The following is a 144,179-nucleotide window of genomic DNA, read 5'->3' on the forward strand; positions in this document are numbered from 1 at the left end:
TTTAAAAGAAGAGAGGCAGATATAGAGAGGAAATAAGGAGAGAGAACATAATGGATCTGAGATATGAAAGTCAGAACACATTTACTTTTACTTAAAAGGTATTAGGGGTTTATAGTTGGAAAGTTTCTATCTGAAGGAAGAGTTCCAAACCTACTGCGATGTTTGGTCAAGATTTTTCTAGCTCTATTTACTAAGCAGATAGTATTGTTAGCATGGAATGTTTGAATCATAAAATGTTAGAGATGGAAGGAATTTAGAGGTCCTATAGTTTGAATTCCTTGTTTTAGATATGAATAAACTGGACACCAGAAAGAGTAACTGGTTTGCCCCAAATCAGTCAGCTAGCAGTGTGGCACAGTAGGTGAAAGCCATGGCCAAGAGCCACACAGAACTGGAATTTAATCATGGCCCTGCAACTCAATACCTCTGAGACCTTGGGAAATTAACATTCTTTTTTGGAGTGCCAGAATTCTCATTTGTAAAATTGGAATAATAACGGTATGTAGGATAGCTATAAAATTTAAATGAGACAGTACGCTTTTAAATAGCTAAGGAATTATTTGACATATTGTAGTAACACCAATAAATATTAGTTATTATTGGTAATTACAGTTGGCCAGTGGCAGAACTGAGTCAAACTAAGATGACTTCTGACTCTTGATTCAAAAACTTTTCCAGGCTTCCCTGGTGGCGCAGTGGTTGAGAGTCTGCCTGCCAATGCAGGGGACATGGGTTTCAGCCCTGGTCCGGGAGGATCCCACATGCTGCGGAGCAACTGGGCCCGTGCGCCACAACTGCTGGGCCTGCACTCTAGAGCCTGCGAGCCACAACTACTGAGCCCGCGTGCCACAACTACTGAAGCCCGCACGCCTAGAGCCCGAGCTCTGCAACAGGAGAGGCCACTGCAGTGGGAAGCCTGCACACTACAATGAGGCGTGGCGCCCGCTCGCCGCAACTAGAGAGAGCCGCATGCAGTGGCAAAGACCCAATGCAGCCAAAAATAAATAATAAATAAATAAATAAACATATTTAAAAAAAAAAAACTTTTCCAGTACCATTATTATTTACCTCAGGCAGTATCCTGGGGTATATGCTCTGTGTAATCTGGGTCACTTCTGTTACTTTCTTGTTTCCTTACTCTTATTTAACTATGACATAATAATGGTGTCAATGGTACATAGGAGGTACATATTAGGTTTCCACTGAAATAAATTCTTTTGAGACTCAACTGACAGCATTTGTTGTATGTAGTAAACTCTTCTTGGTAGAACATGGCAATATTGTTATGAGGAAAGTAACTAAATGAATTCCACTTAAGAAACTAGGCTCTAAAATCTCATAAAATGAGCTTGGAAGTGTAAATTGATATGAGTTTTTGGAGGGCAATTTTGTAATAGACATTCAATGGTTTAAAAATGAGTATAAATCCATAAAACTCTAAGAAAATAATAAGAAAAAGGATCTTATATGAGATGTTTATTTTAATATTACTTATTGAAATATAATACTAAACATTTTTGAAAAATGTCTAACTAGGGGATTTATGAGATATATTATAGTACATTTATATTATGGACCATAACGTGTCATTTAAAAATCCTATTGTATGACAATATTTAATTGCATAGGAAAATATATTATTTAGTAAAAACAGTTGGTTATCAAAAAGTATTTACTATATGGTTCCAATTTATAGTACATAATCAACCTCTATCTCCCTCTCTCTGATCTGATCCATTTTATCACTGTGGTATTAATAAGGTAGCATTTCTTTTAATATTTAAATTATTTTCCAACACTAAATACTACCCAGTTCTCAGAAACTCTTTATCTCTCTTCAAAGCTGCACCTCACAAATAGCTATTGTCAGACATTATTGCCTTTGAAAACACATGGCCTGCATTATCTAACAAGTTTGTTTACTATCCCTCTCATCTATGTGTATGTTCTTTGAAGGCAGTTTTCTAGAAACTGTGTCCTTTCACTATTATATGCCCAGGACTTAGCACAAAAGGAAATAAAAAATGTTTTTTCAATTAATAAATTAACACATAAATGAGGGAATGGATCCTTGGCCACTGCAACAGTGGTTTCACTGCTGTTCTAGCAGTAGTTTCTAGGTATGGGAATGGCAACAGGAAAAGGAGGTTTATCATCCAGTGTTATAGTCAGTGATGGTTAACAAATGCCACCTAAATTAGCATAGGTTCCAGAGGCATTAAGTGTTCCTTCAGAATGAACCCTGCTACTCATTCAATGTTTTATTTAGCCTTGGGTATTCCTTGCCAAAATTCATTTGGTGTATTTAGCAGTTAGCTATTGCTGCTTAACAAACTACTTCAAAACTTAGTGGCTTAAAACAAACATCAACGATTTATCTCATGATAAGCCAAAGCAAGCCATACAGTGAAACCCAGAGGCAGTGTGAGGAGTTACCCAAGAGTTTTGATAGAGTCATAAACAAATTAGAGGTCAATACTTAATCATCAACCATAATCTTTTCTCTAGTCCTATTTTATGCCCCTTCCACATACAAATACATTCCCTCTCAAAACCCCCCAAAGTCCCATCTAATCATGGCATTAGGCTCCAGGTTGCTATAGCAGTTTTCTTGCCATTTTTTCCAACTTCTACCCACGGCTCAATCCCCAAACCAATGCCACCCATCTTGGTTTTTGTTATAGAAGGTCCTCACTCCTTAGTACAGTGTTAGTTTGTTTTTGCCATATCACAAACATCAAAAACTTAGTGATTAAAACATGTATTTAATTCATGATTCTCAGGGAGAGCCTTAATTATGGCCTGGGATGGCTGATCTCTGCTGGGATTTCTCAAGCATCTGCAATGGGTTTGCAGGGCAGCTGGAAGCTGGGTGATCTAGGAGGGCTTCACTTCTCACAGTTGGTAGCTGTGCCACTTACCCCTCACCAGCCAGCAGGCTAGCCCAGGATCTTGCCCATGGTGGCAGTGACCTAAGAACAAGAGGGGACAAACCCCATGTGCAAGCTGCTTTTAAGTCTCTGCTTACTTCATATTTGTTATTGCCCATTGGCCAAAGCAAGTCACAGTCACACGGCCAAGTTCAGAACCAGCATGAGAGGGGACAACCCCAGGGAACGGATACCAGAAAGCATGAACAAAGTGGGGGCCATCACTTAAACAAATTACTACACCTGGTCTCCTGTTGTTATGTATCATCATTGTACATTCACTGTTGAAGCACTGTTTCTAAAGAATGACCACCAGGCCAGGCAGGTGAGTCAAAGGTAGTATCTCATTTCAGTCATGCATTTTGTAGAAACCAGTTTTTCTCCTTCCTGCCCAGTCCCAGTCTAAAGGGCCTTGCTTTGAACAAAGTCATCAGTATAGACTACCTTATGGAGAGAATACTCTCCGGGGAGCTTGAGTATATTTTTCCAGCAGAAAGCTTTAGCCTGGATCATCTTAGTCTATGAGACTAGTTCTAATAACGCTAGATCTCAAAAAGCAAAAGGCCGAGATTTTAATTTCTTTCTTCCTAGGAGGAAGAAAATTTGACCCCTATGAAAATTTTCCCACCCATTGAACCTTCATTCTTAGTTACTCCTTCTTCTGCAAAAAGAATTTTAAGTTCTGAGAGGGCAGACAGCAGAAGCAAGAAGAACTACAATCCTGCAGCATGTAGAACAAAAACCACATTCACAGAAAGATAGACAAGTTGAAAAGGCAGAGGGCTATGTACCAGATGAATGAACAAGATAAACCCCCAGAAAAACAACTAAATGAAGTGAAGACAGGCAACCTTCTGGAAAAGAATTCAGAATATTGATAGTGAAGATGATCCAGGACCTCGGAAAAAGAATAGAGGCAAAGATCGAGAAGATGCAAGAAGTATTTAACAAAGGCCTAGAAGAATTAAAGAACAAAGAAACAGAGATGAACAATACAATAACTGAAATGAAAACTACACTAGAAGGAATCAATAGCAGAATAACTGAGGCAGAAGAATGGATAAGTGACCTGGAAGACAGAATGGTGCAATTCACTGCCGTGGAACAGAATAAAGAAAAAAGAATGAAACGAAATGAGGACAGCCTAAGAGACCTCTGGGACAATATTAAACACAACAACATTTGCATTATAGGGGTCTCAGAAGGAGAAGAGAGAGAGAAAGGACCAGAGAAAATATTTGAAGAGATTATGGTTGAAAACTTCCCTAACATGGGAAAGGAAATAGGCAGCCAAGTCCAGGAAGCGCATAGAGTCCCAAGCAGGATAAACCCAAGGAGAAACACGCCAAGACACACAGTAATCAAACGGGCAAAAATTAAAGACAAAGAAAAATAATTAAAAGCAACGAGGGAAAAACAACAAATAACATACAAGGGAACTCCCATAAGGTTAACAGCTGATTTCTCAGTAGAAACTCTACAAGCCAGAAGGGAGTGGCATGATATATTTAAAGTGATGAAAGGGAAGAACCTACAACCAAGATAACTCTACCCGGCAAGGATCTCATTCAGATTTGATGGAGAAATCAAAAGTTTTACAGACAAGCAAAAGCTAAGAGAATTCAGCACCACCAAACCAGCTCTACAACAAATGCTAAAGGAACTTCTCTAAGTGGGAAACACAAGAGAAGAAAAGGACCTACAAAAAAAAAAAAAAAAAAAAAAACACAAAACAATTAAGAAAATGGTAATAGGAACATACATATAAGAATTACCTTAAACGTGAATGGATTAAATGCTCCAACCAAAGACACAGGGTCACTGAATGGATACAAAAATAAGACCCATATATATGCTGTCTACAAGAGACCCACTTCAGACCTAGGGACACATACAGACTGAAAGTGAGGGAATGGAAAAAGGTATTCCATGCAAATGAAAATCAAAAGAAAGCTAGAGAAGCAATACTCATATCAGACAAAATAGATTTCAAAATAAAGAATGTTACAAGAGACAAGGAAGGACACTACATAGTGATCAGGGGATCAATCCAAGAAGAAGATATAACAATTATAAATATATATGCACCCAACATAGGAGCACCTCAATACATAAGGCAACTGCTAACAGCTATAAAAGAGGAAATCGACAGTAACACAATGATAGAGGGGCACTTTAGCACCTCACTTACACCAATGGAGAGATCATCCAAAATGAAAATAAATAAGGAAACAGAAGCATTACATGACACAATAGAGCAGATAGCTTTAATTGATATTTATAGGACATTCCATCCAAAAACAGCAGATTACACTTTCTTCTCAAGTGTGCATGGAACATTCTCCAGGATAGATCACATCTTGGGTCACAAATCAAGCCTCAGTAAATTTAAGAAAATTGAAATCATATCAAGCATCTTTTCTGACAACAACGCTTTGAGAATAGAAATCAATTACAGGGAAAAAAACGTAAAAAACACAAACACATGGAGGCTAACCAATACATTACTAAATAACCAAGAGATCACTGAAGAAATCAAAGAGGAAATCAAAAAATACCTAGAGACAAATGGCAATGAAAAAACGACGATCCAAAACCTATGGAATGCAGCAACAGCAGTTCTAAGAGGGAAGTTTATAGCTATACAAGCCTACCTCAAGAAACAAGAAAAATCTCAAATAAACAATTTAACTTTACACCTGAAGGAACTAGAGAAAGGAGAACAAACAAAACCCAAAGTTAGCAGAAGGAAAGAAATCATCAAGATCAGAGCAGAAATAAATGAAATAGAAACAAAAAAAAAACAATAGCAAAGATCAATAAAACTAAAAGCTGGTTCTTTGAGAAGATAAATAAAATTGATAAACCATTAGCCAGACTCATCAAGGAAAAGAGGGAGAGGACTCAAATCAATAAAATTAGAAATGAAGAAGGAGAAATTACAACAAACACTGCAGAAATACAAAGCATCCTAAGAGATTACTACAAGCAACTCTATGCCAATAAAATGGACAACCTGGAATAAATGCACAAATTCTTAGAAAGGTATACCTTCCAAGACTGAACCAGGAAGAAATAGAAAATATGAACAGACCAATCACAAGGAATGAAATTGAAACTGTGATTAAAAATCTTCCAACAACAACAACAACAACAAAAATCTTCCAACAAACAAAAGTCCAGGACCAGATGGCTTCACAGGTGAATTCTATCAAACACTTAGAGAAGAGCTAATACCCATCCTTCTCAAACTCTTTCAAAAAAATGTGGAGGAAGGAACACTCCCAAACTCATTCTATGAGGCCACCATCACCCTGATACCAAAACCAGACAAAGATACTACAAAAAAAGAAAATTACAGACCAATATCACTGATGAATATAGATGCAAAAATCCTCAACAAAATACTAGCAAACAGAATCCAACAACACATTGAAAGGATCATACACCATGATCAAGTGGGATTTATCCCAGGGATGCAAGGATTCTTCAACATATGCAAATCAATCAATGTGATACACCATATTAACAAATTGAAGAATAAAAACCATATGATCATCTCAATAGATGCAGAAGAAGCTTTTGACAAAATTCAACACCCATTTATGATAAAAACTTTCCAGAAAGTGGGCATAGAGGGATCCTACCTCAACGTAGTAAATGCCATATACAACAAACCCACAGCAAGCATCATTCTCAATGGTGCAAAACTGAAAGCATTTCCTCTGAGATCAGGAACAAGACAAGGATGTCCACTCTCACCACTATTATTCAACATAGTTTTGGAAGTCCTAGCCATGGCAATCAAAAAAAAAGAAATAAAAGGAATACAAATTGGAAAAGAAGAAGTAAAACTGTCACTGTTTGCAGATGGCATGATACTATACATGGAGAATCATAAAGATGCCACCAGAAAACTACTAGAGCTAATCAATGAATTTGGTAAAGTTGCAAGATACAAAATTAATGCACAGAAATCTCTTGCATTCCTATACACTAATGATGAAAAATCTGAAAGAGAAATTAAGGAAACACTCCCATTTACCATTGCAACAAAAAGAATAAAATACCTAGGAATAAACCTACCTAGGGAGACAAAACACCTGTATGCAGAAAACTATAAGACACTGATGAGAGAAATTAAAGATGATACCAACAGATGGAGAGATATACCATGTTCTTGGATTGGAAGAATCAACATTGTGAAAATGACTATACTACCCAAAGCAATCTACAGATTCAATGCAATCCCTATCAAAATACCAATGGCATTTTTTACATAACTAGAACAAAAAATCTTAAAATTTGTATGGAGACGCAAAAGACCCTGAATAGCAAAAGCAGTCTTGAGGGGAAAAAACGGAGCTGGAGGAATCAGACTCCCTGACTTCAGACTATACTATGAAGCTACAGTAATCAAGACAATATGGTACTGGCACAAAAAAAGAAACACGGATCAATGGAACAAGGTAGAAAGCCCAGAGATAAACCCACGCACCTATCGTCAACTAATCTATGACAAAGGAGGCAAGGATATACAATGGAGCAAAGACAGCCTCTTCAATAAGTAGTGCTGGGAAAACTGTACAGCTACATGTAAAAGAATGAAATTAGAATACTCCCTAACACCATACACAAAAATAAACTCAAAATGGGTTCGAGACCTAAATGTAAGACCGGATACTATAAAACTCTTAGAGGAAAACATAGGAAGAACTCTTTGACATAAATCACAGCAAGATTTTTTTTGATCAGCCTCCTAGAGTAATGGAAATAACAACAAAAATAAACAAATGGGACCTAATGAAACATAAAAGCTTTTGCACAGCAAAGGAAACCATAAACAAGATGAAAAGACAACCCTCAGAATGGGAGAAAATATTTGCAAATGAATCAACGGACGAAGGATTAATTTCCAAAATATAAAAACAGCTCATGCAGCTCAATATTAAAAAAACAAACAACCCAATCAAAAATGTGCAGAAGACTTAAGCAGACATTTCTCCAAAGAAGACATACAGATGGCCAAGAAGCACATGAAAAGCTGCTCAACATCACTAATCATTAGAGAAATGCAAATCAAAACTACAGTGAGCCATCACCTCACACCAGTTAGAATGGGCATCATCAGAAAATCTACAAACAACAAATGCTGGAGAGGGTGTGGAGAAAAGGGAACCCTCTTGCACTGTTGGTGGGAATGTAAATTGATACAGCCACTATGGAGAACAGTATGGAGGTCCCTTAAAAAACTAGAAATAGAATTACCATATGACCCAGCAATCCCACTACTGGGCATATACCCAGAGAAAGCCATAATTCAAAAAGACACATGCACCCCAATGTTCATTGCAGCACTATTTACAATAGCCAGGTCATGGAAGCAACCTAAATGCCCATCGACAGATGAATGGATAAAGAAGATGTGGTACATATATACAATGGAATATTACTCAGTCATGAAAAGGAAAGAAATTGGGTCATTTGTAGAGACGTGGATGGATCTAGAGACCGTCATACAGAGTGAAGTAAGTCAGAAAGAGAAAAACAAATATCGTATATTAATGCATATATGTGGAACCTAGAAAAATGGTACAGATGAACCGGTTTGCAGGGCAGAAATTGAGACACAGATGTAGAGAACAAATGTATGGACACCAAGGGGGGAAAGTGGGGGTGGGGATGGTGGTGTGCTGAATTGGGCGATTGGGATTGACATGTATACACTGATGTGTATAAAATTGGTGACTAGTAAGAACCTGCTGTATAAAAAAATAAATAAAATTTTAAAAAAAAGAATTTTAAGTTCTGCTTCATCAGACACCTTGAAGTAATTAGTTGCACACATATACCCCCCCGACACACGCCCCACATACTCTAATTAAATATACATGAATATAAGTAGTGGTTATCATCCTACCTCAACACCAGGATTCACTAGAACTCAGGTAAAATACAGCTTGAATTTTCTCAGCAATCGTACACATTAACCTACAAAAAGACAGCAGAGCTTAGTGGTTAGTAATATGGGCTCTAGAGTCACACTGCCTGGGTTGAGCCTTGGTTCCACCCTTTACTGGCTCTATGACCTTAGGCAAATTGAGCAACTGCTCTGTGCCTTAGTTTCCTCATTTGGAAAATGGTGATAATAGTAATGCCTTCCTCATGGAGCTGTTTTGAGGAACAACGAGGTGTTTGTAGAGCACTTGCAGCCAGTAGGTTCTCAATAACAAGAGCTACTATCATCAGTCATCTAACCAGGGACTAGGAAGGGTCCCAGGGTCTCAGCAGGGTAGGTGAGAGGAGACAGCAGATTTTCCTGCTGAGGTAAATAGCTGAGAAGCTCCTATTTTCCTCAACACTGAGAAAAGTTTCCCAGTAGCTGCATTATTTTTCAGGACTTTGGAAAACCCATCCTGGGGCCTGAGCCTGAGCCAGAAACTCAGCCCCTGCAGTTCTTTGCATTAGATCAAGGACACCTAGAGGCTGCAAAAGCAATGACAGAGGCTTCTCCTGGGTCCTTTCTGAAGTGCAGTTCATTTGCCTCACAGTGTTGCAAAGGCTTCAACATCTCCTTTCAGAAAATTCTCCTGTGGCAGGCAGAGAGTTAATGCCTGTTTATTTTATTTCACAAAACCTTATTCGCTTACCATGTGCCATGCCCAGTTCCAACCATTTTACCAATATTAACTCATTCAGTCTTCATAATAACACTACGGAGTAGGTTCAGTTGTTATCTCCATTTTATAGATAGAAAACAGGGGCACAGGCAGGTCAGATAACCTGCCCAAGGTCAGTGAGTAGAGAGGCAGAGCCAGGACTCAAACCCAGGTAGTCTGGGCCAGTGTGCTTCTCTGCTTTTAACTACTAACCTGTGCTGCCTTTCTCAGTGAAAGGCTTTTATTTATGAAGCAATTCCTATGTGTCTGCACCAGAGGGCTTGTGATCATTGTCTCATTTAATTCTTACAAAAAAGGATTATTATCCCCATTTTATAGACGTGGAAACTGAAGTTGATTACGATTCAGTGACTTGGCCAAGCTCCCAGAGGTGATTAGTAGCAGAGCAATGCTTACTCTTTTAAGGCCCATGGTATCTCACCTCCTAAGGAAGTATTTGATAATTTAAAAACCACTGTGATATATGCTCTTGCTTCAAGGGCAAAACATCACTATTCTCCCTACTTTTTCATGGATTTGATGAACTTAAGCTGAATTTAGTTTCCAGGAAATTTCATTTTATAAAAATATTAAGGTATTAGAATAGGAATATCATTCTACATTTATTATTCACTCATTCATTCATTCCACAAGTATTTGCTTAGTGCTTACTCTATGCCAGGCACCGCTTGTGTTTGATCAGATCAGTGTGCCAAAGACACAAAAATTGCAGAGCCCTTTTGTCTAATGCTGATTGTGAATGTGGCTCCTAAGACACATGCCTCTGGGTATCACAGCCCTAGTTAATTCTTTCCCGACACATCTGTTTGTTGCTGTGCACTTATCCAAGACAGTCACTGGCTTCAGGCTCCTAAAGGGCCCATGTCAGATGGGGTGAGTAAAGTTTTCACTGGATTTGAAAAAGCTTTGGTTGATACCTGCTAGGAAGGTTTACCTTGCCCACTCAGGCCACTATTCTGTATAAATCCCTATTCTGTAGCCAATTGCAAATTTCATAGGCATTTAAATTTGCTGTCCATTCCTGGAGAATAATTATAGCTATTTAATTGTATTCATAACTTAGCATACACCTGAAAAATATGCTGTGAAGTATCGGGGGGAACCTTTAATGTTGGTGTTCAATTTACAAACTGTCACATTTATAAAGCATCTTTAATCTTCTAGGGTCTGCTAGAATTTATTACAGCCTGCTTTGTGCTTTAAATATTAAAGATTCGGCAATACTTCAAAAGGTGATAATGCCTGATGCTCTGATGGCACTTAAACCTCACCAGCTAAATACATTGAGGAATGTTCAGTGGCCCTGGCTTAATTAAACATGCATGTGTATTTTCAAATGCAATCTTTTTCTGCTTGTTAGGTTTTTGACAAACCTCCAAACAGGTCCAGGTGGAACAAAAGCATGTAAACAGGCTTGTGAATGAAGCTTAAAGTACTCAAATTAGCACCTTCCTTCAATTAACATGCAAACCTTGGAATCTCTGCAATTGATAATGCCACTGAATACTATTTGCAGCTGAACAGTGTATCTTTGTCATTTTAGTTTTCTAAAATATGTCCAGTTTAATTATGTGAAAAGACATTGGTGACGGCTTTTTAGCCAATGAGATGGCATTTGTTCTCAGTAGCTTGCTCTTCTCTCTGGAACATGGCATACACCACAAGGCAGTGGCAGGCTCGAAATGTACCATTTGCTTTCATTATATAGCACTTAAAAGGTAGCCTTCTTCTAATTCAGTGTGCCATGTTAAAGCAACCAGAGTTCAATAAGCCCTGACACCAAATGACCTATGGCTGTGGATCCTTGAAAATTACTTAAGCAGCTTTCACAATTTAAAAAAAAAAAAAAAAAAAAAAAAAAACTGTATTAATGCAAAGTCATCTATATCATTTTTTTTAAAAAAAAATCTCTATTTGGCATTTGCCACATTTTGGATTTCTCTGAAAACCGTGTTTCAAAGAAATTGTGTTTTGTTTTTGAACATGTACATTTAAATGTTTGTCACAAGAAATGAAATACTAAGCTCAGATTTTCAACCTGAGACTTTCAGACATCTTTCATAGAGTCATATAATATTGCCTAATATTAAAATCCCCAAATAAATAACACTTTGAATAGCTGGTCATCTATTTGGAAATATTACTTACTATAGTGACCCAAATAGAGATTGGGAGTAGTTTGAAAAGGGAACAAGATGATTTTACAGATGAGGAAAAAAAGACTGGATTTGAACAATTCAATCTGCTGTAGAATCAACATGTAACAATTGCTGGACTAGAACAAGTGTGTAATAAAAATATATGTGGAGGCTTCCAATAAAAGTTCAATTATTGTGCTGTGATAGGTAAGCTTGTGCAAAAAAAATTTTAAATAAAAAAGGTCTGTGAAATCTGAGGCAGTATTAGAGCAATTTTCTAGGTGAGGAAGAGCTAGTGGGATATGACAGGTGAGGTATTGTTATTATAATACCTAAGGCAAAGCAGCAACCACACAAAATGATAGACAAATCTGAATTAATATGATATGATCGGCGAGGTGGCATTTGGATATAATCTTCCTGTATTGTGGAGAAGGCTGCATGCATATTATACAGCAAAGGAATTATATGGAAGGCTGTAGACAGAAGATTCAGTGTGAAGAAAGAAAATACGGGCAAGATTTCAGAAGCTATCTGGGCTTTGCTGGGTAAGGAGTACACTTGGAAATTGGATTTGTAAACAAATTAAAAGCTGAATTTTTTTCCTAAAGCAGCCTTCAATGGGTGTTGACAATAAACACTTAACCTTGGCAATTGGAAGCCTTTGAAATGAATAATTAGGGGGAAATGGGGGGGGGTGAAGGGGGGAGCATATTTTAATTTTGCTTCCTTTTTGATAATCCAGAGTTAGTGCTTCTATCCTGGATCTGTGAGCCAAGTAGCCATTTTAGATCCCCAGATGGGAAAATGTTGCCTTCCCTGAGAATTTCAGCCATGTTTTGCTTTCTTGATCTATGATCACCACCTCTAATTAAAAGTCTTAATAGCATCCAGACCCTAACAGCACGAAGGAGAACACAGCCTACTGAAAGGGTGCATTTTATTAAGCAACAGAAACTCTCAGAAATTTGAGCCTGTAGAAACTGCCTGTGTGATCTTTAATGGCTTTTTAAAGATGACAAGAAAGGAAATGGGAAAGTAAAGCAATGGAAGGCAGAAATTCCCTGAAGGAGCATTCTGAAGTAAATCAGTGCAACTGAAAAAGTGAACTCCTAGGGCCTGGGGATATCTCCCAGGTTTTTCAGCTGGACACTTATGGCCTGTTGGGTCCCTGAACACCTCTGCTCTGGGCAGACTTTGACAGAGCAAGTCACAGAAAGATGAACGACAGCACCTGAAGTGCTGTTTGCGGGGCAGAAAATTGCTCCCTTTGCACGCTGGGCTGCCTTTGCTCTCTGTCACATGACTTATTACAGCCTCCCCATATAACAGTGCCATTTATGTATGTTAACTTGGCAAGCAGTAATGGTAGTCTTTGCCTCCTTTTTCACTGCTGCTTGGACAATTAAAAACAAAGGAAGGAAATGAGGTCAGCACTCGTAAAATCTAAGTCTATAGGTGACAGACACCCTGAGACCAAATAGCCTCAGATGCTGCTACATTGGAAGGAATCCACGAGCAAGAAAACATCCCTGCTTCCCAGGGCTTTTACTTAGATATTTATTTTTTCAGGTGAGAAGCTGATTTCAGGTTTTTTAAAAAAATCAACTGAAATAAGGCATAGCTTTTAAGGAGTGCGGAAATGCTGCTAATACAATTATGTGCCCCATATGGAAAAGGGACATAAACAAGAGATTGTTCTCTTTAATCTTCTAGCACAAAGACCAACATTTAACCACACAGTAGAATTTTCTCTCTACCGGCTCTTGAAACAGCAGCTCTACTGATGTTGCACAATTACAATAAGTGTTTTGAAATGTTCCGAGCACAGGTATACAAGGATACCTCAACCTATTTTTCTGATTCCAGCCTTGTGATCACAGTGATTTTAAAAGCTAATTAGAAGAACCTTCTTGCTTCCCCAGGCATGATTTAAATAACGCACCTGTTCTTACTCTACATCCCTTGGCTTCTACGGTAAGTATCCTATACATCTTGGAATGTAAGACAACCCCTTAAGGAGAGAAACAGCTCTCAAAATCAGAGGTGACTTATACGATGCCCTGGCTTTACTGCTATAGCTTGGCTACTATCCCTGAAGCTGGCAATAGCCCCCAGCCATTCCCACAAAACTTGACTGCACAAATATCTCTTAAAAACCCCTGGAGTATATGATCATCAGGTCCCTTTTAAAGTAGAATCTCACACAGGACCACTACGGGGCTCCACAATGGCAGAGACAGAAGAAGGGACAGAATTTTCATATAGTATCTGAGTGTAGCTTTTGGCCTCGAGAATTAAATTGTGCTTGCCCTTTGACCACCCACACTCAATGAGAAGTATGAGAAATAGCTTGGCTTTTCATATATCAGGAGAGGGATATCCATCTTTATTATTAAATTTCTGGCTGTACCTCATGTAACATTTTTATTGACAGATTGCCTTCCGTCTCCCCACTATTTTATTCAAAAATGATTTAGTCTTCAACAAGATTATAAGATCTTTGAGAGGAGGACTGAATCTTACACTGATCTTGAATTCTTACTTTTAATGATACTTGGCATATCACTGGGCACACAGAATGCGCTTCATAATTGACTGATGGATCTGGGAGCTATGGAGGTGCCTTCACACATCATACTCACATAAATAAAAATATGTACCACCTCTGCCCTGCTCGTTGCAAGTAACAGAAGACTGGGAGAATGCTCATACTTTAAACAACAGATTCAGAATTCAAGAAATATCTCAGTCGACTGCAGTGCTGGACTGAGCTAGTGGTATAGCCAAAACTTCTGGGACAGCATTGCTCATGTATCTCAAAGGCATCTCAAATTCACATTCATTCTTATAGCAAACATTTACTGAGCACCTGCTCTATCCTGGGGACTGTTCTATTGGCTAGAGTTACAACATGGAACAAGACAGACAAGAGTCTTACTCTCACGGAGCTTACATTCTATGGTCCAAACATTTTTGCTCTATCCCCAGCCCATAGAACAGTCCCTAGAATATGGTTTGATGCTCAGTGAAGGTTTCCCCCAGTGCCTGTCTTCTGGGGAAACCTCTTGAGTTCTCCTTAACATCCTGACCACTCTGAAAACACCATTCTGAATAACAAATGTTTGCTTTCGTTCTAGGCTCAGATGAGGTGACTGGGATTTCAGGCCCTGGTAACAGGTTGAACAAAGGTACACAGGCAACAAAGTTCATGGGATTAAAAGAAGAGGAAGTGGCCCAATCCTCCTAGCACAGTGGCTCTAGGAGGAGTGGCTGTGCAGTAGACTCACCTGTCACAAAACATACTCATGTCTGTGTCCTGTGGCCCCAAATTCTCAGTTGACCTCAGGTTGGGCACAAGTTTGTTATTTGCTAAAAGCTCCACCTACAGGTGGGTCTCCTACTCTGGACTAGAGCATGACTGCATGGAGATGAGCCTGGAAAAGGTGTATCAGAGTCATATTGCGAGAGCCTTGAACAATACTAATGAGTTTGGAATTAATTCTGAAATAAATGAGGATCCTTAAAAGGCTTTTAAAAACACATGGGTGACAGAATCATCTCTGTCTTAAAAAGAAACTATGGTGGCAGGAGGTAAGGTAAATTGGAGGAAGAAGAGATAATAGGCAGGGAAACTTGGAATTTTAAACAGCACTAGTGAGAGATAATTAAGCCTGTGGCAACACAGCAGAGGGGCCAGAACTGTTCTGAGAAACACTGGTAGATAGAACTTGCAGCACACAGCGATCCTGAGTGCCCGGATTTGAGAGACAAGGAATCAGAACTGATTCTAGGTTTCTAACTGGAGTGATTGGCTAAGAGGAAGACACTGCTCATTGAGGGCAGTGGTTCTTAAGAAGCATGTACAATCCAGGCTGATTGACCACTCCATGGGGACGTTATAGAAAAGATTCAAGCTCTAAAGGGGAGAAGAACTGGATTCTTAAATAACCTTTAAGAATCCTTTAAAGTTTGAAATTCTATGGCTCTATTGCATAGGGTTATTAACTTGTTAAACTTGTGCTCTGTGTTTTCATCTTTATATTCTCCACAATGCTTAGCATTTTGTAGGGGCTCAAACCTGTCTCATGGATGAAGAAATATAACATTAAAAGGATACTTCTAACAGGCTTCTCAACATGCACGACTGTTTAAGTTTCCATCTTACTGTCTCAAACTTATTTCATACTAATCTGAACAACGTCTATAACGTCCATATAACACTATTGCTTTAGTGATCCACAAACCTGAGCTCCTTTTCTATGCCCATAAAATTGAGCTGCTCATAATAATCATTTTACAGGGTAATGTGAGTGCATTGTCACCACCCAAAGGGTATGAAGGTGAGGGGACACCTGAAAGCCACATTTTGCCCAAACTACTGTGGATAATGTGGGCATGGCCACACAGAGATTCCATTCAGTCCTGTGTAGTCAGATAAGCTCAGATGTTTGGTATTTGCTGCTCCGGATGTACTGTCAGTAACCTAGTGGGCCAAGTTAGTATTAGCTCGCACTGGGTATATGAGGGTATTTTGTAGATGTTTGGAGAAATGACCAGTTTACCTGGTTATATTGACAGCTCTACTGTAAAATTTGCTGGCATTAAAGGTCAAAAAGACCCAGTTCCCCTCTGGTTGCTTCTACCCAAAAGAGAATAAATCTGGGAGCTGAATCACTTCTCTGACAATAATTTATGAATCATGCATTGACTGTGTTTGAATTGAGAAAGGCTTTCATATCCTTTCCATTAGCTCAGATTAAGTTTTCATATAGATGCTGGGAAGCATGCTAGCAATATCCTTAGCTCATTTTTATGAAAATTTTATCAGTGCTTTTTTCTGTACTACAGTCCAATTGGGATGTCTCAGAATCTAAAGCTCAGCTTTGGACATGAACTTCTCTCAACCTGGCTGGCTGCTGCTCTAAAGGTTTCAATATTTTATGGGCTCTGGCTAACTCAGCCGTGAGATTCAAGCTGCAGAGATTTAACTCTAATGTAAAATCATGAACGGATGAAAACTGGGATGTCATAAGTAATACATCTACAAGAGCAGGATGCAGTTACCATTTTTAAAAGAGCTTTAAAAAGAAAACAACTTTCTCTGTTCTGTCTTTATGCCCCAAAATGAAAAGCCCCTGAGCTATTGTACTAACATAGGGCCATCTTTTCTTGCCTTGCTTTTCTTCGATTGCTGCTTAATTGTTGCGGTGGGCTGGGGTTTTTTCCCCCTTAAGGTCCTCCATCCACATGAAAGCCCCTAATGTCTGCATTCCAGAGAAATGGGCACCGCATGGTCGAATGTGTATAGGCCAAATCCATTTCTTAGCATCTTCCTTTTTTTGTCTCAAAACTGATTTAAAACATTTGGAAAATCTGTCTATTCAGCTGAAGTGTTCTAGTGCATTCTTTCCTGGAAACAGTGGGGTCACATGTGATCTGTCTGATGGACTTTTCTGCTGCAATCTATAGCCATTTCCCTCGAGCCCCGTAGAGCCTGGCAAAGCAGAGAAGGTCTGTAATGGCTCCAATAACAATGTGTTCTTTGTGTGAAAGAATCCAGGGGGAAGAGCTGGGGTAGACTGGTCAGTAACAAAAAACGCGAGCATTTTTGCACTCATTTATTTCTTCATTATGTACGTTGCCATTAAACAGATTTTTTAACAGTAAATACCCCTTTCCATAAAACACTGACCAAGCATGAAAAGAACACATGCAGAAAGTTTTATTTTTAGAAGACTGTGGTCATCATTGCTAGTTATTAACCTGCTTCAAATCAGACGGCTGATGGCAGGGCTGTACTGCATGTGTCTGAACTTGTAAAGGGAGAGATGATTCTAAATGGAGCTTAATTTGTCTGTTCAAAAATGTCACCTGACATATGCATTGGAATAAAACCATCTCTTTCTAGTTCCAAAAATATCACAAAATCAACATCCCACTAAAATAACTACAGAATCGCAGGTGGGAATAGACCACAGAGATCAGGTTGGGTGCCCCTTTCCTTCAGGGCTCTGGATCTTTAGCACCCAAGGAAAAAGGTGACTATGCTGGTCTTAAGAGCTTCCAGGACCCATCACCTCTCTCGGGAGCCTCCCCGGTAGCTCATCATTCTGAAAGTTGTTGTGCTTTCCTTGCATTCAAGAGCTGTCTCTTCCATTTTCAGTGAAGCCTAGGCTCTCTTGTTTAGTTAAACCACACACAGGATGGGAAACAGTTCTTTCACAGAGACCTCTAATATCATTGAAGACAGCAATGAAGTTTCCCCATTTGATCCTATCTCCTGCAGAGTAGTACCAGTTTCTTTAGCATACTATATAAGGGGCACTTCTCATCCATGTAATCACCAATCTTAATATTAAATGTCCCAGAGATATCTGACTTCAAATGATACTGTAATACTTAAATATTAAAATTTGGGGGGATGGCCTACTAAATTGGCAAGATTTCAATGTATATGTATATGTGTGTGTATATATATATATCTGTGAGGGTAAGAAATGAGACACCTCATACTAGGCCAGAGGGAGTATAAATTGGTTCAGCTTATCTGGGGGACAATTTGGCACTAGGTATCAAGAATCTCCAAATATTCATGCCCTTTGATCCAGTAATTCTACTTCCAGTAATTCACTCTGAGAAAATAATCATGATATGGTAGAGATTAAGCTAAAGAATGTTCATTGCAGTATTATTCATAACAGTTAAAAACTGAAAACAAACTAAATTTCTAGCCAGAGTGAGATGGTAAAATAGATTCCCATACAGTCAGATGATAGAATATTTTGAAAGAATTACAAAGTGTTAGAAAAAGCATGATACAAAAGTACACACATACACACAGTATAAAGTCTGTAAGATAGATTTTATACTATTTTGGTAAAGCAAGTAATGTCCATTTTGTTTGGGGAAAAAAATCACTATCCAATATTCATTGTGTATTTACTATGTGTGCTAGGCAACATACCAAGTTCTCCATGTATGCTATTTCACTTAATCTTCAAAACAAACCTATGGGTTACAATTATTACTCTTATCCTTGCTTTGTGGAAAAGAAAATTGAAGCTTAGACAGTTTAAATAACTTTCCAAGACCAAGAAGGTAGTAAGTGGCAGAACTGGGATTGAAACCACATCTATATGACGACAGAGATTGTGGTCTTTAACAGTATGTTATACTATTTACGTAAACATTCAAAAAACTGGAATTTAATAATCCAATATATTAACAGTTATTATATCTGATGTTGCAATTACCATTGCTTTTTTTCTTCTTTAAATTTATTTTCCAAGATATCTAAAATGAACACCTATCTCTTTTATAATTGGAGAAAAAAGATACTAAAATTTGGTACTTCTTTCACTGATCCTTTCTCCATTTACACAGGCGTGCACACACACACACACATACACACACACACAATATACACATATATAAAATCTGTCCTTCCTCCAGCACAAATTTTCTTCAACCTTCAAAATTCTGTCATTACCATTCTCTCTCTGTGTGTACTTCTTTAAAGAGGCTCTGAAGGATCCCACTAAATGTAGGAGAGTCCTAGTCCTTGCCTTTGAGGGACATATCAATCTTTCTTTTCTCGCCTAGTTGCCAATTAACAAAGCTCCATTAGAGACCATTACCGCCAAAGCAATGATATAGCCTTCAGTCTTTGCACACTAAAAACAAATCATTTTTATAAACCCATTCTTGTTTTCAAGCCTTATTTATAACTGCCCAGGATGTGAGTGCATTTTTTTTCCCTTCTATACATCATCCATCATCAGCAATAAGAGCTCAATGCCTGGACGTTTGCTACAATTCTAAGGATGATGATGAGGAGGAGGAGGAGGAGGAAGAGGAGGAAAAGGAGGAGGAGGAGGAAGATGGTACAGAAGGCCAGCAAAGCCATAGTTCATTCTGCCACAGTCATGTTGCCTACAGCAAGACGCAGCATGGATTATTTCAACTTGAAAGGAAGCAGATATATACGGTGGGTGGGAGGGTGTCATATTTACAGCCCTGATCTTTCAGCAAACATTTATTGAGCAAATACTATGTGTCATGTGCTACAGTAGACACTCAGTCTACAAAGATGAATAAGGCCTCGTTTTCTGCCCTGGTGGAGCTAATAATCTAGTTGGGAAGAAAGGCTAAAAATATAATTTGAGACCTGATCCAGAAGGACCTTGTTAAGGAGTTTTGATCTTATCCTTTGGGTATGGAGAGTCCTCAGAAGTTTTTAAATCGTGACATAATCTGACTTGCTTATAGAGGAAGTACTCTGGTGAGAATGTAAAAAATGGAGTGACATCCAAGAGACTATTATGAGACTGAGGATTAGTCAAGGAAGAAATTACGCCAGTCTGAACCAGGGCAATGGGGATACTGATACATTTTGGATATTGACTTGACAAGTCTTCCTAACCAGCTGGATTGGGAAGGGGCATGTGCAATGAGGGAGCAGGAAAAATCATAGTGACCTTTGAAGTTTTTGGCTTGAATGATTAGTGCTGGCGACACCATTCACGGAGATAGGGAACATAGAAGGAGGATTCTTAGGTTGTTTTTAGAAATGCTAAGTTTGATGTTTCTAAAGGACATTATGTTGAGGTTTTTAGAAAACGATTGGGAATGTGGGTATACAACTCTTGAGAGAGGTCAGCATGGTGTTTGCTGTGATTCTGTCATACGTAAATGGATTCCAGTGAACACCGAAAGGGTTGTTTTTCCCTTCTGAGTGAGAGAGGAAGCCAAAGTAGGTTTTTAAGCAGGCAAACCCTTTAAATTTTCCATACCCTTACCCTAACATGCTGATGTAACCTGGTATGGTTTTCTAATTGTTTATTTAATTGTCTGCAAGCCCCTCGAGGGCACAGATTATACATAATGAATTTGCTGAACGGATAAATGGCTGCCTGGAGTGAGGAAATGGGAAACATAAATAGATTATATGGTCTTGTTTTTCCAAGAGTTGTTAACTCTATAAACAGCAAACAAAGGAAGTGAGACCTGCAGGTCCCCTCTTGAACTCTCTTCAAGCCTCACTATATCACAGCTCCATTCTTGACCCCTGGTTTCACCCTCTTTCTAACTCCTCCCAAACCAGCCTATCGCCAAGCCATTGTATTCGTTCAGGCTAGCGTCTTCTCACATCTGTATTGCTACAGCAACATCCTGATGGTTCCTCTCCAATCCTGCATCCTCTAAGTCATTATCCACACTTCAGCCAGTACAGCATTTATACACTGTAAATCTGATCATGTCATTCTCTTGTTCAAAACATTTTAACGGCTCATATTATAATCACGGTAAGAGCCAAACTCCTTAGACTTATAACAGATCTTGCTGTCCAAAACCCTTCTGCTTACTTCTCTCCAGGCTTTCCTCTTTTACCAGCCTGCCTCTTTCTTCTTTCCCTCATACTCATGCTCTCTAGTCATGCTAGAGACTACACCTGTTCCCATGTGCCTTCTCTTTTCTGGCCTCAGGACTTTTGCACATGCTATTCACACAGCCTGGAGCCCTGCACCTTTCCTCTTGCCCTCTCAAATTGACTAACCCCTGTTTAGCCTTCCGGTCTGTGCTCAGTTATCACCCCTGCCCGCAGGAAGCTTGCTCTGACACCTGATACCAAGACTTGGTTTCATGCTCATTATATGTGTATCCATGGCATGCCTACATTTCTCTCCTAGCAATACTTACCACATGGCACTGCTTCAGCCTGTGGACCTTTCCTCATCAGTGGACCGTGAGCTCTTTTCTCTGTTGTTCCCATCATCTAATGCAGTGCCTGGCACATAATAAGCCTTTTGCAAATATGTGATGGATGAGCAAATGTCCTGCAGAGATGAAGAAAACATGAGCATGTCGCCTGGCAAAACAGGCTTCATGCTTTCTCTATATCCTGTCTGGGCTGAGCCAGCAAATGAGGTCAATGTTTAATCAACTGGTCCACTAAGTGCCATTAAACTATAGCTTCTCATGCAGTCAGAGATGAAAGAAAACTGAAGTTGAAATTTTCCTCAGAAAAAGAGCAAGCACTGATATTTCAAAGAGAAGATGCTCAGATGAAACATATCCATCTCCTGGTTGTACTGGCAGGCAGGATGTTATTAGCATCCCTGATAAGCAGTGAGATGGAGATGAAGCCCAAAGCACTTCCTCTTCTTCCTCCCTCTCTCTCTCTCTCTCTCCCCCCTTCTCTCTCTTCCTCTCTCTCTCTTTCTCTTTCTCCCCCCATCCCGCTCTCTTTTTCTCCCCTCCATCCCCACCTTGCTTCACAACAATCTTAAGACAAGGGAAGTGCAATTATGCAGTGCCTGTTTAAAATTTAAGAAGACAAAAATGATTTGAGGGTTTTTTTTCCTTTTTGCAGGAAACAAATTAGCCCACAGTAGACTTGTGCCTGCAAGCAGCCCATTTAATTTGGTTATTTCCTACGTCTTGAGGCTAGCTTTTTCCCACTAATTCAGTCAGCTTTTTTCCATATCAGGGCTTATCTCTTCACTGTACCCAGAATCATGTGACAAGTGAGAGTCCTGGCTGTATTTTGTCTGTTCAATCATCCCACCACCTTATTCCAGAAAGAATCTAAGGTGATGAGTCATTTTTATAAGCACAATCTCTCCCTTAAATTGATGCCCAGTGGTTTCTAGCAGTTTACTAAAGTTTCAAGCCCACATCATTAAGCATATAGTTAAAAATCCACTCACAAAGTTCATGTTTCCAATATATTTGGGATATCGAGTACATAAGCTCACAAAATGACCATACAGGGAGTTCCCGCGCCTGGCTGTCCAATCGCAGGAGATCCCTTTGCACTGTATCTATTTTGAGCTGGCAGAAGAATTTGGATCTTCACCTGAGCTCCAGGCCCATGTGCCCAACTTCCTGCTGGAAATTGTCACTTGATGGCTCTGCAGGCATCTCAAATTTGAGATGCCAAAAATTGAGCTCACTGCCTTACTTGGAGTGTAGTACAGTGGCCAACAGCATAGAATCTGCTGCCAGACTGCCTAAGTTCAAATCCTGACTCTACCTCTTAGCAGCTGCAAATGGACAAATTACTTAACCCCCTGGTGCCTCCTTCTCTTCATCTATGAAATGTGGAAAATACAGGGCCTCCACCACGGGACTGCTACTTGGGATAAATCAGTTAACACGCATCAAGTGCTTAAAATACTTAGAACAGCACGTTCAGCATCTCCTGGCTGGCGGTGTTGCTGTTGCAGTCAGTTCCCTCCGTGGTGAATGGCATCAGCATCCACCAATTTTCCAGAAAGTGAAAGTCAACCCCGGGCTCTTCCTAGTCCCTCACTTCACCTGTAATTGGTCTCCCAAGTCTTGCTAACTTTACATTCCCAAGACTCTCCCAAGCCCACCTCCTTCTCTCCACCCCCAGGGACATTGTTTCTGTTGAAGCTTTCTTCTTTTCTCACTTGGATGAACGTGGTTGACTTCTAAACCATCTCAGCACCTCCAGTGTTGCCCCCTCCACAAAACTCTCTACACAAATGCAGTCGTGTCACTTCCCTGCTTAACCCCTTGCAGTGCTTCTCTGTGGAGGGTCACCTTCCTCAATGTACTATTCCAGTGCCTTTGACATCAGCCTCCATCCTCCTAGTTTCCTTTCCTGCCCTCCCAAGAGCCACCCCCATCTCCAGCAACATGGAACTATTGGGAGATGCTGATACGCATTGTGCTCTCTTGCCTCTGTCCTTTGCACAAGCCACTCTCTCCTGTCTAATAATCTATTCTCTGCCTTCTTTGCTGGGCAAGTCATGGTGTTTTCTCCCTAGGTCCAGCTCTCCTCTAACCTATGCAGTGCCTTGTGTATGCCTCACCACACTACATTGCATTTATCTGTTTCCTTGGATATCTCTTCTACTCTGTTATTTCCTTGATGAAGTATGGACATGGTATTGGTTAAGAACTCTGAAGTCATTCTGCCAGGTTTGAATCCTGGCTCCTATCACTTCCTGGCCGTACAACTTTGGGCAAGTGACCTAGCCTCTCTACCTCCGTTTTCTTATCTAGCAGGGTAATGAAAAGACCTACCTCATAGAACCACTGTGAGAATTAAATGAATTACTTCATGTAAAGTGCTTGGAACCATTCCTGGTTCACGGTAAGATATAAATAAATGGAAGTTAATTACTATTACTATTATTAACCCTGTCCTATTATTAATTGGGACCTCAAACAACACACACCAAAAAGTTAGCAACTTAAATAGGTTTTAAGATAAAAAGACACAACGCCCTAACTTGACACTGTCTCCTCTGCTCATCACTGGGCAGCCGAGAACTGCAGAGAACGTAGACCTTCCTGCTCCCACGTCCCCACCAGTGTAGCCTCCTCAGGGAGGCCCTTCAGGGCTGGTTTCCAGGACCCTGGGTGGCTTGGTGCAGAAGTGTGCACCTTGGAGCCAAGGTCCTGAGTCTGCCACCATGAAACCTGTAATACTCCAACTTGCTTAATTTCTCTGTTTCCTCATCCATAAAATGGAAAAGCATACCTACTTCGCAATGCAGTGTGTAAAGCAAGTAGCCATATGCTGGCATGTAGTAAATAGCGACTATCAAAAGTTTTTTAAAAAAAGACCTTTCTCAGCATTACTGTAAAATCGTTCTAAATAGTCAAAACACATAAAACTCTTACAGAAGAAGGTATAGTTGAAAATGTTAATAGGCATAACGTTAATACGGAGGGAAACAGGGTCATTAAAGAGAGCTCCAGGTATGGAATGGAGATGAGAAATTTATGTGAAAAATAAGAATTTCAGAAGACAGGTGCCCCTCTATTCTGAGCGAGCCCTGCCCTCCTACATCTCCAGGGCAGATCTGCTGAGCCTCCATGTGGCCAAGAGACTGAGAACATAAAGTCATCCTTCCCTCCAAATGCATCACTCACAGAGCTAATCATGAGTTCTGGACACCATGGCTACATTTCTCCTGGGCTTCACTCTCATTTTGAAGTTATCCTGTTGAACACCCTTTTTTAAAAATGAAGTATAGTTGATTTACAATGTTGTGTTAGTTTCAGGTGTACAGCAAGGTGATTCATACCATATATATATGGTATGGCTATATATATATACTATATATTCTTTTTCAGATTCTTTTCCCTTATAGGTTATTATAAAATATTGAGTATAGTTCCCTGTACTATACAGTAGGATCTTGTTGTTTATTTTATATATAGTAGTGTGTATCTGTTAATCCCAAATTCCTAATTTATCCGTATTCTCCCCTTTCCCCTTTGGTAACCATAAATTTGTTTTCTATGTCTGTGGGTCTATTTCTGCTCTGTATATAAGTTCATTTGTATCTTTTTTTTTTAGATTCCACATATAAGTGATATCGTATGGTATTTGTCTTTCTCTGTCTGGCTTACCTCACTTAGTATGATAATCTCTAGGTCTATCCATGTTGCTGCAAATGGCATTATTTCATTCTTTTTTATGGCTGAGTAATATTCCATTGTGTATATGTACCACATCTTTATCCATTCATCTGTCTATGGACATTTAGGTTGCTTCCATGTCTTGGCTATTGTAAATAGTGCTGCAACTATCCTGTTGAACACCATTTTTTTTAAAAAAATAATTGTTTTGTTATGGCAGGTCAAACCTAGAATACAATCAAATGCTTTTAAAACATGGTTGTTTTGACTTCAGAGGCAGGCAGTCCAGCAGGGAACACAAAGCCTGCCCACGAAATAGGAGTCCTGGATTCTAGTCTAGCAACTGGCTGTGGGACTTTAGGTAGATCATTCTGCTCTCTGGACCTCAGTGCTTTCATCATAAAATGAGGTAAATTAGTCCAGAGGATCTCCAAGTCTCTTTCCAGGATGAAAATGTATTTAAAGCCAGGCATATTTAGTACATCAATTTCATCATATATTATTGCTTTTGAATCACTAACATAATGTATCCTAACAGTTCCATTGTGGAAACTAAATTAAAGGGCACTCCTTTAGCTTGAAAATCTTTTTCTAGAATACTTTTCCAAATTATTATAGAGGATAAACCAAAAGTCCCTGTTCATCTATACTTAAAATGACCACAAATTTGTGTATACCTTAACAAATAAGATAAGAACTGTAAATGACATCTACAAGACACTGGGGGATATTTTCAACATTTATTGGGACATAAAGAATAAGAACTGTGCTAATGTTTGTGTGTGGAGGTTCACTGGTAACTTATCCTCCATGAGAGATGCATAGCAATGCTGTGCAGATTCTGCACATAAAAGTAAAATGTTAGTCAATTAGAATTTCCCAGAAATTAATATAAGAAACCAGCCAATCGTGAAAGTAAAAGCACTTTTTCTTTGCAACTGTGATTTCAACTCAGAGTTGAAATGAGGTAAAATTAAAGATGTTATGAAACCAAGTCCCCTCTATTCCCTCTTGTCTCTACTGCCTTACAAACCTTTACTCATCCTCCCTTTCAATAGAGGTAGAGTTCTCCTCTCAAAAGCCTGTTTCTCTCCCCTGTGCTGTTTATTGCTTTGCTCTATTATGGATACATGCCTAATTCCAGAGTTGTCCCTGTGTCCTGTTCATATATTCTCAATCTCTCCCTTCCCCCTGGTTCCTCCTTCCTTTCTTCTAAACACACACAGTTATCCCGTAGAATAATTTATTCGGCCATAATGCAACTTCTGTTAAAAGTCCTTCTATTTAATACAGCCATCTTGAAATTGTATCTATATTTGTTATCTCCATTATCTCTCCACTGTTCAATTTCTTAACCTTCTAAGTCATTCCTTCCCAGGCAACTCTAGAGTGCCCTCAGAACCACATCCCTTTCCCTCCGTTACAGAACCTGCAAAATGGTACTAGCAAATGACTAGTTGAACGGGAGTGAAATCTTAGAGTCCTCTTAGGCCTCTCCTCTGAATTCTAGTCTCAAATATCTCAGTGTCTACTCAATATTGCCACTTGAATGTTATACCAGTCCCGACTCCTACAAGTACCGGCACACCGAAGAGATTCCTGAAGGGAATTTGATGAAGGGACTCTTTAAGAAGGAGTGGGAAGCATTTGGGGAACCAACAAGAAATGATGAAGCCCTCAAGGAACCAGCAAGGGCAAGGAGCCATTATCACATCTAGATTTAAAGTGTTACAAGCTGAACTGCATCCTCCCTCAAAAAATTCATGTTGAAGTTCCAACCCCCAGTAATTCAGAATGCGACCAAATTTGGAGATAGGATCTTTATGGAGGTGATTAAGTTAAAATGAGGTCATCAGGGTAAACCCTAACCCAATATGCCTAATGTCCTTATAAGAGGATGTCAGGCACATACAGAGGAAAGAGGATGTGAAGAAACAGGGAGAAAATGGCCATCACAAGCTGAGGTGAGGGGCCTGGAACAGATCCTTCCCTCATTTGCCATCAGAAGGAAGCAAGACTGCTGACGCTTTGATCTCGTACTTCTAGCCTCCAGAAGTATGAGAAAATACATTTCTGTTGTTTAAGTCACTCAGTGTGTCTCCAAAGCTGAGGGTCTCTCTCCTGGGATCTCCCAGGCAAATTCGCCTCCATGACACAAAGATACATACAAACACATGTATTGGCTTCCCTCCGAATTAAAATATAGCCTTATTGCTTTTTCTTGTATATATAAATAAGGCATTCCTATTGTTAGAAAGTCAAACAATTCAGAAAATGATAAGGAAGAGAGTAAAAAAATAAGATTACTTAAGTTCTACCACCCTGAGATATTCATTATTAACGTTTATGTGACTATGATTTCATACACGTTTTTAGGCACAGATGTATACTTATATATAAGATTTTATATAAATGGGTTCATATCATACATACCTTTTAAAAAAGGTCTAAATACCTTTCCCCTTATCTTCAATCTTTCTGTTTACTCACCTGTCCCTTCCCTTTCTCCTGACCCCTATACTTCACCTCACCCCTGACCCAGGAACCAATGTTAACATTTTGTCATATAGTCTTCCATACTTCTTTCCAGCCTCATAAGTCAAGTGTGAATATTTAAGTACATATATTGGGCTTTGGGGTAATTTACAGTAAAAATGAAGACTCGCTTCAAAAGATACTACTTACCCCTATCTTCTCTTAATTTTTCTTCTAAAAATTTTCTGCTTTTTATTTCATATTTAAATTTGTAATATCTTTGGGATTTATTTTTACATGTGATGAGAGATAAGAGCATAATTTTAGTTTTCTTCTAGATGGAAGGCAAGTTATGCCAACATTTTTATTAAATCAATTATTTTTTTCCCCTGAAATTGAAATGTCACCTTTGTCATATGTCAACTTCCCATAGTTACTGAGATCTATTTCTTGACTCTCCAGTCTATTCCATTGGTCTTTTATGTTAGTATCATATTGCTTTAATTGCAGTGTCTTTATAGTATGATTTAATCTCTAGTAAAACATCACTGCTTTTATTTTTAATAATTTTGTTGATTATTCTCAGACATTTAATCTTACATGTGTATTTTTTCTAAAATTACTCTATTTTGAGATATAGATTCGCATGCAGTTATAAGATATGATAGAGAAATCCCATGATTCCCCAAGTAGTAACATATTGAAAAACTATAGTACAGTATCACAATCAGGATATTGACAGTGACACAGTCAAAAAGTAGAACATTTCCATCACCACAAAGATCCTCTGTGTTTCCCTTTTATAGTCACACTCACTTCTCTCCTGCCCCTACCCATTCCTTAACATCTGGCCACCACTTATCTGTTCTCCATTTCTGTAATTTTATAATTTCAAGAATGTTATATAAATGGAATCATGCAGTATACAACATTTTGGGATTGACTTTTTCACTCAGCATAATTCCCTTGAGATTCATCCAAGTTGTTGCTGCATCGATGTTTCCTTTCTTTTTATTGCTGAGTAGTATTCTATGGTATCAATATATCACAATTTGTTTAACCATTCACTCATTGAAGAACATTTGGATCACTTCCAGTTTGGGGTTATTATGGATTAAGTTGATTTGGACATTCACATACAAGTTTCTGTATGAACATAAGTTTTCATTTTCTTGAAAAAATGACTAAGAGTATAATTGTTAAGTTGAAGTAATATGCTAGTTCCATGTTCAGCTTCATAATAAATGGCCAAACTCTTTTCCAGTGTGGATGTACCATTTTATGTGCTCATGAGCAATGTAGGAGTGATCCAGTTTCTCCCATTCTCAACAGCATTTGGTGTTGCCATTACTTGTTATTGTAACCATTTAGAGAGGTGTGTAGTGGTATCTCATTATGGTTTTAATTTGCATTTTCCAAATGGCTAATGATGTTTAACATCTTTTCATGTGCTTATTTGCCATCTGTATGTCTTCTTCAGTGAAATGTCTGTGCATGTCTTTTGCCCGTTTTCTAACTGGATTCTTATTTTTTTACTGTTAAGTTTTGAGAGGTCTTTATTTATTCAAGACACTGTTTCTTTGTCAGACAATGTGATTTACAAACATTTTACCCCAATGTGGAGCTTGTTTTCTCATCTTCTTTAAAGGGTTGTCCACAGACCAAAGTTTTTAATTTTGATGAAGTAAATAAAACTTATTGATTTTTCTTTTATGGACTGTGCTTTTGGTATCAAATATAAGAACTCTTTGCCTAGCCTTAGATCCTGAAGATTTTCTGATTTTTTCTTAAAAGTTTTATATTTTAGCATTTTACATTTAAGTCTGTGATCCATTTTGAGTTAATTTTTGTATAAAGTGTGAGACTGAGGTTGAGGTTCACTTATTTGCCTGTGGATATCCAACTGCTCCGGCACCATTGTTGAAAAAGCTATTTTCCTCCATCAAATTGCTTTTGCACTTCTGTGAAAAATCAGTTAGGCATAGTAGTGTGGAGATATTTCTGGTTTCTCTAGTCTATGCCCATTGATCTCTGTATCTAATCCCCTGCCAATACTATACAGTTTTGATTACTGTAGTTAGATAATATTCTTAAAATCATGGAAGCTGATTTCTTCCACTTTTCATTTTCAAAAATATTTTTACCTATTTTAATTTCTTTTCCTTTTCACATATATTTTAGAATAATATTTCTTATATCTAGGAAAAATATTGCATTAAATCTGTTTATTGATTTGGGGAGAACTGACATCTTTACAATGTTGGATTGTTCAATTCATGAAAATATGCCTCTTCATATACTACTTGGATCTTCTTTGCTGTCTTCCATCAATGTTTTATAGTTTTCATCACACAAGTTCTATACATTTTTGTTAGATTTATATCTAAGTATTTAATATTTTGAATGACTCTAAATATTATATTTTTAATTTCAGTGTCCACACATTCTTTGCTGGTATATTGAAATGCAGTTGACTTTTGCATGTTTATCTTGTATCTTATGACCTCGCTGAATTCACTTTCTGGTTCTATAGGTTTTTATGTATACTCCTTGTGATTTTCTATGAAAACAATGAGGTCAACTGAAACTAGGGACAGTTTTATTTCTTCCTTTCCGACATGCCTCTTTTATTTCCTTATCTTGCCTTACTGTCCTGGCCAGAACTTCCAGTCCTATGGGTGAGAGTGGTCATTCTCCCCTTGTTACCAATTTTAGAGGGAAAGCATTGAGTCTTTTACCATAAGTATAATGTTAGCTATAGGGTTTTTTGGTAGATGTTCTTGGTCAAGTTAAGAAAGTTTCCCTCTATTCCTACTTTTCTGAGAGGTTTTTTGTTTTGTTTGTTTTTTTTAATTTGTATTTTACATTGGAGTATAGTTGATTAACAATGTTGTGTTAGTTTCAGGTGTACAGCGAAGTGATTCAGTTATACATATACATGTATCTATTCTTTTTCAAATTATTTTCCCATTTAGGTTATTACAGAATATTAAGCAAAGTTCCCTGTGCTATACAGTAGGTCCTTGTTGGTTATCTGTTTTAAATATAGCAGTGTATATGTGTCAATCTCAAACTCCCAATCTACCCCTCTCCCCACCCTTTCCCCCTAGTAACCATAAATTTGTTCTCTAAGACTGTGAATCTGTTTCTGTTTTGTAAATAAGTTGATTTGTATCATATTTTTTAGATTCTGCATATAAGCAATGTCATATGATATTTGTCTTTCTCTATCTGACTTACCTCACTTAGTATGATATTCTCCAGGTCTATCCATGTTGCTGCAAATCGCATTATTTCATGATTTTTAATGGCTGAGTAATATTCCATTGTATATATGTACCACATCTTCTTTATCCATTCATCTGTCGATGGACATTTAGGTTGCTTCCATGTCTTGACTATTGTAAACAGTGCCGCAACGAACATCGGGGTACATGTATCCTTTCGAACCATGTTTTTCTCCAGATATATGCCCAGGCGTGGGATTGCTAGATCATATGGTAATTCTATTTTTAGTTTTCTGAGGAACCTCCATACTCTTTTCCACAGTAGCTGCACCAACTTACACTCCCACCAACAGAACATTCTTTAACAAAAATAAACTCAAAATGGATTAGACCTAAATGTAAGACCAGATACTATAAAACTCTTAGAGGAAAACATAGGAAGAATGCTCTTTGACTTAAATCACAGCAATATCTTTTTCCATCCGTCTTCTAGAGTAATGAAAATAGAACCAAAAATAAACAAGTGGGACCTAATTAAACTCAAAAACATTTTCACAGCAAAGGAAACCATAAACAAAATGAAAAGACAACCCACAGAATGGGAGGAAATATTTGCAAACAATGCAACTGATAAGGGATTAATCTCCAAAATTTACAAACAGCTCATGTGGCTCATATCAAAAAAACAAACAACCCAATCAAAAAATGGGCAAAAGACCTAAATAGACATTTCTCCAAAGAAGACATACAGATGGCCAAGGGGCACATGAAAGGGTGCTCAACATCACTAATTATTAGAGAAATGCAAATCAAAACTGCAATGAGATATCACCTCACACCAGTCAGAATGGTCATCATCAAAAAGTCTACAAACAATAAATGCTAGAGAGGGTGTTTGTTTGTTTCTAATGAATGGGTATTAGATTTGTCAAATTATTTTTGCATCAATTGATATGATCATGTAAGTTTTTTCTTTAGCCTGTTAATATGTGGATCACATTGGTTGATTCTCAAATAAGCCTTGTTTCTCTTGAATAAACTCCACTTGGTCTTGGTATATACTTCATTTTATGTGTTGCTGAACTCTGCTAATTTTTGTTCCAAGGTTTTTATGTCTATATTCATGAGAGATGTTGGTCTGTGGTTTTCCTTTTTTTGTACTGTCTCTGTCTGTTTTTGGTATCAAGGTAATACTAGCTGAATAAAATGAACTGGGAAGTGTTCCTTCCTCTTCTGTTTTTTGGAAGAGATTGTGGAGCATTGTGTAATTTCTTCTTTAAATATCTGGTAGAATTATCTGGTGAAACTACCTTAAGTTTCCTTTTTGGGTCGTTTTAAAATTGTGAATTCCATTTCTTTAATAGTTATAGTATCATTCAAATGATCTATTTCATATTGAGTGAATTATGGTAGTTTGTGTTTTTTCAAGATATTGGTCAATTTCATCCAGGTTGTTTGTATTCAGAATATTCCCAAGGATATTTTGATGTCCTCAGGGTTTATAACAGATGTCCTGTTTCATTCCTGATATTGGAAATTTGTATTGATATCTTTTCTCCCTTTTTCTTTGTCTTAGTCTTGCTAGTGGTTTTTAAATTTAATTCATTTTTTTCCAAAGAAACAATTTTTTGTTTCACTGTTTTTTTCCTATTCTTTTCCTGTTTTCAATGTCATTGATTTTTGCTCCTATCTTTATTATTTCCTTCTTTCTCCTCACTTTTCATTTATTTTACTCTTCAAGTTTCTTGAGGTGAAAGCTTATATTATTGAGACTTTCCTTCATTTCTAATATAAGCATTCAGTGCTATAAAGTTCCCTCTCAGCACTACTTTAGCTGTGTCCCACAAATTTTTATATGTTTATTTTCATTTGTTCAATGTTTCAGTTATTTCTTTTAGACTTCCTGTCGACCCATGGCTTATTTAGAAGTATGTTGTTTACTTTCTAAGAATTTGGAAATTTTCTTGCTATCACTCTATTATTGATTTCTAGTTTGATTCCACTGTGGTTAGAGAACACAGTCTGTATGGTTTCAATTCTTTTAAAATTGTTCAGGTTTGTTTTGTGGCCTAATATATGGTCTTCCTTGGTATACGTTCTGTGAGCATTTAAACAGAATGTCTAGTCTTCTGTTTGGGCATGGAATATTCTATAAATACTGATTAGATCCCATTGTTTGATGCTGTTCATTTCTTCTATATCACTGCTGATACAGATACAGTTGTTCTATCAATTGATGAGAGAGGGGTGTTGAAGTCTCCAACTATAATTTTTAATTTGTCTATTTCTCCTTACAGTTCATATCAACTTCACTTCACATATTTTGCATTTTTTTCTTTGCTCTGAAGTCTGTTTTATCTGATATTAATAAAGCCACTCCTGCTTTCATTTTATTAATGTTGCATGCTATATCTTCTTCCAATCTTTGCTTTCAACCTACCTATATCATTATAATTGAAGTTGGTTTGTTGTTGGTAGTAAATATTTAGGTAATCTTTCTTAATCCACTCTGCCAACCTCTGTCTTTAATTGGTTCATTTATACCATTATATTTAATGTAGTTACATATATTAGGACTTAAGTCTGCCATTTTTTTGTATTCTGTTTGTTCTTTGTTTTTTATTTCTATTTTCTTTTTCCTGCCTTCCTATATAAGACTTGAACATTTTTTAGAATACTATTTTTATTTATTAATAGTGTTTCTGACTGTATCTCTTTGTATAGCCTTTTATAATGGTTGCCCTAGGTATTACATTACACAGCATTACTTATCACAGTCTACTGGGTCTACATTTTACCAGTTCAAGTAAAATATAGAAAAATACCTCCTTTTATATTCCTTTACCTTCTCCCATTTATAATATAATCATCTTAAGTATTTCCTCTTCATACACTAAAACCATTTTTCCCAGTATTATAATCTTTGTTTTAACAGTAAAATATAATTTAGTAAAGTGAAGAGGAAAAGGAAAATGTAACATATTTGCCTATATTTTCACTCTTTTGTTATTTCTTCCTTTCTGATGTTCTAAGTTTCCTTCTTTAATTATTTTTTTCTGTTTAGAGAAATTCTCTTAGTTGTTATACTATGACACTCTGGATCTTGTTTATACCTTCTTGTTTTCTCTGCTTCTTCTATCAATCATCTATCTATCTCTCTATCTTATTGATTCTGTTTCTCTAGAGAACCTTGACTAATAAAGTAGTTATTATCGAAACATTATCTGTCTTGCTAATCTGTTCTTTTCCTGGTCCTTTAGCTAAAGAGAATAGGCTTTTGCTGGCCTTTTCCTTGTCTGAGTCTGTTAGGATTTCTGGGTTGCTGGCCTCTTTAGTTGTAAGTCTGGGATATACGAGGCCAAAGAAAATCCAGGAAACTCACCACTGTGTTGTTCCTTGGGTCTTGAGATCCCTAGCTGGTCTACCTTCTTCTCTCCACCTTTCAAAGTCTTCTTATGTTTGTCTTATATGTACTGTCCAAGATTTTCAGCTGTACTTAGTGGAAAGAACAGGGAGGAGAGGAGCTTCAAGATGGTGGAAGAATAAGATGCGGAGATCATCTTCCTCCCCACAAATACATCAGAAATACATCTACATGTGGAACAACTCTTACAGAGCACCTACTGAACGCTGGTAGAAGACCTCAGACCTCCCAAAAGGCAAGAAACTCCCCACGTACCTGGGTAGGGCAAAAAAAAAAAGAAAAAAGAAAAAACAGAGACAAAAGAATAAGGATGGGAACTGCACCAGTGGGAGGGAGCTGTGAAGGAGGAAAGGTTTCCACACACTAGGAAGCCGCTTCGCGGGCGGAGACTGTGGGTGGAGGAGGGGGAAGCTTCGGAGCCACGGAGGAGAGCGCAGCCACAGGGGTGCGGAGGGCAAAGCGGAGAGATTCCCGCACGGAGGATCGGTGCCGACCAGCACTCACCAGCCCGAGAAGCTTGTCTGCTCACCCACCGGGGCGGGCGGGGGCTGGGAGCTGAGGCTCGGGCTTTGGAGGTCGGATTGCAGGAAGAGGACTGGGGTTGGCTGCGTGAACACAGCCTGAAGGGGGCTATTGCGCCACAGCTAGCCGGGAGGGAGTCCAGGAAAAAGTCTGGACCTGCCGAAGAGGCAAGAGACTTTTTCTTGCCTCTTTGTTTCCTGGTGTGCAAGGAGAGGGGATTAAGAGCGCTGCTTAAAGGAGCTCCAGAGACAGGCACGAGCTGCGGCTATCAGCGCGGACCCCAGAGACGGGCATGAAACGCTAAGGCTGCTGCTGCCGCCACCAAGAAGCCTATGTGTGAGCACAGGTCACTATCCACACCGCCCCTCCCGGGAGCCTGTGCAGCCCGCCACCGCCAGGGTCCCGTGATCCAGGGACAACTTCCCCGGGAGAACACACAGCGCGCCTCAGGCTGCTGCAACGTCACGCCAGCCTCTGCCGCTGCAGTCTCGCCCCACATCCATACCCCTCCCTCCCCGCGGCCTGAGTGAGCCAGAGCCCCCGAAGCAGCTGCTCCTTTAACCCCATACTGTCTGAGCGAAGAACAGACGCCCTCAGGTGACCTACATGCAGAGGCGGGTCCAAATCCAAAGCTGAAACCTGGGAGCTGTACGAACAAAGAAGAGAAAGGGAAATCTCTCCCAGCAGCCTCAGAAGCAGTGGATTAAATCTCCACAATGAACTTGATGTACCCTGCATCTGTGAAATACCTGAATAGACAACGAATCATCCCAAATTGAGGAGGTGGACTTTGGGAGCAACGATGTATATATATTTTCCCCTTTTTCTCTTTTTGTGAGTGTGTATGTGTATGCGTCTGTGTGTGATTTTGCCTGTATAGCTTTGCTTTGACCATTTGTCGTAGGGTTCTGTCTGTCCTTTTTTTTTTTTTTTACTTGAAAAATTTTTTTTTCTTAATAACTATTTTTTATTTTAATAACTTATTTTACTTTACTTTTTAATTTTATTTTATTTTATCTTCTTTTTTTCTTTCTTTCTTTTCTCCCTTTTATTCTGAGCTGTGTGGAGGACAGGATCTTGGTGCTCCAGACAGGCATCAGGGCTGTGCCACTGAGGTGGGAGAGCCAAGTTCAGGACACTGGTCCACAAGAGACCTTCTAGCTCCATGTAATATCAAACGGCAAAAATCTCCCAGAGATCTCCATCTCAACGCCAAGACCCAGCTCCACTCAATGACCAGCAAGCTACATTGCAGGACACCCTATGCCAAAAAACTAGCAAGACAGAAACATAACCCCACCCATTAGCACAGAGGCTGCCTAAAATCATAATAAGGCCATAGACACCCCAAAACACACCACCAGACGTGGACCTGCCCACCAGAAAGACAATATCCAACCTCATCCACCAGAACACAGGCACTAGTCCCCTCCACCAGGAAGTCTACACAACACACTGAACCAATCTTAGCCACTGGGGACAGACACCAAAAAAAACGGAAACTATGAACCTGCAGCCTCCGAAAAGGAGACCCGAAACACAGTAGGTTAAGCAAAATGAAAAGACAGAGAAACACACAGCAGATGAAGGAGCAAGGTAAAAACACACCAGACCTAACAAATGAAGAGGAAATAGGCAGCCTACCTGAAAAAGAATTCAGAATAATGATAGTAAAGATGATCCAAAATCTTGGAAATAGAATGGAGAAAATACAAGAAACATTTAACAAGGACATAGAAGAACTAAAGAGCAAACAAACAATGATGAACAACACAATAAATGAAATTAAAAATTCTCTAGAAGGCATGAAGAGCAGGATAACTGAGGCAGAAAAACAGATAAGTGACATGGAAGATAAAAGAGTGGAAATAGCTGCTGCATAGCAGAAAAAAAAAAAAAGAATGAAAACAATTGACGACAGTCTCAGAGACCTCTGGGACAACATTAAACGCACCAACATTCGAATTATAGGGGTCCCAGAAGAAGAAGAGAAAAAGAAAGGGACTGAGAAAATATTTGAAGAGATTATAGTTGAAAACTTCCCTAATATGGGAAGGGAAATAGTTAATCAAGTCCAGGAAGCACAGAGAGTCCCATAGAGGATAAATCCAAGGAGAAACATGCCAAGACACATATTAATCAAACTATCAAAAATTAAATACAAAGAACAAATATTAAAAGCAGCAAGGGAAAAACAACAAGTAACACATAAGGGAATCCCCATAAGGTTAACAGCAGATATTTCAGCAGAAACTCTGCAAGCCAGAATGGAGTGGCAGGACATATTTAAAGTGATGAAGGAGAAAAACCTACAACCAAAATTACTCTACCCAGCAAGGATCTCATTCAGATTTGACGAGAAATTAAAAGCTTTACAGATAAGCAAAAGCTAAGAGAATTCAGCACCACCAAACCAGCTTTACAACAAATGCTAAAGGAACTTCTCTAGGCAGGAAACACAAGAGAAGGAAAAGACCTACAATAATAAACCAAAAACAATTAAGAAAATGGTAGTAGGCACATACAAATCGATAATTACCTTAAATGTAAATGGATTAAATGCTCCAACCAAAAGACAAAGACTGGCTGAATGGATACAAAAACAAGACCTGTATATATGCTGTCTACAAGAGACCCACTTCAGACCTAGGGACACATACAGACTGAAAGTGATGGGAAGAAAAAAGATAGTCCATGCAAATGGAAATCAAAAGAAAGCTGGAGTAGCAATTCTCATATCAGACAAAATAGACTTTAAAACAAAGACTATTACAAGAGACAAAGAAGGACACTACATAATGATCAAGGGATCAATCCAAGAAGAAGATATAACAATTGTAAATATTTACGCACCCAACATAGGAGCACCTCAATACATAAGGCAAATATTAACAGCCATAAAAGGGGAAATCGACAGTAATACAATCATAGTAGGGGACTTTAACACCCCACTTTCACCAGTGGACAGATCATCCAAAATGAAAATAAATAAGGAAACATAAGCTTTAAATGATACATTAAACAAGATGGACTTAATTGATATTTATAGGATATTCCATCCAAAACCAACAGAATACAGATTCTTCTCAAGTGCTTATGGACCATTCTCCAGGATAGATCATATCTTGGGTCACAAATCAAGCCTTGGTAAATTTAAGAAAATTGAAATCGTATCAAGTATCTTTTCCCACCGCAACATTATAAGACTAGATATCAATTAGAGGAAAATATCTGTAAGAAATACAAACACATGGAGGCTAAACAACACACCTCTTAATAACCAAGAGATCACTGAAGAAATCAAAGTGGAAATCAAAAAATACCTAGAAACAAATGACAGTGAAAACACAACAACCCAAAACCTATGGGATGCAGCAAAAGCAGTTCTAAGAGGGAAGTTTATAGCAATACAATCCTACCTTAAGCAACAAGAAACATCTCAAATAAACAACCTAACCTTACACCTAAAGCAATTAGAGAAAGAAGAACCAAAAAAACCCCAAAGTTAGCAGAAGGAAAGAAATCATAAAGATCAGATCAAAAGTAACTGTAAAAGAAATGAAGAAAACGATAGCAAAGATCAATAAAACTAAAATCTGGTTCTTTGAGAAGATAAACAAAATTGATAAACCATTAGCCAGACTCATCAAGAAAAAGAGGGAGAAGACTCAAATCAATACAATTAGAAATGAAAAAGGAGAAGTAACAACTGACACTGCAGAAATACAGAGGATCATGAGAGATTACTACAAGCAACTCTATGCCAATAAAATGGACAACCTGGAAGAAATGGACAAATTCTTAGAAATGCACAACCTTCCGAGACTGAATCAGGAAGAAATAGAAAATATGAACAGACCAATCACAAGCACTGAAATTGAAACTGTGATTAAAAGTATTCCAACAAACAAAAGCCCAGGATCAGATGGCTTCACAGGTGAATTCTATCAAACATTTAGAGAAGCGCTAACACCTATCCTTCTCAAGCTCTTCCAAAATATAGCACAGGAGGAACACTCCCCAACTCATTCTACGAGGCCACCATCACTCTGATACCAAAACCAGACAAAGATGTCACAAGGAAAGAAAACTACAGGACAATATCACTGATGAACATAGATGCAAAAATCCTCAACAAAATACTAGCAAACAGAATCCAAGAACATTAAAAGGACCATACACCATGATCCAGTGGGGTTTATCCCAGGAATGCAAAGATTCTTCAATATAAGCAAATCAATCAACGTGATACACCATATTAACAAATTGAAGGAGAAAAACCATATGAACATCTCAATAGATGCAGAGAAAGTTTTCGACAAAATTCAACACCCATTTATGATAAAAACCCTACAGAAAGTAGGCACAGAGGGAAATTTCCTCAACATAATAAAGGCCATATATGACAAACCCACAGCCAACGTCATCCTCAATGATGAAAAACTGAAACCATTTCCACTAAGATCAGGAACAAGACAAGGTTGCCCACTCTCACCACTATTATTCAACATAGTTTTGGAAGTTTTAGCCATAGCAATCAGAGAAGAAAAAGAAATAAAAGAATCCAAATTAGGAAAGAAGAAGTAAAGCTGTCACTGTCTGCAGATGACATGATACTATACATAGAGAATCCTAAAGATGCTACCAGAAAACTACTAGAGCTAATCAATGAATTTGGTAAAGTAGCAGGATACAAAATTAATGCACAGAAATCTCTTGCATTCCTATAAACTAACGATGAAAAATCTGAAAGTGAAATTAAGAAAACACTCCCATTTACCACTGCAATAAAACATACCTAGGCGACAAAAGACCTGTATGCAGAAAACTATAAGACACTGATGAAAGAAATTAAAGATGATACCAACAGATGGAGAGGTATACCATGTTCTTGGATTGGAAGAATCAACATTGTGAAAATGACTATACTCCCCAAAGCAATCTACAGATTCAATGCAATCCCTATCAAACTACCACTGGCATTTTTCACAGAACTAGAACAAAAAATTTCACAGTTTGTATGGAAATACAAAAGACCCCAAATAGCCAAAGTAATCTTGAGAAAGAAAAATGGAGCTGGAGGAATCAGGCTCCCTGACTTCAGACTATACTACAAAGCTACAGTAATCAAGACAGTATGGTACTGGCACAAAAACAGAAATATAGATCAATGGAACTGGGTAGAAAGCCCAGAGATAAACTCATGCACATATGGTTACCTTATCTTTGGTAAAGGAGGCAAGAATATACAATGGAGAAAAGACAGCCTCTTCAATAAGTGGTGCTGGGAAACTGGACAGCTACATGTAAAAGCATGAAATTAGAACACTCCCTAACACCATACACAAAAATAAACTCAAAATGGATTAAAGACCTAAATGTAAGGCCAGACACAATCAAATTCTTAGAGGAAAACATAGGCAGAACACTATGACACAAATCACAGCAAGATCCTTTTAGACCCACCTCCTAGAGAAATGGAAATAAAAACAAAAATAAACAAATGCGACCTAATGAAACTTAAAAGCTTTTGCACAGCAAAGGAAACCATTAAGAAGATGAAAAGACAATCCTCAGAATGGGAGAAAATATTTGCAAATGAAGCAACTGACAAAGGATTAATCTCCAAGATTTACAAGCAGCTCATGCAGCTCAATAACAAAAAAACGAACAACCCAATCCAAAAATGGGCAGAAGACCTAAATAGACATTTCTCCAAAGAAGACATACAGATTGCCAACAAACACATGAAAGAATGCTCAACATCATTAATCATTAGAGAAATGCAAATCAAAAGTACCATGAGATATCATCTCACACCGGTCAGAATAGCCATCATCAAAAAATCTACAAACAGTAAATGCTGGAGAAGGTGTGGAGAAAAAGGAACCCTCTTGCACTGTTGGTGGGAATGTAAACTGATACAGCCACTATGGAAAACAGTATGGAGGTTCCTTAAAAAACTAAAAATAGAACTACCGTATGACCCAGCAATCCCACTACTGGGCATTTACCCTGAGAAAACCATAATTCAAAAAAGTCATGTACCACAGTGTTCATTGCAGCTCTATTTACCATAGTCAGGACATGGAAGCAACCTAAATGCCCATCGATGGATGAATGGATAAATAAGATGTGGCACATATATACAATGGAATATTACTCAGCCAAAAGAAGGAATGAAACTGAGTTATTTGTAGTGAGGTGGATGGACCTGGAGACTGTCATACAGAGTGAAGTAAGTCAGAAAGAGAAAAACAAATACCGTTTGCTAACACATATATGTGGAATGTAAAAAAAAAAAAAAAAGGTCAGAAGAACCTAGGGGTAAGACGGGAATAAAGATGCAGACCTACTAGAGAATGGACTTGAGGATATGGGGAGGGGGAAGGGTAAGCTGGGATAAAGTGTGAGAGTGGCAATGACATATATACACTACCAAATGTAAAATAGATAGCTAGTGGGAAGCAGCCACATAGCACAGGGAGATCAGCTCGGTGCTTTGTGACCACCTAGAGGGGTGGGATACGGAGGGTGGGAGGGAGATGCATGAGGGAAGAGATACGGGGATATATGTATATGTATAACTGATTTATATAGCAGAAACTAACACACCATCGTAAAGCAATTATACTTCAATAAAGATGTTAAAAAGAAAAAAAAATAATAACAGGAAGGAGTATGTCTACTCCATTTCCCCCAAAGTGGAAATTCTCCCATGTGTTCTCTTAAGTCATGTTATCCAATTTAAAAAATTGAGACATTAATTGAAATTGCATCTACCTAATATATATTTAACTTTTGAGGAATCCATGTGCTGTTATGAAGAAAACATGAATGCTATATATGGCCACAAAACATCACAAGCTCCCTGAATACCCCCAGAGTACCTGACACAGGGCTGAGAATGTTGTAGGCACCCCATAAAAACTTGCAGTTTAATGTGTTCATTTCCAACTGTTGAATTATAAATCTGATCATGCTCCTTTGATCACTTATCTATTTTAACATGTACTGAGGCAATCATTTGGAAACAAGTTTCTAGAAAGTTCCACCCAACTGAGTTTTACACAGCATCTTTTCATCTATATGCAGATTAAAAAATCACACTGGAAACAACAGAACCGGAAAGAAACACAGAAATTGTCTACAGACACTTGGCAACCAACTAGTCACCCATGCAGGGAGGCTTGGTAGTCTAGCTACCTCTGGTCAACTTCCAGGAAATGTCTCCAGGGGTCCCAAGAGACATAAAGATGTAAAAATGCGGAATAGAAAGGAGTAGGGTCAATTTGGGACAATTGCTACAATATGGAAATCAGTCAATAGACTTTAACTCTCATTTCTTTAAGTATTTCTATAAGATTTCACTCACTTCTCAAAGGCAGGGTTCTAGCTTATTTTCTTTTTTACATTTTCTGTGTGTCTTTCAATGAAATGATCAGAAACTTATGGTTTGAATTCCTGAGCAAAGACCCTTCTGCCGAGGCCTTGCATGTGTAATATCTAGTTTGACTCTCTCTTCCAGAGATAGAAAATGAAACCCTCACATGAGGGTTCTCTAGAATATAAAAACCACCACTTCACTGCTAGCCTTGTCACTTGGAAAGTGTTAATTGGTATTAGTTGAAGGCAGATCTCTTGGCCTTTGTTAGTATTGTGTCCCTGTTCTTTTCTGCCATAGAGAAAGCACTGTTATAATTGAAAGGCAGCACCACAGCTTCCCAGGTAGGGATAAGGGAAGTATTACTAATTTGCTCAGTGTAGCACCTGCTTTGCTCTTCATTAGACCAAAGAGGAAAGTCAAAGCTTCCAGGGAGCCTGCAGGGGGGAAAGAAGTGTTCCTGGACCCAGCTGTTGCCTAGGAACCCAAGCGATCCTGGAGGGCAATGGACAGTCCTTACCAAAAAACTTCACAGTAAACTGTAATGATTCCCTCCTTGTGATAAAAAGCTGTTATTCCAAATTCCTTCCTTCCTTCATTCACTCATAAAAATATTACTGAGCAGCCAGGATGTGACAGGCACTACCCTAGGCACTGGAGACAGGGCTGAACAAGAGAGACAGGGCTCCCCTCTTCAGATAACTCACACGCTGGTGAGGGAGACAGATGTGTGATGTAATTTCAGTTATTACTGAAGCCACAAAGAAATGCAATGCAGGGAAGGTGACAGTGACGGGGCTGGCATGCTATTTTAGATAAGAGTGGCCAGGGTGGTCTCTCGAAGGGGTGACATTTGAGCAGAGACCTGAATGAAGTGAGGAAACAAGCAATGAAAATTCTGGGGGCAGAGATTTCACGTTGAAGTACAAAGGCCCAGAGGCAGGATAATGCTGGGTCCATTTGAAAATCAACAAGACCAGTGCAGTGGACGCCTTACACCAGGCAAGAGGGGCCCCTGCCCTCGGCCTCTGCTTCAGAAAGCCTTGCATATCATAAACACACACACACACAGACACAGACACAAATGACAAACACACTGATGCCTCCATCACACAGAAGCTGGTGACCCGCTGTGGTTACAGCACAACCTGTAATTTTAAACAGCTGCCCTCATGACTGGCTTTATCCAGGTTCCAGACAATTGTTTCTCCATATCTTCTGCTCTGTGTCCTCAGAGCAAAAGGCACCTATGTCCGACTGCAAAGGTTTGCTGGGCTGACACAGTCTCAGAATGCAGTGAGTGAGGGTTTTGAGACATGGAAGCACTTTGGCTTACAAAAAAGACAAATCAATTAACTTGTCAAATCCTTTTTCTCAGAAACTGTGAACACAATTGATGTTCACGCATAATGAAGGTTGTTTCTTAGTAGCAAGAAGTATCTATTTTCTTGCTTCTCTTCCCATGCCATTTCCTGGTTCGTGCAGTGTGCACAAATTAGGGTGGTATTTGCAGGTTACATATGGACACTGGGAACATTTTGTAATATTAAACAATGCATATTTCTCCTAAATTTGTAGACATGTTGGCTCAGATGTAACAGGTGTGAAACATGATACTGAGACAACTAGATCTAGAGTTATGCATATTTTACATGATAAAATATTGAATAATGGTTAATCTAATTTTCAAAAAATTAAGTAAAAATGTTTAAAAATTAAGTAAAATTTCAGCTTTACTAATTTCATTTAAAAATTTGGTAGTCATTAATTATAATGTGTATCTGCCTTTTAATCTTAATAGATAATTTGACTATTTAGAAGAAAACTAAACTTTGAATATGTAAAAATTTTTAATCTTTTAATTTTAGTTTTATTAAACACCCAGATATATGCAATGATAATTAAATTCAGATGTCTGATATTTTACAGACCTTCAGTTATATAAATCCATAAACCACAGCTTCACACATTTTCTTTTTTGCCTTTGTCATTAGAAAGGTATGTTTTCCAAAATGGGAGAATATAATATATTTTGTTTAATAGTTTACTAGCTTTATTTAATTTTTAATATTTAGATATATGGAATGTGGTCCTCAACTTTTACCTCTTGCCTGGGTCCCACAATTGTTAGGGATGAGTCTGGGCCCAGTGGGTCATGGTAAGGAGTTGGGATTTGATTCCAGGTTTGATGGGAAGCCATAAGATGGTTCTGAACTGGGTAGTAGCAACTGTAAGTTCATCCCTATTGTCAAGGACCAATTCAACTGTGATTTTTTTTGGAAACCAAGGTATCAGATGAAGGATTTCTCCACCCGTCCCCCCACTCTTGACTATAAACATGAGAACGGCCATTAAGTGTCATAAGAATTCCAAAACCATCTCAGATCATACCATCACATTCAAGGAGTAGTCTGGTTTATCCAACACATGAGACCAGGCTGAAGTTCAGCAGAGCCTTTTTTGGTAAAGAAGGAATTTCCCTGGTACACAATTTCCTTTTGGGAGGCCTTGACTTTGCTCATGCAAACAACGGATAGAACAGACTGGTTTTAGAATGAATCCATGCTATATTCAGACAATATATTCTCTACAATCAGACTGTCCACTCTGAATCCTGGCCCCTCCACTTTCTAGCTGTATGACCTTGAACAATTTACTTGACTCCTCTCTCTCCCTAAGGAGGTTAATGATGGTATCTGCCTCATAGGATTGTTGTGAAGATCAAGCAAAATAAACTACATGCAAAATTTAGAACTGAGCCAAGCATATATTAAGCACTTAAAAATATTAGTTATTTAGCATTATTTTCATCTTCTTGGCTATCAAGTGATAAGACCGAAAAGGCCACATTTCAATTCTGTGAATTTTTTTTTAATTGAGCAATTCATGAAGAAGAGGGCTTTTCACAATTGGCAGTATTCAGGCAGGGGCTGCATAATTATCTTTGTGGAAGATTGTAGAAGTAAGCACAGCCTAAGAGGGAAATTGAATTTCATGAGCTCTCTTTTAGTGTCAAGATTCTATGATTCTTACCATAAATTCAGCTTCCTAAGGGTGCTGCAGCCCCACAGAGTTTATAATATCATAGGAAAGACTAAAATGACTCACACAAAGCAGATAACGGTAAAGAGAATGTGACCCCGATGAGAGGCACTGAGGGTGAATGGTTCAGTGGAGGGGTCTGTGTAGGAAGCAGGCAAGAAGACTTCATGGACAGGCGGGATTTTCTTCAACTCATAACACAGAGAGACACTGGTTGTGTAGAGAAGAAGGAGGGAGATGGAGGAATGCTTATGTCATGGCCCCCAAGCTGCCCTACCAAGTCAGAGTTTCACATCCCCCTGCCCCACCCTCCCCTCACTGCTGTTTATGCTGTATCCAGAGAAGCCGCTTCATCCTGCAGCTCTCAAGGGGACAGAGACCTGGGCTTTGAGGACCATCTCTAGATGCCTGATAGCAGAGGTGAGGTGAATTTACCCTCCTTCAGACTGGGGTTTCCCCTTATCCCAGTGAGCTGCTCCAGTTCCATTATTGACAATGCTGCATAGAACCTTGGTACTCAGAGTGTGGTCCAAGGATCAGCAGCTTTGGCTTATGAGAAATGAAGCATCTCCAGCCTAAAATATACCGAATCAGAATCTGCATTTTAACAAGAGCCCAGGCGAGTTGTACGCACATTGAAGTGTGAGAAGCACTTTTACCACAGTGGTTTTCAGATCTGGAATTGCTGAGGGAGATTCGACCTGAGGGAGCTGGATGCCCAGGTCCTTCCTCAGGCCTACGGAATCTGAATTGCCAGAGATGGGGTCTTGGTATCTATATGTTTTAAATGTGTAATTTTTAAAATTGGGAGCAAATATGATAATCAGGCTTGGAAACCATTGCTTTAGGAGAAAATCCAGGTGTAGTCTGGACACCCAGGACTCACAGAATCACCAACTAGCACCAAGTTGTACCAATTGCAAAAAAAAAAAAAAAATGTTGAGCCCCAAATAATTATGAGGAGCTATAGAAGTCACCCAAACTTTCTGTGGCCCTGGGGAGTGCTCTTTGTAGTACTTGGCAAGGTATTTTTTTTAATCTGTAAAGTGGGGATATTAAAGTATCTACCTCAGGAAGTTACAAAACTCTCTTTCTCAGTGAAATAAAGCTCTTTAATTCTTGCTAATGTTGATAAACTGGACATAGCTGTTGACTTCTACCTAGAATGTTCTTCCCACAGAGACCCACATGGACCATCATGGTACTCCTTCAGCTGTCTGCTCAAACATCATCTCCTCCTGGCCAGGCTTTCCCCAACTTTCCCACATAAAAGAACACAACTGGCCACCGTCATCATCACCTCTTCTTATCCTCTTGTCCCTGTCTTTATTCTTCTTCTTAGCATTTATCCTTCTCTGACATTTCAGATAATTATTTGATAACTGTCTGTCTTCTCCAACTAAATTCCAAGATCCACAAGAAAGAGTCTTCGTCTTTCTCTTTACTGTTATAACCCCATTGCTTGAACGGTACCAAGCAAGCAAACAGTTGGCATCAGTAAATATTTATTGGATGATTGAATTAATCAATGCACTTTGATGAACATCCCTTGACCCTTCAAGTATTCCTGATTAAAAGCTAATAGGTGTCTTCAATACACTACCCATGTACTGTCTTCTATGTGAAGCCAAGGTATGCAGCAACCTAAGTGTCCATCAGCAGATGAATGGATAAAGAAGATGTGGTACATATACACAATGGAATACTACTCAGGCACAAAAAAGAATGTAATGTTGCCATATGCAGCAACATGGATGGACTTGGAGGGCATTATGCTAAGTAAAATAAGTCAGACAGAGAAAGAGAAATACTGTATGAAATCACTTATATGTGAAATCTAAAAAATACAACAAACTAGTGAATAAAACAAAAAAGAAGCAGACTCACAGATATAGAGAAGAAACTAGTGGTTACCAGTGGGGAGAGAGAAGGGGGGAGGGGTAATATAGGGGTGAGAGCCAAAGGGTTATTATGGGATTATATGAAATCATGTATATGAAACTTTTGAAAATTGTAAGGCACTAAAGAACTTAAAGAATCTTTCATTCAATAAAAAATTTTAAAAATAAAATTTATAAAAGCTAATAGGTCTCTTCAATATACTACCCATGTATTGTCTTCCATGTAAAGTCTTCCTGATAGACTTCTGCCCCAGAGAGAACTAATGATCTCCTCCTTTGTATTATATATTCTTCCCTCCTATTATTCATTAGTCGGTATATCTTTTTCAACTTCTCTATAGACTATGAGCTCCTCAAGAGCAAGAACCATTTCTAACTCATCTCTGTGCCACCACTTCTAATGCTTGTTGAATGAAAAATTAGTGAATTTTCCTACCACAAAAGATGATCCCATATGCATATTCAACAAAAGGGTCTTTCCAATTCCAGAGTTGCAGCTGAAGAAAAAAGGGAACAAAACAAAACAAAATAGATCTTCCTAAAGAGCTACTGGCTTCCATTCCTGAATTCACAATGTTAGATCACTTCCCTCTGTCAAGATCAAAATGAAAGTCCACTATTTTAATCATGAAGAATGATGCTAGTAAGCTTAGAGAAAGGCCAGGGAGACCCAATGCCACCAAGGGCAGAGCAAAGTCCAGAATCGAAGAGAAGCCAGTAGAATGGTTCCCAAAGCAATAATGCAGCCTCTGAATCTCCAGTATAAGGGGACCAACTGCATCAATCATTCAGCAAATCTACGGTTCAATCTGCTAGGAAAAGCATGCAGAGTACATTTATTTCCAAGTGCCCAAGCTGCTGTACTAAATAATAAAGAAAAGGAGAAAGGAGACAGAATTCAATTGCTCTTTGCCTGTCAAGCTCTTCAGTCCTCACAGCAAAGGCTGCCAAGCCTGCTCTTACCTGGGACTCTGTCAGGCCTAGGAAGTCTGCTTTCCACAGGGCAGCAAGTTTTGGCAAGATGGTAGTGCACCCTCACCTTCAAACATTCTTCAATATCAATTCAAAGACTTAAATGTCAACAAGGACCTACTGTATAGCATAGCGAACTATATTCAATATTTTGTAATAACCTATAAGGAAAAAGAATCTGAAAAAGAACATAGATAGATAGATAGATTAATCACTGTGCCGTACAACTGAAACTAACACAACATTGTAAATCAACTATACTTTGATAAAATTTTAGAAAAAAACAAAGACTTAAATGTCAACATTTTGAAGGACTGATGAAAATCTACTTATGTTGCTTTAAAATTTGTCTTTACCAAATCTTCTTGTTTAAAAGACTCGAGTTTTCTTTCCTTTTAAAGAAAATGTTGCTTTTAGTATCTTGAAAAAGTCCTTCTCATTCTTACCAAGAGGTTTATATTTAAATAGATTATTTCTCTCTCATATGAGATGAAATCAGTTTCCTCAATTTTTTTCATGCAGTCAGTATTTACTGAGTACCCAGGTGCTAGACCCCCCTGTCAGCACAGACAAAGTGGGGTTTCTTTTTAGGGCAGGAGACATTCTAATGCACGGAAGAGAAGATCTGCCAATATGGCTGTGATGGAGAACTTAAGGCTGATAAAAAAATTAAGGAAAGAAATGTACATCACCTAATCATTAATTCCAAATGCACCCAATTACTGGACTTTTGCTACTTATATACTTGCCACATATAAACATTTTCTATCTGGTCATCACTAAACATGTCCCAAGTGAAGTCACAAAATAAGCCAGCGTCAAGTCTAAGTAGGAAGATACACCCTCTGCCCTGATTGCTTGTGAATGCGCTGATGAACATTCAGTTGCTATTCCCCCTTTAATTAATTCTGATGGGCTATTGATGTACCACAACTGTTTGTCCTAATAATGAGCTCCAAAATTAGAACGGCTGCAACCCACTTAGACAGCTGCCACAGAACATAAGCATTTAAAAATGCTCTTGGTCAAGGCAATGGGGTAGAAATGGTTGTAGTTCAGCAGCAAATTCACATGATTATGTCACATGAGTTTTATTTTTCCATTTCAAGCATAGTTAACATACCAGCAGTGATGACCGCAAGAGCTATTACTAGCTGTAGAGTTAAGACTGCTACTTCATATCAGTAGAGCAAGGATAAACATGCAGCCTGAAGTGTGCTAATCATGGAGCCGATATAGCAACAGGCATGGAACAATTTAGGTCAGTTCCTTGCAATGTTTAATTAGACTAATATATCTGTTTGCAATTAACAGCAGATGTGACAAGCTAATGTGTCCATGTACAGACAAATTAACCTCTGCCCGTCAGCTGCTGGGATCTGTGAGAAAGCTGCCATGTTTTGCTTCTATCCATCCGAGTCTAAATAAAACTGCAGGATAATTATAAACATAGAATGTTAATAGAATATACACTTCATATAAAGCACTGTCCAGAGGAAACCATTTTTCAGGCAGGCTTTTAACAATGACAACAAAAATGAACATCTGTATTACCCTTTATATTTTATAAAATATGATCACATAGATGATGCTTTTATTTCCCTGGTAATAGAAATGATTCCAATAATTTTTCAACTGTTGTAAAAGAGGTGTATTTCCTTCTAATGCAGCTAAGGCTTACGTCACTGAAATTTGGAGTTATCTCCTCAAAATAGAGGTTTCTATATTATATCTGGAAGCAAAGTCCACTTCCTTACTTCAACTAATGGACATTATCCAATTCTGAAGGGAGAACTCAGGGAACAGGACTTTTTCACAGTGCAGGACTTTCCAAAAACAGAGATTCTAGGTATTGGTTTTGTTTGGTCAGGAGAAGGTCAGGGGCAGGACACAACTGCCCGTCATTGCTACTCCTCCCAGCCTTCCTTCAGAAAAGTCTCCGCCTGCCCAAACCCGTGAAGGAAATACCCAGATTATCCCAGAGCTGAGCCATCTAGGCTTTGGCGGTGAGAGAAGAATTAGGTCTTGATTCTCGGTCTCTGAATGGTTGGCAAGGAGCCAAAGAGGTTGCATGGCTTGCAAATTACCATCTCTCAGGGGCATTTGGGGTGGAGTCCTAGAAACTCTTAAACATGTGACATCAAGAAGTCAAACTTCCTTTCCCACCCTGTGAGCTGAAGCCAGCTCCCACAATCCTCCCAGCATCTCTCATGCTCCTGGCTTGCTTTCTCTGTGCCAGTGACCCTTGAATTTAGTAGGAGACTGGGGGTGGTGTGGGAAATGCTCTGTTACATTGAAGCAGAATCCAGTGACATACTCCCACTCTATTGTACAGCGTTTATGTTGACAGGTCTTGAAAATCAACCATGTAGAAGTAGTACTTGGAAAGTGATTTTGGCGTTGGAAACCTCCACAAGTCAAAACTCCTGCCAAGTTAAGAAGCCCCAGCTTGAGACATAAAAACTTCAGAGGGATAAAATGGATGAATGCAAAAAGGCTAAAGCCCCTGGGATTATTTAGTCTCAAGAAGAGAAAGAAATAGGTCACTTAATGTCTCTTTAAATATAGGAAGGATTATTATTCAGAAGCTGTATCCAGATGTATGAACATTTCTCTGCTGAGGATAGAACAGGAAACAATGGCTGTAGCTAGAGAAGGAAAGGATATATATGTATAACGAGGGGCTTCCTGACACTTGTGGTTATAAAGCATTGTAATGGGATACTAGAGAGGCTGTCACATCCACTTCCCTACAGAATATTAAGAACACGACAGACACCTCTTGGTAAAAATGGTTTAGATAAAACCTCCCTGGAGGTTAGGGGACAGATCAGATGACTTCTCAAGAGCCCTTTTCAGCCTATGTGTTTATCATTTTAAAACTGGATGACAACACTTTTTCAGATAAGCCTTATCTGGTAAACTAGAAGCTAAATCATTTCTTCTCCCCACCTCCCAAGCCCTGTCCAATCTTATTTTCTCTGTTTATTCCTTGCTTTGCTGATGCCTACTTGACACCTGCTCTTTGGGCATTGTGTGTACACTGTCATGGCATGTTATCAGGCCCACAGATACTACCAAAGATGGATGGGACACTTGCAAGGACAGAGAAAAGATGGTTTCTTAGTATACTGTGGGCTCCCCGCACTTAGAAACTTAATCTCTAACAGAGCAAGCCCTATTTTAACAATTTTTTAACATTGACTTAAATCTCAGTTCAAGATATCAAATTATTTTGCTTTCATGGTAGAAACCTTATGTCATATCACATATGGTTTGATTTTCCTCAGACTTGGTGTTCCTTTGGAGTCACACATCCCATTTACTTACAGCCCCGTCTTGAGTGGCTTGTGCTGGAGGAGAGCTGGGGTGGCCGCTGCAGTCCTCTGTAACACAAGGCAAACTTGAGAGCATGTGAATGATGCTTCACGATGTGAAGAGCTCTTCTGAAACCCCACACTCTTCCAGTTCCAGATGGTTGCCTGTCTTCTATAATTCAGAGTTTAAAAAAGGCATGTTGGCTTTCCAGGATGTACCCTAACAAGAGAAGGTTGAAAATTAAGAGTCTGAGATTTACAAGGCCAAGAAATTAGTTTAGGTCACCCAAGAATTACTCAGTTAAAGTCATTTGAAAAATAATTCAACATCTAAACTTATTGCCAGCAGGAGAAATTCCACTATATAAACAGAAGCAACAAAACCATCAGCTTTAAATTTAAATAAAACCACCAGAGACACAAGATGCATAGGACTTACACGGATAGCAGTGCATGCACAAATAAGTAAAATAATTCATAAAATAAGTCACACTTTTCCTTATGGAGTAGTAAGTAAAATCTTCAGCCCATACATTCATGTATGCAAAAAAAAATGTCATTTTTAAATTATCTTGATTAAATTTCTTTTGAGCCCCCATCTGGTAGGATGTGGGAAACAAAATCTCGGGCTATCCCAGGTTTCCCCTGTATTTCACTGGGAGATCATGATTTCTAGGACACTAGTGGAATGTCAGAGCATCAGTCAGAAGCATCTGATCCTCAGATGCTATATCATCTAGTACCCAAGCTAGCATCCACCCACATGTCTGCTGTCCCATTGGGTCTTTGATCATTAGTGCATGCATGTCACTACTGCATCCTCCTTGCCCCAGCTCCAAAGCTTCTCCAGGTGTCAGCTCTCTCCCAACTACTTCTCTTCCCTCTCAGTGGGTGGGGGACATCATTATATTGCTCCCATTTATGTTGGGCACTCAGAATTGTTTCAGGCCCCTTTGGGTAGACAGGAGCAGCTACATAATTTGTGAGGCTCAGGGCAAAATGAAAATGCTGGCCCTTGTTCAGAAATCATTGATAAGTTTAAGAGGCAGTAGGAAAGCACTGAGGTCCTGTGTGACTGTACAGATCCCTCACTCACGATGCCAGCCCTCCATGCAGACACCCTACTCCTTCTGTCTCCCGCCATGGGGTATGTCAGTGATAATGAGATACTTCTTCCTAAGCAAAGCACAGGGTTGTCTCCTCTCAGTAGCTCAAACCTTTTTGGAGATTCCATCTCCCACCAGAACTCAACTTGGGGTAGGAATGGTTGGTGTACAGGGCCCCCTCTCTTAGGCCCATGGAACCCAGGCTGCCTTCTTTCTCCTCATCTTTCTCCCTCCACACAGACAAACCCGTAGATTCCATCAAGTCTGGGAGTGTGACAGCCTTGGCTTTCTTCTATTCTTCTCAACATATTTTGTATAGGGGGGACATCTGCTCATGCCCTAAGACCTTCACAGCTTAGCCTTTTGAAACTAAGTTAAACTAATGAGCAAGGTATCTTTACTCAAAGGCTTTTCTTCAATAATATGATATCTGCCATTTATTACAGAACGTATTTTGAAACACAGAAGCTATGTTTTGACCTTCTTTTCTCTCTTTTTAGTGTGATATCCCTTTCTGAAGTAAATAAGCATTTAAATAGTCCAGTTGCTAATGGAATGAGGAAAGAGCCAATAGCTAACAGAAATGGGTGGAAAAGCAACTATTGGTCCTCAGTTTACCAATAAGGAGGTTAAATACATTGACCAAGGTCACACAATGAATTAAACGGTGGAGCTGGGATTTTAGCCTTGCGGTTTGGCTCCTGAGTCTGATATCTTAATCATAATGCTACGCTGCCTTTTCTAGTAAGCACTAATGTATGGCAGCTTCAATATTTATGATGATGATAAAGTAGTGATAGTGGGTTCCTTACGTTCCCCGAAATAAAAGCAAATACAGACCATCAAAACAAATATATTTAAGGTACAAGAAAGGAAATTTTGTTTAGTGTAACATTTACTAGCTCTCACTGATCTTTAACACAATGTTAAAACAATAGTAGAAAAGTAGTGACCAATAGGCGCTAAGATGGGTTGTCTCATTTCTTTTTTATAGGGGCAGGCGGATCACACAATAATATAGGCCCTTATGTTCAAACAAGGTCCTGCACCTATTTTTTTTCAGTCACTCAGTTACATTTACAGAAGCCTAGTGGTAATCTTCAGTCTTCATGATCTTTGAAAGCCACAAACCTTGAAGCAGAATCTTCCAGTAGGAAGGTGGCAATCAGAGAGTGAATTCCCAAATGTAAATCTATGCCTAGGCCATTTCAGAGAGATAGTGAGAGAACGTGAGCTGCCCTGACTTAATCACTTTTTATCTGTGTGACCACAGATGAGACACTTAGCTTCTCCGAGCCTCTATGGTAGTATCTACCATGTATGATAATGAATACAAGCACCTGTGTCAATGTCAGGAGAAATTCCACTATATAAACAGAAGCAACAAAACGTCAGAAATTTTAAGTGTTAAAAACATAATAGTTGCATTTCTTTTTCCTATTTTTTAGCTTCAGGCAGTAACAGCACCAATGTACATTTTTACCTAGTACTTAGACATTGCTTTTTATGTGTCAAACATTATTCAAGGCACTCAACATCTATTAACTCATTTAATCCTCACAACACAACAATCCTATGGAGTAGGTACTATTACCTTATTTTACAGATAAGGAAACTGAAGTACAAAAAGATTAAGGAACGTGCCCCAGGTCATATAGTTGGAAAAGAACCCAGACAGCCTGCTCTAGAATCTACTATTTTAAAGCATCTAGTAAATTATTTTATTTGTTTGACATGTGGCCTTTTACTTTTAGATGATTTTTTATACTCCTGATCTTTAAAGCAGTGCATGCTACTAGATAAAAATACTGAGAATATTTTAGTAATCTTAGGGTAGGTTGTCCTTCCTAAGCAAGACAAGGAAGCTGTAACCCATGAAGTAAAAGATAGAGTAACTACATAAAAATTAAAAACTTCTAGGTAATTATAAACCAAGTTATAAGACAAATGACAAACTGGGAGATATACTTGTATTGCAAATAATAGTCAAAGAGTTAAATGCCATAATATATAAATTAATAAGAAAAAGGAAGACAGTTCAATATAAAAATTGGTGAATAATATGGAAAGGCAAATAACAAAAAAAGAAACAAATGATCAGTGTATATGAAAATATGCTCAATCTCATTAGCAACCAAGAAATAATAAGTTAAACAAAAATGAGACACCACTTTTTACCCATTGGATTGTCAAAAAGAGAAAAAAAACAATATCCAGAGTAGCAAATGTGTGGGCAAAAGAATATTTTTATATGATATTATAGAAGTACAAATTGCAATAACATTTTTGGAAAGAAACTTGGCAGTGCATATCAAAATGTAAAATGTATATGCTTTTTGATTTAGCAATCTACTTCTAGGAATCTAATCTACAGAAATGTTGTGCATGCACCCAAAGCTGTATGTCCAGGATGTTCACTGCAATATTATTGCCAATGGCCCAAAAAAAAAAAAAAATGTAAATCAAAATTCAGCAAAGGGACTGACAAAATAAAGCTATAGCTTTGCAATTAAATAATACAAAGGAAGTGGAATTTTATGCACTGACATGGAACTATCACCCAGAATATTGTTACGAAAAGAGTTTTTTTGTGGAGTGAAGTGAATAGTCCCCTTCTCATTTACAAAAACGAAAACCAGTCACATACACAAACATAGTATGTAAATATTACAATATCCCTTATAGTAAAAACATACCTTATATAAATTTACAGTAATGTATCTGGAAGGACACACACTAAATGGTTGATAGTTATTGTAAAAGAAATTATGCTCATGTGTGTCTCACAGGAACAGCACCTGAACTTGAATTTGCCTAATTCCTTATCTGTAAAGGAACTCTACTTTCAGCATAGTGCTGGTGAGTATCATAGTGGACTTTGATTTTTAACTCTGTAACATTTTATACCGTCTGAATTTTTTACAATGAACATATATTCATTTATTTATCCAATTTCAAAATTTTTAAGGAATCAAGTACAAAGAAAATAAAACACAGAAATATTGAAAAAATGTGCTGTGGTGGCTAAAAAACACTCCCCAAAGATATCAGTTCCTAATCCCTGGAACCTCCAAATTTTACCTTATTTGGAAAAGGGGTCTCTGTAGATGGGCTTAAGTTACGGATTTTGGCCTGAGGGGCCAAAATTACCCCAGTGGGCCCTAAATGAAATCACATGCATCTATATAAGAGGGAGACGGAAAGAGATTTAACTGCACACAAAGGGGAAGGTGAGGTGAAGATGGAGCAGAGAAAGATTTGAAGATGCTGGTCTTGAAGATTTGAGTGATAAGGTCACAGGCCAAGGAATGCTGGCAGCCACCAGAAGCAGGAAGGGACAAGGAACATATTATCCTTTATAGCCACTAGGGAGGGCAGTTCTGCCAACACCTCAATTTTGGCCCAGTGATACTAGTTTCAGAATTCTGGCCTCCAGAGCTCTGAGATAATAAATTTCTGTTGTTTTAATCCACCCAATTTGTGGTAATTTGTTACAGTTGCCACAGAAAACTGTATGTGTACATTTTAGAAAATTTAGAAAAGTGCATAAATGTACATAGGAAAAAAATCACTTATAATCCCACCGCCCAGGAATAACTGTGAAATTTTCTGGTGAATTTCTTTCTAAATCTTTTACTTTTAAAACATGAATATATATATAATCATTTTTGTATATTTTTAACTTTACTGAAGTATAGTTGATGTACAATAAACTGCATATATTTAAGTATACAACTTAGTGAGTTTTGACATGTGTGTGCATCCAAGAAACAACCACCACAATCAATATACAAATATTTTCATCATTCCCCCAAATTTCCCCATACCCTTGTATAACCTATCTCTCCCTAGATCTCTGTCCTCTGCTTTCTAAAACTATAGAGTAGTTTGTATTTTCTAGAATTCTATGTATGTACTCCATTTTTATCTCTTATATCACTTGGCATAATGATTTTGAGATCCATCTATTTTGTCATATATCCCAAAAGTTCATTCCATTTTATTACTGAGAAGTATTCCATTATAGGATATACCACAATTTGTTAATCCATTCAACTGTTGATGGACATTTGGATTACCAGGTTTTGGTTATTACAGATAAAGCTGTTATATGAATTTGTATACAAATCTTTGTGAGGATATATGCTTTTATTCCTCTTTGCGTAAGTAACTTGGAGTCAAATGGCTGGGTCATAGGGTGGGTGGTGTTTTTTGTGTCTGTACAGATGTACATTTTTTGGTGCAAAGGTTTGCAATTTGCATCTTTTTCCTAAAGTGGTCCTCTCCCAATAAGTTACAAACCACCACCTTGTGGACAAAGCTTACACTTAGGCCACCCTGCCTGAGACTTACAATCTCATTAATCAACAAGCATTTACTTGTTGAGCACAGACAGGGAAAACCATGGCCAGCATTTATTACCAACCAAGGAAGCAGTAGAAAACACTAAACAGTGAATGTAGGAGGGAGAGAGAGAGAGCTATAGTCATTGAGGGGAGAGAAGGAACATCATTGGGTCCTCAGGGAAAATTTTAAGGAGGCAGGACAGGAACTGAAAGTTAAAGGATGAATGTTTCTAGGATTTGCTCTCAGGTATAAACAAGAATGAAACTCTGTGCTCCTGGGGCCCAGTTCACTATCAGTGGGTGACCAGTCAGCTCTGGCCACCAGATTACCATTAAATGCGACTTGGCTGTTGTCCTATTGGGTCATCAGCATTCAGCTAGTACCATAGTGTAAAGGTAGAAAGGAGAGTTACATTGAAGAGAAGATGAAAAGAACACAGCAAGCAGAAAATAAAATGCCTTGAGTCTATTTTGCAGACTCAAACCCACTAATCGATCTTTCCTACTCTAAGTTGAGCAAACACAGGACATGACATACACCCAGACCAGCAGTAGCACACACATTTTGACATAATCTGGCTGTAGAAAACAAAGTCATTTTAAAGAAGTCATTAAATCATCTGGCTAAAGGAGCTGCCTGCCAGTGCACATCTCAACTGCCAAATCCGAGTGGGCCTCTGATCTCCAATCTGAATTCCACTCTATACAAATGCTGGACACATTGCTTCACTCCAGAATCCAGCAGGCACACTTGATATTTAAAGCAGGTTATCTATTTTTAGTAGGTTGCAGAACATCTGTTGGCCTTTCTCCTTAATAGCCTGCTCAGTAGATGAGAAGAAGAAAAGCAGTATAAAATCATTTTGCTGTTCGAGACCATGATTAGTTTTCTCAAGTTGACAGCCAGCCTTAACAAGATTCTCCTCTTCAGGAAAGGTTCTTTTGATGGATGGTGTCCCTGTGGCTCTAAACTGAATAGCAGAAGCAAGAAGGAGGTGAATTCTATCGTTGGAGAGTCTTTCTCCTGCTAACTCAGGTGTAATTGATAAAACTCCATACCCCACACAGCCCCAAAGTGCAAGTCCAAGAGAAAGGACAGGTCTTATTTGTTTGCTTTGTTTTAACTGAATTATTCCTAGTTCTGCTCCTTCTGGGCCTGAACTTGGTTACAAATAATAACCTGGGGCCAGAGCCAAGTTTAATACCACAGTACATTTTCGGAGAAAACAAAAATTCTCCAAATCTCAATTAAAAAACAAAATGGCATGTTATTACCAAAACAAAGGGATGTACGCTGATTGAGAAATGCAGAGATTCAGGTAGGTAAATGGTTGATGAATTATAAAAATCTCATTACCCAACATATCATCTCAAGAAAGGTCCTGTTTTTTCTCATTCATGAACCTGGGAAGAATTAAGCCTGGGTAAAACTCAAATTTCTTTATTAAAATATGCCATGCTCTTGCCAGTGTGGTGAAGCATCTTTCCTTTGTAAACAAGCCCTTTAGCATTTGTATCACTTGGCCAGGATCAGTAACAATCTCGCTTCTTGGGCTGTTAAAGGCGGGCTGAGTGGATGTGTCTTTGAGAGGAAATATGGGAGGGAAAGCTCGCCTAAGATGTCAGTCTGACAAGATTTCACTTAGAATTTTAATGACAGGAATGACCCATCGGATGGAAACAAAGCTTTGAAAATAGGAGGGAAAAAAACCCCTCTTCATATGCATCCATGTATTTATAATTACATATAAATATATTCATAAATTACATATTTAGGTGTAAATTTTATATTTATATTTGTTTACATCCGTTATATCTATATTGTGGGATCTACAATTGTATCTGTGAAATAGTCCAGGTATAACATCTGAAAGGATCTTATCATGTGGACTAGGACACTGCAGCTTTAGGAAATAGATATGTTTCCTGTAATTTTCTATTTGAAAAGGAACGTGAATTTAAAGACATAGCTTCAACAAAACTGATCATAAAAAGATTTTTAAAACCCCAAATTTGAAACAGAAAAATAAGCCACACTTAAGTGTCTTAATAATGACAACACATTTAGTTACAAGACTTAATTGAGAAAGGGGTATAAGCAATTATTAAAAGGCATTTGTGATTATAAAACAGCATTTATGGTAGGTTAGCTCACCTAGGGATGCCTCATAGCATGGTTTCTTGGGGGTAAAAGTTCATGAGATGGTCACACATATCTGACAATTTCATCCCATCACTTATCATTTCAGTGAGCATTTACAGGATTCCTACTATGCGCCAAAGAGTATTCTACTCACTGGAAATGTAAAGACATGTGGTATGTGCAGCTCTGCTTTATCATTACAGTCAGTGAGTGTGGAGTCTTTTCTCCCAGAGAGTGCAGCAAGCCCCTCCTTCTCTAACCTCCAAAGCTCATAATCAGAGCACATCTTCTGATGCAAAACACCGAAAGCAAGCACAACTTATCTCCATCAAAACATTTAATTGAATAAGTTTAGAGTAGCAAGTGTTGTCCCCACATAGAATGAAATACTATTAGAATAAATTGTTCTTACTCTGACATCCTATGTGCAGTACCCATTATTCAGACTATCTTTCAATTTTAACCCACTTTTGCTACGCTTTTATACATTGACATGCACCTTCATGATAACTACCATCGTTTGCCACTGCAGGGCTCTGGACTGGGCACATAAATATACTGTCTCATCTAACCTCACAACCACCACTTACAATAAGTACTATCATAACCATTTGCATTAAAAAAGCGACACTGAGGCCATGGGAAGATAAATAATGTGGCAAAGGTCACAGCCAGTGAGTGGCAGAGCTGCGACTCAAATACTGGTCTAGGTGATTCCAAAACTCTGGTCCTTCCACTCTATGCTGTAGTTGTATGTCTCATCTTAACCTTGTCCTTCCAAAAGAACCAGGTGATTCAGGCGTTGGTACCCATTTCTGCCAATTCATGTCATTGCTTTCCCCTCGGCCCCTTCAGATAGTCTTTCCCTGCCATTAGTCATCCCCACCATGTTGGCTATTATAAGACTAATCCAGAGTCCACACAAATAGAAACACTGGCCAACTGAAGTACTAGTTATTAAAGTTAATGAGAGTAAGATGTTTAATGGGTTGGAAAGCAGATTCTTAAAGTTCATTCACATTTGTAATGAGTAAAAAGCAACAAACTTTAAATGGTACATGACTTCTTCACTGGTTTTCAGCCTGAACTTCCAAGAAGGCTTCAGAATTATTCAATGTTATACCCTGGCAAAGATATAATAACAGAACTTCCACTTAATAAAATATTTATGTACTAGCTGACAAAAAGTCTTTTCAGTAAGTTAGATAATTGAAAACAGAAAAGGTAAACTGGGAAGCACACTATATACATCTAGCAGGGATTTTTTTAAGTGATTGATTATGAATTCTGTAACATTTCATTGTGGTACACATTCAGTTAGTTATTGATAGAACTGGTTATCAATTTTAACTTTAAAAACATAACTGGGTATCTCTGTGACACAACTGTTGGTGGTTCAAGCCTAACCAAAGGTGTAATTTGACCTTTCAAGGATTTAGGATTTTCCTGCTGTTTATCACCTGCAAATTTCCTCCTGTAAAATTTACCCTCCAGCATTTGGGGCCCTATCCACTTCATGTCTGATACTTGTTAAGGGCTCCCCTAGCTCCCCAGTCCTGATATCTGTCAAGGGCCACCCCACTTCCCCAATCTGACTCTCATGGAGTATCTGCTGGGATATCAGATTTATACCTCTGTAACAGGAATTCCTGAAACAGAGACCTAAGAACCCAAGTTCTGGCAGGATAAAATCTTTAACAACGAGATACACCGATTAAAGTGGCGTAAATCTGGAACACTGACAGCACTAAATGCTGATGAAGATGTGGAGCAACAGGAATGCTCATAAATTACTGGTAAGAATGCAAAATGGCACAGCCACTTTAGAAGACAGTCTGGCTTTTTTATTTTTTATTTTTTTTTACAAAGCTGAACATACTCTTACCATACAATCCAGCAATCACATTCCTTGGTATTTACTCAAAGGAGCTGAAAATGTCCACATGAAAACCTGCACACAGATGTGTATAGCAGCTTTGTTCATAATTACGAAAATTTGGGAGCAACTAAGATGTCCTTCAGTAGGTGAGTGGATAAACAAACTGTGATTCATTCAGACAATGGAATATTATTCAGCACTAAAAAGAAATGAGCTACAATCCTTAAAAATACATGAAGGAATCTTAAATGCATATTACTAAGTGAAAGAAGCCAATCTGGAAAGGTTGCATACTGTATGATTCCAATGCTATGACATTCTGGAAAAGGTAAAACGATAGAGACAGTAAAAAGATCAATGGCTGGAGGGAAGGGGGGAAATGAACAGATGGAGCACAGGGCATTTTTAGGGCAGTGAAAATACTCCATATGATACTACAGTGGTAGATACATGTCATTATACATTTCTCAAGACCCCGCAGCATGTACACCACCAAGAGTGAACCCTAATGTAAACTATGAACTTCAGGTGAAAATGATGTATCAATGTAGATTCATCAGTTGGAATAAATACACCACTCTGGTGGGAGATGTTGATAATGGGGAAGGCCATGCATGTGTGGGGCAGGGAGTATATGGGAAATCTACCTTCCTCTCAGTTTTGCTATGAACCTAAAACTGATATAAAAAATAAAATTTTATAGATAGATAGAGCCTAATTTATAAACAACTATAAGTAGAGAAAAATGTCTCATTTAGATGAAAGGCAACAAAATGATCATATTTGATTCACTTAATTTTTCTCTCAGTGAGTGTAAATAACAAACCAACTTAAAGATAGTTGAGTTTTGATGAAATATCCTTTTTAAATTAAAAGAAAAGATAGTTATTTTAAATAGAAATGTCATCATTATTTGAGTGTATTCAACTCACAGGGCTGTTGGGTGGGTGGGGGTGGGAGTGAATTTCTTCAGAGGAAAAAAACATTGTGTTCAGTACTGAGCAGACATGGAAAGTTGAAAGTATCCCAACTGTGTTGGCTACACGTTTATATAACCAGTGAATGTGAACTTTTTTTATGGTACAATTTCATACACAAAGGCTGAATTAAAAAACAAAGAGATTAATGAAAGAAAATCCACTAATATTCACTTGAAATCAAATACAGATAATTTAAAGCAGAGAATAAAAATGCTAGCTGGTTAAGGCTTGCTGCTTTGCTTTTTTTTTTTTTTTTTTTTTTTAAAAAAGGCTTTAAAATGTTTCTTTCTATGTCCCTCAACCTTCACATCTTGCATTGAAGGAGTTTTTATTTATTTATTTATTTTCATTTTCTCTATGGTGATATAATCAAAGGAGAAATATATTAGAAGCCTGATAATTTCAGAGTCTTCATTTCAAACCATTAAAGCTGAATTGCATCATTTCCTTTCTAAAGATTGAAGCTCTCCAAAAGTGAACAGATGAAAGGTCTCAGCTTTCTAGGATACTTGTTCATCCACTTATACAAATAACATATAATAATATGCATTCTAAGACTAGTTATTTTTCCTTTAGTATCTCAAAACAGTATGAATTGATGTAGTCTAGATCAGCTATTAAGCCCCTCCATTGCTTGCCCATCAAGAGCTGGTCGGCAGCAGAGGTTTAGAGAGCTGCATTACTGAGCCACAGCATTCAAACAATGATCATCATACGAAATTAGATTCTCCATCAAAAACAAAATTTTCTGTGGCTGAAATTATGATTCTGGGTGCAGGCCTCCAGCTCGAGCATCAACATTGATGCAAAATTGATGAAACTTCCAAGTGAAATTGCACTGTTTGATCTTCACAGCCCTGGAATAACATAGCCTAAAGCTACAGTTTCTGTAAACTTACTCTGCACAAACAACTTAGCCAGTACGGATGTATTGACATAGAGTGCCCATGAATGACATTAGGGCTACTTAGAAAAGAGGCAAAATAACAGCAAAAGAATGCAGCAATTGGTTCTGAAAATTACCTTTTTCCAGTGAACCTCTCTGAAAAATTACCTTTTTCTGCTGAATCTCACTCAAAAATTACCTTTTCCAACTGAAGCTCTCTCAAAGTGCCTTGATGTTAAGCAATATAGTTTTAAGTTGAAAATGTCACAAGGCCATGAAAAGAAATTGATAGAAAATTTCAGGGTTCCTTGTTGATATTTGAAGCAGCCTGTGGATTTTTGTTCTTTAACACAGATCTGCTCTGCTGTGCTACCACTTTGATTTCTGTATTGCCAAAAACAGCATGTTTCTAGGCTTAATGGCTTCACAGAGAACAGTATGAAGGTGATTTAGTTATTTTTGCCAAGGTTCTGTTACTAGTAGGAAATTGGTAAACAGATGTTTTCAAAATCCTCTCCACTCACCGTGGAACTTTTTAAAAAGTGCAGTAAATGAAATTTTGAAATTTCTTTATCTTTTAAAAGAAACTATAATTCTAGTTACTGTAGTATCCTTTTAGGAATTAGGCATTTGAGCTGAGATTTTTTTTTTTTTCCTGACAGGAGGAATTTTATTTCTTCAGTCAAAAGATGCAGGAAAGGCATCATGCATCTTGGAAGAAGGATCATTGGACTGGACATCCAAGGACTTCATCCAAATGTTATAGACTTGAGTCTACCTCTCACAGAAGCATGACCTTAGGCAAGTCCTAGTGGAATGAGGGAACGGACAGGATAATGTCAGAGGTTCCCTCCAGCTCTAAATTTCTACACTTTCCTCTTAGTCCAGATTTAAAGACAAAACATGTATCAGGGGTTTGTTATTATAGGTGTTACTAAAAGACAAGTTGTAGAATTTTTTTGCTTGTTTGGGTTATGTATGTGTTTGTGTACGTGTGTCCTTGAAAACCAAAGAAATACTCCCCAATCTGAGATGCTTTGAGTCTGATCTCATAGAGGAACAACCTAGGTGGTTACAATACCTGGGGAAACTGTCAAAGTAATTGACCCCTCCCTGCCACACAGATGAATTCTCTCCCTTTCTTGCTCACCTTTTCTTCTCTCTCCCTTTCCTCTCTGCCTATCTGCTTCTTTCCACCCTCAGTTCTCCCTCTCTGCCTGTCTGTTTTATTTCCCTCCCTCCCTTTCTTCTATCTTCACTCATGAGCCTTTTAATTTCTCCTTAGTACCTGCCAAGAAGACCTTGCTGGTAGAATGCAAGATTACGAATAATATGGACTGCTATAGTAGATCAATCTTTAATATTTTTTCAAATTCATGAAATAATTAGGATTAGACATGCACCAAATGACGATTTTGGGTAAGTACTTAATTATCAATATTGACTAAAATCAATATTCTGCTAAAGCTGAGGTTAAATAAATCTTAGAATATGATAATAAGTCTGAATGTTTATATTTAAAATTAATTAGAGTTAAAATTTTATTGTTAACATTTTTAATAGTCAAATGTTAAAGTTTTAACACTATAATGCAGGAATAATAATATCTTCATTTGCTCATTGGTAAATTGCCTTTGCAGTCTTTATTTGTGATGCTAAGTAGATTCTCACTTTCAAGGGGCACATTTAATATTTGAGAAACTGTTTTGTGCAAAACAAAATAAAAATTTTTTAAAACACTTTTTAGTAGCATTTTCTATGAGAAACTGTACCTATGTTACATAACTTTGGCAAATATTCTTAAAAATCCTTCATTTCAATTACAGAATATGGTTGGCAATCAAAGTAATAATTACAGAAAAATTTTAATTTAAATTTTTAGACTACATAGGTCCAAAACTATAAGAAATTGTCTTATTAATGCATTTTTGTAAAGCCTGTTGTTTTGAAGTTTGATTAATAAGAATAAAATGTGCTTTAATGACATCATATTTGTCTAATGTTTTCCTTTTTCTTCATGCCTTTTATATTCTTCATTTTATCATGGATATTATTGTACAGGATTTTGGAGTTTTTTCTCAAACAATTTTGAAATTGAAAAGACATTCTGCTTTTAATTCATTCTCCCAAGATGTGATGAATTCCAAAATGTTACTTTTTCTTGAAACACTCACAGACAAAATAAAATTAAATGTCTAAAATTTAAATACAGTTCCTGGCGGAATATGGGAGAACATGCCCTCTCGTACATTGCTGTGGGAATTCAACCTCTATGGAGGGAATTTGGAATATCTAATGATACTACAAATACATTTACCCTTTGTTCCAATAATCTCACTTTTAGGAATTTTTCATATTGCTCCAACAATATGAAAATAAATAGACACAAGGTTATTTACTATAGCATTATTTGTAATTGCAAAATATTGCATATTTCTAAATGTTCAAACATGGGCTTTTGGGAGAATAAACAATGCTACATATAGACAATGGAGTACTATGCAGCTGTAAAAAAGAAAGAAAGAATGAGAAAGATTCTGTGAATGGTTAGGGAGTGATTTCTAGGAGATATTTTTAAGTGAAAAAAGCAAAGTGCAAAACAGTATGTATATATTTTAAAAAAAATTTTATCGTAATATTTCAGCTTATACTCTGAATACTGAAGCGATATGAATGACTCAATAGTTTAGTCCAGATTTTACAGAGTATATATCTATCTTTATCATTATTTGGGGCTTCATTTTTAAAAATCTTACACTTTAATATATTTCTTCGAAGTAGATAAGTTGAATCTCTTCTGTGTGAATTTTTTTTCTTTTTTTAATTTAAGATTTAAAGAAGTCTTTTCCAAAAAATGTATATATATATATATATATATATATATATATATATATATATATCCACACACTACCTTCATACTATCTTTTGTGTAAAAAATAAGATAGAAAAAATGCAATTTCTGCTTATCTTTATGAAAAAAAAAAAAGGAAGAGTAAACCAGAAAACAATGAAATTGGCTACCTAGAAGGCATTGGGTATGTGGGTGAAATGGGGGAATGATGTAGCGGGGAGTGACACTTCTATGAGTGTACTTTTTGCATAGTTTGACTTCTGGAAACATGTTTATAGTCTACATATTCATAAATTAAAATGAAATCAGTGAGAATGGTAGGAAGGGGACCCTAACACTGAAAACAAGCTGAAACCAGTGGTATTTCAAAGGAACACCATAATCACAGTGAAGGTGAAAGAAAAAGAAAAAATGGGGTGGGGAGAAGTAAGGAAAGCAAGGAGAAAGACAGAAAGGAAGAAAGAAAGAAAGAGGGAAAGGAAGGAAGGGAGGAAGGAAGGGAGGGAGGGAGGGAGGAAGGAAGGAAGGAAGGAAGGAAGGAGGGAGGAATCTAAATAACTTACGAACACAGATTTTGACTATATACTCTTAGTCTTTGGGAGAGGTGGGTAGGTAGCTACGTGGGGGGAAAGAACTGCAGAGAAATCATGAACTCTTTCAGTAGGTTTGTTTATTGTAGTAGTATAGGTGAAGCAATTCTGAAACTATTTTAGATGTATTATAGGATTGAGAAAATAAATAAATGTGTTGCTGGGAACGAGGTTCTCACTGTGGAAGAAGGGACATACAAATATGCAATGGAGGAAGGCAAGAAAGAACCCTGTGGGGATGGACTGTGATTGGTGTCATGATTTTTAAAATATGTATGTATGTATATTTGCAATGTATAGGCATATATATATTTATATGTATAGTTGTATGTTTATGTATACATATGTATATATGTGTGTATATATATGTGTGTACATGTATAATTTTTAGGCTCTGCCCATTGAATCAAGAATCAAGAATCAAAAACAGCCCGGTAGCCATAAGACACTTAGTGTCCAGATCTTGGAATCAGGGGTCTTCAGATAAATGGTTAATTCCAGGCCTGGACAGGGTATGTATAAGAGAAGCCTAGAACATCTTGTTATGCCAAGAGTAAGGAAGTCCTTAAAAATAAGGAGAAATATTTATATATATTAATATATAGAAAGATTATATAATAATAATTTTAATATAATACATGAGATATAATAATATATAATGATAAAAATATTTTTATATATCATATATATATATAGAGAGAGAGAGAGAACACAGCAGTCAACTTGAAGAGGTGCCAACTGGGACAATTTCAACATCAAAATAATGAACTACAGTAATGAATTATAAACCTTGAGAAAACAGGATTTCATAAGTCCATAAAAATACTAAATAGACAAATAAATAAATTGAAGGAATGGGGCTCTTGCTTGCAGTAGAGGCCACATGCTAACTAGAAAATATGGAGGTAGCTAGAGTTGGAAAAAGTCAACATCCTGCAATTATCACACTAAAGATTGTATCAGGAAGTAATCATTTTTTTTTTTTTTTTAATTTATTTTTGGCTGTGTTGGGTCTTCGTTTCTGTGCAAGGGCTTTCTCCAGTTGCGGCGAGCGGGGGCCACTCTTCATCGCGGTGCGCGGGCCTCTCACTGTCGCGGCCTCTCCGGTTGCAGAGCACAGGCTCCAGACGCGCAGGCTCAGTAGCTGTGGCTTACGGGCCTAGTTGCTCCGCGGCATGTGGGATCTTCCCGGAGCGGGGCACGAACCCGTGTCCCCTGCATTGGCAGGCGGATTCCTAACCACTGCGCCACCAGGGAAGCCCCAGTAATCATTATTGATACTAAATCCAGGGGGAAATTTTGATGAGGATCAGGATATTTTATGCCCTTAAAGTGTATCTTATTAGTAGTAAAAGAGAAAATCAGTAGGGAAATCAGAAATACCTTCACCAGATCATCAAAATTCACATACCAAAGAGGGCCAGATAGGCATTGTGTGCTTCTAGATATGATACCCAAGAAGGAAACATCACCTACACAGTACTGTGGCAGAGAATGGTTAAGGTGAATCTGTTCATGGCAAAGCATCAGACAAAATAAAAAATATTCTATTTAAAGCAGGTAAGGGGACCTACATTCTTCAAAAAGTCCGTGTCAGTTCCTTCTAGTTATGTGGAGCTCCCCTTTTCAGTCCTCCAGCTGTTTTAGTTACCCCACCAGCTTACACTTCTGTGAGTGCATCCCCATCTGGGGCTAAATGGCAGGAGGACAGAGAGAGAAAAAAAGCAACATGTGTCTTCCCCACCTTGTTGAAATCACAGCTATACTTATTGAGAGAGGAAAATTCTCCACTCTCAGAGTTTGGGCCACTGTGGGCTCTCTTTGCAGTCTCCACCACCACTGGCAAGAGATTCCTTGAGGGCTGGGAAGTAAGAAAATGGAAAGGAATAAAAGGAAATTTCTGCACTCTCTCTCATCGTTACGGGTCCCTTTTTCCTGCTCTTTGAGCCAGAACTAGAGGACTTCCGAAGGCCTCTCTTATTCTGCTGATGACCACTTCAGGGCTTTAGGCTGTGTTGAGTTCAGGCAGGGAGATATCAAAGGGGAAAAAAAGGTAAAATCACCACAGGTTGGGTATTATTTCAAATTCTGGTCTTCTTCTCCAATCTACCCACTACTACTTAATTTTCAGAGTCCTAAAATAGTTGCACCAGAAATTCTGTCCAGATTTTTTATAGCTACAGAGAGATAGACACAGTGAAGTATGATTATCTCATTTTACCCAGAACCAGAAGTCCTTTAGATATCTTTTTATATTGATTTTAATTTAATTCAGTTGTGGTCAGAGAACATAACTCTGTAATACTTCAGTATTTTAAAATTTATTGATTATTTCTTGTGGCCCAACATATGGACTCTCTTGGTAAACATGAAACATGCACTTGAAAAGAAAAGTTGTTGGGTTTAATGTCCTATAAATGTCAATTAAGTCAAGCTGATTGATAGTATCATTCATGCTTTTCTATATCTTTGCTTTTTTTTGTTAGTTTGTTTACTGTACTATCAGTTACTGGCAAAGGGGTATTAACCAGGATAGAGGATTTGTCTATTAATCCCTTTAATTCTTTCATTTTTTTGCTTTATATGTTTTGAAGCACGGTTATTAGTTGGATACATATTTATAATTGTTCTGGTCTTCTTGATGTGCTGACTCTTTCATTACTATCAAATATTCCTCTTTATCTTTAATGATGTTTCCTGTCTTGAAATCTATTTTCCTAATATTTTTATTATTTTCTTGATGTATATTTTTCTGTCCTTTTATTTTCTACCTATTTGTTTCTTTGTATTTAAAGTGTACTTCTTGTAGACAGCAAGTATTTGGGTCTGGGGTTTTTTAATCTAGTTTGATAATGTTCTCTTTTATTTTTTTCATGATTTTTTTTTAATCTTTATTGGAGTATAACTGCTTTACAATTGTGTGTTAGTTTCTGCTCTATAACAAAGTGAATCAGCTATACATATACATATACCCCCATAACTCCTGCCTCTTGCATCTCTCTCCCACCCTCCCTATCCCACCCCTCTAAGTGGACACAAAGCACTGAGCTGATCTCCCTGTGCTATGTGGCTGCTTCCCACTAGCTATCTATTTTACATTTGGTAGTGTATATATGTCCATGCCACTCTCTCACTTCGTCCCAGCTTACCCTTCCCCCTTTCCGTGTCCTCAAGTCCATTCTCTATGTCTGTGTCTTTATTCCTGCCCTGCCCTTAGGTTCTTCAGAACCTTTTTTTTTTAGATTCCACATATATGTGTTAGCATACGGTATTTGTTTTTCTCTTTCTGACTTACTTCACTCTGTATGACAGACTCTAGGTCCATCCACCTCACTACAAATAACTCAATTTCGTTTCTTTTTATGGCTGAGTAATATTCCATTGTATATATGTGCCACATCTTCTTTATCCATTCATCTGTCAATGGACACTTAGGTTGCTTCCATATCCTGGCTATTGTAAATAGAGCCGCAATGAACAGACAATGTTCTCTTATTTGGAGTGTTTAGACCCTCTACATTTGAAATGGTTATTGACATGGTTAGATTTAGTTCAACCATTATATTGTATGTTTTCTATTTGTCTTATCAGTTTTGTTCTTTGTTCCTACTTTCCTCTTATTTTTTTGCTTAATCAAATATATTTTAGCATCCCATTTTAAGATACTGCTTTGCCTTTTCAGAGTACAAATTGATCGTCACAATATTTAGGCCTCTTCAATAATCTGTCATTAACTGTCTTTCTAGCCCCATGAGCTATCAGCCTTCCCCAGCCCTCCCTCTGTGCCCTCTATATATTGTCCATTTTAAACTTCTCAGTATGACATGTTATAACCATCTCTGATTATTCCATACCTTCTGGGTACCATAATATGTTCATAAACACAAGTTAAATTATTAAAAGTCAATCTCTAGCCACTACACTAACATGGTACATTTGACAACACAACAAAGGAAGCAAATAGAGAGTAAGAACTTTAAACATTTTCGACCTCACCTCATTTATTCCCAAATATTAGCAGGAAGGTATTCTTGAGCTACTGCAGCACATTTTTTTTTTTGCAGCATATACATAAGGGAAAAGCATATGTCCAGTACTGCATGGATTGGTGTAATAATAAATAAAAATAGAAATAGTGAAGGCTCTTGAAATTGAGTTGATTAAAGCTTTACACCTTCAAATATAAATTTTTATCATAAAGAGAACCTGAATTTCTCTGTGGTTAATTTATTAGTCATAATACAAGGAAGTGGCCAATCTTGGGCGAGTTCATATGGATTAAGAGAGAATGCAGAAGAAGAGAACTGCCCAGGATGAGACAGCTAAAGGAAAAAAATAATAATCTAGACATGACCAAGATAGAGCTATTTCTCATAGATACTTCTGAATAAAACTTATATCAATTCTCTAGTGAAAAGGTTAAGAGATAAAGCAAACTGTAGGTATAGCATTTCTTAATTGTAGATTGGTATCTCGCTATATTTATAACCATACATATAAACTTAACCATATATTAAATTGCATATAATTCTTTCCATGTTTTGTATTGTAACATTCTCAACTGATATTTAATTGTCTAAAGTTTTAAGTTAAAAGAATCTTCAGAAGTAGTGTTAAAATGAAACATCTATAATCAAGTAGTCTCAGTAATTATTGCATTCAAGATTATATTATTCAGTCTGGACTTATCAGTTAACTGCATCCATTACAGAATAATAAATAAACAAGACCTATTCTTACTTAGGTATATCACACTTTATATTCCCTTAAGGTGTTTTCTCTGCCCAGTCAGCCTTTCCTCCATTTCTATGGTTGAAAGGCCTTTATTCATTCTCAAGACCCATCTTTACATTATTGCTGTGGTAGGTCATTTACAGATAGCATTAATTTGTTATTCCTTCTTCCATGTTCCCACAGCACTGTGTTCCTACCTCTACCAAAATTCTTATTATTAGTATTAGATTTGTCTGCTTCTGTTTCTTTTTTTCCCCCAATCGATGACCACCCTCATAGCATTTATTGCCGTTCAGGGAAAGAGGAGAGAAAGAAGAGGGAAAGAGCAGATAAAGGAGAAAGGAAGAATACCATATTTTATCCAATTAAAAATGAACACTTTTTTTCACATTTTAACACCTCTGAGAAAGGGCTGTATCTTACAATTTTTGTCTCTTACAGAAGAAATCTGGTGAGCAATCATGATGTAGTTGTTATTAGTTGTTATTGTCTGTATGTGCATGAACATGGTCATTTCAACTATGAGGCCTAAATGACTACAAACTCATTTGAAGCCTATTTTACAAAGGAATACAAGTCATACTTGCTGTCTGAAAACTTTCTAGTGTGTTTAAGAAAGGTCCAGCAGCAAAACTTGCAGAACTTGTATCAGAAGCTTGGAAGAAAATTCCAGAGACTAAAACAAATTTTCTTTAAGAAATGCTGTATCACCAATCCTCTTGATAGAATATTATGTGGATAAACACTAATGTTAATTTTTTTAAGTTAAATAGGGAATTAAAAGAGCCTATCTCACATATAGAGATGTATGTATAACTTTACGAATATCTTAGCCAATTTATTTCATGTATATTTTCCTCTTTGGGTATTCACAAGAGTAACATGTGACTTAAAAAAATTATTGAAGTATAACTGACTTACAATATTATATTAGTTTCAGCTATATACAACATAGTGATTTGATATTTTTATACATTATAAAATGATCACCAGGATAAGACTAGTTACCATCTGTCACCATACAAAATTACTACAATATTATTGACTATATTTCCTGTGCTGTACACTACAACCCCATAACTTCTTTATATTGTAACTGGGGTTGTACCTCTTAATTCCTCACCCATTTCATTCATTTCCCCACTATCCTCCCCTCTAGCAACCACACTAGAGTTTGATCACACTAGAAACAGACCCTGTATCTGAGTCTGTTTTTGTTTTGTTATGTTTGTTTTGTTTTTCAGATTGCACATGTAAGTGAAATCATATGGTATTTGTCTTTCTCTGTCTGACTTACTTCATTTAGCTTAATACCCTCTAGGTCTATCGATGTTGTTGCAAATGGTAAGATTTCATTCTTTTTATGGTCAAGGAATATTCCACTGTACATATATGCCACATCTTCTTTATCTATTAATCTATCAGTAGACACGTAGGTTGCTTCCATATCTTGGCTGTTGGAAATAATGCTGCAATGAACACGGGGGTGCATATATCTTTTCGAATTAGTGTTTTTGTTTTCTTCTGAAAAATACCCAGAGGTGGAATTGCTCAATTGTATAGTAGTTCTATTTTTAATTTTTTGAGGAACCTCCATGCTGTTTTCCATCAATTCTATATCATCAAATTCTGTATCAATTTACAATCCCATCAACAGTGTACAAGTGTTCTCTTTTCTCCACATCCTTGCCAACACTTATTATTTTTTGTCTTTTTAATAATAGCCACTCTGACAGGTGTGAGATGATATCTCATTGTGGTTTTGATTTGCATTTCTCTGATGGTGTTGAACATCTTTTCATGTGTCTGTTGGCCATCTGTATATCTTCTTTGGAAATATGTCTATTTTTAATTGGGTTGTTTGCTTATTTTATGTTGAGTTGTACGAGTTCTTTGTATATTTTGAATTTAAACCCTTATCAGATATATCATTTGCAAATATCTTTTAATATCAAAGAGCATACTGCCTATGTTTTCTTCTGGGAGTTTGATGTTCTAGTATTACTTTTAAGACCTTAGTCCATTTTGAGTTTATTTTTGTATATGGTGTGAGAAAGTAGTCTAGTTTGATTGTTTTGCATGTAGCTGTCTAGTTTTCCCAACACCATTTATTGAAAAGGTTGTCTTTTCCCCATTATATATTCTTGTCCTCTTTATCATAGATTAATCGACCATATAAGTGTGGGTCTATTTCTGGGCTCTCTGTTCTGTTCCATTGATCTATGTGTCTGCTTTTGTACCAGCACCAAACTCTTTTGATTACTGTAGCTTTGTAATATAGTTTGAAATCAGGGAGTGTGATACATGAAGCTTTGCTCTTCTTTCTCAGGATTGTTTTGGCTAGTCAAGGTCTTTTGTGTTTCCACACAAATTTTAGAATTATTTATTCTAGTTCTATGGGAAAAAATGCCATTGGTATTTTGATAGGGACTGCATTGAATCTGTAGACTGCCTTCGAGAGTATGGTCATTTTACCAATATAAATTCTTTCAATTCATGAGCACAGTGTATCCTTCCATTTGTTTGTGTCATCTTGATTTTCTTTCCTCAATGTCTTATAGTCTATAGTCTTATAGTGTTCATCCACTCTTCTCCTGTGTTCACTGAGAATTTTTATGATCATTAACTTGAACTCTTTATTGGATAGATTGCTTATCTTTACTTCATTTAGTTCTTCTTCTGGGATTTTGTCTGGTTCCTTCATTTGGAACATATTCCTCTGTCTCCTCATTTTGCCTAATTTCTCTGTGTTCATTTCTATGTATTAGGTTGGTTGGTTATGTTTCCCAATCTTCAAGAAGTGGACTTATGTAAGAGACGTCTATGGGACACAGCAGCACACTCCCCTTTAGTCACCAGAGCTATATGCACTAGGGGTGCCTCTTATGTGGGCTGTGTGGGCCCCTCTGTTGTGGTGGGGCCAACTATTGTGGACATACTGGCTCAGTTGGCTGCCAGACTCTGCCTTGAGTGGTGGCTGCCAGCTCACTGGTGCATGTGGCTGGGTCCTGGCATGACTGGCTGTAAAGCCAGAGGGGCCCTGAGCTGGTGCTGGCCTGCTGGTGTGTGGGGCCAGGTCCCAGAGAGGCTTGTTGTGGGGATCAGGGGGTCCCAGACTGGTGTTGGCCCACTGGTGGGCAGGTAACCTTCCAGCACTAATAGACTGGAGGGAGGACTTCAAAATGGCACTTGACAGTACCAGTGTCTTCATGGTTGAACAAGCTCCCCAAAATGGCTGCCGCCAGCATCTGTGTTTCCAGGGTGAGCCCTAGTTGCCTCCTATCCCTTTATCAGGCACCTCAAGATCAGCAAGTGGGTCTGACCCAGGCTCCTTCTAAATTACTGCCTCTAGGGACTTCCCTGGTGGTGCAGTGGTTAAGATTCTGCACTTCTACTGCAGAGGGCACAGGTTCGATCCCGCATGTCATGTGGTGTGGCAAAAAAAGAAAAAAAAAAATTACTGCCTTTGCACTGGGCTTCTGAGCATGTGAGATTTTGTGTGTGCCCTTTAAGAGGTCTCTGTTTCCTACAGCCATCTGGCTCTCCCATATGTAAGCCCCACTGGCCTTCAAAGCCAGATGTTTTGGGGACTCATCTTCCTGGTGCAGGACCCCTTGGCTGGGGAGACCAATGTAGGGCTTGGACCCCTCACTCCTTGGGGAAAACCTCTGTAATTGTAATGTCCTTCTGTTTGTGGGTCACCTACCTGGGGGTGTGGGTTTCAACTATACTGCATCTCTACCCCACCTATCTGTCTCGTTTTGGTTCCTCCTTCATATCTTTAGTTGTGGAAAATCTTTTCTGCTAGTCTTCATGTTTTTCTCATTGACAGTTGCTCTGTAAGTAGTTGTAATTTTGATGTGCCCATGGGAGGAGGTGAGCTCAGGATCTTCCTACTCTGACATCTTGGTCACCACTCCCAGTAATATGCAACTTTTAAAAATATACTTTATATACGAATATGGCTTAAAAAGTTCTTTCAGGGCTTCCCTGGTGGCGCAGTGGTTGAGAATCTGCCTGCCAATGCAGGGGACACGGGTTCGAGCCCTGGTCTGGGAGGATCCCACATGCCGTGGAGCAACTAAGCCCGTGTGCCACAACTGCTGAGCCTGCGCGTCTGGAGCCTGTGCTCCTCAACAAGAGAGGCCGCGATAGTGAGAGGCCAGCGCACCGCGATGAAGAGTGGCCCCCGCTTGCCGCAACTAGAGAAAGCCCTTGCACAGAAACGAAGACCCAACACAGCCAACAAATAAATAAATTAATTAAAATAAAATTAAAAAAAAAAAAGTTCTTTCAGGAAGCCCAGAAAAATATTATATACATCAAGAGGACAGAAGATTTTTTTAGTCTACAGCATTCTTCTTTACATCTAACAATCAATGACAAGATTGATTTAAATGAAATGTGTAAATAGTATCAGCTTTTAGTATTGGTTAACAGAATTAATAATAAGAGGAATTTAGCAAAATTATCTGTAATGTCTGGAACCCCTACATGCTTCAGAGCTAATTTAGACAAGTTTTGTTAACTAGGGAAAATCCTCCTGAATAAAATAATTTCTATTATTATTATTTTCAATTCCAAATTTTATTATACCAAGTGGGGAGTCAAGAGATGACTTAATTTTCTAGGGGATGGATAAATGTTCTTAAGGGTTCCTGTGAATGCAAAACATCTCAAGATCAGCTAACATTGTTGAATTCTCAAGAGCACAGCATGACAGCTAAGAAAATAATACTTTAATTTCAACTATTAGATACCCTGAACTGTTCTTATTTAATGTTAAAAGTCATATGATCATCATAGCACCTATTTTGCTGAATGCCTCCCAACTTAATTTAGTGAGAAAAACACATGACAAACACCTTTCCACAGTAAACACTCAAATTAGTAGAATGGACAAATGCTCTGGTTGAATCAGTCACATTCATAAATATAACAGTTCTGAGTGATAATAGAAAGACATGTATTAAGATGGTAAATTAAAAAATATTTCAGACAGAAACAAAAATCCAGATACCACTTATATTCAACCGGAGTACTTTGGAACTATTTTAAGGAAAGATATATGAGCCCAGGTGCTCAGGCAAGATCTTCTTTAAAGTAACTAATTATATTTTCTGAAGTTGCTTTCCCCTGCAATCTTAACTAACCATGAGCCTCTTCTCCTCCTCTGTCCAAAACATACCTAATTGGCATTGTTAAGAGCCCAAAATCTTCTACTTCTTTCCATGGTGAAGTAAGGAAAGCCCTGAGTTAACCTCACAACATAAACAATTAGAAAGCTGTACAAAACTGTTGTCAGATATAGCATAGCAAATAGTTCAGGACAATGATCCCCAAGAGAAAAACAAACAAGTACATTATCACTCTAGCTGACTGCTTGGAGCCAATTTTCAGACTATGCACGATGGGAGAAAGAACTCAACTAGAGCTCCTCCATTAAGTTGAGGAAATTGGGATTCAGGGAGGCTGAAGTGGCTGGATGTTTCAGGGCAGAGTTCTTGAAAGAAGTGTGCTACATAGAAAAACAGCTCCAGAAATCAGCAAAGGATCATCTGGAGTCTTGGTGATTACATAGTTATGCATGTGTAGAGTAAAACTCCACAAGGCTAGCCAAGGCATGAGTAGAGGCTTGTAAGGTAAACAATTCCCACAAGTCACACAAAGCAGTGAGATGTTCAAACTCTAACCAAACAAAATAGAATCCTTGGTGATCACTTACAATATTTATAGGAGACTCCATTAAATCACACCTTAGTAGTGGGGATGAATTATTCCTAGAGTGAAGACTATCCCAGACCTACCACATGTTACTGAAGTTAAGCTGGCATATATTCAGATTAGAGTGTTATAAGTTTTGTAATCCTCATGGTAACCACAAAGAAAATAGCCACAGAATATACATGAGAGGAAATGACAAAGAAATTTAAATAGTTTACTACAAAATATCAAGTAAACGCAAAGGACAGTAATGCAGGAAACATGGAACCAAAAAACTAAAAGGCATATAAAACACAAAAAGCACAATGACAGAAGTAAGTCTCTCCTTACCAGTAATTACTTTAAATGTAAATGGATTAAACTCTCCAATCAAAAGACAGAGATTGACAGAATGAATAAAAAACCTTATGATCCAACTATATGCTCTCTACAAGAGACTCACTTGAGATCCAAAGACACAAACAGATTGAAAGAGAAAGATATTCCATGAAAATAATAACCAAAAGAGAACACAGGTGGCTATACTAATGAGACAAAATAGACCTTAAATCCAAAAATGTTACAAGAGACAAAGAAGGACATTATATATTAATAAAATCTTCAGTATAGCAGGAATACATAACAATTACAAACATTTACACACCAAATGACAACTATCAAAAATTTACAGAATTGAAGGGAGAAATAGGCAGGCAGCTCTATAATAATAGCTAAAGACTTCAACATCCCACTCACAATAGTGGACAGAACAACCAGATAGAAGATAATTAAGGAATAGAGGGTTTAACCAACATAATAAACCAACCAAATATGAGACATATATAGAATACTTTACCCAGCAACAGAATACACATTCTCCTCAAGTGCACATGGGACATCTCCCAGGATAGCCCATATGTTAGGCCACAAACTAAGTCTCAATATATCTTAAAAGACTGATATTGTGCTAATTATCTTCTCTGGCAACAATGGGATAAAGTTAGAAATCAATAAGAAAAGAAAAACTGGACATTAAACATACTGTTAAATATGTCACAAAATTCTGGACATTAAACATACTGTTAAATAACCAATGGATCAAAGAAGAAATCAAGAAGGAAAACAGAAAATACTTAGAGATGAATGAAAATGAAAACATACATACCAAAACTTATGGGACACAGTGAAATCAGTGCTAAGAGGGAAATTTATAACTATAAATACTTACATTAAAAACCAAGAAAGATCACAAATCAACAACATAACTTGACCACTTAAGGAACTAGAAAAAAAAAAGAACAAAATAAACCCAAAGCTAGCAGAAGGCAGGAAATAATAGAGACTAGAGCAGAGATAAATGAAACAAAGAATAGAAAAACAACAGAGAAAATCAACTAAACCAGAAGTTGTGTTAAAAGGCATTATCAAGAGAAAAGGAGATAACCTTCAGAATGGGAGAAAATATTTGTAAATTTTATATATATATATATATATATATATATATATATATATATATTCCATTTTAATTTTTTTAATAGATCTTTATTGGAGTATAAGTGCTTCACAATACTGTGTTAGTTTCTGTTGTACAACAAAGTGAATCAACCATAAGCATACATATGTCCCCATATACCCTCCCTCTTGAGTCTCCCTCCCATCCTCCCTATCCCACCCCTCTAGGTCATTGCAAAGCACCGAGCTGATCTCCCTGTGTTATGCTGCTGCTTCCCACTAGCTAACAATTTTACATTCGGTAGTGTATATATGTCGATGTTACTCTCACTTCACCCCAGCTTCCCCCTCCCACCCCATGTCCTCAAGTCCATTCTCTATGTCTACATCTTTATTCCTGCCCTGCAACTAGGTTCATCAGTACCATCTTTTTTTTTTAGATTCCATATATATGTGTTAGCATATGGTATTTGTTTTTCTCTTTCTGACTTACTTCACTCTGTATGACAGACACTAGGTCCATGCACCTCACTATAAATAACTCAGTTTTGTTTCTTTTTATGGCTGAGTAACATTCCATTGTATATATGTGTCACATCTTCTTTATCCATTCATCTGTCGATGGACATTTAGATTGGTTCAATGTCCTGGCTATTGTAAATAGTGCTGCAATGAACATTGTAGTACATGTCTCTTTCTGAATTATGGTTTTCTCAGGGTATATGCCCAGTAGTGGGATTGCTGGGTCATATGGTAGTTCTATTTTTAGTTTTTTAAGGAAACTCTATACTGTTTTCCATAGTGGTTGTATCAATTTACATTCCCACCAACAGTGCAGGAGGGTTCCCTTCTTACCACACCCCTTCCAGCATTTATTGTTTCTAGATTTTTTGATAATGGCCATTCTGACAGGCGTGAGGTAATACCTCATTGTAGTTTTGATTTGCATTTCTCTAATGATTAGTGATGTTGAGCATCCTTTCATGTGTTTGTTGGCAATCTGTATATCTTCTTTGGAGAAATGTCCATTTAGGCCTTCTGCCCATTTTTGGATTGGGCTGTTTATTTTTTTTGATATTGAGCTGCATGAGTTGCTTGTATATTTTGGAGATTAATCCTTTGTCAGTTGCTTCATTTGCAAATATTTTCTCCCATTCTGAGGGTTGTCTTTTTGTCTTTTTTATGGTTTCCTTAGCTGTGCAAAAGCTTTTAAGTTTCATTAGCTCCCATTTGTTTATTTTTGTTTTTATTTCTATTTCTCTGGGAGGTGGGTCAAAAAGGATCTTGCTGTGATTTATGTCATGGAGTGTTCTGCCTATGTTTTCCTCTAAGAGTTTTATAGTGTCTGGCCTTACATTTAGATCTTTAATCCATTTTGAGTTTATTTTTGTGTATGGTTTTAGGGAGTGTTCTAATTTCATTCTTTTCATGTAGCTGTCCAGTTTTCCCAGCACCACTTATTGAAGAGGCTGTCTGTTCTCCACTTTATATTTTTGCTTCCTTTATCAAAAATAAGGTGATCATATGTGCGTGGGTTTACCTCTGGGCTTTCTACCCTGTTCCATTGATCTATATTTCTGTTTTTGTGCCAATATCATACTGTCTTGATTACTGTAGCTTTGTAGTATAGTGTGGAGTCCAGGAGCCTGATTCCTCCAGCTCCATTTTTCTTTCTCAAGATTGCTTTGGCTATTCGGGGTCTTTTGTGTTTCCATACAAATTGTGAAGTTTTTCTTCTAGTTTTGTGAAAAATGCCAGTGGCAGTTTGATAGGGATTGCATTGTTTCTGTTGCACAACAAAGTGAATCAGCCATAAGGGATTAATATCCAAAATATATAAAGAACTCTTAAACCTCAACAATAAAAAAAAAACCTGATTCAAAAATGGGCCTTGAACAGACATTTCTCCAAAGAAGATACATAAATGGCCAACAAACACATGAAAAACGATTATAACTACAATTAACAGGAAAAGGATAAACATGAAAATGTAAAACAAGACATCAAAGTCACAAAATGTGGGGGAGAGGGGAAAATATAGATCTTTCAGAATGTGTTTGAACTTACATGACTATTAAAGAAAATAGATTTAGTTATGCGTCAACATACTTGAAAGCCAGGATAACCAAAAATCGAAAACATACAATAGATTCACAAAAACAAAAAAGAAAGGAACTCAAGCATAATGCAAAAGAAAATCATCAAACCACAAAGGGAAAAATGAGAACAAAAGTAAATAACAAACACTTATTATAAACTTATAAGAGTTAGGACACTCTAATATTGGCAAAAGAATAGACAAAGAGATCAAAGGAGCAAAATAGAATATACAGGATTAAACCTCACATTTATGGTCACTTGGTTTTCCAACAAAGGTACCAAGATAATTGGGTGGGAAAAGCATGGTCTCTCTTTTTTTTTCTATTTTATTTTTTAAAATTTTTATTTATTTAGTTATTTTTATTGAAGTATTGTTGATTGACAATATTATGTTAGTTTCAGGTGTATAGCACAGTGATTCAGTTATATATACACACATATATACATATTCTTTTTCAGATTCTTTTCCTTTATAGGTTATTACAAAATATTGAGTATAGTTCCCTGTGCTATACAGTAGGTTGGTTGGTTATCTTATATATAGTAATGTGTATATGTTAATACCAACCTCCTAATTTATCTCCTCCCTGTGCCTTTCTCCTTTGGTAACCATAAATTTGTTTTCTATGTCTGTGAGTTTCTTTTTTTTCTTTTTCTTTTTTTAAATTTATTTATTTAATTAATTTATTGTTGGCTGGGTTGGGTCTTTGTTGCTGCATGCGGGCTTTCTCTAGTTGAGGTGAGTGGGACTACTCTGTTGCAGTGTGCGGGCTTCTCATTGCGGTGGCTTCTCTTGCTGCGGAGCACGGGCTCTAGGTGCGTGGGCTTCAGTAGTTGTGGCACACGGGCTTAGTTGCTCCATGGCATGTGGGATCTTCCCAGACCAGGGCTCGAACCACTGTCCCTTACATTGGCAGGCAGATTCTTAACCACTGTGCCACCAGGAAGTGCCCATGAGTCTCTTTCTGTTTTGGAAATAAGTTTATTTGTATTTTTTTTTTTTTTTTAGATTCCACATATAAACAACATCATATGATATTTGTCTTTCTCTGTCTGACTTACTTCACTTAGTATGATAATTTCTAGGTCCATCCATGTAGCTGCAAGTGGCATTATTTCATTTTTTTATGGCTGAGTAACATTCCACTGGTGTGTGTATGAGTGTGTGTGTGTGTGTGTGTGTGTGTGTGTGTGTGTATGCAACATCTTCTTTATCTATTCATCTGTTGATGGACATCTATGTTGCTTCCATGTCTTGGCTATTGTAAATAGTGCTGCAATGAACATTGGGGTAAGAATAGTCTCTTTAACAAATTGTAATGGGAAACTGGATATCTATATGGAAAGAAATATGCCTCCACCTTTATTTCACACAAACGTTGATATAAAATGGCTCATAGGCCTAAATATAAAAGTTAAAACTGTGTAAAACTTCTGGAAAAAAATCAGTGAAGAAAATCTACATGATCTTACTGTAGACAAAGATTTCTTAAATGACAAACATATACAAATAAGCCATAAAATAAAAAATTGATATGTTTTCAAAAAGAAAAATTGAATATATAAAAATGTCCAATTCATATATTAATTAAAATATTTTAAATGTTAAACATTTTTAACATTATTAAAACTAATTTAAAATGTTCAACATCATTACTTATTAGGGAAAGGAAAGTTAAAACGGGAATGGGATACCACCACATACCTATTAGAATGCCTTAGATTACAATATCTGGCAACACCAAGTGTTGGTAAGGATGTGGAACAACTGAAACTCTCACATAGTGCTGGTGGGAATGTAAAATGGTACAGCCACTTTGGAGAAAATTTTGGCAGTTTCTTATCAACATGCACTTAACATATAACTCAACAATCCCACTCAAAGATATTTACCAAGAAGTGAAAACATATGTTTACACAAATAACTACAGAAACATGTTCACAGCTCCTTCATATTTTTAAGAAAAAAATTTGTAGCAGTTTTAGGTTCACAACAAAATTGAGAGCAAGGCATTGAGAGGTATAGAGATTTCCCTTATACTGCCTGCTCCCACACATGCATAGCCTTCCTTATAATCAATATCATTTATCTGAATGGTACATCCGTTACCAAGAATGAACCTACATTGACACATCATATTTTTACTCTCCTAAAAATATTCTATGCTCTGCCTATTCATTCCTTCCCCCACCCCACCCCTGGAAACCACTGATCTTTACACTATCTCCATAATTTTGCCTTTCCCAGAATGCCATATAGTTGGAATCACACAGTATGTAGCCTTTTCAGATTGGCTTTAATTAGTAATATGCATTTAATTTTCCTCCATGTCTTTTCAAAACTTGGTAGTTCATTTCTTTCTAGTGCTGAATAATATTCCATTGCCTAGATCTATTTATCTAGTCACCTACTGAAGAACATCTTGGTTGCACCCAAGTTTTGGCAATTATGAATAAAGCTGCTATAAACATCCACATATAGATTTTTGTCTGGACATAAGTTTTCAACTCCTTTAGGTAAATACCAAGGATCGAGATTGATGGATCAGATGATAAAAGTATGTTTAGTTTTGTATGAAACCACTGAACTGTCTTCCAAAGTGGTTGTATCATTTTGCGTTCCCACCAGCAATGCATGAGAATTCCTGTTGCTCTATATCTTCACTAGCATTTGATGTTGTCAATGTTCTGGATTTTGGCCATTCTAAGGTGTGTTGTCATACCTCATTGTTGTTTTAATTTTCAATTCTCTTATGACATATGATGTGGAGCATCTTTTCACATGCTTATTTGCCATCTTTATATCCCCTTTGATGAAGTTTCTGTTCAGGTCTTTGGCCCATTTTTTAATTGGGTTGTTTGTTTTCTTATTGTTGGGTTTTAAGAGTTCTTTGTATAGTCTGGTTAACAGTACTTTATCAGATGTCTTTTGCAAATATTTTCTCCCATTCTTTGGCTTGTTTTTTAATTCTATTGACATTGTCTTTCACAGAGCAGAAATTTTTAATTTTAATGAAGTCCAGCTTATCAATTATTTCTTGAGAGGATTGTGTCTTTGGTGTTGTATCTAAAAAGGCATTACCATACTCAAGGTCATCTAGGTTTTCTCCCTGTTATCTTCTAGGAGCTTTTTAGTTTTGTGTTTTACATTAAGGTCCATGATCCATTTTGAGTTAATTTTGGGGAAGAGTGTAAGGTCTGTGTCTAGATTCATTTTTTTTTTTTGCAATGTGGATGTCTAGTTGTTCTGGCATCATTTGTGGGAGAGACTATCTTTGCTCCATTGTATTGCCTTTGGTCCTTTGCCAAAGATCAGTTGACAAATCAGTTATTCATGGGGTTCTATTTCTGGGTTCTCCATTCTGTTCCATTGATTTGTCTATTCTTTCACCTATACCATACTGTCTTGATTACTGTAGCTTTATAGTAAGTCAGATTCAGATGGCATCAGTCCTCCAAATTTGTTCTTTTCCTTCATTATCGTGTTGGCTACTCTAGGTCTTTTGCCTCTCCATATAAAATTTAGAATCAATTTGTCAATATCCATAAAACAACTTGCCAGAATTTTTACTGGGATTGCACTGAATCTATAGACCAATTTGGGATGAAGCGACATCTTAACAATATTGAGTATTCTTATCCATGTACATGGAGTATCTCTTCATTTATTTAGTTCTCTTTTGATATCTTTCATTAAAGTTTTGTAGTTTTCCTCATACAAACCTTGTACATATTTTTCTAGATTTATACCTAAATATTTTATTGGGGGGGGGATGCTAATGTAAATAGTATTCTGTTTTTAATTTCAAATTCCACTTGTTCATTATTGGTGTGAAGGAAAGCAACTGGCTTTTGTGCAATAACCTTGTACACCTTTATTTTTTAATAGTTCCAACTAGAAGCATCCCAAATGTCCATGAACAGGTAAATAGATAAACATGTTGTGTTTATCCATACAATAGAATGTTACTCCACAATACAAAGATATTAACTGCAGATACACTCCACAACATGAACAAATTTCAAAAATCCACAATGTGGACAAATCTCAAAAACATTACACTGAGCAAAAGAAGATTCAAAAGAGTTTCTACTGTATGATTACATACATATATAACTTCAGAAAATACAAAGCTAATTTACAGTGACAGAAAATAGATCAGTTTTCCAGGGCTGATGGGATGGGAGTGATTGGGAGAGGACACAAGGGAATTTTTTGAAGTGATGAAAATGAACATCTTGATTGTGATGGTGATTAGATAGATGTGTAAATTTGTCAAATTCCTTTCACTTAAACTAGCTCATGTGGTTTCTATAATTACAACTGCACACTAACTGAGAGAGTCTTAAAGAAAGAACAGGAGGCTGCCTGGAAAACCAGTAGGGAGTGCTTTCCAGGAGAAAGAACAGTGTGTACAAAGTTACTGAAGTATGAGGAAGTGTGACACATGTGACAGGCCTTGTTAATCGGTGTTACAGATTCCATGAATCACAGAAAATGTACATTTTAACATAAAGACTATTTTCTTTAAACTGTGTCTAGTATGGCTTCAGATTTTCTAATACTATAAGGAAAAGGCAACATTTTCCAAAAGTTCTCCCCACTTGAACATGAGGAAAACCGTGCTTAACCAAAACCAAAGGGAAAAAATAGACATTATTTTCTAGAATGTTTATTAAAAAAAAATTTTTTTTAATGAAATTTAGATTGAAAAACTCAAGCTGTTGCCAATCACTCCCGACCACCACCAATGCCACATAAGTGTTTGATACAGAAGAGACTTCAGCAGGTCACTCCATAGCAGCAAAAGTTCACATCAAGCCTAGTGTATTAGACACCCCTGGTATACTCAGGTATCCCCATAGGAATTTCTGCAACTTAGAAAGAGCCAGAGATACTTCTTTTGGGAATTGGAGAATGCATTTAAAAATTTTAAAATAACCCACACCTTATAAATGCTGACCCTTCCAGAAAGTCTGCCTGTATAAAATTCAGGACATATATTATTTCTGGAATCAGAAACTAAAAGTTACAAAACTAAAAGAGAAAATACAACTAGTAAACAACTAGGAGAAAATGTTTACCTTGAGAGTAATCAGAAAAGTACAAATGAAAACATTCAGGAGCCTTTTTTTTCTTAAACTAGTAAGAAAAAGTAAAAAGATAATTCCAAATATCAGCAAGGGCACAGTGAAACATACTCTCACCTTGCTAACTGCAGTAAAAATTTATATAACATTTTTTTAAATGTTTAAAAAGAAATTTGGCAATGTGAAACAAGACCCATACCTTTTTTTACCAAGGAGCTCACTTGTAGAAGTTTATCCTAAGATATGTTTAGATGAAAGAATAACTTTTTGATGAAAGATTTTCACTGTAACAGTGTTTATGATAGTGGAAAAACTGGAAGCCACTTGAAGTCCAACAACATGGAAATGATTGAATTGTGGTGTGGCGTGTGCTATGGATGTACAGTAGTGGAGAAACACATTTATTCTATAATGTGAAGTGAAATGCAGAATACAAAATTAAATTACACTGTGACTGCAACTGTGTTTAAAAACTTGTGTTTCTGAACAAAGACTAGAAGGGAATAAAATGCTAAACTGGGTTAGGTGAAGGACTTAGGAATAATTTTTTCTACTTCTTAAGCTTTTTGTAATTTTTTATTATTTTTATAATAAACTAAATGAATGGGAGTTCTGAATCTTCTGAGTTAAGGAAGGTGAAAAAAGAAAGGACTAAACAAATCACTGAGTTAAAAACTGCAAAAGAAACCTTCCATCTCATTATGAGGAAATTGATTATAACTTGACCATCAAAATAACATCAAAACTGATTAATCTAGTAGAAATGTAAAAATATATTCTACATTTCTGGACATCAGATTCAACCCTAGGAAGGAGGAAGAACTCATAACTTTCATTCAGAAGTCCAGGATTAGAGTTCAGGCTCTACCATTTAATACATGTGTAATATCAGGCAAATCACTTAAAGATATATTTACCTATGTGTAAAAGGATACTGGCAATGCTTCCCTGACTCACCACTTGGGAGAGTTGTAAAAATTACCCGAGAGAACACTAGTGAAAGTCTTTTGTAAAGAAAAGACTGGCTACGGGCATTTCTCAGAATTCATTGCTTGCACTAAGTTTCTACCACACCAACCTCCTCAGGAGGTTGAGTTAGGAATAGAGTCACATTAGACATTCTATGGCCTTGGAAGAATGTCTACAGAGGCTGACCCACTATCAGCTTAACTTCAAATTGGTCCAATCACCCATTGGGATTTCCATAAGTGATCATTATGGGGTGGGGGGCGGGGGGAGAAGGCCTGAGCAGAGTTCTCTCAATTATCTTTGAGGAAAAAGATGAAGCGAGAAGGCAACAGAGAGATCTTCTTTAGAGGAGAGAAGAACCTGTAATGTTGATAACCAAACTTCCCTCCAAGGTGAATATCTATCTGGCAATGATCAAGAGGTAGAGTCCAACCTAGCTTCCTACCAAAAAGAATGGTCTTTCCTAGTGATGCCGAGTAGACTGGTCTCCTTGAAATGACAGGGCAATGGAGCAGACAGCAGACAGATATGTGTCAGCAGGCAAGCAGAGGAAAAGGAGCCAAAGTTTTGCAGTCAACTGTAAACTCTTACATGTTGAGAGAAAGTTTAATGGAGATGAGAGAAGCTAGGCATCCCAGAGGCTCTAGTAATAATACTCTCTCAAAACAGAAGTCTTGTGAAATTTTGGAGAGTTTGCTTCCTGAAACTTTTTGCTCTGCCAGCTGGCTGAAGGGAGAGGGGTTCTCTACACACTGACCTCCAGTTTCGGTTATATTAATACGTCATGGCATAGCAATGACACTGCTTCCAAAAGAATTTTCTTGGCTTGACTTTATAATTGATTGTCTTCTCAGTTGGCAAGCAGACCTGCTCATCCCTGAAACAAGACTAATGAATTCGGATTCGGTTGCCAAATATGTTCAGAAATTCTAATTTCATTTATTTAACATTTATATCTCACTTAATCAGTGCCAAGCACTATGCTAAACACTGTGCAAATATTAACTCCTAATCTGACAGGACAGGCCCTTCTTTCTGTGGAGTCACAGTGGTGTCCCGACGCAGAGAGGGCAGCAATTTTGAACGGCTTCACAGTAACTGGAAACATTGCCTCGTTTAGTCCCCACCAATTGCAGACAATTCCACAGTGCGATCTCTGGGGCTTTGTCCTGTTGGGATGTAAATGGCTTCTCTCTTGTCCCTAGGGAGGCTGGCCATTAGAAATGCTTTCCTTTACTTGAACTGATCCCACCACAGGCAGAGAGAACATGTACCCACCACTCTTTTATCTCATCTCCCTCCCCGATGTTTCTATTTTTTCCATCTGCGAGCCTGACAAGCATATTATAAGACAGATCTGCTACTCTGTGATATACATGTCTAGTTTTCAAAAATCTTCAATCAAATTTTAGTCCCTCGAGCCTTCTTTTTCTGCTTTCCACTCTTTTTTTATTGGTTAACACCTTTCTAATAGTCAGGTGTCCAGAACTGTATCATCTTATCACTTTGCAGGTTCAGTTTCCAGGTGCTGTTTACTGTGACTCTAGGGCTTTTGAGGCATTTCTACCTTTCACTGGATATCTCTGCTTCCAATCATTTATCTCCAGGCACTTAGCTCCTTCCTATTTTAAACTTTAGTTATTTTCTGCTTCAAATTTCTAGTCTTACTGGGTTTCTTTCTATTATTGCTTGTCAATCTGTAATACATACAACACTTCCAGGTTTGTAATTACCTGATAATATAATTCCTATGTTACTTAATTCTTCAAAATCACTTTAAAAAGTGAATAAGGACCGACAACAGCTAACAGTATTATATTAATAATGATAAAAGAGCTAACATGTACTGAACACTTACCACGTTCCAGGCACCATGCTAAGCACTTTGGTGTGTACCCACTCTTACAGTAAATCATAATCTGTAGGTGCTACTGTCATCCTCTTTTTACAGATATAGAAACCTGAGGCTTAGAAAAATTAAGTAACTTGCTCAAAGGCACAAAGCTAGTAACTGAAAAGACCAGGATTTGAACCCAGATGGTGGACTTAATCATTAACCTACATTGTTTTCACCTGCATTTAATAAGGGCCATAAGCAAAGAAGCTTTATTTAGCTTTGTTTACTATTTTGAATAATAAGAATAGCTAATTTTATTGTTTTTAACAATGAAAAAGCCTTGATAATGAGCTTACTCTTCATAAAGAGTACTTCAGTTACATTATGGAGGATGAAGGCAGTTACTCCACAGAGACACACCAAACATAGACACTGAAGGAGACTTCAGAGGTGACCTAGTCCAGGTGTCTTCCTTAAAGGGGGAGGACTCTGAGGCACAGTTACATAAATGACTTGACAAAGTTTACAGAATTAGTTCACAGCAGAGCACGGATTCCAGCGCTGCTTCCACCCCAAGGCCCTGCCTCCAAGTCGAGGGGAAGCAGCGCCCAGGGAGCCACCCAGGTGCCGGTGCTTTCTGAGCCAGAGGACTGAAACCCACCAGTGCTGTATCTCACTTAAGAAGGAAGTCTGGCATTTTGCCACCCCATTGTTGCCTCTGCTATCAGCCACATGTCTGTCTCCAGTTAAGGCCTAGACCAGCCCTGCGCCCTAAGCATGGCCCAACATCGAGGACAGCCCACCAAGGCTGGCCAGATCACCAGCACTGCACTATCACTCTTCACTCTGTCTCCTCTGCCTGTGTGCTCTCCCCTTCTCTACTTACTTGCCTTAAGCTGTCAGCCCTCCAAGGTTCAGGCCTTCCCCACACACTCCCCAAAGCCCTCTCTAACCACCTCAGGTTAAAATGATCTCTCCCACCTCAAAACACTAGAACTCTTATTTCCCAGGCCACTCATACAATACTTATTATATGCTGCCTGGTATTGTCTGTTTGGTACCTTTTATCTAAGAGCCTGGATTGCCTGGAGGGCAGAGATCATCTCTTATTCATCATTGTATCCACCACACTGCTTAGTCTAAGGCCCAGAACAAAATAGGTGTTCTATAAATGTTGATTGATTTATTGTACGTGGAAATGAAAATGACTTCCTTGCTTCTATGGTGACCCAAGAGAAGAAAGTAACTTTTCTGGGACCCAAGAGATCAACAGAGGAAATACTTTCAGAGCCCTTGAAAGAAAAATAATTTGGAGTACTTGTAATCATATGCACAAGACTGTGTATGACTTGCTAAAATAGCTAAAAAATGTTCAACTTGTTATGGGGTATTAAGCAGACAAGAAACAACAACAACAAATGATCACTCTATAGATTTGGACGCTTAAACATATTTTTCATTGAATTTTTCAAACCAGTTATACACATACAGATGTGGCTTGAAAATTAGACTGGTTATTCACCAACAGATTACTAAAGCTAGAGAAAACCAAAAATTGCAATCCTGAAATTCTCAATATGTAGTGCTGTTATTTTACTAGGTTTGAACATTCTGTTGGGATGAGTCAACATATTTCCATAACCTGCCTCATTAGAGTAACATCTTAAATACTGAGAAGCTAACGCTCTGAATTGTACCTTTAGAAGAACTAATCTAACCTCAATTCAAAATCTTTCACTTGCTTTCTTCCACTGGCTTTATTTGGCTTATTTTTATCCTCCTAAAACTGATGAAAAACTTTTGACTAACTTTTTATGATATTTTCATATTATTTATCAACAGACTAGTCATTTGGACTATAGCCAATTTGGTCAATATACTGCACTGTATTTTGATTGGCAACTGTTGAATAAATTGGATCTTGTCATTGTCTAACATACCTTTCACTCTGTATCATAGAAGGGTAGAAATCTAGAATTAGAAGGGATTTTAGAGATCAACTCATCTATTTCTCTAATTTTATAGGGAGATAAGGAAAGATGAGAAAGATTAGATAACTATGGCCATACATTTTTACTGACAACAATCAATAAAAAATTTATTTTTATTATAGAATAGGCTCCTTGTCATCTAACAACTAACGTGGTTGGCAATAAACTTTTAAAATGTTTTAAAAATTATTGTGTAGTAGAATTATACTCTGGATAGAATATAGAAATAATAATATAGAAGTAATAATAGAAATAATCTCAATCCACAGATGATGAAACTCCTTAATAACAAAGACAGGCTTTAAAAGATGTGGCTGGAGGGATGGTAGAGTCATGTGATGGCTGCAGGGTTCACACCCTGCAGAAAAAGGACTATCTGTGAAATCAGTTTAGTTTCTCTTCAGTATTCTCAATCTCCCTTTCTGTGGTCTTTCCCCTCTCATTAGTGACTTCGCCCCTCCTCAACCCCTATTTCAGGTGTTCTATGCCTAGCCAGCCTCTTCCCTCTATCAAAGCAGGAATTAAGCATTCACTAGTTCAGTGTGGATAAATTTTAACCTATTATTTTAACCAGACTTTTCCATCTTAAATGAGTCTGTGACAATTCTTACATCATTAAGCAAGTGGAAAAATATCTTTGGAGTTCCTAAAATCACACTACACATAAGGCCAGTGAAGATCTATAGGTGACTTAGTTATATGTAGGTAATAAGTAAGGATCTGTCAGAGGAATAACCTATCTTTCCTTACTCCTACCTTTTAGATGGCAACTTCTTCCCTTAGGAGGATAAAACAGGGTCTGGTGACCATTCCTAAGAGTAGATTGAGACAGAAGAATTTATGTCGCATTGTCATGAGCACCTCCTGGCTATGAAATCAGTTTTTTCTTGACCTAGGTCTTCTTGGCAGGCAGATTTCCCCCTATCACCTCCCCAGCAATTAAGCTAGTTGATTATAAGCCAGCTTTTCAGGAAATCCAACCACACACAGAGGAGAAGGTGATGTGAAGATGGAGCAGAGAGTTAAAGATGCTGGCCTTGAAGACTGATGTAGCCACAAGCCTAGGAATGCTGGCAGCCACTAGCAGCTGGACGAGATACTCCAAGTAATTTCGATGCATGGATCACGTTGGGAGACACTGATTTAGCCGGGTGGCTGACAGGGTCTTGGTGCTCTGGTTGGGTGTCAGGCCTCTGCCTCTGAGGAGGGAGAGCCAAATTCAGGACATTGGTCCACCAGACACCTCCCGGCTCCACACAATATCAAGCAGTGAAAGCTCTCCCAGAGATCTCCATCTCAACGCTAAGACCCAGCTCCACTCAATGACCAGCAAGCTACAGTGCTGGACACCCTATGCCAAACAACTAGCAAGACAGGAACACAACTCCACCCATTAGAAGAGAGGCTGCCGAAAATCATAATAAGGTCACAGACACCCCAAAACACACCACCGGACGCAGTCCTGCCAACCAGAAAGACAAAATCCAGCTTCATCCACGAGAACAGAGGCACTAGTCCCCTCCACCAGGAAGCCTACACAACCCACTGAACTAACCTTAGCCACAGGGGGCAGACACCAAAAACAACAGGAACTAAAAACCTGGGGCCTGCAAAAAGGAGACCCCAAACACAGTAAGTTAAGCAAAATGAGAAGACAGAGAAACACACAGCAGATGAAGGAGGAAGGTAAAAACCCACCAGACGAAACAAGTGAAGAGGAAATAGGCAGTCTACCTGAAAAAGAATTCAGAGTAATGATAGTAAAGATGATCCAAAATCTTGGAAATAGAATGGAGAAAATACAAGAAATGCTTAACAAGGACCTAGAAGAACTAAAGAGCAAACAAACAATGATGAACAACACAATAAAGGAAATTAAAAATTCTCTAGAAGGAATCAATAGCAGAATAACTGAGCCAGAAGAACGGAAAAGTGACCTGTAAGATAAAATAGTGGAAATAACTACTGCAGAGCAGAATAAAGAAAAAAGAATGAAAATAATTGAGGACAGTCTCAGAGACTTGTGGGACAAAATTAAACGCACCAACATTTGAATTATAGGAGTCCCAGATGAAGAAGAAAAAAAGAAAGGGACTGAGAAAATACTTGAAGAGATTATAGTTGAAAACTTCCCTAATATGGGAAAGGAAATAGTTAATCAAGTCCAGGAAGCACAGAGAGTCCCATACAGGATAAATCCAAGGAGAAACATGCCAAGACACATATTAATCAAACTATCAAAAATTAAATACAGAGAAAACATATTAAAAGCAGCAAGGGAAAAACAACAAATAACATACAAGGGAATCCCCATAAGGTTAACAGCTGATCTTTCAGCAGAAACTCTGCAAGCCAGAAGGGAGTGGCAGGACATATTTAAAGTGATGACATGGTAAAACCTACAACCAAGATTACTCTACCCAGCAAGGGTCTCATTCAGATTTGATGGAGAAATTAAAACCTTTACAGACAAGCAAAAGTTAAGAGAATTCAGTACCACCAAAGCAGCTTTACAACAAATGCTAAAGGAACTTCTCTAGGCAAGAAACACAAAAGAAGGAAAAGACCTACAATAACAAACCCAAAACAATTAAAGAAATGGTAATAGGAACACACATATCGATAACTACCTTAAATATAAATGGATTAAATGTTCCAACCAAAAGACATAGACTGGTTGAATGGATACAAAAACAAGACCCGTATATATGCTGTCTACAAGAGACCCACTTCAGACCTAGGGACACATACAGACTGAAAGTGAGGGGATGGAAAAAGATATTCCATGCAAAAGGAAATCAAAAGAAAGCTGGAGTAGCAATTCTCATATCAGACAAAATAGACTTTAAAATAAAGACTATTACAAGAGACAAAGAAGGACACTACATAATGATCAAGGGATCAATCCAAGAAGAAGATATAACAATTGTAAATATTTATGAACCCAACATAGGAGCACCTCAATAAATAAGGCAAATGTTAACAGCCATAAAAGGGGAAATTGACAGTAACACAATCATAGTAGGGGACTTGAACACTCCACTTCCACCAATGGACAGATCATCAAAAAGGAAAATAAATAAGGAAAAACAAGCTTTAAATAATACATTAAACAAGATGGACTTCATTGATATTTATAGGACATTCCATCCAAAATCAACAGAATACACTTTCTTCTCAAGTGCTGATGGAACATTCTCCAGGATAGATCATATCTTGGGTCACAAATCAAGCCTTGGTAAATTTAAGAAAATTGAAATCGTATCAAGTATCTTTTCCGACCACAACGCTATGAGACTAGATATTAATTACAGGAAAAAATCTGTAAAAAATACAAACACATGGAGGCTAAACAATACACTACATAATAACCAAGAGATCACTGAAGAAATCAAAGAGGAAATCAAAAAATACCTAGAAACAAATGACAATGAAAACACAAATGACCCAAAACCTACGGGATGCAGCATAAGCAGTTCTAAGAGGAAAGTTTATAGCAATATAATCCTACCTCAAGAAACATCTCAAATAAACAACCTAACCTTACACCTAAAGCAATTAGAGAAAGAAGAACAAAACCCCTCAAAATTAGCAGAAGGAAAGAAATCATAAAGACTAGATCAGAAATAAATGAAAAAGAAATGAAGAAAACAGTAGCAAAGATCAATAAAACTAAAAGCTGGTTCTTTGAGAAGATAAACAAAATTGATAAACTATTAGCCAGACTCATCAAGAAAAAAAGGGAGAAGACTCAAATCAATGGAATTAGAAATGAAAAAGGAGAAGTAACAACTGACACTGCAGAAATATAAAGGATCATGAGAGATTACTACAAGCAACCATATGCCAATAAAATGGACAACCTGGAAGAAATGGACAAACTCGTAGAAAAGCACAACCTTCCGACACTGAACCAGGAAGAAATAGAAAATATAAACAAACCAATCACAAGCACTGAAATTGAGACTGTGATTAAAAATCTTCCAACAAACGAAAGCCCAGGACCAGATGGCTTCACAGGCGAATTCTATCAAACATTTAGAGAAGAGTTAACACCTATCCTTCTCAAACTCTTCCAAAATATACCAGAGGGAGGAACACTCCCAAACTCATTCTACGAGGCCACCACCACCCTGATACCAAAACCAGAGAAAGATGTCACAAAGAAAGAAAACTACAGGCCAATATCACTGATGAACATAGATGCAAATATCCTCAACAAAATACTAGCAAACAGTATCCAACAGCACATTAACAGGATCGTACACCATGATCAAGCGGGGTTTATCCCAGGAATGCCAGGATTCTTCAGTATACACAAATCAACCAATGTGATACACCATATTAACAAATTGAAGAATAAAAAACATATGATCATCTCAATAGATGCAGAAAAAGCTTTTGACAAAATTCAACACCCATTTATGATAAAAACCATCCAGAAAGTAGGCATAGGGGGAACTTACCTCAACATAATAAAGGCCATATATGACAAACCCACAGCAAACATTGCCCTCAATGGTGAAAAACTGAAACCATTTCCACTAAGATCAGGAACAAGACAAGGTTGCCCACTCTCACCACTGTTATTCAACATAGTTTTGGAAGTTTTAGCGACAGCAATCAGAGCAGAAAAAGAAATAAAAGGAATACAAAGCAGAAAAGAAGAAATAAAGCTGTCACTGTTTGCAGATGACATGATACTATACATAGAGAATCCTAAAGACGCTATCAGAAAAGTACTAGAGCTAATCAATGAATTTGGTTAAGTAGCAGGCACAAAATTAATGCACAGAAATTTCTTGCATTCGTATACACTAATGATGAAAAATCTGAAAGAGAAATTAAGGAAACATTCCCATTTACCACTGCAACAAAAAGAATAAAATACCTAGGAATAAACCTACCTAAGGAGACAAAAGACCTGTATGCAGAAAACTATATGACACTGATGAAAGAAATTAAGGGTGATACAAACAGATGGAGAGATATACCATGTTCTTGGATTGGAAGAATCAACACTGTGAAAATACTATGCTGCCCAAAGCAATCTACAGATTCAATGCAATCCCTATCAAACTACCACTGGCATTTTTCACAGAACTAGAACAAAATCTTTCACAATTTGTATGGAAACACAAAAGACTCCAGATAGCCAAAGCAATCTTGAGAAAGAAAAACGGAGCTGGAGGAATCAGGCTCCTGGACTCCACACTATACTACAAAGCTACAGTAATGAAGACAGTATGAAACTGGCATCAAAACAGAAATATAGATCAGTGAAACAGGATAGAAAGCCCAGAGATAAACCCACGCACATATGGTCACCGTATTTTTGATAAAGGAGGCAAGAATATACAGTGGAGAAAAGACAGCCTCTTCAATAAGTGGTGCTGGGAAAACTGGACAGCTACATGTAAAAGAATGAAATTAGAACACTCCCTAACACCATACACGAAAATAAACTCAAAGTGGATTAAAGACCTAAATGTAAGGCCAGACACTATAAAACTCTTAAAGGAAAACATAGGCAGAACACTCTATGACATAAATCACAGCAAGATCCTTTTCAGCCCACCTCCTAGAGAAATGGAAATAAAAACAAAAATAAACAAATGGGAGCTAATGAAACTTAAAAGCTTTCGCACAGCAAAGGAAAACATAAACAAGACGAAGAGACAACCCTCAGAATGGGAGAAAATATTTGCAAATGAAGCAACTGACAAAGCAGCTCATGCAGCTCAATATCTAAAAAACAAACAACCCAATCCAAAAATGGGCAGAAGACCTAAACAGATATTTCTCCAATGAAGATATACAGATTGCCAACAAACACATGAAAGGATGCTCAACATCACTAATCCTTAGAGAAATGCAAATCAAAACTACAATGAGGTATCACCTCACACCAGTCAGAATGGCCATCATTAAAAAACCTACAAATAAATGCTGGAGAGGGTGTGTAGAAAAGGGAACCTTCTTGCACTGTTGGTGGGAATGTAAATTGATACAGCCACTATGGAGAACAGTATGCAGGTTCCTCAAAAACCTAAAAATAGAACTACCATATGACCCAGCAATCCCACTACTGGGCATATTCCCTGAGAAAACCTTAATTCAAAAAGAGTCATGTACCACAATGTTCATTGCAACTGTTTACAATAGCCAGGACATGGAAGCAACCTAAGTGTCCATCGACAGATGAATGGATAAAGATGTGGCACATATATACAATGGAATATTGCTCAGCCATGAAAAGGAACGAAACTGAGTTATTTGTAATGAGGTGGGTGGACCTAGAGTCTGTCATACAGAGTGAAGTAAGTCAGAAAGAGTAAAACAAATACTGTATGCTAACACATATATATGGAATCTAAAAAAGAAAAAAGGTTAAGAAGAACCAAGGGGCAGGACAGGAATAAAGATGCAGATGTTGAGAATGGACTTGAGGACATGGGGAGGGGGAAGGGTAAGCTGGGATGAAATGAGAGAGAGGCATGGACTTATGTATACTACCAAATGTAAAATAGATAGCTAGTGGGAAGCAGCTGCATAGCACAGGGAGATCAGCTCAGTACTTTGCGACCACCTAGAGGGGTGCGATAGGGAGGGTGGGAGGGAGACGCAAGAGGAAGGAGATATGGGGATATATGGATATGTATAGCTGCTTCAATTTGTTATAAAGGAGAAACTAACACACCATTGTAAAGCAATTACACTCCAATAAAGATTTTTTTTAAAAAAGTCAGCTTTCCACCAATCCTCATTATTATCTATTTCCCAAATCATATTTTACACTTTCTACCATATAGTATAATCATTATATTAATAGCTTCATGACATGATCATAATACTTTTTCCATCATTCTGGAGTAAAACACATGCTACTTTTATTATTTCCACCATGGATACAATTTCTGAAAATAAGATATGACATGGCAGAATATATTTTCACTCACAGGTATCACTGAACTGTATCTTATAATTAAGACCATGAAATTTACATGACTACTCTATAATGTGGAAATTTACATGACTACTCTATAATGACTACTCTATAATAACTTACATTTCTCTAATACTTTACAATTTATACTGATTATAATTTCACATTATATTACAACTTACAATGACTCCCTGAGATAGAGGAAAGAGAGCAATTATTATTATCATGCCCATTTAACAGTTAAAGAGATTGAGACTCTGAATGTGTCATTTACTTGGTGGCACTGGCCTCTCTACCTTTATTACTTCTCCTAGAAGGGAAAAGAGAGAGCAGAAACTAAAATTTGGTGAGGATCTATTATGTATTAGGTACCTGGTTAGAAACTTTTCACATACATCATCTTCAGCAACTTGCCCAGATTCCAACTGCTAGTAAATATGGAACTGGGCACTTCTTTCTTCCCCCATCCTGAACCTCATGACTGATCATCTGAATTACTGTCTCATCAACACCTTTGAATCTCCTTACACTCTAGTACTTCCATCATATTCACTTAGTGAAACACAGCTTATATCACTCTTATAATTTACTTTCTCTGCTTCTATACCTAGGCATCAGTTTGTTGCTTTGAGAAAAACCATACAGCTACAAATTCATTTTGTCTAAATGCAGCTCTGCCCTGTCGCTTTCATTCATTCTTGGTCAGCTCCTCCTCAGTTCTCTTCCACAGTTATTCCATTCTTCATGACTCACAGTGCTTTCACTCTTAGCAGATGATCAGAGGCCCTTTTCATCACAGAAGCCATCAGTAATTATTTTCCTCAGCTTCCAGAATGTCTAACTACAAATTTAACGATAATAAAATGCCTCTTTCCTTCCTTCAGTCTCAAAGAATGTGTCCCTCTTCCTATCCTAGAATAAATTCATTTGTTCTTTTGACCCATCCTTATTCTCAGAATTTCTGGGATCTGTCATTTTACCCCACCATACACCCTAATGCCTTAGTCCCCAAACAAGCTCAGATCTCTCACATTTTGAGAAAAATGTACTCCTCTTAGCCTCAAGATTCCTCCTGTTACCATAAACCCCCTTTTCCCTCTTGCTAACCAAACTATAAAAAAAAGCAAAAATGCCCACTCTCACCACTTTTATTCAACATAGTTTTGGAAGTCCTAGCCACAGCAATCAGAGAAGAAAAAGAAAGAAAAGGAATCCAAATTGGGAAGGAAGAAGTAAAACTGTCACTGTTTGCAGATGACATGATACTATACATAGAAAATCCTAAAGATGCCACCAGAAAACTACTAAAGCTCATCAATGAATTCGGTAAAGTTGCAGGATACAAAATTAATACACAGAAATCTGTTGCATTTCTGTGCACTAACAATGAAGTATCAGAAAGAGAAATTAAGGAAACAATCTCATTTAGCATCACATCAAAAAGAAAAATATACCTAGAAATAAACCTACACTGATGAAAGAAATTAAAGACAACACAAATAGATGCAAAGATATACTGTGTTCTTGGAATGGAAAAATCAATACTGTTAAAATGACTATACTACCCAAAGCAATATACAGATTCAATGCAATCCCTATCAAATTACCAATGACATTCTTCACAATACTAGAACAAATAAGTTTAAAATTTGTATGGAAACACAAAAGACCTTGAATAGCCATAACAATCTTGATAAAGAAGAACAGAACTGAAGTAATCATGCTCCCTGACTTCAGACTATACTACAAAACTACAGTAATCAAAACAGTATGTTACTGGCACAAAAACAGACACATAGATCAATGGAACAGGATACAGCCCAAAATAACCCCCCACACTATGGTCCATTAATCTATGACAAAGGAGGCTAGAATACACAATTGAGAAAAAACAGTCTCTTCAATAAATGATGCTGGGAAAACTGGACAGCTATGTAAAAGAATGAAACTAGAACATTCTCTAACACCACACACAAAAATAAACTCAAAATAGATTAAAGACCTAAATGTAAGATCAGACACTATAAAACTGTTAGAGGAAAATATAGGCAGAACACTGTCTGACATAAACTGCAGCAATATCTTTTTGGATCCACCTCCTAGAGTAATGATAATAAAAACAAAAATAAACAAATGGGACCTAATTAAACTTAAAAGTTTTTGCACAGCAAAGGAAACCATAAACAAAATAAAAAGATAACTCTCAGGATAGGAGAAGATATTTACAAATGATGCAACTGACAAGGGGTTAATCTCCAAAATACACAAACAGCTCATGCACCTCAATATGAAAAAAACAAACAACCCAATCAAAAAATGGGTGGAAGACCTAAATAGACACTTCTCCAAAGGAGACATACAGATGGACAAAAAACACATGAAAAGATTCTCAACATTACTACTTATTAGAGAAATGCAAAACAAAACTACAATGAAGAATCACCTCACACTGGTCAGAATGCCCATCATCAAAAAGTCTACAACTAATAAATGCTGGAGAGGGTATGGAGAAAAGGGAACCCTCCTACACTGTTGGTGGGAATGTAAATTGGTGCAGCCACTGTGGAAAACAGTATTTAAAAAGACTAAAAATAGAGCTACCATATGATCCTGCAATCCCAATCTCCGCATATATCTGGAGAAAACCGTAATTCGAAAAGATACATGCACCCCAATGTTCATTGCAGCACCATTTACAATAGTCAAGACATGGAAGCAACCTAAATGTCCATGGACAGAGGAATGAATAAAGAAGATGTGGTGTATTTATCCAATGGAATAATACTCAGCCATAAAAAAGAATGAAATAATGCCATTTGCAGCAACATGGATGGACCTAGAGATTATCATGCTAAGTGAAATAAGCCAGAGAGAGGAAGACAAATATCATATGATATCACTCCTATGTGGAATCTAAAAATAAATGATACAAATTAACTTATATACAAAATAGAAATAGACCCACAGACACAGAAAACAAACTTATGGTTACCAAAGGGGAAAGGAGGTATAAATTAGGAGTTTGGGATTAACATATACACACTACTATAAAATAGATAACCAACAAGGACCTGCTGTATAGCACAGAGAACTATGCTCAATATTTTGTAATAACCTATAAGGGAAAAGGATCTGAAAAAAATAGATATTTATGTATATATAACTGAATCACTTTGCTGTACAGCTGAAACTAACACAACATTGTAAATTGACTATATTTCAATAAAAAAAGAAAACAAACAAAAACTTAAAAGTTTTTGTACAGCAAAGGAAACCATCAACAAAACAAAAAGACAACCTGCTGAATGGGAGACAATATTTGCAAATGATATGACCAGTAAGGGATTAATATCCAACATATATAAACAGCTCATACAACTCAACATCAAAAAAACAAACAACCCATCTTAAAATGGGCAGAAGAACTGAATAGACATTTTTCCAAAGAGGAAATGCAAATGACCAACAGGCGTGTGAAAAGATGCTCAACATTGCTAATCATCAGGGAAATGCAAATCAAAACCGCAATGAGGTATCACCTCACACCTGTCAGAATGGCTATCATCAAAAAGAACATAAATAACAAATGCTGGTGAGGATGTGGAGAAAAGGGAACACCAGTACACTATTAGTGGGAATGTAAATTGGTGCAGCTACTGCAGAAAACAGTATGGAGGTTTCATAAAAAACTAAAAATACAACTACCATTTGATCCAGCAATCCCACTCCTGGGTATACATTTGAAAAAACAAAAACACTAATTCAAAAAGATATGTGCACCCAAATGTTACAGCAGCATTATTTACAACTGCCAAGATATGGAAACAACCTATCAACAGATGACTGGATAGAGAAGATGTGGTATATACCTATGATGGCATACTACTCTGCCATTAAAAAGAACGAAATTTTGCCATTTGCAGCAACATGGATGGACTTGGAGGGCATTATGCTAAATGAAATGAGTCAGACAGAAAGATAAATTCTGTATGATATCACTTATATGCATAATCTAAAAAATACAACAAACTAGTGAATATAACAAAAGAGAAGCAGACTCTCAGATACAGTGAACAAACTAATGGTTACCAGTGGGGAAAGAGAAGAGGGGAGGTGCAATATAGGGGTGGGGTGGAGGAATAAGAGGCACAAACTATTAGATATAAAATAAGCTACAAGGATATATTGTACAGCATGGGGAATATAGCCAATATTTAATAAGAACTATAAATAAATATAACCTTTAAAAATTGTGAATAACTATATTGTACACCTATAACTTATAGAATACCATATGGCCACTATATTTAACTAATTAATTAATTAAATACATAAAGAAAAATCTAATCTACAGTTACCATAACTTAAATTTACACTCAACTCATTGTAATTGCATTGTTTCCCTTCCCCAAGTTCACTGCTGAAAATTCTTTCCCCAAAGCAACCAAGTGTATCACCAGGGCATCTCAGCCCACTGCTCTTCTGATTCTACACAACTCTCTGTTATAGAGAAGAGGTCTAGAATTAGAAATATATTGGGTTCCCATTTTAAGTGGAAGGTTTATGCAAATATCTCCTGATTCCCTAGGATCAGACAATTTCACATCCTTCTATGACCCTAAGATTTACTTATCTATTAAACAGAGATAGCCATTCATTCTTTCTCCCCTTCTCCCAGTAAATTCCCCTCACTTTAATTGACATGTAAGATTTATAAACTTTTAATATTTGTCAAATCTACTGATATTGAACATAAGGAAGGACCAGTTACATTTTTGCTGCCAAAATATTGAAAGAGGCCATATCCAGTTAAATGCCCATCTGCTTTTATTATTCATCTTAATTGGAGACATAACCAGTCTACAAAGCCAAAAGTTTGGATCATTCTTGACTCTTACCCCTCCTTCTTCCTCTCCAACAAACCAATCATTGAGAATTGTCAGTGCTACCTCCTAAAGTCTTCTGGAGTCTGTCCTATTGCCAATTACCAAAGTGCTAGAATGACCCTTCACAACTTTTACCCAGGCCAGTGATACTCTACCAAGGCAATGGTACCTCCCAGGGGACACCTAGAAACTCTGAAGACATTTTTAGTTGTCATATCTAGGGGTAGGAAGTGGATTCCTCTGCTATCTACTGGTTAGAAGCCAGAGATGCTGCAAAACATCCTACAGTGCACAGACCACACCCACCCCCCAAAAATCACAGAGAATCATCTGGCTCCAAATGTTAATAGTGCCAAGGCCGAGACACCTTTGCCTTGTCTATGGAAGCAGCCTCTTAGCAGGTCTCTCTTCCCTCAGTTTTATCCCCTTTAAGTCTATCATGCACACAGCCCTAGAGTGGTTTATCTAAAATGGAAATCTGTCCACACAGCTGGCCTGCTTGCAACCCCTCCGTAGTTCCCGTTCTCCTCTTGGATGCGGCTCACCCTTACTTATGTCGCAACACTCTCTGACCCCCCTTACCTCTCGCTATCCAACAATAACCAAATGCTTCTGACATCCCACTCAGTCTGTGGCTTTTCTACCTGTGCTCGCGCTGTTTCTCTGTTTGAAATACCCTTTGTTCTCCTGCTCTCCTTTACTGTTTTAACTCCTCTTCACTCTTTAAGGCTGAGCCCACGCAACATTTCCTTCAAGAAACCTCCTTCCCCCCAACACGCTGGGCCATAAGCCCCTTCTCTGTGGTTTCCAAAATAACTTACACAAATGAGAATTTAATATCAGGCTTATCACACTACACATAAGTTTCTGAATTTTGACCCACTTCCATTTAGACTAAGTTACTGAGGGAGAGTCTGTAAGAACTGTATCATGTACCTATTTTTAGTATGGTACATAGTTGTTGCTTAAAAAATGAATCAGTGAATGTTAACTCACATTGACGTAAGTGCTTTACACGTGACAAAATTATTTCACACGTAAAATCCCATTTGATTTTTATAATTCTGTCAGAGAATGCAGCTGAGCTAGACATAACAATGCTAGTTTTATATAACATTAAACTGGGGCTCAGAACTGACTTCAGTAAATGAAGTCATTTACCCAGAGCAACCTGGTTTATAAGTGGCAGAACTGACATTGGAATCTAGATCTTTTGGTATAATGTCCTATGCCTTTTCCAGAACTAGTTGGTCTCATCTACACACACACACACACACACACACACACATCATGTGTAACACACACAAATATTTATGTATGTATACATATATTTTGAAGGTCTATATGTGTGTGTATATATTTGTGTATGTATTCATAAGCATGGCCTATACATGCCTTTTCTAATCATCTAAATACAGAATGTGTAAGTATATATATGTGTGTATATATAATCTATATGATATATATACACACACACATATATATACATTAGCTTTCCCTTTGTAATTCTTAAAATTCTTGATCATAGCATTCATTGCATTCATAGTTCATCCTAAGTTGCTCTGGAAAATAGTTAACTAGTCACATCTTCAGGAAAGAAGGGATGCAGACAGTACCAGATGATGAAAATGGGCAAGTCATTTGTATTTGGTGTGGCTTACTCAGAGACACAGTCTCATATTCCACTAACTCACCCTCCCACAAACAGCGCAGCCATGGGACCTGAGGTGCAAACAGACCAGAGGGGATGCATGGACCTCGTGGACACTGTCCAGGCCTGTCAGACATAACCAAACACAGCTTCAATAGAAGCCCTATATCTTTAAGAAAGTACAATTTTTGTGAATGTCTGACAAAAAAAAATCAATTTCCTTTCAAGTATCAAGCTCAGAATATGGCATCTAGTCCCTGAACAAAACAGACCAATTCCTCTATGACAAGATGTATTAAATAGATTTTTTTCCTTGTGTGGGAACTCACCATTGGTATTCATTAAATTCAAAAGTGAAAGTGGGGCTTCTCTGGTTGCGCAGTGGTTGAGAATCTGCCTGCTAATGCAGGAAACACGGGTTCGAGCCCTGGTCTGGGAAGATCCCACATGCCGCGGAGCAACTAGGCCCGTGAGCCACAACTACTGAGCCTGCGCGTCTGGAGCCTGTGCTCCGCAACAAGAGAGGCCACAATAGTGAGAGGCCCGCGCACCGCGATGAAGAGTGGCCCCCACTTGCCACAACTGGAGAAAGCCCTAGCACAGAAACGAAGACCCAACATAGCAATCAATCAATCAATCAATCACTAAAGAAATCTTAAAAAAAAAAAAAAAAAGTGAAAGTGCACAAAGGCGAGATGCTGGAGAGGAACTGTCAGATTTTTCTGGTTGTGGAAACAGACCCATGTACAATATTTGAAGAGGATAGTTTTATTGTTTTAAGCCTGGTTAGCTCAGTAAACTGCAAGGAGAAGCTTTACAAGTTTACTCTAATGAATGTATTAATAAGCAAGATCATTTGCCATCAGCCTTAGTCATGAAACAATATAACTGAACACAGACATCAGCTAAAATTTTTTTGACATAAATTCAATAGTACATATAGTCACAAAGATTCAATGTACTTGAAGCAAATGCTGGGCAATTTGTAGAAAATATTTCCTTTTCAAATAAATTTTATTATTATTTGTACCTAGGGTACTGAAAGCTCTTTAATACCTTATCTGTTCTGTTTTTATTTCTTCATGGAGACTAAGGAATGAAGCTGTCAATTTAAGGAAAATGGATCAATTAATCAAGAACAAAATGTTTTCCTATAGGTGGAGATGGTGGGTTCCTGGTACTTAAGGATGAGACTTAAATCCTAAATTTGTCTTCATTAAAACAGTTTGAAATTTGACTTTCCCAATTATCCCAGTGTTTTAAAAATTCCATTGACTGTTCTCACCAGAATTCTACATCATGGTTTCTACTTCTAGAGACATATCAAATAACTGTTTCAATTTAGGCAAGTGCATTTTAAGAAAACCTGGAATATTAAGGGTTTGGGTTTTTTAAATTATTTATTTATTTATTTATTTATTTATTTTTGGCTGTGTTGGGTCTTCGTTTCTGTGTGAGGGCTTTCTCTAGTTGCGGCAAGTGGGGACCACTCTTCATCGCGGTGTGCGGCCCTTTCACTATCGCGGCCCCTCCCATTGCGGGGCACAGGCTCCAGACGCGCAGGCTCAGTAGTTGTGGCTCACGGGCCTAGTTGCTCCGCGGCATGTGGGATCTTCCCAGACCAGGGCTCGAACCCGTGTCCCCTGCATTAGCAGGCAGAGTCTCAACCACTGCACCACCAGGGAAGCCCCATATTAAGGGTTTTAACCTGGATATATTAAACGATATTTGAATGATAAAAAAATTCTCACTTGGCAAAATAACACCCCTTAAAGTTGACTCTAAAAGCATTTAAATTTGCTATTATGAAATTTTAATCCTAGAGCAAGATATTTTCAGGCTACAAGTATTTTTACAAATAAAGTACACATATCTATTGACTTCTTTCCATACTCAGAGGTTGTAGTATTAAATACAGCAACAGATTTGATACAATCCAAAACAGCCTGAAAGGCTACATGCTGCATTTTTGGCATTCTCAATATGCTAAGAGCCTGTGTCCTATGCTAATTCTTATAACATTGAGAAGTGGTGGCTATGTGGATATTCAATTCAACCATTTCCAGAACTAACATTCATAAGCAGGAAGAAATTTCCTCAATGATCTGACTAGGTGGGCTAAGACAAAGCACCTCACCAATAAGGTAAATTATGATGTTGCCAATTCATGAAAATATGTTGAAATATTGTCTTTGAAAGTTGGTATATCTGTAAAATGTTTTATTATTCAACTGTGAATCATTCATTCATTCAACAAGCATTTACCAAGTACTTGCTCTGTTGCAGACGCTGTTTCAGCTAGATGTTGAGGCATAACACAGCATAAGACAGAGCTACTACCTTGGTGAAATCTCAGTGCCATGGAGGAGACAGGTAAACTGCAACTGACTAGTAAGATCTAAAACAGGTGTATGAATGAACCATGGGGGCACTGAGACAGAAAACAAGTGCACATCGAGGGGTTAACTATTCTTTCTGAGAGACGGTGATTTTTGAGATTGGTTTTAAAGGATGAGAATAAATTTTCCAGACATATTGAAAGGCATTCCAGATTGTGGGAATAGTGTGTACAGAGGCACGGAAATGTGTTAAGTCTGGAAAATTAAGTTCCATGTGCCTGGAATGAGATGCGGGTGTGGATTTTAAGGAAGAAAATTTTAATATAGGGCCAAAGAGGCAGCTCAAATCCAATTATGAGATTTTATACCTCAAGTTAACTGACTTCATTGTACTTTCATGCATAAATAAATGGTCAATATTCACCTATGAGGAAAATAGGTATGAGGAGGTATTTTTTTTTCTGGAAAATATGGTACTTGCTTTATGATTTCTTCCAAGTTAGAGCAGCATGAAACAGGCCTATGCAGAACATAGGTAGTCAGCTTTAACATTTAGTGCATTAACATTTACTACCTCATTGGGCAATCAAACATAGACTGTGTTTATGCATCTTACTGTGTCTTCTCTTGTTGTCTTGAGCTTTTTATACAAATACAATATCACTGTATCTTTTGGGGTGTCTCTCCGTCTCCCCAGTTATTCTACTAATGCCTTGAGGGCATAGATTGCCATGTACCATTTCTATTTTTCACAACTAACACACATCAGAATGTACCAGTCTCATCATTCCAAGTCTAAGTCTAATATTAATTGGTGCTAGAAGAGTGATTTTATTGATTTATAAAATTTGTATACAAATAGAATAAAAGAAATATCCATGAATCTATATTTATATCCATGAAAGAAAGAAAGAAAGAAGGAAAGAAAGAAAGAAAGAAAGAACAGAGAGAGAGAGGGGGAGAGAAAGGAAGAAAGGAAGGAAGAAAGAGAAAGAAAGGAAGGAAGAAAAAAAGAACGGAGAAAGGGCAGCTCATCCTTACAGAATTCCAGTTAATAAATTAAAAGGAATGATGGAAGTAGAAAATTATCATTAGGCAGACACCACAGAAATAATTGTTGTAGGCAAGAATCATCAATGAATGCTAAAATTAGTAGGCAAAAGTGTGATGAGTAACAGAATACTTTCAGAGTCCCAGAGTATTGCCTCACTTATTAATTAAAAAGGGAAAATAGTAACTTTACAATGGATAAACCTGGCAGACAGCATCTTTACCAAATGATCCAAGTTACAATCATCAGTAATAAGTTACACTGACATCACACCTCCTGATATGATGCACTGAGAATGTCACATTACTTGTGGTATTCTAGCCAAAAATATATAACTTTAATCTAATCATGAGAAGACTTCAAACAGAAATTGAGGAATATTCTCCAAAATGATTGCCTGGTACTCTTCAAAAGTATCAAGGTCATAAAAGACAAAGACTGAACAACTGTTAACAATTGGGGGAAATTAAGAACAGCTAAGAGCAATGTGGCAATTGTCCAGAAGAAGGACAGTACTGGGACAACTGGCAAAATTCTAACAAGGTCTGTAGATTCATTGATAAATTGTATCAATATTAATTTCCTGGTTTCATAATTGCCCTATGGCCATATGATATGTTAACATTAGGGGAATCTGAGTGAGGGCAATGTGGGAACTGTCTGTACTTTTTTTGTAACTGTTTTTAAGCTAAAAATATTTCCAAAAAGTTCTTTAAAAAATGTAAATCAGCTCATGCATAGATTGAACACAAACCCTCAAGCAACTATATTTTCGTGACAACTGCAATGAGATTATCTAACTTTCACTTTGTGATTCTTTAGCTGAAAGTTTTACATTCATCAGGGTGATACGCTATTAATACACAACAATTAACATCCTTACACAGAAGCAGAGCTTTCTAGTTGGAGATTTAGCTCTCTTGCACTAGTAATGAAGATGGTCACAGTTAGTGTAATGCACAGAATTTAGGGGAAAGGAGAAAATAATAAAACTTAAAAGGTAGAACAGTCTATAAAATGCAAAAGCATTATTAATATACAAGTATTTATCTAGTACGAATGTGCTAATTACTTTGCCAAGATAAAGAAGTAGAATACATGGTCTTTGAACCTGAGACCTTTATAACCTAGTCCAGGAGACAGGATGAAGACGGTGAAACAACAGCTCGTGTTAGAGTGAATCTTATTCCCCAGCTCGTGTTAGAGTGAATCTTATTTCCACATGAAGGCACGTCCACTAGAGCAACGCTTGGCCACAGTATCAGTCAGCTCAGGCTGCCATAATAAAAGACCACAGACTGAGTGGCTTAGACAACAGAAATGCATTTTCTAGAGAGTGGAAGTCAAGATCAGGGTTGGTTTCTCCTAAGGCTCTCTTCTCCCTGTGTTCTCACACGACCTTTCTTCTGCGTACATGCATCCCTGTGGTCTCTCTACTTATTAGGATACCAGTCCTATTGGATTAGAACACCATCCTTATGGCCTTATTTAACTTTAATTATCTCCTTAAAGGTCCTATCTCCAACTACAGTCACATGGAGGGTTAGGGCTTCAAAATATGAATGGAGTGTTGAGGGAGAGGAACACAATTCAGTCCATAAAAGCTACCCTGGAAGAAGACTGACTAGTGAGTTTCAAAGAAGCACCAAGCAAGTATTGCTCGGCTCAGCCCTACTTTTCTCTGTTCTTCAGTTCTGCCTATCTTCAAGAAAGGTGCATTCTCATCAGTTCTGTTGCCCAAGTGGTAAATTTAGCAAGACAGTCTCTCCTCATTTAGACAGAGGTGCATGTGTTGGTCACCTTTGTGACCACATAGATAAGCCTGATTAACTCAGGGTAAAATATTAGCAAATCCACTGTGCCAAAAGCTCTCCTTAATAAAGTATTACCAGTTAATTTTTTTTTAAAGGTATGATTTTGATCTCACTCTGCCTGATCCCTGTGCTTATCTCTCAAGAAGTTCTCAATCTGATGTACTATTTGTTGGGCCTCCTAGTGCCATAAAATCATATTTACATATCTCACCTGTTACATAATATAATATGTACAAGACAGTATAATTGAGTAGTTCTTGGAAATCATGCTGCTGCAAAACATTCAAATACGATTTTACCAAAAATGGTTTTGTGACCAAGACAAGGATGCCCATTCTTGCTACTTTTATTCACATAGTCCTGGAAGTCCCAGCCAGAGCAGTTAGGCACAAAAAAAGAAGCTAAAGGCATTGGAATTGGAATGGAAGATGTAAACTGTCTCTATTTGCTGATGACATGATATTATATATAGGAAACCCTAAAGATTCGACCAAAAAACTGTTAGAACTATTAAACGAATACAATACAATGAATTGAATTCAATTCAGGATACAAAATCAATACACAAAAATCTGTTGTATTTCTATACAGCAATAACAAACTGTCAGAAAGAGAAAGAAATAACAAGACAAGAAATAAAAAACAAGAAATAAGAAGTGTTGGCAACGATGTGAAGAAAAGGGAACCACTGTGCACTGTTGGTGGGAATGTAAATTGGTGCAGCCACTATGGAAAACAGTATGGAGAGTCCTCAAAAAATTAAAAATAGAACTTCCAAAAGATCCAGCAATTGCACTTCTGGGTAGTCATCCAAAGAAAACAAAATCACCAACTCAAAAAGATAGCTGCACCCCCATATTTATTGCAGCATTACTTACAATAACCAAGACATGAAAATAATGTATGTGTCCATCAATAGATGCGTGGATAAAGGAAATGGATAAAGAAAAAAATATAAATACAATGGAATATTATTTAGCCATTAAAAAGAAGAAAATCCTGCCATTTGCAGGAACATAGATGGACTTTGAGGGCATTATGCTCAGTGAAGTAAGTCAGACAGAGAAAGACAAATGCTGTATGATATCACTTATATGTGGAATCTAAAACAAACAAACAAAACAAAAAACCTAAACTTATAGAACAGATTGATGGGTGCCATTGGCAGCCATGGCAAAATGGCTGGTCAAAATGGTCAAATGATACAGACTTGATACAAAATGGTCAAAAGATACAAACTTCCAGTTACAAAATAAATAAGTCCTGGGGGTGTAATGTAGAGCTTGATGACTATAGTAAACAATGCTGTAATGTACACTGTAATATATATTTGAAAGTGCTAGGAGAATAGATCTTAAAAGTTCTCATCACCAAAAAGACTTTGTAACTATGTGTGGTGATGGATGTTAAGTAAACTTATTGTGGTAATCATTTTGCAATATATACATATAACAAATCATTATATCAAACATCTAAAACTAATACAATGTTATATATCAATTATGCCTCAGTTAAAGAAAATTACTTTGTGAAATGCAGTGTTTTATTTTCACAAAACAGATGATTAAGTAATTATTTAATCTCTAATGAACCAGCTTGTTTCATATTTGGCTACTGATTTTAAATTAGAGTTACAAATAATGAAGCAGAAAATAAAACTCACTTTTACTATAATATTTGTTTTATAGATGTGGATGATACCAAAATGTCATGAAATTTAGATGCTACTTCAGTAATTGTATTTGCACACCTAATTTAATATTTTATGTATTTAACACTATTTCTGAAATCCAACATCATTAGTTTAATCAGAACTACTGATATCAAAAGTAAATGAGACTTTCCTTCAATGGTGAAGGAAAATAGAAATTGAGAAGGCAACAATAGTAAGAAGCATTTGCTTTTATACACAGTAAGTATACTTTTATATTCAGATATGAATGCTTTTTGCTTTAAAAGAAAATAAGTTAAAAAACTGAAAATTATCTCAATTTATTTAAGACGTCAGTGTCCCATTCTACAATGCTTACAGCTGGTGTGTTATATATTGTAAGTATTCACACTAAAAGGCTACGTAATTTTCACATGTCTTATAGACTTTGTCAAACTAATCTGTGTGGACAGCTACAAAACAAGCTATTTCTGAATTACCCATTTGTTAGTGTTCAGAAGTAGAAAGAATCTTTTGGCAATAATTAACAAGGTATGCCATGCATATTAGCACATAAAGATTAAATTTTTAACACTCAACACCATTTCCTGCTGAAACAAATCCTGTTGTGCTAACTCTATGCTAACCTATGGCATCTCATTCATTATTACCTAATTAACCTACTAATAGCCACATCACAGGAGTTTGTGTCTATATTTTAGATATTGGTTTTAAAAGCAATTGAAGAATGTGATCATATTGATTCCCAAAAATCTGTTTGGGAAATCAAATTCTTGCAATCTATACAGAGCAAAATGCCCTGCCTGTTGGATAGTGTTTGTTGCAGCATGTCAGTCATTTCTTAGAGTTCCCATTTTTATCTACATATTAAATACTGAAAGTGCATGTTGAGAGGAAAATTAGTAAGGAAATATTCATGAATATTTGAGTGCAAAAGCTAAATAACTTGTAGTAACTGCATAAAATGTATTTATTATTATATATTACCTTATTAAAAAAAATCCTGCCCAAGTAGGAGTACAAAGTTTTGAAAACAAAACTCTGAGAACAGTATAAAGAAAAATGAGATCACTTAGAAAGTTCATCACAATGTCTAGAAAGAGAAGTTACCCATGAGGAATCATACAACATCACCAAAATTTAAAACTCACTGCCTTAGTAATGATCTGTAGTTTATGTATACATTTCTTTTGAAATTCTCTTTCCACTCAAATTATAGAGATGTCATTCGATTGTTTGAATCTGACTAATGAGCTTGTGCATGTTTTCCATTAAAAAAAATTTGCGGGGGCTTCCCTGGTGGCGCAGTGGTTGGGAGTCTGCCTGCCAATGCAGGGGACACGGGTTCGGGCCCTGGTCTGGGAAGATCCCACATGCCGCGGAGCGGCTGAGCCCGTGAGCCACGGCTGCTGAGCCTGCGCGTTTGGAGCCTGTGCTCCGCAACAAGAGAGGCCGCAACGGTGAGAGGCCCGCGCACCGCGATGGGGAGTGGCCCCCGCTTGCCGCAACTGGAGGAAGCCCTCGCACAGGAGCGAAGACCCAGCACAGCCAAAAATAAATAAACAAATAAATTTAAAAAAAAAAACAAAATTTGCGGTTGGGACAGACAGCCCATTTTCTGCTTCTGCAGAAGTGCAAGAAAGAAAAGGCTGGCATCCCTAAAGAAAGGTATTGGCAGTGGAAAATGCTAACGGGGGCCTTAGTGAGTTGCTGCTACTGCACAGCTTACCACTAGATGTCCTGTGGACTAAGCAAGAAGAACACTGGTACATAGATTTGCATTCTTATCTCAGCAAAGGATGTTTCTGATTTTAATAATGTAGCTCTGGATTTCCAAAATAACTGGTCAACCATTTTCTGCGGCATTTCCTATTGACAGAGGCAAAGTAAAATACAGCGATGTGGGTAATGAAGCCCAGTATGCCATGTGTTGTGCTTGCAGATAATTATAAAAGTACGATTGGAATATTTACCTCAGAATCTTTCATAATGAGGAAAGAATACACGCACACAGATGCACACACACAAATATAATTCCCTTATTGCAAAGATAGATCTTTTAATTAAGCTTCATTTTTCTCATTTAGCAGGCTCAACAGGCTGTCTTGTTATAGATTCTTTCCTTTTCTGAGAAGGGTAATACATGGGTATAACAGAACAATTATAGCTTATTCAGAGGATCTGTTCACACTGTGTTATCTTCCATGACTGCTAAGCAAATTAAAGTTGAAATTTTACTGTCTGTCAATTTGGGTGATTATTATGATGAATCTGTGAAGTACAGAAGGTATTTAAAAGCAGTGTGACGCCTTTCTAAAATTCCACCTCTTAACAAGGCATAAAAGTACCTGCAGATACCAATAATATGTGCCAAAGTATAATGTGAAAGGGTGTCTTTAGCTCCAATTGTTTTAGTATGGCACTCGGTATGGGGAAAGCCAGCAATGCCGCATTCAAATCCCCAGTGTTGTCAGAAAAGGAAATGGGAGGAATAAGCTGTTCTCAGTGGTGCTTGGTGAGAACCCCACAGAGAGAATGGCAAACAGCAAATGCCTTCCCTGGCAGCATTGTGACATGCCGGCAGGACAGGAACCTTGACATGGTATCCCTAGCCAAGGCTAAGGATAATCATCCCCAAGGTCAATTCCTCAAGTCTACTCTTTTTGGAATTTGATTAAATGTGATGAAAATCGGTTTTTAGTGGAAGATTAAAAGCAAATTAAGATGATTTTAAAATTTTAGAAATATTGCAACATGGTATTACAAAAAAATGATTTTAACAAAGCCCATTGGCGTCTCTGGGCCTGTGTCTGCTGGGACCGGTGCAGAATTATCTGATGAGTTATGTGGAGGACATGAAACCAAGCTGACAGAATGAGGCTCCAGGTGAAAGTAACCCTGCAACCCCAGGAAGCCAGAGGTCTCTTTTTTCTTAAATGAGTGGATTAGAACTCTCCCAAGACAACTGCCTTTGTTTTCCCCCTTGGCTAGCCTGCTTGTGCTGTAGCACCCTCAACTATCTCCAAGGTAGCCACAGGCAGTGACAAAGGAAAGAGAGTGATGAACTGCAAACTTTCTCAGCTTCACTGAGAAGCACCTCAAGGACAAGGGGGTGACCCTCCTCTAGCATAACCCGCGGTTGCCACAAATTAGGTACCTTCCACTGGGACTGAGAGCTAAGAGGCCCTGCTTAAAAACGACTTTCTGAATCATTTTTCTATTTCTAAGCCCTTTGAGCTGCTGATTTCTCAGGGCCAAAGAGAAGAGATTGGAAGGCAGGGGAGGAGGGGATGGCGAGCAGAGATTCTTTCTTTTGTTCATTTATTGGATAAATATTTATTGAGCACCTATGCGTAGGGCATTTTATCAGAGTTGATTCTGCACTCCCTTGCACTGGGGTAGGACAACTAGACTCAGGAGAATCCGAAAAGCAATTTTAAAATTTGATCACACAAGGAGGAAGAGAGAATGCTGAAATACTAGGGGAGAAGAGAGGTTAAAACTGTTTTATTCTGCTGTGTGTACAGTTCCAAGTCAGTGAAGTTGACACATACTTTCCTACCTCTGTTCCTTTGTTCGTGGTGAGCTATCTCCCTGGAAACCTCCATTTATCCATCCTTGCTCACTGAAATTTTATCTACTTTGAAGGCCCATTTTGCATGCCAGCTCCTGTGTGGAGCTTTTTCAGATTTATTCTTCTCCCTATGATTTATATATCATTTGAACAATGTTAGTTCCTAGTTGATTCTTCTTTATGACTCTGATTTTATTCCATCATATGTTTCTTACTACTGAAATTGCTCTTCCCCTCAAAAATAAATGGTAATGTTCTTAAAGATAGTTCAATTTTTGTAAAGATTTGAATGGCCTAGACTAAATAAACTCTTGTTGAGTATTTGTTGAGTTGCATGAATTTGCTTCTTTACAGTTTTACAAAGCTGTAGAAAACTCAAAGCTGGAAACCAGGCCTACAAGCAGGCTGGCCTATGCTATCACTCTGTTCCTCAGTTGATACGTAAACTAACTATTTAACATGATGACCAAAGCATTTTTCCAAATGTGAGATTTATGTACATCTAAATATACTAGATTATATCCAAACTCTCTATAGATAGTACGTAGTTCTGTCTTTGGGGACGAATTAAAGGAAAGAATATAATAATTCATTATTATAAACTTTAAAGTGATTCCTAAGGTTCATTTCTTTAAGTATAGTTGAAAATATACTTATATTCAATATTTTCAATTATTACAATATTATATTATTTTCAGGTGTACAACAGTGATTTGATATTTTTATAGATTATTCTCCATATAAAGTTATTATAAAATATTGGCTATATTCCCTGTGCTGTATATTATTACATCTTGTATCTTATTTATTTTATACCTAGGCATTTGTACCTCTTAATCTCCTTCCCCCATCTTGCCCCTCTCCTAACCACTCTCCCCCCAGTGGTAACCACTAGTTTGTTCTCCGTACCTGTGAGTCTGTTTCTGTTTTGTTATAGCCATTTGTTTGTTTTATTTTTTTAATTCCACATGTAAGTTAAAACATACAGTATTTGTCTTTCTCTGTCTGATTTATTTCACTAAGCATAATATCCTCAAGGTCCATCCATATTGTTGCAAATGGCAAAATTTTCATTCGTTTTTATGGCTGAGTAACATTCCAGTGTGTGTGTGTGTACACACACACACACACACACACTGGAATATATATACCACATCTTCTTTTCGATTCATCTGTGGATGGCCTCCATATCGTAAGTTGACTCCATATCTTGGCAATTGTAAATAATGCTGCTATGAACAACTGGGGTGCATATATCTTTTCAAATTAGTGTGTTTGTTTTCTGTGAATATATAACCAGGAGTGGAATTGCTGGATCGTATGATAGCACTATTTTTAGGTTTTAAAGGAAGTTTCATACTGTTTTCCATAGTGGTTGTACCAATTTACATTCTTACGAACAGCGGACAATGTTCATTTTTAAATGTAAAATAGTTCAAGTTCTAATTTTTAAGTAACAATAATTTTGGTTAAAGTCAAATTGTTTAAAATGGTGAAACTTAGAAATATCAAGAAATACTGAATCCAGCAAGAAACAGTTAAAAAATCTTTTTTTAAAAATAGTTTAGGGGCTTCCCTGGTGGCGCAGTGGTTGAGAATCTGCCTGCTAATGCAGGGGACACGGGTTCGAGCCCTGGTCTGGGAAGATCCCACATGCCACGGAGCAGCTGGGCCCGTGAGCCACAATTGCTGAGCCTGCGCGTCTGGAGCCTGTGCCCCGCGACGGGAGGGGCCGCGATAGAGAAAGGCCCGCGCACCGCGATGAAGAGCGGTCCCCGCACCGCGATGAAGAGTGGCCCCCGCTTGCCGCAACTGGAGAAAGCCCTCGCACGAACCGAAGACCCAACACAGCCAAAAATAAATAAATAAATAAATAAATAAATAAATAAGAAAATTCTTTAAAAAAAAAAAAAAAAAAAAATAGTTTATACCAGACCAATAGTTCTTAGATCAATAAGTGATGAACTGGTCAGACTGCCCCATGGTTAATTTTATTCGATATGCCAAGATAACTGAAATAATCAGACTCATAAAAATTACTTGAGTTATTTGGTCAGATATAATTGTGTGATGATTCACTTTGTTGTTCAATCAGCCCTTACGAGTCATCCTATTTCAACTGATCTGAAAGAATTCCAAGTTTTTATAATAAAAGCGCTGTTTCTTTAATAGAATTTATTGCAACTTTTTGTTTTGTTTTTGTTGTCTCCTTAACAAGACTATAAATTCCATGAAGGCAGGGACCATATCTGTTTTTCTCATTGCTATTTTCCCAGTGTTTTCTATAGAACATGCAGAGTAGGGTTCAGTTAATGTTTTGTGAATGAATATGAATGAATGAATGGATGGATGGATGAATGAGTGAATGAAGCAAAACTTTAGAAGCTAAAACTATATAGATTCACCATGTAGTCTATATCTATTAAATGTGGGGAAGGAAAGTTAAAAAGTGAAAAATTCAGCCAATCAACTAACTGTTAGGTCACCTCTCTTCCAAATAAATCATTCAATTATTTTATTGGATGACATCTTTGAGTTCATATCAACCCAGTCTATAGAGAAATGACCCTCTAGTAAGCCAGGCTATATCAGACAACATAAATGGCAAGACCTTTTAGAAATTTTAATGCAAACAAGATGTTCATACAGTTATATTGGAATTTATGCTTGTAACAAAATCAATATTTCTGCATTTTCAAAATTCCATCTTCACTTAGTCTATAAATCTCCATTACAAGGATTAAGTAAATCAGAATCAATAACATAAGGAATCACTTGATACTACAAATCCATTAAATAGTTTAGAGGAGAGAGAGACAAGGAGAGAGGGAATAAGGGAGAGGAGTAATATATATAACAAGAAGAGAGTAACAAACATAATATAATAATGTAATGAAAATAGCAACTACCCTGTGCACGCACGCGTGTGCACACACACGCAATAGACATTAGCTTGAGACATACAGGCAGCTAGGTGAGCAATGTAAAAACACCCTTTTTTCAATTAAAATGGTATCATAGATTCTATAGTGGAGGGGAAAATAGACTATTTTAAAAGGACAAATTTCAGACATGCCTGTGATTGTTTATTGTCTTACTGTTTCATGTTTATGAACTTCATGAAAGTTCACTAGAGCAATATTTAAATAGAATTCCATAAAATTGATGCAGCACATTTAACTCCACGCTTCAAATCTGTCATCTAGTTCTACATGGATAGTGAAGTATTTTGTATACCATTAACAGAAAATCTAACAAAGAAGCTATTAGTAAGCAAGGTTTGCATATTCTCTGTTTTTTAGGGGCAGAGCTTTTTCTTTCTTATGGAGAAGAAAAAGAAAGCGAAGCATAAAACTAAAGCATATCCTTTGTCAACATGAGTAGGTACTTCTCAGTATTCCTTTTATGCTGTCTGGATTTCCAAATGTGCCCTTATCATTTTTAGCAAGTGAAAATTGGGAAGAAAAATAGAAATGTAATATGTATTATTATATTTTAATGTGATGTTCTACTTTTCTGTTTGTAGTTATTGAAGTTTTTGTCTTACTTCATTAAACATTTAATAAATCACCACCAGTTTTGTGACAGATTTTAACCATAACACAAACAGCAGGAGGTGTAAGCCCCACTCAGTTCATATAGGCATATAATATCAGTGTCTACATCATCACGCCCTGCAGGCATATTGGCAGAACGACCAATGGAGGGTAAGCTTTTTCCGACAAAGCTTTGAAAATAAAGTTTTCTTCTTTTATCTTACTACAAATCAATTGGAGCCCTTACAGCAAAATCCTATAAAATAACTTCAAACACCACTTCTTAGTCTAAAAATTTGTATTATGGCTATAACTCTTTGAAGTATTATGACTGAAGTTTGGAGAAAAATGATTTAAGTGCTATCTGCTAGACATCAGAGCTTCAAAAATTCTCTCAGTTTTTCTTGACACATAAACTACTACCCACTGTAGTTTTTAGAATTTTTTTCCTTGCTTTTAACCACCTAACCCAGTTCGCTTGATACAAGTTACTTAACTGCAGTTTATCCAAATGAATTAATACTCTTTGAAGGTTCACCAACTTGCAATTGATTATTTTACTTTGTCAAGTTTTATGTTTCCCCACTCTGCTAGAGTTTGGGGTTTTATAAAAAAGAACTTCCAGAATCTCAGCATGTTAACTTTAAGTTTAAAAAAATCACTGGGGAAAGTGTAAAACATGGGGTTAAGGGCACCTGTGATTCCTGCTTGGAAGTCAAATGTTAGAAAGAGAAAACTGAAAAGTTTTCTGATGGAAGAGTCTCCCTTACACTGAGGAGATGATGAGACCAAGGATGCCTTCTGCAAAGGGCACGGGCCTCATCAGGCCTCCTCCCGCAATGGGTGAGAAGCTGTTGTCAGGGATTCAAGTCACTGCATGCTCACAGACATTCTTCAGAAACTCCAGCAGAAACCTGAGCAGTTTAAATTTCTTTAAACAAGACACAGAAAAAGTTTAACTTGAGAAAGAGAAGATTCCATTCAGTAAGCTCTTTGTGAGTGTCTACCTCATGCAGTCACCTCTAGGAGATGCTATGTTGAGTGGGGTGTGCAAAAATGAAAAAAAATAAAAGCGTCCCCGACCTCAACAGACTCAATATCTTTGCTCAACACACTGAGATCCCTTTGGCATTTTATTCCATTCTCTCTGAGGGGTATTTTGGGTTGAGTCTCTTTTAAAAGAAAATGATGCTTTGCAGAGTGCAAAGTAATTAATATAGCTAATATGGGTTCTAAATTGTCACTTCATATTTATAGTGGCTTAACCTTTATAGAAAATTCTGGAAAACAATTTACACTATATCAGTGCTACTCAAAATGCCAGTCTGTAATAAGACAAGGAACTTGCATCAAAAATTAAATCAATGCACTGCTTCCTTCCTCAAGAAAGCTTTGCTGCCAAAACAATAAATGTCAGCTGAGTTAAACAGTATGGTTAGTAATTTCTGGAGCAAGCTCTTTATTCCATCTCAGGTCAGTAACAAAACGGTTTAAAGACTGGTAGTTTATCTATGAACCATATTTTGAATAACTCTACTTTTCACAACCCAGCTTAGATTGATAATCATCTAGAGCAAAATAAATAGCAAAATCAGAAAACAGAAACCAAAGCAAAAATTACCGAGGAGTAGATGTTGTGGGAAAAAGTTAGGAAATATATAGGAAACTGAGAAGGAATAAAGGGGCTCTGTTATACATCCAGGGAATGAAATCACACATTTTAACCATCCTCAGTGGGATGATGCTGAAGAAGGGGACCTTTTGTGGTTTACTTAAAGAATAGGCCAAGAACAAAACAAACAAGGCAGGTGCTGCAGTTATGAATTTCTTCTAGTGCATCTGCACCTTATGTTTTCTCATTGCTCTTGGTACACTTACAGGCACGCAGGAGACTCAACTATCACCAAATGGCACTGAACAGGAGATAAAGCCCAAACTGTCCCCATGGAGCTGAACATGATAAGCTAAAGTGCTGATTCAGAAAGCCACAAAGAGCTTGATAAATATGGCTACAATATCTGGAAAAGAGATTGCTTGGCAGTAGCTGGTAGGTGATGAGATCATGCTTCCTTCCATCCCATCAAGTGGCAAAACTGGATAAACACAAAAGTCTTGAAGCCCAAACCCGCAGAGCTGCTTCAGTAGGAATGTGCGGGAAATATTCATTACATATTAATGTTACCCCTCCCAACTGTTAGAGAACTCGTTCCCTGAAGAATTACCTGACTTGATCAATTCTCAGAGAGGACAGGTAATATGCATCCTTCTGAGAAATTTTAAAGGACCAGGCTTCCTGTAAGCCATCTATTTCCCCAGTCTTTTCCCTCTGCTCCTCATAGGCCAAGTGCATTTTTGGCCCAAACCTCAAGCTCCAGTCTCTGAGGTGTCTCCGGAGTCCTGCTTGTTATATGCTCCATTCTTTCATATACCCCTCATCTTCTCCAGCATGTTCTTCCCTTAGCCAAACATTTTCTGAATTCCCACCGCCTCCACAGACATTTCTTCCAGAACTACTCCAAAAAGAGATAAAAATTTCCTCCCAATTCTGTCTCTAAACGTAATTTTCAAATGTGCTTAATACTTGATAATGTTAGATCATCTATCAGCAAGCTACATTTCTCCTACTGTCTGTGTGGATTCTATATGTGCTTATCTGTATCAGTGTTTATACATCTTGATTTAAAGTGCCAAGAGAGCAGAGCTGGTGCTTGCGGGAGTCTCTTCTATACATTTAAGATCATTTTTGTATTTGATCCTACAACTTTAATGATAAAGAATCCAAATTAGATGTGGCAGATAGGTAAATTGCCTAAATTAAAACCATCCACTCCCCTTTTCATTTTCATTCTTCTGTTCCAAAGGCTGGAAAGCTAAAAACTGTACTTCCCCAGATTCCTTTCCAGCTGTGGTGCAGAATTGTGACACTGGTCTCAACAATGTGATAAACCTAAATGTAGAGGCAAGTAACAGGAAGAGATGGCTATGCACCGGAAGATATGACCACCCAGAAAGTACTGTGAAAAAAAGTGTTGATTCTTCCATGGTGGCTGGGGCAGAACTTCTGGTGTCCAGTTTCAGAACAGTCAGTGTTAACTGGAGGGCAGCTCTGTCCTGGAGTTTGCTAGAAGAGTTCACGATGTGGTTGGGCACCTTCCCAGCCTACACAGTTCTCTGGCCTTCCCAGAGATCCTGTGAGGTACATCATATATTTTAACAAATCCTTTTCTGCTTTACGTAGCCAGATGGGAATGGAGAAATGGGGAGTTGCTTGACGGGTGTAGTTTAAGTTTTCCTAGATAAAAAGAGTCCTGGAGATTGGTTGCACAACAATGTAAATATACTTAGCAGCACTACTGAAGTATACATTTTTACACAGTTAAAATGGTAAATTTTATGTTATGTGTATTTTACCACACAAGAAATTTATTTTAATGTAAAACCCATTCTTAGTTCATGGTTGTATAAAAAACAAGTGGTAGGCCAGATTAGTTTGCCAAATCCTGACCTAATGTGCACATAGGTAGCAACTGAGTCCCTAATATCTCAACAGCCATACCTGTGAATTCTTTCACTGATTCTCAATGAATGACATTTGAAGTGCCATAAAATGGACACAGATAAAGTACTCTGGGAGCTTAGAGGAGGACAAGATTACATCTAGGTGTCAGAATCAGTAAAGCCTTTGTTGACTTTTGGGGTTCCCCAAATGGAAGGTCCATCAGAGCCAAACTTTTGAACAGGTCATATATATAAAGAGGGATGGGCAACACAAACCAAAGAGTCAGCCCAAAAGAGGAAAAGCACATGGGGGAAATAAAAAGCTCAATTTAAATGGAGCAGTACAAGAAGTTGGAGATAAGGCTGGAAATTTGATCTGTGGTCAGAACAAGAAAGTCATTAAATAAAGAAACTGGACTCAGGCAATGAAAAACAAGGAAAGGTTTTTGCACAGAGGGATGAATGGCAAGACCAACAACATATAGTAATACAATTTGTCTATATGTGTGTACACTGATGGAGTGGGGAAATAGTGAAAACAGGGAGCTTAGATAAGTACCTACTACAATAGCAATGATAATGAAGGCCTACAACAGGATAATGGCTGATACGTTGGAAAGAAGTTAAGAAGTTTGAGAGATGTTTTAGAATAGAAATCTATGGGATTTGACCACTGGTTAGAGAGAAGAAAGAGAGGAAAGATCATAAACAATACTGGGATTTCTAACCTGAGGATTAGGGACATGATAGTGTTATTAACAAAAATGAGAGACATGGGAGAAAGGCAAGTTTAGGAGAGAAGATGTGAATTCATTTAGATACACTAACTGTGAGGTGACAGTGGGATATCCACATGAAGGTATGTAATGAATAGCAAGAAGAAGAGAAGTTAAGAATATACACATCGGGGGCTCAATCATGGAAGTAATACTTAGGGCAATGAGTACTGGTGAGATTTCCAAGATGGGTGAAGGCGGGGACTAATATTTGTTGAGTACCTACTACTGTGCTAACGATATTACATAGGTTACCTAATTTTAATCGTTGAGTCAACTCTATCAGGTAGGTATTATCCTTCTTCCCTTTTAGAGGCGAGAAAACTGAGGCTCGGAAAAGTTAAATAATGTGCCCCAAGTAACACAATAAGTAGCAGACCTGGGATTTCCACCCAAGTCCTTAGAAGGAAAACCAAGTGTACATACACATACCACTAAAGACAAAAAAGCAGAGCATTTCAGGAAAACTATAGTTTCAGTGGTGCTACAGGCATGGAGAGATTACGAAGAATAAACAATGAAAAATTTAGAAAAAACTAAATGGCTATCAGATTTGCATAGTAGGAAGTCATTGAGGCTCTCTGAAAGAGTTGTTTCCTTACAGTGCTGGAAACTAAGACTCTATTGCCAATGTTTAAAGTCAGTGCATGGTTTGGAAGTGATGAGCAGTGAATGAAAACCTTTTTTAGCCAATCACGGGTGATGAGAGAAAGGGAAGACTGTATGGAAATTCAAAAAGATCTTGGATCGAGGAAAGATTTTCTGATTGTTTCTACTCTGTTTTTGATTTTTCATTGTTCCCCAATGGAGGAGCCCAGGGCACACTTTTAGGCAGATAAAAGGGATCAAATAGAGAATCTGGAGATAAAAGAGAATGAGGATAACTATGCTACGTATAACCAAAATGACCTAAGATAAAGTCAAATAACAGATTTGGATATTTATAAGCACTAAGCGTAAGGACTTTTTTTAAATAGAATATCAGATTTTGGGCCAGTTCACAAAACAGTAACCTGTACTTTCCCAGTATGTTTTACTCAACAAAGACCCATTTTTTTTTAACAGTTTAATATATGCTGCATAAACTGGTTATATAAAGCAAGGCACGAGGCTGGAGGGCTCCCACTCCAATTTGACAACACCATCTTGTCTTCACACCACCTGTCACATCTATCAACATTTTAACTAATGTCAGAGTTCTTCTTTTGCTAATGAGCTGCTACACCGAGCGCATCTCTGCTCAGTCCGCCAGCTACAGCATAATGAGCTAGAGTGAGAGGCGTGATCTTCCTCTCAGAAGCCCCTCTTTGTTTTAGAAGACCATTACTCTTCTTTTTCTCTTTTGTCGCAGACCCAAATTTAGTTATTTGAGGCCCTTCTAGGTGTGTTTTGCGTTGATGTAATAAAAACACTCTTCTCCATCTAAAGGTGACCTTTAAGGTTGGTGTTGGTCGTGGCCTGAAGGTTATATGTGTGGTTGAGTGAAGCGGTTGTGCCATACCCCAGGCACTCTACCAGCCCTCCCCTCTCCCAAATGTTACAGTCTCTTCTTCAGTAGTGATACCTTTTCAAATTCCTCTCTCTGTAATACCAAAAATCAAATGCTTGTAGCTCCCCAGTTTCCCTCACCCATGCTTATGGTCATGATGTTCTACCTGGAAGCTGCCTCTCTCCACCCTCCATGTAGTTAACCCTGACTCTTTCATTAAGGGTCTGTGATGGCATCACCTCCTCCAGAAAGTCTTCCCTGAATGCCCAGGCTGGGTTAAGTGTCCCTTCTCTGGGCTTCTGTTCTATCTTGCATATGCCTCAGTCCTGGCAATTACACCATTATATTGAAATGACTGATTTTTGTATTTTTCCCCAAACTAGACCACAATCTCTTTACATATAAGGTGTCGTATTTATTTACATCCCAATTGCCTAGTACAGTGAACTGAAGGTGCCTCAGTGACAACTCTAAGTGATAAACACGATGCCATACCCATTAACGTGCAATAACTGATGCTGGCATTCCCTACATTAGCTAGCATTTCCTTATTTGAAGTCTCTAGCTTGAGTAAATTCAGAGGAAATAGCAGTTATCCTAGATATAAGAATCTACTACATTAGTCTTTCCCAAAGTGTGCTCCTCAGAACACTAGTCTTAATATGGTCACAGAATCCCATGTTCCTATGTATTTAGGAAATTCTTCATACTATATAAACACTTGGAGATTCACAAAGCATATTAAATTTGAAAGGCTCTAAGAAGTCAAATTTGTTTTACTTTAACTCAGTGTTCCCTAAGTTAATTCATTTGACCAATTAATCCTTATTTTTTCTTGGGGAGTGGGGTGGGGATATCATCTATTAATATCCCAGACTTAGTGTTTCTCAGAAAATACTTTGAGAAACACTGCATTATTAATCAGTCATCCTAATAGTCATTCACATGCATGCTGGGAAAGTCAGAGACAGATTCTTCTTGAGGGACTATTTGACCTCCTCTAACTTATTTCTTTAGCTATTGTTCATAAAGATCATTTCTGAAATAGCCTTATGGATTTGACTATGGACATATGAAAGAATGGTTACCCTAAAAGACAAATACTTCAGTTTCAGAGAAGAAAACATTTTTGTGGTTAATGTTTCCTATCACTACATTCCAGGCATTGCTCAAGTGTTCTGAGAATCCATGGAAAATAATTTTATTCCCAACAAAAGCTCCTCATTCTTACCACTCATGATAAGATATGTGGAAACATATTCATTCTTGGTGAGAGTTTATGGATTTGGAGTACTGTCAGATGCACCCACTAAAAACATCCGTACTTACCACAAAGAAATGTTCTGTGTGATACCAGTTTCTGCTTCATGGACACAAGAGCATGTACAGGTATACATACATATGCATGCCTTTACATGCCTATAAGTTAGTTGTCAATATTAAAATAATCACCTAAGGGTGTTTAATTTGGTGTATCTAAGCATTTTCTCTCTTTTTATCTAAAATTAGCATTTTCTGTCAAAATCATTCTTCAGATTATTCCAGCACTTTGTGTGATAGCACCTCATCAGTGGAAAAGACAGTTTTCCAATTTTATAACACTGGAGGGCTATTCGAATCAAGAATGAATTAAGGTTAACATATATTTACTGAGGGCCCACTATTGGCAAAATTCTATATGATACTATGAGGACTACAAGGATACTTATTTTTTGTTTACCAACAATGTGTTTAGGCTGAAGTCATCCTATGTATATTTTTAAAATGTGGTGTTGGATCCCATGAGGTTGTTCAGTACAGAGATTGAAGGTGGCTGTGCTTATCAACATATTCACTTTTCTGAGCTAGAAAGAGATGACTTCAAAGCTTTACAGGCATTGTTTATATAATGTTTTCTGATTCAATACAGATATAGTCTCAAAGACCTCCTCAAGACAGTGGGGCAAGTTGATGAGTCAGGAGACACTTGTGCATATGTCACCTAACTGTAAAGCTCATTTTCCAACCCTACAACAATTTTCTAGAATTCCTAATAAGATCTCGATAAATGCAATAAACAAATGCATCCTAAATAAATTCCTAAGGAGATCTCAACAAATGTGAATTCAACAGCATTTCAAGTATCCTTCTGACCCCTTTTATTAGACCCTATACTTTCCATTTCATAAAACTCACCACTCGTAATTGTTGTTACTTCTTTTCTTTGCTAGCATTTAAGCTATGTGAGAACGTGGATTTTTCTTATTCTCAGCTATATTCTCATTGCCCACTCCTGTGACTGATGCATAGAAAATGTGGAATAAATCTTTGTGGAATTACTAAATTGATATTTTCTAAGTGTCAACTGTTGCCTTCTCTCTTGAGTTAAACTGTGGGCCCCTTCAGGGGAGAGATTTTTGCCTGTTCTATCTTTTAATCAACCCCCAGTGTGTATTTCAGTGAATTGACACTTAAATATCACACCTCTAGGTTCTGTCTGCCCTCCAAGAATAACTTTCTTGAGGTCAGTGACTGTGCCTTACTCATCTTTTTGTCCCCATCATTTAATATGTTCTCTGGTGCTGAGAAGGTGAATGAATAGTTCTGAATTAAGGAATAAATGAATGGAGTGAAATTTACAACCTAATGTGGCAGACAGACACACAAATAAATCTAATACAAAGAAGACTGTAACAATACTATAGTGTTAACAGAGGGCATTATTGAATGTGACCATAGAACAAAATGTGCTATAAGCAAGTATTGGGATAGATGAGATTTAGTTAGATTGGTCAGATCTGCAAAGACTTCATGGAGAAGATGACATTTGAGCAAGACCTTCAAGGATGATTAAAATTTCAACAAGCAAAGATGGGGCAAAGGTACTGAGACAGAAAAAAAGAAGAGCATTTGCATTTGGAAGGAGAAGAAGGTAAAAAGGAAGTTACGGCTAAATCATACCAGAGGGGGAAAATAAAAAGAGGCAGGAGAGGCACGTTCAGAGATGTGGTAAAAAAACAATGTTCTGACAAGACTGTTAAAGGCTTTAAATGCCAGTGGACTGAAAGTGGAATGGAACTTTCCTATTGCCTTTGAATTTCAGCTAAAACCTTAAAGCTAAGAAGGATGGTAATAAACATGCCACGTTTTAAAGTGTGGTACAGAAATACTGATGTAAGACTTATTCAGAGCTAACCAAACTTTGTCACCACCAACAGCCTATACCATAGCTAGAAATTTATTGGGAAGATCCTTGGAAGAGAGGAAATTAATAAGAATAGGGAGTGCTGTGACAGTTCTCCTCCCACCTGCATCAACCTCAAGCCAAGTGAAGGAGACCCCAAGAGGACACTCACAAGGCTTGGAATTACCTCTGAGAGAAGAGATTTTATTCTCAAATTCAAGTCAGATGCTTGTTTAGAGACAGGAACCAATAGGTCTTCCCATGGCTACCATCAGAGCAGAACTCAAAAATGTTCTTGGGCAAGCCTCAGGCGTGTATCCAGGGGTCTAGGGCATGATATGTTGAAGACAGAAGCAGGTGCCTGCTTGAGGCTGGCAAGAGCTGCCAGTGAAGGCAAGGCAAGAAGCCAGGAGCAGGTGGCTAATCAAGTGCTCCCATTTGGTAAGGCAAGGACACGTATGTCGTCCCCTGGGCCACATGGATGCTAGAGAAGGCAACCCAGCTCCCGTCATCTCTAATGGACCCTGCCCAAGAGGACCCTGCTGGGGAGGGGAGACTCCATGGAAAAGCGCAGAGGTCTACCACAGGAAGGCAGGTAATGAGGGGGCAAGCAGCTCCTGAATCAGGGAACAGTGCAATGCAGAGGGCCACACAGGGTCTCCCAAGGAGACCAAGTACTCCACAAGTACTCCCAAGTACTCCATAAGGAGTACTCCCAAGGAGTATGCCCCTGAAGACGGCATTAACACTGGAATGCTGCCTTAACAGAGCATTACAATTCTCAGAGAACTGCAAATGGTACTCCTTCCTCTTTCCCTTCCTCTCCACCTGCACCTTGGAGTACCCAAAGGGGGAAAGGGAGAATTTGGAGTCAGAAAAATAAAAGGCTCAGACCCCCTTCTCCATGATTAGTTCTGAACCTTAGCTAAACAGAAGGGTCATGCGTTGAATTAAATAGGAAACAGAAGTTTTGATATATACTAGACAAGTTATTAATAATGAAAAAGAAGCCTTTCTAATATCCAAAAGTGACAGAAAGTAATGGAATCTGCCCAAAATATCATCAAGGGTGATGGCCAAGGTAGGAAAATTAAAGCCATTTCCTGACAGTTCCAATCTATCTAAGTTGGCTTGAACTTTTTCACCTTGTGAGAGGTCAATAGGCTGTTTTAAAGGAAAGAAATGTTATGACCTGATTTGTGCTTTAAAGATACCCCTTATGACCATATGTAGATTACTGAAAGACTGAACACTTGCTACTGTGTCAGAGCTTCATAAACTTCAACTATATTATGAAATTTCCTCACATGATAAAAGTGGGATGGCTTTGTATACAAGGAATATATTTCTTCACCTTCATACTAATTCCAAAAAAAAATTAGGATGAAAAGTCCTTAAGAAACCATCAATATTAAAATATTAAATCTGCCCATGTACCTTAAGGTACTCATGAACATGTCTGTTTTAAGATGTGAAAATCCTACCTTTCGGATTTTAGACTCTCTCTCTTTTTTTTTTATTTTGTTTCTGCATCTGAAAGAACTTTGTATTTGAAAGCACCTCTTTAGAAAATAGTTTAACTGACACACCTTGGCAAAGACCAGGTGAATCCACAGATTTACCTATAAAACTACTCCCTTCGCCCCAGGACCTTGTCCTCTGCTGTGGAGCCTAATGTGCATAACAGAGTAATACAGATAGCAAGCAGACTCTTTGGCCCTCTTCACCAGTGTTATGAAGATATAAAAATAAGACTCAGACAATGCAGTAGGGAATTTGATATATTTAGATGGTCACAAGCTGAATTTTGCTCGTCACTTCTATAAAGATGTGAGGAAAAGCTTTTTTAAAAACTGTTTTTAAGATGCAAGGTGTAGGGAGTTAAGATCATCCCTAGAACTTGCTAAAACTGATTCTAACAATACAAAGTGCCACTTGCAATCTGTTGGACTCTCACGCAACCCCGCCATCACTGGCAATGAGAGCTGGGTCAGCACTGATAAACTTTCTCCCCAAACCTCTATTTGTAAGGCCTGCACAAGCCCTCCAGGGCCCATCAGCCCCAGACCTCTTTCTCCAAATTAGAGCCATGTCAGCCTGGGATTACAACCCACACTTGGTGGTCTCTTGCTCTCTCTCTCTCTCTCTCTCTCTCTCTCTTTTTTTCTCTCCATCAGTCCTCTTTTGGTCTGAATTGTAGAATCTCTCCTTTTCATCTTGCAACCCCAATGCCGAGAGAGAGATTTTCTGAATAACATTATTAAACTAAAATAGAACCATTTTAAACAGTACATTGGAGTCAAAGCAATCAGCTGTAGGGGTGTTGGCACACTGTCTACATTTCTGGGTCTCTGAAAATCTTGCTGCCATTCACAACTACCAGTAGACAGTTCAACTGAAAGTTATAGTTAAATGACTCAAAACAGGACCAACCTGAAATCAAGATTCTGGATTTTATTACATTATCCTGAAAAATCTCTTATATCAATAAACAAACACACTGCAACATGGAGAGAGAACATGGTAAGAGCCCATCCTTATTTCTGTCTGAATACCTGCCTATTTTTTAGTTTGCTGCCTTGCTTGTAACCAATGGCAGCTGAATGTATCAGGCTTTTCAAGCCAGAAGCAAGGTAGGCAGAAATCAGGAATTAGTAGGAACCACAGAACAGGCCAAAAGAATAGCTACACGATAACAAGGGATCCTAGATACCAAATTTACCTTCTACTTAAGCTAATATGCACTTCTTGCTGCAATAATCAACACCAACAATGGCCAGTCTGCCATAGAACATGCCGCCTCACCCCATAATCCCTGGTACAGGTCTGACGCAGAACCTCAACCCGTCATATGCGGTCTATCCTGAAATGGCATAACAGTAGAGTTATTTACTGTCTCTGCATCACAATTTACTGATTAATAAAAAAAAGGGAATCATCATGAAAGTCTACCTCTAATCTGCTCGATTGTGTACTTTGAAGATAAATAAATGCCTATGAAATGCTTAGAGCGCAAGATATAAAATGAGGGGCTTTGTACATTTCATTCTAGCATTAGGTGAAATACAAAATAACAACCAGATACCAGCATCCTTTCTGTGATGATGACCTTCAATTCTGCATGATAGCTATTTCACCAGTGAAGTCAAGGAAATCTTAGCTTTTGATAGTGTCTGACCACATAAATGCATTTTTATAAAGCAAAACATACAACAAATTCAACCAAATCAGTAAATTTTTAAAATGTATCTAAACAAAGAAAAGTGAGGTTTTAAAAGCTAGCACAGCAGCGTGGCTACAGAATGTGGCAATATCACACCACCCTGGCATTCAATTAAGGATTGACCATCAGTGCTCTATAAATGTTACTTCCCAAAAGGAAATGCACTTTACAGAAATGCACTTTACATCAGCCGCTGTCTAATCCGTACGTAATCTGGGGTTTTTTTTTGTCCTATATTTGGTCATTCAGTATTTACAGACTGTGTGTCCAGCACTGTTCTAGGTCCTGGAGGTGCAGTGATGAACCCAAGGGGTATTGTCCCTGCCCTCTGGGTGCCTGCATTTTAAGGGAGAAATACGCAACAAGTACGTAAGCAATAAACATGACAACCTCAGAGTGTGAAACCTGCTCTAAAAGTAACAAAAAAGGCCCATGTAATAGGAAGGAAATGTGCTTCTGAGGGGGTGACACCGGAACTGACAATGAAAGAAGGTTTTGTTTCCTGATAAACCCATGGTGCCTCGGGCTGGTAGCCAGTAAACACTCAATAAACATTTGTCGAATGAATGAGTGAAAGAATGAACAGAGAGAAGGGTTCACAAACGTTAAAATGTGTGTGAGAGCGAAGGGCTGACAAACACAGGATCGTGGAGTTGGGTGTTAGAGAAAGAGAAGGAAAGCCATCGTGGCTTGAGCATAACAAGCAAAGAAAGAGGTGGGAGGAGATGATGTAGGAGGGGGAGGCCGGGGTCGGACAGCATTTCTTGTTAGACCCTCACAGCCTAGGCTCATCAGCAGCACATACTGATAAACCACTCGTCAAGAGGGTCACCTCTGCAGATGGCTACCTGCACCTGTTTCCAAATTCTGCGCGAGTATCCTCTCCTTTGTACTGTGTCTGCAACACACTGAGATTCCTTCGCACACCAGGGTCTTCACACAAGCTCCCCAGCGTCTGCCTGTAATCTCTTTCCCCCAGATTTGCCTGACTACCACTCACTCAGCCCTCAGCTCCTCTCTTAGGGAGGCCACGTCTCACCCCAAACGTCCCTCTGCGATAACTCCCCCACTGCACCCACTGCTTTCCCTGTGTCACATTTATCCTCCATTTTTATTTGTAGGATATTGTCTGGCCCCACTAGCCTGTGAGCACAATGAGGGCAGGAACTGTGTCGATCTGTTCATCACTGTTGCACGTGCTGGGAACTCAATAATATTTTCTGAGTGAATAAATTGACCTTAAATACAAAGACTGGAGGAAACACGTTTAAATTTTTCCTATTTTGGGATTCAGGAACAGTTACCTATATTGTCTCTGACCTTACAATGACATTTTCTAGAATAAGGCCAAAGAGGGCAAACGTACTTGGCTCTTTTCCTGACTCGTGACTTTGGGCAAATCATTTAACCTTGCCTGTGCCTGGGCGGGGGCGGGGAAGGGGAGCCTTACCACCTCGGGGCAGGTTTGGAGTTGGGGAGGGAACAGACAAAGCAGGGAGGCAGGGAAAAAGGAGGGCCTAAAGTTCTCTGGGATTTTTAGGTAGCATGCCCACTACATCTCAAAATTATAACCATAAATCATAAGGTTTATTTGTATCTACAGGCTGTTTTAGGAAATCTGTTTTATTTTGTTTCACAGCAAAACTAAAAGAGCAAATGCATGGGAAGGAAGGTGTTCTTAGTTGAGATAAAGGTCAGCCGCAGAGAGAAAGATGTATTGACAACTTAGTCATTGTTAGGATAACAGTTTTTAATTAAATATTTTAAATTGAGTGGGAGTCAGAGGGAAGAAGTTTACATGTGTAGTTTATTTTTTTCCTGACATCAATACCGCCATTGATGAGCAGATCCAATTTAGTTTCACTCTGAGAGAGCAGACAATGGTCAGTTTTCCTCCAGCTGGCTTATTTTACAAGCATTAATGAACAATTAACCAACACTGGCACTCTTTCCGTCTGTAATCCTGTAGTTGGATCACTAATCTCTACCACTAGCAGCTAATGATGAAGGTCTCTTAAGCTTTACTTCTTATCTCAGCCAGTTCTTAATACTTGCATAAGTATGCTTTCTGAGGAGGGGGCCCCCTACCGCTATGCAACCCTGAGAACAAAAGCCCAGAGACATTTTTGAAGGGGTTTCTGTTCAATAACACTTCTATGCTTATGTTTGCCTTCTTCCAACAACAAACACCAGTGATCACCAGAGGGCTCTGGGGGTCATGGAGGGCTCTGTGTTTCCATACTTCTAATACTTATAAGAATGTATTCAGACCGTATTATACACCACCCCACCCCCAACTGCACAGGCAGACAACCGAAAGTGGGGAGGGAAATGTGGACTAAATAGAATCAAACAGTATTTTTCTCCATGAGTCAGCTTTGATTTGGTACTGAATAACACTGAGTTTGAAACCACGTTGTCATTAAAAATGTATAGGGCAGAGGCAGATCTATCTAGAAAACCCCACACAGGATAGGTCTTAGTTTCTCTGAATTTAATACAACTTATATTCAATTGTCTCTCTCTAGTGGGGCAGAAACCAATTCACCATTTCATTAGAACTCCCCCGTAGGGTCAAGATTTAGAGAAAATGCAGGGTCAAGATAAAAAAAAAGGTTCCAACTGTAGAGTGATGCAACTGTAGGATAATAGCTTAGGCTGGAACGACTCACTTTTCATTCGTAACTACTTTTCAGACTCTTCCAACTCGCTGGGAAAGTGATTATTTCAGAGAAGGTTGTACTCGAGACTTGATTCCAAGACTAAGTTGCTAGAAAAGGTTTTGCGAACACAGGTCTTGCTGGGCTTTGAGTGCTGGGGTAGGAGGAGGAGAAGCCGCAGCAAAGGCAGCAGGCAGGCCCCACTTAGGACGCTTTGCATCCAAATAGGAAGACAGGGTGAAGAGCAACACATGCCCATCCAGGGTGAAAACGTCAAATGTGGCACTTTCTACAGTTTTTAGCCCTCAGAGTTGCAGCATAGTACAAACGACATTGATCTGGAAGCAGCACAGCTGCGGGAATAAGGTGGAGGGTGAGCTGTGGAGGGACAGAACAAGCACTGCAGTGCGTCTGAATGGGACGGTCCCGAGGACGACCGCTCTCCGGAACAGGAGTGAGGAGCAGGGACAGCAAGACAGGCGTGGCGGTGTGAGGCCACTCATTGGTTGAGCCTCTACTTCCCGAAAGTTCTAACTACCCACATCGCCTGTAATGTAGTACAATTTGGGTGCTGGAAGATGTATGATGCTCTAAAATAAATAAATAAAAAGGTAAATGATTCTGCAACATTCACCCAAAGTGAAATAAATTTTCTCCATGCACCACCTCACTTTTTCATTTCTCCATCTGGAATGCTGAAACACTACATTTTTCCTCTAGCATTCAGAGCTGTCTGCAGTGGAAAGGGGGCTTAGTGGACAGAGCCCTGGACTGAAAGTTTGGAGGCTGAGTCCTATTCACACACAGCCCCTGACCCTTGTGTGATTTATACAAGTCACTTAACCTCTCTGCCCTTCTGCTTCCTCATTCATTCCACAGACACAATGCTACCTGCCCCTCCCCACCTCCGTGGAGCCGTGAGAGTGAAGGACCTATGTTTGAAAATGCCATTCGCCAGTGCTCGGCTCAAACAGTGTAAAACAGAATAAAAGATCTGCAGCGTGATAAAACACACAATGAAAATAGGATAGACTATAAGATAGGGAAACATGGAGGTCAGGAACGTTTGCCATTGAAAATTTAGTAGTCGTGTGCTTTGAAATCGAGTCTCAGTAGCAGGATATTTACTTTATTTTTTCTTTATGAAGCACTGGGCTGACCTAATTAATTTAAGTAAATAGACAGGAGTAGTAAAGTTTAAAAGGGAGAGAAGTTGTGGTATCCTGTGAATCTCAGATAGTTGCTTATTAACCCTCAATTAAGAAGAATTAATTCAAGATTATCCACCATTCTCACTCTCAGAAACATTCTCGTTACTGCCCTGCAAATACACCTTGTTCGTTTCTACTCCTTATCTTTCCACATATTGCTTCCCACCCTCTCTCCTCTACCCATTTAAATCCCAGACACTTTTCTGCATTCCAGTATAAGTCTCATCAAGTATTTAAGTCCCATCAAGTATTCTATAACAACCCAGCCTATACATACATACCTATATATCTATCCTACACAATTCCTAGGACAAAACTAGACACAAGGTAAAAGTTCAATAAACTCTCCTGGCTAGAGTCCTGACTAGAAAATCAGTTCCTTGAACATATCAACTATTTCTTACCTCAGGACCATTGCACATGCTGTCCTTTATGCCCGGCACCTGCTCTCTCCATGTGCTACCCTCACTCTGTCCTATTCCCTCGTTTTGAATGGCTGGCTCTTTCCTATCTTTCTGGTCTCACCTTGAGCGTAATCTATTCACAGAGGCCTATACTGACCCCCCATATAAAGCAGCCCCTTCACTCCACTATTATCTCACATATACTATTCTTCCTTCTTAATAGCAGTTATCACAATTTATAATTATATATTCCTTTATTTCCTTTTTTACTTCATTATTATCTGTCTTCACTACTAGAGTATAGGTACCTTTCACCTTTAAAAGAGGCATATTTGTTTTACTCACCACTGTTCAATATATGTTTGTTGGATTAGTTAATTATGTCACCTAGTCTTTGAGCCACTGATATTGCCCAGCATCTGTTCAGCTGTCCTCACTGTTCTCCCTGAAGTAGAGAAGCTCTCCCTTTCTACCAGTGTTGCAACTCTTTTATCAGCATCCCCCAAAAGGAGCCCAATATGCTTGGTATTTTACAGTACTTTCTGTGTTAAGACTCTTTTATCAAACACACTCAGTTTCTTATCTCCCCTTCTCTCAACTTGGGGGCAAAGACCAACAGGCTGGGAGGAGAACAATGAAGTAATACACACGTGTGTCTGAAGGATTCCAACCCACAGAGAAGCAGTGTCCTAGGACAGAGGCCAGGCATTTCATTGTCTGGAGTCAGGGTTAGTGCCTTACCCACTCAGACCCTCCCTGAGAAACTGAAAATGGCCTTTCCTCTCGTCCTCTTTGTTCCCATGACCTGGTATGAGCGACCAACCATTAATTCCAATCTATTTTTCCTTGACTCCCAAGAAATCGATCAAGTTTCAATAAATAGGACACTCCCCAGCTCAGATTCCCCAAGGTGAGCATGAGGTTAGTACCTGTTCTGGGAACCCTTAATACTTAGTAATATACTTTAACACCCCCAACTTACAAGATGGTTGTTAGAACCAAATGAAATAAAAGCATTGTGCAAACTGATTGCTATCCAGATACTAGGTTTTACTACTGTGACAACAATACTGCAAGTACTGTAGAAGCATGAGACATGCATAGCTTACGCCTGCTGTGGGCTGCCAATCTTGAACAAGACTTATAAACAGACATGTGGTATCAGATATTATAAACAGGTATCAGGTATTATAAACAGGTGGTGGTATCAGATAGGGCGGTTTTGCCTGTAAATAACAGAAAGCTCGACAAGAGGATGCTTAAACATAACAGGAAGTCCTGAGGTAGGGAGGCTCCTGGGTTTGGTTAATTCAGAGGCTCAATTTTGTTATTAAGCTCCCAGGTTTTCCTTCCTGATCTGCCATCCTCAGCATGTTGGCAAGCAAACCTCTAGGCCACATTTTTGCAAGTGTCACATCTTCATACACCACTATCCAGAAGTTTCTAGCAGATTTTCTTTCATATTCATTTTCGTTGTCTAGAACTAGCTTAAATAGGCAACCCTAAACAGAGCATTTGCTTGGGAATGGATTTCTCACGACTGGCCTGGACCAATCAAGATAAACCCCACTGGAACTGGAGGTAAGGGCCATTTCAGCCAGTGCATATGGAAAGTGGATGCATTTTGGTAGGCAGCCAACAATGTTTGCTACAGTAATGTAATGAAGAAGACTGAGCCCTTAATTGTCCCCCAAGCCAAACATTATTTAGACACATTCATTCATGTTAGTGAAACATTTCCTTGGGAACTAGTCTATTTTGAAGCTATACATTCTTCCCTCAAACACTGCCCCTTCCATAAAATTGGCAAAAAGTTTTGCTTCTTCTATGGACCTGGAAAATTGGTCCATCTCCAGTCTGCTAAGTTCTAGAAAAGGTAGACTATGCATGGAGAAGATTTGGCTGCAGACAGACAAAAAACCCCACAATGAGTCATTTCCATGTTATTATGCTGCCAGGTGGCTAAAGACTGAGACTTTTGCCTCATTTCAACTGATCTGCTCATTAACCAACCAAAATAGAATCTTCACACGACGCCCATCGGTAATGAAATCCTTTTGAAAATCGAAACATTTTAAAATACAAATAATTTATCTTGTCAATCTACTGCTTAAAAACCCTTACATGGCTCCTGATCATGCTTGGGATAAAGTTCAACTCCTAAATGTGGGCTCTGCTCACCTCTACAATCTCCGTTCTTGCTATCCCTCTCCTCTCCCAGCTCCCCTCCCCTGCCCAACCCCATGCTCTACGCTTTGGCCTCACTGAACTATTTATATTTCCAAGAACCTGCCTTGCGTTATCTAGCTTCGAGGCCTTTGTACATAGTGCTTCCATGGCAAAACTTTCGCCTGTAGAACTTTTATTCATTCTTTCGCTTAGACAGTTCCTCATCCAAGAAGGCTTGCCTGATCCCCTTAGCCTGGATTCTCCCAGTGCTCTGAGTGACATCTCTACTGTGTCACTGATCACACTCCTCTGTAACTGTCTGTTCACTTGCCTGTCTCCTCCACTGTGGCAGGACAGATTCCTGTCATTCCAGCCCTGAGCATTCTGCCTGGCAAACAGCAGTTGCTCGATAAATGATTGTTGAATAAAAATAAATTTTTTAGAAGGGCACAGAGTACATTGCTTTGAATTCCCGCTTAGATCTGCACTGGGACAGGCTCCTGTGCAGTGGTCAGCCCTGTGTTATGCTCTGGTGTGCCAATAAGCCATACCAAAAGTACAATGAATTCTAAATTAATTCTCAAGCTCTATGGATCAACTGATTGCACCTCGCAGCCCAGAAGCCTTACAGACTAGCCCCTCTTAATACTCAACCAACCATGTATACGCACTGCTCCAGTGTAAGCAGAAACAACACCTATAGCACTAGTTCATCTACCTAAGGTCACATGATGACTTCTAAATGACAAAGAAAGAGAACCTAGATAAGCTAAGCTAGGCCATCTTCTATTATGCTACATTAAATCCAACTAATAACCCAGCTAAGAATCTTCACATATGTTCTTACTTACTCCTCCCAACAACCTTGAGAACTGCAGAGGCATTTGCCACTCTCATTTACAGATGAGAAAGCTGGAGCTTACAAAGGTAAGAAATAGAGCTGCAATTTCAAAACAGGTCTATTTCACTCACAGATACAGAGAACAAACTAGTGGTTACCAGTGGGCAAAGGGAAGGGCAAGGGGCAAGACAGGGCTAGGGGATTAAGAGACACAAACTACTGTGTATAAAATAAATAAGCAACGAGGATCTATTGGACAGCACAGGAAAATAGAGCTATTATTTTGTAATAACTTTAAATAGAGTATAATCTATAAAAATATTGAATCACTATGTTGTCCACCTGAAACTAATATAATATTGAAATCAATTATGCTTCAACAATAAAAAATAATTGGTCTGTTTCCCAATTCTAAATGTCACTTCCATTATTCTATAATTGTATCAAAATTAAAGGAAGAGAAAACATTAAGCATATCTATCCCAAGATTTAGTTATAGTATTTGGGAAAGTTTTTAAAAAGAAAATAAATAAAATGTCCAATGGTAAGGTATTGGTTAAATAAATTATGATATATATGTATGACGACTATATAGCAGCCACTTAAAATCATGCTGTAGAATATTTAATGATATGGAGGAACGTTCACACAGATATTGGAAAATGAAGGAGATTATCATAATCTGGATACAAGTATGACTTTAATATATAATATGTTATAATATATTATACATTAAAATACATGTTATATATGATTATGTAGAATGTATATACAATATGGTAGGCAGGTATAGAAAAAGAACTAGAATATTATACACAAATACGTTAACAATGGCTATTTATAGAGAGTAAGAGAACAGAAGATTTTACTTCATTCTTTATACTTTTACCTGGTTTCCAAATTTTATACAATGATTACATACTACTTTGACAATCAGAAAGAAATTACTTGAAAAAAAGTTGAAGCACAGAATATGTAAGTGACTGGACCTGGAAAAACCTGCAAATAAATGTTTCTGGATCTTTCTTCAAACTGTCTCACAATCAGCCTCAATCTACCCAGTTCCCTGGCCGCACTCACATTCAAGTGCACGTTTAGTGCATTTAACCTCTACCTAGCTGTTGGTCTAGTGTGGTACCATGGACGATACCAGCTTGAGAAAACTCAAGGTCTGGAATTTAATCAGAATCCAAATGTTCCAAGTTTGATAGAGAAGACTGTGGACTGACTGTACCTTTCTTATGGTACACATCATACTGTTCTTTGAATTAGCACTACTAGACTACCACTAGATTGCAGCTACTTTTAGAGTCCACAACTTAGCTGTCTGTGTTTGCTGAGGGATAAAGCACAGTGCCATGAACATAATAGGTGCTCTATAAATAACTCTTTAATTAAACACAATACACCATCTAAAAAATTGATATATTCATTAATAGATCAACTGATGTCTGAGTGACCATATGCTCCAGAAATTGTTCTAGGTCCTATCTTAACAACAACAACAATAAAAAAGAAGGTAAAGTGTCTCTGGTTTTAAGAAGCTGCCAACCTGATGGGAAGGCAAAGCTATTGCAAACGAGCCAAATAAGTGTTAAGCTGTGTCATACTGATATAACTGAAACAGAAATTCAGAGAAGAGAAAGACAAGCATAGACTGGAATACAAAACAACTTTAAAATAGGATCTGCTCTCTAACCGGAGACCACATCCTCAATGTCCACCAGCCAGTCTTCCCCCAACTCCTGCCCACCCAATCTGACAAGTACTGCTCCAGTTCAATCCACTTACCAACCAATCTATTGACCCCTTCCTGCACAAGGAAAGCTATAATCTAGTAAAGAAAAGCAGAACACATCCCTATATCCACACTTAGTTTAAGGGTGGTTCTAGGGAAAATTCTGATGGATTCCAGGTTATTCCAGAAGTTCAAATCTACTGTGACTTATACCTTGGACAGACACCTTCCCTTCTGTCTGAGAATTTCTCCTTATCCTATCCTTTCATTGATTCAGCACACCAGCCATCAATTCCACAAATAGGAGATTTCAGTCTAGAAGGAGAAATAAAACATGTATATACATAATCAAAATAAAGTAAGGTGTTAATTGCTTTATAAGAGGTGCAGATGAAGTGCTATGGGATAGCTTCTAGCCAGGAGAAGTCAATAAGAGCTCCATCAACAAGAAAGAATATGATTTTGCCTTATGAGATAGACAGGAATGGAACAGGTAGAAATGATGGGGAAACAGGACCATCAAAGAAGGTTAAAAATGCTATACACACACACACATAAACACACACCCAGGAGTTAGACTAGCTCGATTTGGTAGGAGGACAGGGATTCGGAGTTAAAGACACAAATGTAAACTTGCAATGTAGTGCAGAGGGAATTGGACTTAATTGTTGAGATAGCAGGGAGAAAATGAAACTTTCTAAGGAGGGGAAGCGACATGCTACCACCCAATTGTTAGGTCCATGTGCCAAACAAGAGGATGGTTACCCAGTGAGTCTCTTGTCTAACACTTCCTTTGACTCTTCAAAACAGGTACATTCTCTAAGTATCCCCTATAAGGGTTACCCTTCATTTTCATGTCCATGGTTGCTTTTCCCTTTAGAAAGGAGTTTTACTGCTTGTGCTATGGTCGTAATGGAATGTTCCCACTCTGTCTTGGCTGTGTCATGTCATCAACCTAAGAATAGATGCTAATTAACAAGGTTATTTCTAACTTACATTGTTAAAAGAGAGGAAAACAGTGATGAAACACATATAGAGTATCAAATTAACCAAGGATGGAACAAAATTCAAGCTCAAAATTCACAGATATTCAATTCACTAAATAGTCTCCTTTTTTTTGTAAATCAGATAGTCATTATCCAAATTTCCTATCCCTGATGTGATAATATAGTGTGATGAGACATGCCCCAACAGAACACAAATTGACTTTTGGAGCCTAGATGCTACATGGAGTGTGTGGATGGTAAAGCAAATATCTCACTCTATTATCTGTTGTCTCTGAACCAACAGATTACATGGTTCACTGACTAGCTGAATAACTTTTAGACAGTTTGCTCATGTCTATTTACACATATTCCACAGAAATATATTAACAACTGAAGAACAGCTGTAAAAATTATATGGCAAAATGGACAGATGAGAGCAACAATCTCTCCGTGTACATTTCTGCGGAGAAGATGAAAGTTTTACACGGTAAAGGAAATGGGGAAAAACACACATATGCACATTCGTATGTTGTTGTCACTACGAAGTGTGAATTCCACGTAGTAATAGAGGCAGTCAGAGAAAGCACATCATAAAATCTCCTGGAGACTCCTTACATCTATCTAGGATATTACTACAATATATATTATTCACAACAATGGGTTTAAATTTTATGTTTGTACTCTAAAATATTTTACTGGACAACTGTATTTCTTCATAAGAAAGCCACTGTCCATATTTACTCAATAAACATAGAAATAATGAAAGTTTTCTGGTTTACATTTTTACTTAAATAATAAAATATTTATTCTCAAATCAGAATTCAATTTTAATCTCCTCTCCAAGTCACATATATCTCACATCCAAAGATATTATTAACAGATCTAAGAAGATTCTCATATCTGCTACAACAACTCTGTCACTAAGTATTTTGTTTTAAAAATTAGCAGTAGTGTTATGTAAAACTTTGTTCAGATAAATGCTACTTATCACTCCATAAACTCCCTTCTGAATTTATGTAGGGAAATGGAGGGCTGGATGGCACTGGAATTGTGCTGCCCTAATATTCATTGGAGAAAAGGCTCCATGGATATGTAAGTTTGAAAAACACTGCCTACTATATCTCCTTTGAAAGATTCAAACACATCACTCCCTTCCTCTAGAAGTACTTCCTTTGATTCCCAGGATGCTCCAGATTCCCTTGGTTTTGATCTTTTCTGGCAGCCCTTTCTCAACCTCCTTTGCAAGCCTATCTTCATCTAAAGGCATGAACTACTGGAGTTCTGCAAGGTTTAGTAATTGGTTCTTTGTTTGGTACACTCTCTCACTAACTAAACATATCCAATTCCACTGCTTTACTTACATCTGATGACTCCTAGAAAGTATATTTGCTTGGTGTTCTGGACACATATATACATTTCCCCAGCTGACAGCACCACTTGAATATCTCCTCCAATTCAACGTGTCTAAAATTCCCAGAGCCCCAGTTTCAACCCTGACCTGCCTTCAGTTCCCTATCCTAGGGATGACACCATCATCCTTCAAGTTGGACAAGCCAGAAGAACCCTAACACATGTGTTTGACACCTTGATCTTACCTCCAATATCCAATCTATCTCAAACTATACTTTTACTCTTTCATTTCAGTCTGCTACTATTTTCACCACCTTTCCTGTGATAGGCTATCTCTCAGTGGATGCCTACAGTACCCTCATAACTAGTTTTCCCAATGAATTCCCTATAGAGTAGTAAAAATCATATTTTAAAATGCAAATCTCATTTCTTAATCTCCCACTTAAAACTCTTCAAAGGTTTCCCATTGCTCTTGGGACAAAGACTAAAATCCTTAACAAGGTCATGCTTGATCCTGCCCTTGCTTCTCTCTTCAGCATATCTCATGCCCCTTTCTGTCTCATTTGTAGTTCTCCAGCCAAGCTTTCTTTCACTTACTTACACCTGTAATGCTCCCCCCACTCAGCCTTAGAAGCTCTGTATACACTGTTCTCTCTTCCTAGAATATTATCCCCACCCTGTCCTATTTTATTTCTACATATCCTTTATATTTCAACTCAAGCATCACTTCCATGGGGAAAATTCCCTTGACCATCTCTCCCTCCACTCCACCCCATGCTACCCCAGACTGAGTCAGGGTTCCTTATACATTCTGAGAATTCCCTAGGTGTTTTCCTATTAGAACATGTCAAAGTCAAGAATTACATACATATTTTTTTGCTTTTAAAAAAATTTTTTACTGGCGTATAGCTGATTTACAATGTTGTGTTAGTTTCAGGTGTACAGCAAAGTGTATCATCAGTAATTGTATATTTATGTGTGTTATTATTTGATTAATTTCTAACTCCTCCTCCATGTTTCCATACGCTCCACTGGGCAGAGCCTGAGTCCTCTTTCCTAACCAGTGTGTCCCCAGTGCCTAAAATAGCACCTGGCTCAAAGTGAACATGTGACAAATATTTAGAGAATAAAGAAATGGAGCAGTAGGAGATGAGGCTGGAAAGATACCATGGGCTAGTTTATGAGTAAAACAGATTTATAACTGGCTCTCCTGTTTACCATCTATTCCCACTCTTTGCCTCTAGAATAATCATCCTAAAACACACGAATGTGGAAGAAATTTACAGGCTGTAAAGCACTCATTAAAATTACCATTATTACTATGTCACTCAAAAAACCTTGACTTTCACACCAAGGTTCTCCATGATCTGACTTCAACCTATTTTTCCAGCTTCTAGTAATACTGCATTTAACCATAAACACAGTGCTTCAGCTATACTGCATTACAGCAGGTAAGATAGAGTACTATACTGTGATAGAGTAGATAAGATAGAGTAGTATACCGTGATATAGTAAGATAGAGTAGGCAAGATAGGCAATTTACACAGTTCCTCAGACATGGCTGGCCTCCACAGCTTTGTTCCTGCTGTTCCCTCAGCCATAATGCTTCATCTTTGCCAAGGCACGGTTCAAAATCCACTTCCTGTAAGTTTTCTATTTTGTATTAATTATAATTAGTTACACAGATTTTCCTTCTCTTCTGCCACATTACAAACACCTTATGGGCTATTTTATTCATCTTTGTACTCCCACAGTGTCTAACATACTGCTGGGCACAGAAGTGACTCTTAAGATGAGCTGAACTAAAGTCTACTACTGCGATGAACTAAGTCCTGGATAATTGTGATTAGGAAAGGAAAAGGTAGCAGATAGAATGGTAAAAACCCAGGCCCCAAGAAGAGAAACCTGGGGACCATTTCATATTACTTAAAGTTCCCAAGGCTAAAAGTTTATTTATTAAACTCACCTCAACATTAAAAAGTCAAGGTCAAATGATACCAGTTTCTCCCATTGATTTTCAGGTTTTATAAGTCAATACATTTCAAACCATTTCTACAGTTCAAATGTTATCTTCTGTGCCTAGGAACATATTCTAGAACCATAAAAGAGAACATTTCTGAGGACCCAATGAAGCTTTACTAAAAGTATGACTGAAAGCATTACCTTCCTGCATTACCAAACAAACCAACAAACAACAAAAGTCATAGGATTATGGTCATAATGTTAATGCCTAGAAAGTTTCAGAACCTGAATATCTAATTCATTCATGTCTCCCATTAAGTCAAGATGCTGAGGATTCTTTATCATATGAATCAGACTTTCTTCAGCTCTCTCAGACTCTTAAAACTCCAAATTGTAATCCAGACTTTTCTTGCTCTACTTAAATCCATCAGCTAAAATGTTTGGTCTATTGTTTAAATGCCATAAGTCAATTTTGGGAAAGGAGGAAGTAGGATAACTCTAACAATCCCTAGACATTCCAGTCTTCCCATCAAGGCCTAACTAAATTAAACTTGCAGATTAAGGCAAAGATTTGCTTCTTTTTCTTTTTCTTTTTTTTTTTCACTAGCCAGCTTTCTCCTTATATTGCCCATAATTTAGATCATTTAGAGTACAGTCAATAAAAATCACCACTGTTTATAATTCAATTGCCTTACGTTGTTCTTTGTTCAAAGGTACATAAACAAGTTGCTAACAGGCAGAAAAAAAAGATTCTTCTTTACACAAAAATACCTGATATGGTCAAACTCATATCCTCCCCAACTTCATGTCTATTTCACTTGGTACCCAGTAACCTAGTGTTCACAGCCACTCTTCTCTTTGGGCTGAATACCAGTGAAATTTTTCTTGCTATAAACAGAAATTACATGAAGAACATGTTCTGCATTTCTATTGAAAACGAAAATGATTTCCCAGTTTTATTTCAAAGCATATAAACATTGCTATCTGCTGCTCGTCTAGTTACTTAAAGCCAAGTTTTGAAAGCAAGGTTGCAGGACTAATTACTTTTCCTTTCTGCTGCTCTGCCGCCAAAGCTGCAGTCACTAAGGATAATCTTCACAAGCTTGGCTTTGTTGCTAGAGCAACCAACCCAACTTTAAGTATTTTTCAATATCTTCCTTTGGGTA

Source organism: Balaenoptera acutorostrata, chromosome 1 (genome assembly GCF_949987535.1).
Source record: "Balaenoptera acutorostrata chromosome 1, mBalAcu1.1, whole genome shotgun sequence".
NCBI lineage: Eukaryota > Metazoa > Chordata > Mammalia > Artiodactyla > Balaenopteridae > Balaenoptera > Balaenoptera acutorostrata.